The 144,179-nt window shown below is 49.1% G+C and overlaps 1 protein-coding gene across 1 annotated transcript; it reads right to left on the reverse strand.

Annotated features, from left to right (window-relative positions):
* Nucleotides 1-32,518: 32,518 nt before the first annotated feature.
* Nucleotides 32,519-111,505, reverse strand: TRAF4 (TNF receptor associated factor 4). Its single transcript, XM_086955145.1, has 7 exons — nt 110,705-111,505; nt 48,574-48,625; nt 42,243-42,347; nt 40,638-40,799; nt 39,240-39,401; nt 37,691-37,846; nt 32,519-37,269 (listed from the first exon to the last, which is right to left on the reverse strand). Exons 1-7 carry the CDS (start codon nt 110,845-110,847, stop codon nt 36,637-36,639), a joined length of 1,413 nt encoding a protein of 470 aa, XP_086811271.1. The 5' UTR covers nt 110,848-111,505; the 3' UTR covers nt 32,519-36,636.
* Nucleotides 111,506-144,179: the final 32,674 nt, after the last annotated feature.

Consider the following 144,179-nt stretch of genomic DNA (forward strand, 5'->3'; position numbering starts at 1 on the left):
GAGCTCTCAAATTCAGATGACCTTTGCAAAGGCATTGAACAATGAATGACAGAGATCCTCCGTAAACTTTATTCCACAAAAACAGAAATCCCAACATGCAGGGAATGGAAACACTACTGCAACAAATTGTCCAGAAGAGCTACAGCCACCAAATACCTTCTCACAGGTACAGAACCTAGAAATGACTACCATGGATTTGGTCTTTCTATGATTCCACAGGTCAAGCAATGGACTAAATCCAGGTTTCACACACAGGTCCACTGCATATAAGCGCCACACATGCATGCCGACGTCAGTTGCTTTCTGAAACTTGTGAGCACAGTCAGTAACTGAACCCAGCAGCAGGTGAAAATGACCCGTGTGCAGATTCCTAAATTGGGACCTTTTTAGATGGAAGAGGAGAACATTCCACTGAACAGGGAGGTGGGAGAGCAGTAGGAAGTCTGCAGTTAGGTAGAGTATACACCAGAAAGAGTGTTACTGATGGCAAGTAACTTGTTCTTCTGATGGCTACTTCTAAGTTCTAACCATAGATTCCTCAGCTTATTCATAGATGCCACAGCAGTACCTCCAAATGTGGTGGGTCTGTAGAATGGCACGGATCAAAAGTCCTGCAGTAATGAACAGTCAAGCTGGCCATTAAAAAGGGACAGAACTAGATGCCATGACCAGAGACGTGGACAGTGCAAGCTCCTCACCGCCGTGAACCCCCGGCCCCTTGAAGCCGCCACACGCATCCCGCTCCCTTTGAAAAGGCACCCCCAGGCAGTCGTGGTTCCAGTGGAGCCCAAGGGAACCTTCTTGATGACTTGGATGTGCGGAAGAGAGGGGTTGGATGACCACGGCCAGCTCTAGCACAGCTCAAGATGGAGGCCCCATTCTTCAAGCTGAGACCTTGCTGCTGCTGGACACATCATGACCATGGCTACATGATACACTTCTGGGCCCGGAAGAATGTTGCCTGTATTTGGGCCCCAGTGGGGGCACTAAAATCGCTGGGAGCTGGCCCTCCATATTGGGTGATGACAAAGCTTGTTCGGGCGATTGGTCCTCTCTGGCTAAGATGGCGGCCCCACTGGCATTAAGCGGTTCGCGTACCTGGCGGATCCAGCCTTCAAGTGGAGCACTGCTCCCGAGGAGAGTTTGCACGAGGAAGAGAGTATGGTAATTCCCATGGGAGGGTCCTTACATCTGTGGATTCTGAGTGAGGGTCTCCACTGACCATTTTGCTGCTTCTTTACTACCACATGCATTTGGCTTCTATTACAGCTCCTGTGCCCTTCACTGTCAACGGGGGATACTGCTGGGGCCTGCCCTGATTTCTGCCTCTCGCTGGCAGGGGGCACTTGGAGTGGCACTGGGAGAGTGAGTTTGCTGCACACTTCCCCCCACCCCTCTGGAAGCGGAGTGCTGCTTTCTGACCAAGTGGACACTAGAGATGCTATTTGCAGCTATAAACTGCTTCTGAACTGTCCGGTGACCAGCCTATTGTATGTGTGATGCTGGATGCCTGGGGAATCACTGACTTCTGCAACTTTCTGGTGCCTGCAGGATGTCGTGGTTAGACTGCTGGGACTGTTCACTCTACAGTTAGTGGTTCTTTCTCTCCCAGCCTCTTCCCACTATGCTCTCTGCAGTACAGGCCTGCTGGCGATAGGGACAGGACTGCTATTGTCACCTACTACCTTCGGATCCAAGTTGGTGGATTGTGCTGCAATTGCCTGGGGTCCTCCCTGAGTGTTGCTGGGACACCACAGCTGGATCACACTGTACTAGGACTGCTTTTGTGTGGTAGAGCTCGACTGGTCATATTTCCTACGCTCCCCCCTCCACTATTTGGGTTGCCATGGGGTGCACAAAGCGGACCAAGGAGGACACTTCCACAAGAGCTTCCCACTGGGAATGATTGGTGGGTAAGACTGTCTAAATTGCAGTGGAACTTTGCCTTATCTGAGAGGAATCCCGGAACATTTCCGAGAGGATCAATAATTTAAAGGGCATTGTGCAGTCCTCAGCTCCAGCTGTTCAGTCTGCTAACCACCGGTATTGGAGGCCCAGCCGCGGAGTCGGTCTGCTTGACTTAATGATCAGGAAGGGACGGCCCGATGGAACAATGTCCAAATCATGGGACTTCCAGAGCAAGTTAAAGGCGACTCTATGTTGGCTTACCTGGAGGATTGGTTATAGGAGATGGTAGGCCTGGAGGGCCTATCTAGATTCTATGCCTTGGAGCAGATAGACCAGGTACTGGAGTAACAACCAAATCCTGTGGCCCCACCTTGTCCGGTAGTTGCCCGCTACCTGCACTTTCATGACAGAGACTATCTGCTGCAGCGCATGGCCCTTTTGTGGGGGACTATGCTAAGTTGTCTTTAAATCGGTACGTCACCCTCCAGGTTCAGACCAAGAGGACATGGTTTGTTGCGGGAAAGAAGAAACTGTGCGATCTGTGCATGCTTTACTCCTTACTGTTCTCCGCCTGACTGAGAATCAAAACAGGATCAAGTGCACTTTTTCACAGACCCGGCCGAAACATACGTTATACGACAAGGGCACTGTGCTGGCAGAACTGCTGGAGCAGGTGAGGCCACCGTCCAGCAGTGGTGACTATCTCAGCGTGGGGAGCGGGGGCGGAGTAGTCTCTGCCCACTAAGTTACAGGTTGCACTAGAACAGACGAGAGCCCTCACTTGCTCCGGTGAGGGCTCTCCACGAAGAACATCCATGGACTATCACAGCTCTGCTTCTAACTCGGACAACTCTGTTGCACCGGGGCTGGAGAACACACTTCCGGGTGCCACACTGGGCATGGCTGACGATCTTGTTTGGCAACTGCTTGTATGCAATAGATATTGATGTCACTTTGGTCCAGACTGTCCTGTTGTGGTTTGATGGCTGCATCCCTTATAATGTTGTCGATTTCACCTGGTTTACCTTTTTAGGTCTCGCCTAAGCTATCGCGTTAGCGATACTTTGCGAGATATTAAGTAGGGGCTCTCAAAAATGCTCACAAAGGCTCTTCCAGGCGGATTGCCTACAGTGCATGTGTGCGGGCGCGTGCACATCGCACACCATTTGCATTTGGCAGCCTGTGAGTCTCTCTCCGCACTCATTCTGATTTGCTTGCAGCCGGCATCAGACTTCAAAGGAATCCGCTCCCCCGCCGTTTCTGTTTTTTTTTTTTTTTTAGAAGGTCTACGAAGACTTGGCTGTTTGAGAATGTGTGTTACAGTCTTGTTTGTCTTGTCTTTATGTTTGTTACGAATCCTTCTATCCATGAATGATTCTAGCTTTACAAACCCATCTTTACCAAAATCAATGTCTGTGAGTTCACGGCTCTGCGTAGTTTTGAAGACTTTGTGAACGTTATAGTAATTCGAATACTTACCTTACAATGACAGTACTGCCACCGTTTCCGCGATAATAGCGTTTCTAGCATAACTTAAAAGTAGACGCCACATTCTTTGTTGGTTTCAGAACTCTCCCACCCATACCGGTGCCAAGTAAGCTGGCGCAGATTGCCTTGTCTACTGAGGCTCCGGAGGACAAGCTTAATGAATGTTTGCCATAAATCACCTGATCTCCTTATGGCTCCCTCCACCTGCTCCCGCACTGCGCTACCGCTCCGACAGAGGAAATCAAAATGTATGTGGCCTTTGCATTGGGAATCACTTATTTTACAATGTGAATGGCTGGTGGAAATTTTTGCACGCCCTGTTTTAATGCGAAGCACTGTCAGCATAAGTGCCTTCTTTTTGAAGTCTGTATTTTAAAAGTGGACATCAATCCTTTGGAAAGTAAAATGGCTTCGCGGTCTTAGCAGCAGAGTTAGTATTCCAATCACTCCGAAGGCAAGGGTTCGAGTAGGACTGCTGCCAGCTAATTGTACTCTGCTGCAATGTCCCATAGTGTTTTGATGATGTTTAGGGCATCTTTATTTTAAAGGTATTAGGATCTGGTCTCTTCATCACTAAATATTTTTATTTAAAAAAAATGTAGGTTCTGGTCTCTTTATCAAGAAACTACATTACATAAACATTGCTACTAATGTTAACAGTAGCAAATGGATGGTGAAATCTGGTTTGGGCGTTCAGAGTTAAAGATATTTGACTAACACCATGTTTCCAGTCACCTCCCAAGATCAGCTAATTTTTAAGTATCTCATGTTGACTCAAGTGTCAAAAACATAATTTATAGATTCAGTCGCAAATGGGTAAAGTCCACGATGACTGCGGCACAGGAGAAATGAAATTGTGAGCAATATGTGATGCTGCGATTTAGCCGGATTTAGAATCATGCCTAAAGCAGCTGAAGGGGCTTGAGGACGTGAGCAGTTCTGAGTTGCAGACAGCTAAAATTAAATTAGTAATGTTCTTTAATCAACATGATTTAAATATTTACTTATACACACTCTAACCTCAGTGGCCAGTATGAGTCTGCATCTGAGGCTCAGACTGACTGAAAACCAAGGCCCAACGAGGAGTCTCCAGCAACCTGGATCAGCCACATGGTATCATGATGGGAGGCACAGGCGGGGGTGCAAGCAGCGGCGAACACCAAAACTAAATTACAAACTTCAACCCGCTAGCACCGCCCACTCACCTGACACATATTCGGTCCCTCATTTGGGTTGGCCTGTGTTTTTCTACCCATTGCCTTCCCTCGCCCTCCGTCTTCTGTCTCCCCTACCTGAATCATCTGTGTTCCTTTACAATAACCCCTATGCTGCTGCCCCGTCCGTCCTGTCCTCCTATGCTTCTTCAATGTCCTCCTTCGCTGTGTTGCTTCCCCCCCTTGTTTCTTCTACACCCCTTGCATCTTGTTTTTTTAGCTATCTCTTTCAAGTCCCACCCGTCTTTCTATTTTTACGTTCACCTGGTTCCTGTTCACTTTCGCTTTCCGATCCCTTTAGATAGCATCCCTTCTCTGTTACCTTTGTGCTACCTACTCAGTTCTCATTTCTTCCACCCCTTTATTATTTTCTTCTAATTTCTCAGTTTCTTCCCTCCCTCCCTTTTCCCCTTCCTTCCTTCCTTCTTTTCTCACTCTCCATATCTCACTATGCCACATTCACCCATCATCACTGTCTTTCTTTCCTGCTGCTTCTCTCTTGTCTCTCACCATTTCCTCTTTCTTTACCTGTTTCTGTGCCTTCACCTTCTCTCCCAAATTCCCCTTCTCTTGTTCAGTCCCTCTATCTTTGTGCTCTCTCCTCTTTGCTTGTGTCTCTCCACACCTCCTTAACTCACTCCTTCACTCCCTCCCTTCGTCCCTTTCCATCCTCCCTTCTGTTCCTTCCCCTGTCTCTACTTCTCTTGACATTTTTTCCTCTGCTGTGTTTCTCTCCAACTATTTATATTTCTTGTCACCTGACTTCATCCATTCTCTCATTCTATTTCGTTCTGTCTGTTTATCTGTTTGCTTAATACTGCATTTCTCTTTCCTTTCCTTTCTTTTATACCGTTTCACACTTCAAATCCCATTTTCTAGTTCTGTTTCTTGTGCCCCTCCTGTGTTCCCTCTTTCTCATCTGATTCCCTTCTCGTTCACTTATTTCTAGCGCTCATCCTTTACTGCACCCATCTGTAAAGCGCGCCCCTTGCCCCCTCCCACACTCTTGCCTTTCTTCCTTTGTGAAGCAGAAGCCACAGGGGGCAGGTAGAGATTAGGGAGGGGACATGCAGAATGGGGGAGGGGGTTAATTGCAATCAATAATGTTACTGTGTTTTCTTCCTTCCCGTGGGATGCCACACTGAGTGACCTCAACAGGCTCTTCCTCACCAGGGACTTAATTAACACCCCCTGCCTGTCTGGCACTAACTGTGCACTCTCTTCCCCCAGCACACATCTCCGATCGTCTGCGTGTTCACCCCCCCATCACTTCTTGGTCTGCATCCCCCTCAGCTGCGTTCACTGGCATTCCACCGTGCCCCAGACATCCCATATCTTCCCAAATTCCTGGGGCATCCCCAGCCTTTGTACATCCCCAGCCTTTGTACACAAGTTTTTCCAGTGCTCGACACCTTTAGATTTCTTTCGCCCAGCCGTGCACTCTTGGTCTGTCAGTATTTTCTCATTTCCGCACAATTTCTCTTTTGGCCAGTAGGTATCCCAGGTCACACACACACACACAACCAAAGACACAACACACACAACCCCCCACAATCACACACAACCCCACAATCACACACAACCCCACACACACACCACCCCCCCACACACACACACAACCCCCCACACACACACACCCAGATCCTCCACACTCGCCACACACACACAACCCCACACACAACCACCCCCACACACACCCCCACACACAAACACACACCCCCCACACACACAACCCCCCACACACACCACACACAACACCCCACACACATCCCCACACAACCCCACACACACAACCACCCCACACACATAACCACCCCACACACAAACAACCACCCCACACACAAACAACCACCCACACACAAACAACCACCCACACACACACACACACACCCACACACACAACCCCCACACACACACAACACCCCCCCACACACAACCCCCCCACCCACCACACAACCCCCCCACACACACAACCCCCCCCACACACACAACTCCCCCCACACACACGACCCCCCCACACACACAACCCACCCACACACACAACCACACATACAACCACACACATACACAACCACAACAACCACACACACAACCCACACACACAACCCCACACACTGCCCCCCACTCACACACAACCCCCACACACAACTTCACACACATACCCCCACACCCACTCCCCCACACACAAACCCCCCACGAACACATAACCCCACAAACAACCCCCACACTCAACCCCACACACTGCCCCCACACACACAACCCGACACACACACAATGCCACACACACAAATCCACACACACAACCCCCCACACACAAAACCCCCCATGAACACATAACCCCACAAACAACCCCCACACTCAACCCCACACGCTGCCCCCCACACACAACCCCACACACTGCCCTCACACACACACAATGCCACACACACAACACCCCCACACACACAACCACATACATACACAACCACACAAACATACAACAACCACACACAATCCCACACACCGCCCCCCCCCACACACATAACCCCCCCCCACACAACTCTACACACACAACCCCACACACGCCACACACAATGCCACACACACACACACACCCACCCCACGCCCCCACACCCCCTCCCCCACACACAACCCCCCACCCCCACACACAACCCCCCTCCCCAACCCCTCAAACACAAAACCCACCCCCACACAAAAACAACCACACACACAATCCCACCACACACAACCCCCCCACACACACACCCACACACAACCCCCCCACACACACAAACCCCCCACACACAAACCCCCAACACACACAACCCCCAACACACACACAACCCCCCCAAACACACAACCCCACACACAAACCTCCCACACACACAGCCCCCCCACACACATAACCCCACACACATAACCCCCCACACACAACCCCCACACACACACACACAACCCCCCCACACACACACAACCCCCCACACACATAACCCCCCCACAAAACAACCCCAGACACACAACCACACACACACACAACCACACACAACCACACATATATAACCCCACAACAACCACACACACACAACCCCACATATATAACCCCACAACAACCACACACACACAACCCCACACACAACCCCCCACACACACACCCAGACCCCCCCACACACACAACCCCACACACTGCCCACACACAACCCCACAACTCCACACACACACACGCCACACACAACCCCACACACACACCCCACACCCCCACCCTCACACACGACCCCCCACACACACAACCCCCCACACACACACACAACCCCCCCCACACACACAACCCCCCACACACACACAACCCCCCCCACACACACACACAACCCCCCACACACACAACCCCCCCACACACACACAACCCCCGCACACAACCTCCCCACACACAACCCCACACACACACACAAACCCCCCCACACACACAACCCCCCACACATAACCCCCCAACACACACATCCCCACACACACACATCCCCCACACACACACAACCTCCCCACACACACCCCAACACACACAACCACACACACACAGCCACACACAACCCCACACACAACCCCACAACCACACACACAACCCCAAACACAGCACACAACCACACACACACACAACCACACACACCACCATCTATCTATCTATCAATTGCCCTCACTCTATCTATCACCCTCACTCTATCTCTCTATCACCCTCTATCTCTCTATCACCCTCACTCTATCTATCACCCTCACTCAATCTATCTATCTCTCTATCACCCTCACTCTATCTATCACCCTCACTCAATCTATCTATCTATCACCCTCACTCTATCTATCGCCCTCACTCTATCTATCTATCGCCCTCACTCTATCTATCGCCCTCACTCTATCTATCTATCTATCACCCTCACTCTATCTATCGATCGCCTTCACTCTATCGATCGCCCTCACTATCTATCTGTCTATCTATCTATCTATCGGCCTCAATATCTATCTGTATCTATCTATTGCCCTCACTCTATACATCTATCGCCCTAACTCTATCCATCTATCGCCCTCACTCTATCGCCCTCACTCTATCACCCTCACTATATCACCCTCACTCTATCTATCTATCTATCGCTCTCACTATATCTATCTATCGCCCTCACTATCTATCTATCGCCCTCACTATCTACCTATCGCCCTCACTCTACCTATCGCCCACACTCTATTTATCTATCGCCCTCACTCTATCTATCGCCCTCACTCTATCTATCGCCCTCACTCTATCTATCGCCCTCACTCTATCTATCTATCGCTCTCACTCTATCTATCGCCCTCACTCTACCAATCTATCTATCTATTGCCCTCACTCTATCTATCGCCCTCACTCTATCTCTCTATCGCCCTCACTCTATCTATCGCCCTCACTCTATCAATATTATCTATCTATCTCACTCTATCTATCGCCCCCACTCTATCTATCTATCGCCCTCACTCTATCTATAGCCCTCACTCTATTATCTCTCTCTCTATCGCCCTCACTCTATCTATCTATAGCCCTCACTCTATCTATAGCCCTCACTCTATCTATCTCTCTATCGCCCTCACTCTATCTCTCTATCAATCTATTGCCCTCACTATCTATCTATCGCCCTCACTCTATCTCTTTATCTATCTATCGCCCTCACTCTATCTCTCTATCTATCGCCCTCACTCTATCTCTCTATCTATCGCCATCACTCTATCTATCTATCTATCTCCCTCTCTATCTATCTATCGCCGACACTCTATCCATCTATTGCCCTCACTCTATCGCCCTAGTCCATCTATCTATATATTTATTTATTTATTTATTTAAGAAACTTATAAAGCGCGCGGCTACCTCCGACGGGGGTGTCCCGGCGCTAGGATTACATGTTTATCACAGGTGAGGTTGCCAGGTTCAGATCCATCAAAAAAGACCGACAGAGAAGCCTATATATTGTCAACGTTTGGTAAACAGCAAGGTTTTTAGTTTGCGTCGAAAGACTTGCTCCGATTCAATGAACCTATGGTCCAGAGGAAGGCTGTTCCAGAGCTTGGCAGCAATAACGGTGAAAGTTCTGCCACCACTACGGGCCAGTCTGAATCTGGGGACATTCAGTAAACGAAGGCTGTTAGATCTCAAATGCCTCACTGAAGAAGATATCTTGAGTCTTTTGCTCAGATAGGCCGGGCCAGTTCCATGGATTGCCCGGAAGGCAAGGATCAGGATTTTGAAGTCAATACGTCTGGCTATAGGCAGCCAGTGTAGCTCATCTCGATAACCTCTGACCGAGTTGCGGGCGGGGATGTTGCCAATAAGCCTTGCTGCCGCGTTCTGAACTATTTGCAGTCTGTCTATAAGATATCGATATAGGGGGGCACCTGCATATAAGCTATTAGCGTAATCAAGATGTGCCATGATAAGTGTATCTATCTATCGCCTTCACTCTATCTATCGCCTTCACTCTATCTATCTATCGCCCTCACTCTATCTATCTATCGCTCTCACTCTATCTACCTATCGCTCTCACTCTATCTATCTATCGCCCTCACTCTACCAATCTATCTATCTATCTCACTCTATCGCCCCCACTCTATCTATCTATCTATCGCCCTCACTCTATCTATCTATAGCCCTCACTCTATTATCTCTCTCTCTATCGCCCTCACTCTATCTATCGCCCTCACTCTATCGCCCTCACTCTATCACCCTCACTCTATCTCTCTATCTATCTATCACCCTCACTATCTATTTATCGCCCTCACTCCATCCATCTATTGCCCTCACTCTATCTATCTATCGCCTTTACTCTATCTATCTATCTATCTATCTATCGCCTTCACTCTATTGATCGCCGTCACTATTCATCTGTCTATCTATCTATCGCCCTCACTCTATCTATTGCCCTCACTATCTATCGCCCTCACTCTATCCATCTATCGCCCTCACTCTATCCATCTATCGCCCTCACTCTATCGCCCTCACTCTATGTATCTATCTATTGCCCTCACTCTATCTATCTATCTATCGCTCTCACTATATCTATCTATCGCCCTCACTATCTATCTATCGCCCTCACTATCTACCTATCGCCCTCACTCTACCTATCGCCCACACTCTATTTATCTATCGCCCTAACTCTATCTATCGCCCTCACTCTATCTATTGCCCTCACTATCTATCTATCGCCCTCACTATCTATCTATCGCTCTCACTCTATCTATCGCTCTCACTTTATCTATCGCTCTCACTCTATCTATCGCCCTCACTCTATCTACCGCCCTCACTCTATCAACCGCCCTCACTCTATCTCTTTATCTATCGATCGCCCTCACTCTATCTATCTATCTCCCTCTCTATCGCCCTCACTCTATCTATCTATCTCCCTCTCTATCTATCGCCCTCACTCTATCCATCTATCGCCCTCACTCTATCGCCCTCAGTCTATCTATCTATGTATCTATCTATCGCCCTCACTGGAGGTTTTATGTCACAGTCCTTGGGAGATGTTGGGGATTGGTCATTCAGTTTTGTTCTTTGTCCTTTTGTATTGTTCCGTTGCAGTGGGGGGTTTACAGGTGTTGCATTTTCATGCTCTGAGTGGTGAGGTGGAACCAGATTAACTGGAGGAGGTTGTGGTGGGGGGGGGGGGATTGGGGAGCTTGTGGGTCCCTACTTGGTATGATGTTGATGCCAGCTCAGGTTAAACTGATCACATGGAATGGGAGGGCCTTTCCACCCCCTTTAAATGTTATAATGTGCTGTCTTGTTGAAGCGTAGTGGGGTTGCATATTGCTTTGCTGCAGGAAACGCATCTTACGGAATCTGAAGGGCAGGCCCTCCGTGAGCGCTGGAGGGGACAGGTATACGCCACTACTTACTCTTCTTTTTTGCGGGAAGCTCTCATTTGGGTTAGGCTCTTGTTTCTTTTCATTTACATAGGGCAGTTATTGACCCAGATGGTTATTATGTATTGGTGCTGGGTCGCTTGGACAGTAGAGATGTTCTCTGCTGAATATTTATACACCAAATGTGGACCAATGTACATTCTGTCTAGCTCAACCCCTCTCCTCCCGTTGATGGCCCTCTGGCTGAGAATAGTGTGGGGAGGTGGGTGGGGAGGGGAGATTTCAATTGGGTTTTGGACCTGGGCTTGGATATATCACTAATACACAATGAGACCCAATCCAAATAGCGAGCAAATGTATCAGTGACACATGGGGGGTCAAAAACATCCTACTCCCCACTACTCTCTTATCCACATTATAATGAGATAATGCACTGTGCTCCGCACTGTTTAAAATATCTGTTCTCCAAGACAACACAACAGAACGAAACACTCAGAGTGACCCAAATCGTAGTGGTTCACAACAGTCCACACCACACATTGGACCTTACTCTAAATAGAGGAAAAATGTGCGAGAAGCAAGTGACCCCTCACGGAAACACCACCAAGAGGGGTAACTGGTATGCAATTTCCAGACAGGCCCCTGTCTCATCATCGGTGGTCACTCGCTCCTCGGGGAAATAAAGATGAAAGGAAAGAAGACGTGTCCAAAACAAACAACGTATAAAGTGCTACAGTGAAGTGCAGAAAACTCTGCTAGTGACAAACACACACAAACATAATGGTAGAGTGCCTAAAACCACACACAACACACCAATCCCTTATCCACTTTTATTCATAGGGTGGTGATCGCGTGCTCTTGATTATTAAAAAGGCTGGTAGCTAGTCATGCATACCATTACCTACAGTGCCGACATGTTTCACTGCTGTATAGCGTAGAGCAGTTTCATCAGGGCTGCACTCAAGTGCTGCCACTTCACTCTTTTTGGACACTCAGTTCTGTAACGTGCTGTCAAGGGAGAACAGGTACGTAATTAAAAACATGTAGACTCAGGCTGGCCAGAGGCATACTATGAAGGTATGTACAGAGTGGTAGTGTGGGGAATATTTACCCAGGAGCAGCAAAGCTTTGCATACCAGCCACTCCGGTATCAAATGGGGACCCTAGAAACTTCAGACGTAAGTGTGCCCCTTGATTTGTAATAAAAAAATTTTATCTGCGAATGGAAGAAACAAATACACAATTGTAGTTTCCCTTGTACTGTTGTGCCCCGTAGCACCTCATATATATTACACCTGTACTCCAGACTGAGCACAAAGTGACATACACGCTCAACGCTGATCTCACAAACTACTGTCAGGGGTTAATACCCCCTAGTAAAGGTACAACACTTGGGCGCTGGTTGTAAATCCCATTGTACAGCGCACCAAACACATCGACCCACAGGTCAACAACAATACAGCCAGAGCGATCGGAAAGTTCCTAGTCACGATCGTGACCCGCTACGATCTGATCATGTGAAGCTACGCGGAGCCGGCGGGCTCAAACATACTGCATTTAGCCCAAAGCGCAAAAGTCATGCAAAGGGATTGGTGTGTTGTGTGTGGTTTTAGGCACTCTACCATTATGTTTGTGTGTGTTTGTCACTAGCAGAGTTTTCTGCACTTCACTGTAGCACTTTATACGTTGTTTGTTTTGGACACGCCTTCTTTCCTTTCATCTTTATTTCCCCGAGGAGCAAGTGACCACCGATGATGAGACAGGGGCCTGTCTGGAAATTGCATACCAGTTACCCCGCTTGGTGGTGTTTCCGTGAGGGGTCACTTGCTTCTCGCACATTTTTCCTCTATTAGAGTAAGGTCCAATGTGTGGTGTGGACTGTTGTGAACCACTACGATTTGGGTCACTCTGAGTGTTTCGTTCTGTTGTGTTGTCTTGGAGAACAGATATTTTAAACAGGGCGGAGCACAGTGCATTATCTCATTATAATGTGGATAAGAGAGTAGTGGGGAGTAGGATGTTTTTGACCCCCCATGTGTCACTGATACATTTGCTCGCTATTTGGATTGGGTCTCATTGTGTATTATTGACTGTGAGTGGAGGGCGACCCTTTCCGTATTCCCTCTGAGCTCCATTATTGTTTGAGTACTTGAATATATCATACCAGCTCTTGCATACCGCGCCTGTGGGTAGGTTGGTGGAAGCGGCCGCACTTGGGCTGAACAGTGGGATGTTGTTGACTGGTGGAGTGTGGAGAACCTGGAGGCCCAAGTGTATACCTATGGCTCTGGATTGCACGGCCTCGAGATCCAGCTCCACAGAATCTATACCTGCAAAACGCTGTATAGCAAAGTGCTGAGCGCGGAGTATTTGGCGAAAACATATCCTGATCACTCTCCTATAATGTACTCCTTCCAGTGGTACACACTTAGATTGATCGTCCCCACTTGGCACCTAGATCCCATGATGCTTGAGGACCAGGTTTTTCAGGTTCTGTTGGGGAACATGTCATGCAATATTCGTGTGATAACGCAGCCTCTGGCCGTCGGTGGTGGTGGAAGGAGTGGCTATGAAAGTGGTAATTCTGGGATATTGCATCTATTACAAAGTGGGAGAGCGTGCCCAGTTGCACTCTGATGTGCGGTGGCAGGAAGCAGTGTTGATGCTCTTCCCCCATGAGCTGGAGAGGACCCCATAAGGTCGGAAGAACACTTTGGATAAAAGTGAAACTTTCAAACTGGTAGCACGTTTGCAGCAATTAAGATTATAGAGCCTATGTGGCCTGGGCCCACACAGAGAGACAAATCAGGTAGAATGTTCGTGTGCCTCTTGCAGAGTGAGGGTCGAGGTTGTACTATACTCAACACCTCGGGCCAGGATGTCTTTACGCAGGAGCGGGATCAATACAGCATTTCTCCATTGCTATTGCGATTTGTACTCCATGTGGAATGGGGGTAGTGAGGTGGGCATGTTAAACTACTTTGCGGATTCCTACCCGGTGACCCGCGATCCCCTAGTGGTGGATCAATTGGGTGTGGATATGACTGAGCAGTGCCCATAGAATCTTACGCTGTGTATGCCACAGACCTTCTCCCTAGACTCGTAGCCCTATTTAATAACTCCCTGAAGAGGGGTGTACTTCCTCATTCATTACACGAGGCCAATATTGTGTCCCAGCCTAAGAATAGGGACCCACTTCTTGAATTGTATCACCCCTCTCAATGCTCAACACTACCTACAAGATCCTGATCATTGTCCTGGCAACGCTACTACTCCCCCACATGTGCTCCCTGGTTCACCCCAACCAAACTGGTTTTATTCCCACGCGAAGCACCATTCCTAACATTCATTAATTGCTTCTGGCTTTGGACCAGCATGAGCGGTTACCACCAGATGCATGAGTCATCTCTGTGAATATCCGGAAGGCATTTGATTTGCTCCGTTGGGAGTTTTTATATGCTGCCTTCTTTGGCATGGGCTTTGGGTCACCCTTCATCAAATGGATGAAGCTTTTATACATTAGCCCATTGGCGAGGGTTTGCACTGGCTCGGGGTAGTATCCGAGGCAGGTGCAGTGGAGCTGTTATTTGCCCTGGCGCCATTTTCTTGACGGTCCGACGGGGGGATGCACAACCGGGGTTTGCAAGTTTGCAACTTTCTGCTGGGTGTGTCTATCTCTCCTTATACACGGATGATATGCTCTTGTACATAAGAGGGGAAGACGCTGATTTTAGGGGAGTAGTAGCTGCTTTGACAGATTTCGGCCACCATTGTGGGCTGCAGGTAAACTGGGAAAAACCTGGTGTCCATTCCCTCTGGGGTAACGACGAAGGGTGTAGAGCTATCCTGACTGCCCCAACACTGCGGTGGGAATCGAGCCCTATTAGGTATTTTGGAGTGGCCATCTACTGCTCTGCAGATTTGCTGTATGAAAAAAATTTCTGTCGTGCACTTGCCGCCTTACGATGTTCAGTGGACTTCTGGACCACGCTACCGCTGTCAGTGAGTGGCCAGGTGGCTCTTTTGAAAATGGTTGTGCTGCCTCGCCTCCTTTATTTGTTAGCGGCCCTGCTGGTGTAACTGCGCCTCCTTTATTTGTTAACGGCCCTGCTGGTGTAACTGCCGTAGAAGTTCTTCAGACAACTGGATGGTATGCTGCCGATGCTAAATTGGGGCACTTTGCAACACCGCGTGGTGCTTCAGAAGCTGCGCTTGCTGCTAAGGGAGGGTGGCCTGGTGGCACCCGATCTTGAGCATTACTATCCCGCGGCACAACTGCAGTGGGTGGCTCGCTGGAGGTCTTACCTGTGGGACAGCGTGGTCACTCGTGGCTCGTTCCTGCTTCCATGGTGCGAAATATGAATCGCTTGATTAGAATGCCACCCTCCGTTTTGTCTAGCGCACTCCAGAGGTTGCACATTAAATTACCATACTAGTGCAAGCTCCCATTGTTGGCTGCCTGCTGTTGGGAGCGACCTGGAGATGGTTGTAGTTTCACAGGTGGATGGTGGAGGGGTTCACTATACTGGGTGATTTATTTGTGGGGGAGGGGGTTGTGCCTTCCTCAGAATTCCAGAAGACATATGACCTTCCTGTGGGGCACTTTTTTCTTCTTCACGGACACATACGCACATGGTGGGACTGCTGAGTTGCAGAACAGCCAGAGCATGAATGCTTGCATCACCTCTTTCTCTTCATGGGACAGACGATGGAGTTCATGCCGATATACAGGGCTCTGCTGAAGAGGGCTCAGTTTGACCCGAAGCATCTCAGTCTATGCTGGGAGGAGGACTTGGAGGCACCTCCATGGGATTCGGCTGGAGGAGGGTGCTGAAGGGCACCCCCAGGGTGTCTAGGAACGTTCGCTTCAATCTCATCCAAATCTTCTACTTGCACCTGGTCAACCTCAACCCCCTGTGAATACATGCCATGTTCCCCAACACTGCGTCAGGTTGTCCTAGATGCTATGCAGAGGAGGAGGGTTTCTTTCACATGGTACGGTCCATCTCGATGTTGCACCCATAATGGCATACTGTCCTCCAAGTGGCTTGATCGGGATTTTAAGCTCACCCTCCAAATGTGTCTGCTGGTCCTGCACGACTGTGGTGCGACTCAGTAGGTGACATAGATTTACGGACCTAGCATTGATTCTTGCCCGCAGGTAACTATCTATGAGCTCAAATCGACTCATGGCCCAGATGTGTATAAATGGGGGGTGGAATTGGTAAAATGGGCGGAGTACAAGAAGGAGGCGCTTCGAAGGGAGGAGGCTAGGGGAGTATGGAAAGTGCAGATTCTGCCCACTTGGAATGCTGTACTACTAGCTTGTCCCAAATAGGACCCCGGGGGCCTATTATGGAGGATGGGTCCCTCTCGGGTCTCCCCGACCAGGTGCCACGACGCAAGGAACAATCCCAACCATGGAGGAACCTGCTTGAGTAGTTTAAGTGTGACAGTGTGACTGGGGCAAATCTTTCGGATGGCTATGGGTGAGCGTGAACCCGGGTTACTGGGTTGGACTGAGAATCTTCTGCACTACCACTGTGAATGTAATTTATCTACTAGGCCCCCCTACTTGACCTTTCTTTCATATTCCTCTTTTGGTATTATTAGCTTGTTAGGCGTTATGCCACTGGCACCGCGCCCCGTAATGTGTACTGCATTGCTTCTTTTCTGCCTGCACAGCCACATTGTAATCTGTTGTTTGATTAAAATGCAAATAAAAATATTTTTTTTTAAACTGCCCATCCTAATAGGCCTAATTGCCAAAGCTATAGTGCATGGTAAATAAGTGCATGGATGCACACATCGAAGCAAGGCAGATATCTAGGACAGGCACTTTGATTGGCAACACAGTGGTAGCAGCTCTAGCTCTGGTTTAATGAGCCCTTAGACTTTCAGGAGGCTGCTTCTTAGCCACTGTGTAGCAGATCTTAATACAGAGGATTATATATTGCAAGATGGTCTGCTTCTGCACCGCCTCACCCTTCTTTGCCCAAGAGACCATCATGAAGAGCTAACCCTCCACCTGATGCTCCATGGTATTATCAAAGTAAAAGCTCAGTGCCCTCTTGGGGTGCGAGCAATAGTCTCTACTTCTCTTTCGAGGGGTGTGGTGGAGTAAAGGTCAGAAGAGTGATGGTTTGTCTGACATGAAATGGAATCACTACCTCAGACAGGGAAACAGCTACAGTTCTTAAAACCAGTTTGTCGAGAAGACAAAGCAGTATAAAGCAGCTGGACCGAGAGAGCCTACAGCTCACTCACATGGTCTGCAGATATAACTGCTAGCAAGTCAGGAGGTGCAATGGACAACTGTGCATCGGCTCGAAAGCGGTATGCATAAGGAAACTGAAAACCAAATGCAAGTCCCACTGTGGGATCACAAAGGACTTTGGTGGAAACAGATTTACAAACCTTTAAGAAAATGCATCACAAAAGGCAATTTGAACAAGGATGCCAGGTCTCGCAAAAATAAAAAGGCTGATAGGGCTGACAAGTAACCCATAACAGTGCCTACTTAAGGCCTTGCCAAACAACAACTTCTGACAGTTTGGCGGATGCCACACCACGCCCCAAAGTTCTTCCATAGGCCAAGCGAACCCTGATTTATGGAAGGGTGTTTGGCTGCCAGGATTACGTCAAGTACTTTGAAAGGGAGATCATCTGCGGCCTCTCAATCTTCATTAATGGAGGTAAATGTTATGCAGATGTGGGTGCAAGACAATCCCCTTCTACAGAAGATCCTCCCAAAGCAGCAGCCTGATCACAGGATGGATGTACAGGCCCAGAAAATTCAGGGAGCACATTTTCCTGGCTCAGATTGCAGCCCCTAAGAATGCTTGAGCACTGTCAGTCCTGATCTTTTCAAGAGCTCAACACAGAAGAAGTAATGGCAAGCAGGGTGGATAGTTTTAGGAAGGAGTACAGGAGTCCTATAATCCACTCTGTGCAGAATGCTTTTCTGAGTGAGGTCCTTCTTAAAAACTCCAGAGCGACAAAGCATTGACATTGTGCATTTTCAGTGGTAGCAAAGAGATTGAGTGAAGGTTCTTCCCATTACTGGAAGACACAGTGTGTGCACACTTCTGTGTATATTTGCTATTCATTTTTTGTTTTTTCGCACTGGTGATTAAAGATTCTGCAAGGTGCTCTACAATGAGGGAAATGCTTTGCCGATTCAACCATTTCCTGAGATAAAGAGCTTTTTGGTACAGGACTAAGAACACCAACCCGCCATTCTTTTTGCAGTACCACATGGCGGTGATGTTGTCCATGAGAACCTGCACCTGCGCCCCATTGATGATTGGCAGGAAGACCTTCAACACCAAACGAATTGCTTGCAAATCCTGCAGGTTGATGCAGGGTGTGGGCCTTCAATGGAGACTAGAGTCCTCTAATCTTTACCTCTACCAGATCGCCTCCCCAACCCTGTAGTAAAATGTCAGTCATCAGTCTGCTCTGGGTGGGTTGGGGAAAGGGGTTTGCTACTGGTTCAACTGCAGTCCAGCAGCCACCATTGCAGATATTTTGCAGTCCCATCTGAAACCTGGATGAGATATGACAGGTTCTTCTGGTGCTGGGCTCACTGAAACTTCAGATCTCACTTCAGGCCTCACATGTGCCATATGGCTTGGTCGGTGATTAGGATACCAGTGGCCATTAAGTCAAGAAGCATCAGAGACATCCTTACTGAGACCCAAGACAGAGGCTGGAAAATTGGGATCATAGTTCTAATATCCTGAAGTCTTTGGTCCGGATGAAAGGCACAATAGTGCACTGTATCCAAGGAGTCCGGGGACTTCGGCGAGTTGATAGAGAACCCTGCAATGTCAGGAGGTTACCATCGTCTGGAGGTGGTCCGTGATTGACTGTGGCGAGTTTGCCTTCAACAGCCAGTCATAGAGGTAGGGGAAGATCTCTGCAGATTAGCAGTGACCACTGCCATCACCTTTATGAACACCTGAGGGGCACTGGTATGGCCATAATTGAGCAAGGCAAACTGAAAGTGCTTGTGGCCCACCTTGAACTGCAAGAGGCGCCCAAGGGCATGTAGGACAGGGATGTGAAAATAGGCATCCTGTTGGTCCAACACCACCATCCAGTCCCGGGAATCCAGGGCGAGAGCATGAATTTGTCCTTTTGCAGGTGGGCATTAAGAGGGCAGAGTTCCAAAATAGAATGAAGGCCTTTGTCCTTCTTTGTCACCAGGAAGTAGCAAAAATAATATTCAGTCCCCAATTCGGAGGCCAATACCCTCTCTAAAGTTCCTCTAGCCGAAGGAGCTTGCCTCTCCAGGGCAAAAAGGACAGCTGGTCCTCTGAAAGGTGCTCAGATATAGGTTTCAGATGCAGCAAATTGAAAAAGGAATGGCAGAGTGTAGACCCATCGGACAATTTGAAGGACCCACCTGTCGAATATGATTCTCTGCTACCTCTAAAGAAATTTGCAGACCCTGCCTCCTACCAGATGGCTGTGTCCCACTAAGGGCACACTAAAGAGGTTTGGAAGTTGTTGGGAGGGAGGTTGGGACATACGCTGCATCTGATATCTTGGTTGTTATCTGTTGGGCCCACGACTCAACCTTGAAAGGGCTTGCAGGCGTGTTATGTGGGAGGCAGAGCCTCAGGTGGTTGATCTGCAATGCCCCTGGCCCTACATTGTTGATGTGCAAATACCCTGGCCTTGCGTTGTTGATAAGCAAAGACCCTGGCGTATTCTCAAAAAGGGCAAAAATATTGCTGCAGAAAGGCCCAAAGAACGTGCTCTGACTAGGCTCTCTTTAAAACACTCCAGCTCTGAATCCATCTTCTCGACAGACAGGCTGAACACATCAAAAAGCATGTCCATTAGGTATGCCTGGATGTGGTTCTCATCCATTCATAGCACCAGAACACTAAACTTGTCCTAATAGCTCTTCCTAGACAATCAGTGATGTCTAGGCCTGAGCGAATGATGAACTTAGTCACATCTCGGCCATTCTGATTAGTTTGTACCAAAGAAGTCTGCAAGTCTTCTAGGCTGCCAGTAAGATCTCACCAACCATGTCCTGGTGCACTTTAGGGCATGGTTGGTGAGATGGCAGATGCCATTGACCGACCTCAAGACAAGGCTAACTGATGAATGCATTATTTTGCCAACCATTACCATAAGTTTGAACTTTCTTTCAGGAGGGGTGGCCAGAAAGGAGCTAGGATTCCCTCAGCTGGTGGATGCCTACACCACCAAACTCTCAGGATTTGTATACTGTGTTAAAAATTCAGGTTTTCTTGGAGCTGGTCTATTGTGGTGTGCGACCTGGCAATTGACCGAAGAACGAGAACATGGCTTTGCCCATGTGCCCAGGAGCATATCAGATTAGGTCTCATTGAAAGGTAGACGAGGTTCAGTCAGAGCGTGGCCGGATTGAAGGACCTGTGTAAGAACATTTGTTTTTACCTCCATAGTGGGGAGGTACAACTCCAGGACTTCAGCAGCTCTCTTAATGAATGTTGAAAGGATATGCTTTCCTCACTTGCTGGTCAAGGAGGCGGTACCAGCCAAATATTGGGTGAGGTATCCAATTCACAGGCATCTTGCAGATCTATGTACCAATTATCCTCATCATAGGGAGCAAATCATTTTTCTCCATCACCCCTATTGTCATCTCCATATGGCGGACTTTGGTCAGAGTCAGCGCCAACAAGTTGGTATTGTGTCTGTGCGCTCCTGCGTAGTAGTGGTATAGCGTTGCAGCCTGAGGGATTCAGCATTGGTTGGAAGCACATCGGGATCTAGATGCAGCCTCAATCGATGTCAAGACAAATTTTGCTCAGAGACAGATGCCACAATAGGCTGCGGATCCTCCTCCAGCTCCACCCTGTCAGTGCTGGCATCAATGTCCAAGGAACCAGTACAGATTTTGGTCCAGGACCCTAAGCCAGCACTGATATAGGTGCTGAATCCGACGTGGGTGTAAAGGGGCACAGACAGCACTGATGATGGGTCCGCTGGCAGTAACCTGGCTGGAGGGCCCGAGAGATCCTTGGGGACTGAAGGCATGCCAGAGAGAGGCAAAAGTGTGTTGAAGATGTGCAGTGTGACCTTGCTAAAGGCTTCAACCTGCTCCGATATAACAGACTCTTCCAAAAACTTGGGGTGCATTGGGACCATGGTTGGAATCAGCTCCTCGTTGGAATGGGAGTGAGAGATGGAGGCAAGGTAGCACCCTCGCACCTTTCACTGGAAAACAAGAGGTGGGAAGAGGCTACGTTCAGCCTGGACACTTTGTGTTTCTTTTTGGACTTACCCAAAGACTTTGACAGTGAAGATCTGTTGCGGGAACAACTTATGGGGCAGCTCTGCACACTCAACTTCAACTAGGAGTCTTGCAGTGTTTTGCCACATACAGCTTTGCTTCACATTATAAATTGTTTTATGTATTCATTTGGGGGCAGTCACCACAAGCCTTGTAGTCGTGAGCTGAATCCAAACAGCAGAGGCACACCTGGTGGGGATCTATCACAAACATCTGCTTGCCAGAGTCCCTACAAGGTTTAAACCCTCTAGTCTTAGGGAGGGACATGTTTCCTTGCTCAAGGAAGAATTTAGGAGAGAAAATCAGTAAGAAAAAAACCTCTTTGAGGAATGAAGAAAAGTAGTGGAGCTCCAGGTCCACATTTGAAGCATGGGAAAAAAGAAACAGATGCCAGCATGCATAGGTGAAGCTCAAGAGTACGGCTTTTTGAGTTTCTGGATCCAGCCTGGTGCTGGAGGATAATCGCATCAAATCGCATCTTCTAACTCCAATACTTATCTTGGAAGATAGCATTTCTAATAGCTATCACTTCACTCAGATATGTCAGTGCGCTCCAGGCACTCACTTTAGAAGAGCCATTCTTCCAACTCCACAGAAACAAAGTTGTGATCAGAACAAAGACAAAGTTCCTTCCCAAAGTAGTCTCAGTTTTCCGTATTTACCAATCTATTGAATTACCTTCCTTCTTCTCTTCATACTCTAGATGTAAAAAGAGCTTTAATGTAATATATTTACAGAACCAAAACATTTATGAAAACCAAGAAATTATTTATTGCTTTTTCACCTCCCCACACTGGAAACCCCATCTCAAAACTTGGGATTTCTAGATGGATATTCAAATGCATTCAAACTTGTTTTGCTAAAGCTAAATAACATGTACATGGTTCCGGCTCACTCATCTTGCAAAATAGGCGCCGCTATGGCACTCCTAGGGTACATACCCATTGCTGACATTTGCAGAGCAGCAACATGGTCCGCACCGCACACTTTCACAAAGCATTACTGTGTGGAAGTATTAGTACGTCAACAATCCATTGTTGTACAAGCAGTGCTACGTTTTCTGTTTCAAACAACTGCTACCCCCACAGGCTAGCCACTGCTTTGAGAGAGAAATTGCTTTACAGTATATGGTAAACATGTGTATCTAGAGCAACACATGACTCGGACTGATTATTTTACTTACCCTATAAGCATCTGTTCTTGGCATATAGTGCTCTAGATTCACATGCTCCCACCCTCCTCCCTGGGCGCCTATGTAGGTCTCGGTTCAATTTTATATTTACTTTAATTCACATTATTTGCATAAACATCACATTACTAACACTTACTAACTCCATTTTCTCTCACTTGCGGTAATACAATCTTAACAATGGAGTGGATGCCCATTCGCAATGTCACAAAGCCTTGTGACTCAAAAAAACTTCTTCAAACAAAAACAGCTTGCAATCATCCAGGCCCAACACTAGATGAAGGACTTTTGCTAAACATGTGAATCTACAGCACTACATGCCAAGAAAAGATGCTTACAGGGTAAGTAACAATCTTCTCAACCTCCTTATATCACTTTTGTTAGTCAAATTGGTGCTGAGGACTCGGGCTGCCTTCATGCCAAAGTGGTGTTGCCCTTTCATGTTGGACAGTTGATTACCATATTGGGCTTCTTCACTTCACTACATCTTCACTTCACCACACCATATTGGGCTTCTTCACTTCACCACTTTACCATATTGGGCATCTTCACTTCACCACTATCACAATAATAGGAAAGGCTCCATCGACTTGTTCCTAAAAGAGTCTTCTGCTTTTATATTGATCATAAAAGCAACCACCAAGTGGACAACCAGCTCTTTGTTGGTTTTGCTGGGCCAGAGCAGTGCAGAAGATGACTCTTTCTAGATGTATTTTCGTTTGTATTAAGATGTGTTATGTATTGGCCAAGAAAGAGCCCCCATGAAGGCTTGCGAACCATTCCACCAGGGCAAAAGCTTCAACAGCTGCACTGGCAAAGTGAGTGCCTGTCCTGCTAAGGCTGCAGCACAGCATTGATGCATGCGTTCTCGAAGCATTACTGCCTTGGCAGCTAGGTTCGGAGAGAACGCCATTTTGCCCACTTGTCCTGCAAAATTTCCTGGTTTTAATTCACTCCTGACACTCAAATGTAATCTGCGGGTAGGAAACAGCAGATACCTCACTTGCTTCCCTCCTCCCTTTTCTGTAGAATGGACTCTGCGCCGCATAAGAAGGTCCCAGTTAGATTTCAGCACACTGTCACCTACAATTTATTTTCAATGATGCACTTTTGAGATTGCAGAAGAAGAAAGCTTAAGAAATTGATGTCGGCATGGAGAGGTGACCTCTATATGCGTCTCGCTCCATTACTTCCAGGGTGGTTTGAGGGGGCCATACGGTAGCATCTATTGGCATGTAGGTGTAATTTCTGGGAGAATTTTTCAGATCCAATTGGAAGCCTGCGATGTAACTTTCTTTTGGTACAGGCGCATACAGGGCTGGCCTTGGCTGCCCCTCTATTAATGCCTATACACAGGATGCCAAAATTGATTATTTTCTTCCTCTTGCAGAAACGTGCAGCAGTAGTCATTAGCCCTGCCCTTAAAGGCTGCATAGCTTCTTCTTATGGACTCACTTCAAATGCTGTTGCAACTGTTATATCATTCACTTGCCATAATCAGTCACAATCTGGATATCTGCTCCTTCTGTGATTGGGCTTCTATGTGAACACAGCAATCTGCTGCCCCTCAACTAAATTGGTACTGTGTAGATTTAGATAACTATACATTTTGTTCTGTCTCACAAATCAAAACAACTGTAGTAGGTCCAGCTGGTCGTAGTGGACGGAATCACTAGTTTTTCAGCCAGCATGGAAGATTGGACATACTACACCTCACCCCTCTAGCACACTTCAGATACACTATGAACAATTGTTACTTACCTGTAAACAGGTGGTTCTCCAGTATTGGTGTCTTTCATAGATTCACATGCTTGAATATTCCCCGTCGTCGGAGTGGGAGTCCCACGGTAAATAAAATAGCAATAAATGCTAAATATATAATAATATATAATAAATATATATATACATAATAAGGAAAAACCCAAAAAATGCATACAATAACCATCTGGTACCTAACCAAGAGTTTCCACATAGGAATGCATGGGGAAAAAGAAGTTCCAATGCAGCCTATCCTTGTCATTATGTTAGTCCAAACTGCAGCCAATCAGGCGCCAGCAGCCCTCTAGAACCTTCTCCTCAGAGCTCAAGCCCTCAGATTTTCGTAGCACAAGAGTGACCACAGAGTCTATGAGGAGAAGCGAGCCTCTGAGGGGAGGATGGGAGGGTCGCATGTGAATCTATGAAAGACACCAATACTGGAGAACCACCTGTTTACAGGTAAGTAACAATTGTTCTTCTCCAGTATTAGGGGTGTCTTTCATAGATTCACATGCTTGAATATAGAATAGTAAGCAGTCCATATCCGAACACAAAGTTTCCAGGATGCAATGTATACACAAAAGGTTGGAAGCAACAGGTGTAAACCCATGCCATAGAAGTTATAAAACTATATGTATACATAGAGAAGACATGCATAAGACTGGAAACCATAGGAGGAGGGTAGAACAGAGGCTCACCTTATTGAAAAAGATTACGGAGCACAGCTTGTCCCACTGCGGTATCCCCTTCAGCCATGGCACCCAGGTTGTAGTGCTTCGTGAACGTGTGCCTGCTGGACCACGTGGCAGCTCTGCAAATCTGATGCAATGGAACTCCGGCAAAGAGTGCAGTCGAAGAGGCCACAGACCTGGTAGAGTGGGCTCTTACTCTAGACTGTAAAGGTTTTCCCGCTTTCTGATGGCAGAAAGCAATCGCCGAAGCCACCCAGCGGGCTACTGTAGGTTTGGTGACTGGTCGCCCTTTTTGAAAACGGCCATAGGCCACGAAGAGCTGATCCGATTTTCGGAACTGGGCTGTTCTGCTGATGTAGAACTTTAAACATCTTTTAATGTCCAAAGAGTGCAGGCGTTGTTCCGCAGGTGATTGCGGATTGGCAAAGAAAGACTTCAGTATAACAGGTTCATTAATATGGAAGTCTGACGGCACTTTTGGAAGGAAAGTAGGGTTAGTGCGTAAAAGCACAGAATCCGGTTTGAACTGTAGAAATGGTTGTTTAATCGTGAAAGCATGCATATCACTCACTCGACGTGAGGACGTCAGAGCAAGTAAAAGCGCAACCTTCCAGGTGACATACTTGAGGTCTGCGCTATGGATTGGTTCAAACGGAGCAGTCATTAATTGTGACAAAACAATGTTGAGGCGCCACTCTGGAGGAGGACGCCGAACTGGAGGAAAAGTCCGAAGAAGTCCTTTGAAGAATTGACGTATCAATCTGGATGAGCATAAGGAAGCGGAGCCATCATGGCGGAAGCGTGATATTGCCGCCAGAAAAACTCTTAAAGTAGCATGTGACAAACCCGACTGAGCCAGATGGAGAAAGAAAGGGAGGAGCTCAGCGGGCGTGGCACGCAAAGGATGTACTCCGGCGTCTGCACACCAGTGGCAAAAGCGTTTCCATTTCAACTTATAGGTTTTTATAGTTGATGGAGCCCTGGCCTGAGCGAGGATGTTACGACACTCCTGAGGGATGCTTAGATGTGCAAATTCACAGTGCTCAGGTTCCAGGCTGACAAGCTCAGGGAAGAGGGGTCCGGATGGTAGATTTGACCCCTGTTCATGGAGAGAAGATCCATTCGAGGATGAAGAAGAATGGGTTTGCATTGAGACAGGAGTAGAACCACGCCTGTCGTGGCCACCTGGGAGCAATCAGAAGGATGTGGCAAGGCTCTCTCCGCATCTTCCAAAGTACGCGTGGCACTAGAGGAATCGGAGGAAAAGCGTAGGCGAAGAGATTCGACCAATCCATCAAAAGGGCATTGCCTTGGGACCCTTTGTGGGGATGCCAGCTTGCGTAAGCGGGGCATTTGCGGTTCTCTGGAGTCGCAAAGAGGTCGATTGCAGGGAATCCCCAACGGTGAAAGACCATATCGAGTGTTGGCTGGTGGAGTTCCCACTCGTGGTTGGAAGATCGGGATCTGCTTAGGGAATCCGCCAGGAGGTTGGACAACCCCGGAAGATGTACTGCAGTGATTTGGATTTGATGATTGATGGACCAGTCCCAAATCGCCTCTGCCAGGCGGGATAACACCGGAGACTTCGTTCCGCCCTGCTTGTTTATATAATGCATGCAGGTCGTGTTGTCCGTTTGTATGAGAACTGACTCTCCCTGCAGCACTGGTTGAAATGATTTCAGGGCCAGAAAGATAGCCATAAGCTCCAACTTGTTGATGTGCCAGGACTTTTGATGGAAAGTCCATTTCCCTTTCACGGACAGGTCTTGGAGGTGAGCTCCCCAGCCCTCCAGGGAGGCATCCGTCGTCAGTGTTAGATCTGGGGTGTTGGACAGAAAAGACGTGCCTGCTGCTAGCTGGTGTGGTTGTGCCCACCATCTGAGCGCCTTCTTCATGGGAATGGTGATGGAGACCTGATCGTTGAAGGAACCGGTGACTTGACGCCACTGCTTGTCCAGAGCCTGTTGGATAGGTCGTGCTCGAAGTCGGCAATGAGGGACAAGAGCGATGCATGACGAAGCCATCCCTAGAAAAGACTTCAACAAGCGGACTGAAACGCACTTCTTTGCGAGAAGTAGCGAAACTAGCCGGAGGATCCTCTGTTGACGTTCCTGGGAGACAAATGCTTTGGCCAGGTTGGTGTCCAGCGTTGCTCCTAGGAAATCTTTGCAAGTTGTTGGCTGCAATTGAGATTTCTCCAGATTGATGGACAGACCCAAGGAACGGAACACTGTCTGGCAGATTGCTGTATGGTGTAGAAGTTGTGCGCGGGATTGTGATTTCAGGAGGCAGTCGTCGAGATATGGGAATATCTGTATGCCTTGGAGACGAAGAAAAGCCATGACCGGAGCCAACATTTTTGTAAAGACTCTGGGGGCTGAACGGAGGCCAAATGGAAGGACCCTGAATTGGAAATGAAGGTGCCCCACCTTGAAGCGCAGGAATTTGCGATGAGCCGCTAGAATTGGGACATGGAAGTAGGCGTCCCGGAGATCGATGGTAGTCATGAAATCTCCGACTGAGAGCAAACGCAAGATCTCTGTAAGCGTGAGCATACGGAAGGTCTGGTCCTTGAGATAATGATTGAGTGCTCTCAAGTCCAGTATTGGTCTCCATTCTCCGTTCTTTTTGATGACGAGGAAAAAACGGGAATAAAACCCCTTCCCTCTCTGCGACCTTGGCACAACTTCCACCGCACCTTTTTGAAGGAGAAGGCGAACCTGATGAAATAGTTCTTTGAGGTGCGGAGGTGGTGGTCCGGAAGGTGGCGTTGGAGGAGGTACCTCGACAAATTCCAATGCATGGCCTCTCTTCACAATGTCGAGTGCCCAACGGTCCGTAGTAATGGAGGACCATTGAGAACCAAACAGAGAGATTTGACCTCCAATTCTTCGTTCGACAGAGGAGTCATTGACGTTTGTTGGATTGTCCTCTGAAATTAGACTTCCCTCTGTAAGTTCTGGCAGGCTGCTGACGGGAAGACTGCTGGCGGTTACCGGTGTAACGCTGGTTACCTTGGTTGAAGGACCGGTATTGACTGCTTCCTCCACGAAAAGTGGACGTAGTGCCACGTCCTCGAGCACCCCGAAAGGGCTGCTTCTTAAACTGAAGGGTACCCAAAGCACGTGCAGTGTCCGTGTCCTTTTTAATAGATTGTAGCGCTTCATCAATATGCGCTCCAAATAATGACTCGCCGTCAAATGGCATATCTAGGATTCGTGCTTGAACTTCCTGCCGAAACGAAGTTGAGCGTAACCAACCCTGGCGACGCAGGACGGCCGCTCCAGCGAGCTGGCGAAAACCTGTGCAGGCTACATCCACTGCACAATCTATAAGTTCTTCTGCCGTCCTTTCTCCTTCTTGCAGAATCTTCTGTGCTTCTGCCTTGGAAGCATCTGGGAGTAACGCTACGTAGGCGGCCATGTCAGCCCAAGCCTGACGGTCATAACGGCCTAGAATGGCCATTGCGTTAGCTACTCGAACTGTTGTAGAGGACATGGAGGAAAATTTTCGCCCAATAGCATCCAGGCGACGGCCCTCACGGTCCGGAGGAGCAGTGATTGTAGACGCCGGATTCTTTGAACCCCGTTGAGCTGCCTGCGTGACGACAGAGTCGGGCTTAGGTTGACCTGTAAGGCATGCTGGAGATCCTATAGGAGCTTTGTATTTCTTTTCTAACCTTGGCAGCTGTGCTGGTAGAGAGTTTGGCGTCTTCATTATTTTCTCCCCTTCAGACCAGATGAAGTCTATAATCGGGACTGTGTGGATCTGTTTCAAGGGCTGGTTTTTGAAATCGTATAGGAAGCAATCTTCCTCTCGGTGTGCTCGTGGCAGTTTGAATCGCTGTGCTGCCCTATCCATTAACTGGTGGAAGCCTGCGATGTCTACTGGAGGAGAATCCGCTGCAGGCACCTGAGAAGGAGATGGTGTTTGAGCACGATAGTCATCCCACTCCGCCAAATGTTCCTCCCCATCCTCATCTACTTCAGAAACTTCACCATCTTCACGCTCTGGAGGATTCTCGTCATCATCATCCTCTGGATAGATGGTAGTATGAACACGAACTGATGTAATTCTGTGACCAGGGACAGGCGACGCTGGTTGAGGAGGAGCCAGAACCGGGTTAGAAACTGGATTTATTACTGATGGGACCGTTGTAACCTGTGGCGTTGGTGGGAAACGCCGATTGTAGTCTTCCAACATACTTTGGAGGTTAGATATCATGGAGATAGGCAACATCGCCGTTGGAACTTGAGTGTGAGTTGTTTGATGTTGGCCATAAACATCTTCCTCGTCGTTACTGAAGTCTTGGCACTTAATATTTAGATCCGAAAGACTGTGAGCTTGGTCATCAGACTCTTGATCAGAATCAGTCGCAAACAGCGGAGATGGAGGATTAATCATCTCTTGCTCTGTAAGAGTCTCGAACTGTGGCTTGCTGGACTGCAAGGGCAATAGAGGCATTGTAGCAAAAGAAGAGGCCGGCGTTGAAATTGTGTCCTGCGTACGCGTCGACGGCATGACATCAATTGACTTTTGCGATGGGATCGGCTTGGATGCCATCGTCGACGAGGAGACCGTCGACGGAGCAGTCTTCATTGGTATTGATGGAGTCATCGTCGACGGAACCTTGACTTTCAATGTCTTCGTCGACGGAGTCATCGTCGACGGAGTCATCGTCGACGGAGCCATCGTCGACGGAGTCATCGTCGACGGAGCGGTCGTCGACGGAACGGTCGTCGACGGAGCGGTCGTCGACGGAGCGGTCGTCGACGGAACAGATGGAACAGGTCCCCTCGTCGACGGGATAGCCATCGACGGTGCGCTCGTCGACGAGAGCGTAGACGGAGTCAAAGCCTTCACAACTCTAGTCGACGACGACCGGGTCGTCGACGAGTGAGCTTTTTTCGTCGTTGAAGATGAAATAGGAATCACAGAAGACACAGTCTTAGAGCTGAGAACCACTCTCATCGACGATGAAGACGTCGACGCTAGAGCCGACGACGATCCAGAGGCCAGCGTCGTTGTGACTGTCGTCGTCGATTTGGAACCAGAGACAGCCATTCTCGTCGACGGAGTAGAAACCACCGTCGTCGACGGCAAATCCGTTTTCCTCACAGAAAAACTGGACTTTGAAGCAGAAAGAGCCTGAGAGCTTTGTCTCGTGGGCCCAGACGTGGTAGGCAAAGGTGAAGACACCGCAGGGGTCATTGTGAGGGAAACTTTCCTCTTTTTAAGAAATGGCGAAGGCACCTCCTGCACACTACCACGTTTAGAAGCTGCTTTAGAACGGCCTGACCCAAGACTTTCAGCGTCAGAAATTAAATTATCTTTGTCTTTAAGCCTCTGAAGCCAGACAAGTAAACGGCCTTCTCTGTCCTTTTGAGTTTTCTCTGAGAATTTTCTACAGAGTTTACAGGTACCCACTTCATGGTCCGGATAAAGGCAGTAAATACACTTACTGTGTGGGTCATCATGAAATAATCTCAGCTTTCCACATGAGGAACAAGCTCTGAAGAGAGACTTCTTACTTGAAGACATTTTGGAAGAAACTGGAACACTTGAAGAAAGAAAACTGAGCAGAGCTCAGGGAGACTCCCTTACACACGACGTGCGGTAGAAAATCTGAGGGCTTGAGCTCTGAGGAGAAGGTTCTAGAGGGCTGCTGGCGCCTGATTGGCTGCAGTTTGGACTAACATAATGACAAGGATAGGCTGCATTGGAACTTCTTTTTCCCCATGCATTCCTATGTGGAAACTCTTGGTTAGGTACCAGATGGTTATTGTATGCATTTTTTGGGTTTTTCCTTATTATGTATATATATATTTATTATATATTATTATATATTTAGCATTTATTGCTATTTTATTTACCGTGGGACTCCCACTCCGACGACGGGGAATATTCAAGCATGTGAATCTATGAAAGACACCCCTAATACTGGAGAAATATAGTTGGGTATCACCACGCTCACAATCATATGCCATACAAACCGCAACACCTAACACAACACAATTGACTACCCTCTGCAATAAACAGCAGTTCTCGCTGTGCTTAATTTGTATAAAAAGTGCAGAGCGCCAATGAATTTCTTAGAACCCGGCCACTGGATTGCAGGGGTGTTGAAGACGAAGGCTGCCTTGGTTTGATTTAATCTTGTGCCCTTTTAGTTTCTCCGCTGACAGATCCTTTTTTTTTTTTTTGAAGAGTTTTATATAGCGCAAACTTGCCCCAAGACATCGGGTATCAGAGCGCTTTGCACGAGCACCAGGTGCGTTACATGAGGACACATTCATTTTTGTTAGGCAGAGGGAGATTAAATGATTTGCCCAGAGTCACAGGATGTTGAGTTTTGTTGCCGCAACTCAGACCCGGTCCCCGGCTTTGAAGTCGAGCGCTCTAGCCGTAAGGATACATCCTTCATGCGCACCACTATGCTACTGTAAAACCTACAGGAAAGAGTTCTAGCTTGCTCTCCAGCCGAAACGTTCACAGTCCTTGTCAGCTGACTATAATGAAGCTACGAAGACCAGTCTCAACCTGGAGAAGAATACTTCCAAAAATAACACATTGGGAGCAAGGATCAAGATTACATTCTTTATCTGACAGTAGTACCTGGAGATGTACTCCAGACTATGAACTTAACTTAGTTTAACTATTGGTGCATGGACCGATCATTTTTTTTCCTAGATCCTTAAACATGGAGCAATTACTCTGTTTACTTTTGCATGTGACCCCATACGTTGAACCCTATTTTAGCAGATATGAGGGGTTCATGCAAGTAAACGTACTGATGTTGCCTTTCACATGGTCAAACTAACTTGTTAACATTCATAAGCCTCTGTGTGTTTGTAACACAATCCGAAGTCGCCCCACACCACCTCCTACAGCTGCAAAGGACTACACCCACCTGGTCGTTGGTGGTGGTCTGAAAGTGCCATTTTTTGAGTGGCTCCAACCACGTGCCTAGTCTCGCGATAGCTACATGAATTTTTGGGTGTTCTTGTACCAGCCCTTGCGCACGTATTGCCAAAGTTATGAGACTGCACCGCACAGACAACACGCCCTGATAAGCACAGTTGCACATCAACAAGAGCATGAACCAGCCGGAGACAAAAGCAGGTAATAAATACTTAAAATCTTTAATTTAAAAAAAAAAGGCAAGTAGACTCAGTAGCAGGCAATCCTTCCAGTCGGTCACTACCTCGGCCCCAATCAACAGAGGAGGCTCAGAAATAAATAACTCCAATGGGAGGGAGGATCACAGAGTAAAATTGATGGGGGATTAGAAAGATTAAAAATGCCACAAAATAATCCAATTGTTCCTCTGAAGGAAATGGACACGTAAAAATATCCTAGGATCTTTCGTACATTTGATAATTGCATGTAAAAACATATGAATAAATCGTGTGTAAAATCCCCAGGTATAGAAAGAGTAATTTGCCGTCTTCTTTCCCAACATATGGCTGTTTCCCACCGCTTGAGGTCTGCGAGGACTCTAGATGAAGGGGTGAGGGATCTAGGCACAGATTCACAGTGTTTGTTTTGGATTAAAGTTTGGGAGAAGGTTGTGCGGGTGTGGGAAGAATGTAAAGAATTTCTCCAGTGTGTTCTGGTTCAAACGGGAAGGCGAGCATGGATAGTGGAGGTGGCAGACAGTTCTTTCTTAGGATGCACTCCCTGACAGAGGTGCGGTGGAGCTTCTCAAGATCCATAGGCTAATTTGAATTCTTGAGGACGACAGTCTTCAATGATCCCACAATCCTTTAATATGATGCAAATTCCCCAGAGGGAGAGGATGGTTTTATGGTCTAACAATGACAGTATTTATTTGTTATGGAAAATTATATGGATTCCTTCATTGAAGGCCCATCAAACCAAATGTACACCCATCTAACCAAAAAGGAATTCAGTTTCAAATCCTCTCCCTCCCATCCACCCCTGGTTGAGAAGACAGCGAGTCCATGGAAGGCGCTTCCTGTTTTGGAGGCCTTCGTTAGAGAGGACCAGAAGCTACTGGCAAGAGAGAGTACCCGAAGTACACTTCCACCCATCTTCAATTGTAGCTGCTGACCCCTTAAACCAGGTTAGGTGGAGTCAGACAGTGAAAATGGATTCTAGGTTCAGAGATACATGACATTTTACCTGCATCTCTGGCATGTGTACTGAGCGTGTGAGGGATGTTACATATTTTGCATGGATAGGAGACGGCCTCAGTGATGTTCTGTGAAACATGCCGTGAACGTTACACAAAGTGGTAGTTCTCCCTAAATTGTGTGGACAGGCCACCCTTAATCCAGAAGCCTAGGATAAATAAGGCGAAGACTCCTTCACATGCTAGACCTAAGGCAGCTGCCCAGAAACACGTTTTAAAAGATCTCTCTCTGACTTGACATTTGATTTTCTTAGTGTAACTACTTGGGTCATATTACCAGGATTCCAAACCTGCTATCAGCTCTTGTAGTAAGTCTTACTTGTTTTACTCACTACCTTTTGAAAGTCAAAGGGGTAACTTGGTTATCCATTTGAAGAGTGGCAGTATCAAAGAAATGGTTGTACCAGTGGTTAACAACAGTGCCCACCGCGGATGCTGTGCAGTAACCTCTGACAGAGCCAATTCCCAGACAGGAGGGTATCACATCCATCAAGCAAGTATTCCACCTGAAATAAAAGGACACCTGGACAGACAGCATTTTTTGAGCTTGATGTTAATATCTTTCTTTTGCAGTGACAACAGTTTTTGACCCTTTACTAAATATTTACTCTGGCATATCTGATGACTAGTAATGGGCCTAAAAGACAACTGAACCCATGATAAATATCAACACAGGATAAATATGGAATTACTGTAGTCTGGTTTGCAAATCACCAAAGACCACTGACGTGGGCTCCGTCAGACAAGGGATTGAGGCAGACCACGACGTGACTGGATAACGCAGCAAGAAAGAGGAACTGTAGCCTGAAAAAACGTGCAACTTAATGTTCAGATCACCTCCAAACTACGCTAAACAATTTACTGTCACTGGAAGAAAGATTAGGGCATAGAGTATGATTATAGTTGACATTATCCTCTTGTCTCAACCCGTGCCCTCCGTGTTCTTCACTCCATCGTGCTTAAATATTTTGCTCACTTTATTTCCATTTGCTGACCCACATCAGAGCAGCAAATAAAAATAAACAGCTGTCACTGTTGTCTTTTTTTATTTAGCCATGCGTTGCAGCATCAGGGTTGCTATACAGCGTGGCTAAAAATCACTGGCAAAGTCAATGGGTCCCCAAAGGCAAGACCTATTGGCTTTGCCAGTCCTTGACGAATAGTCATGAGTCCAACAGAAACAACAAGCAGGGCATGGTACACAGAGAAGCAATGATTAGGGTTGGCTCTTGGGTTGTGTAAGTGCGCTGATGGATGGCAGTGAAAGCAGAAGGTCGATCCTACAGCTGCTGTACTGCCACTGCACTTTCAGATTTCCCTCAGAACCTCTTCTGGATGGAACCCTTATGGTCCCACGATCACCACGCTTTTTGCTGATAGAAGTGTGAAAGGGACAGGTAATTTACATTATCTGTATTTCTTTTTTTTTTAGAAAACCCTGTTCGAAATACAATCACTTACAGAACATACAAAATGGACAGCGGTGAGTGCGATGCTGAAGATTTAAGATGGTAATAAAGTGAGCTGTAAGAGTTACACGAAAGGACGCAACAACCTTTCAGGGGTCGGAGCAAAGCTATCCACCCTTACACCAGAAACAGTGTAATTTTGTAGGTGCAGCAGGAGAGAATATCAAACAATGCCATCAATTATAAAAGGACCCATGCCTCCCAAAAGACAAAGGTGTGCCATGTCTATTGGCTAGGATTGATGAAGTCCACCTCCTGCTCTCACCCAGTTGGAGGATGCCTGAAACCTGCTTACTGACATTGGCTGGATGATGATGATGCGGATGATGATGTTCTAAAAACAGAACTGCATTTCGGCCGGGACTGTGAAGAAGAAGGAATGTGAGTGTAAAGTCCAATAATGTACCTAGACTGGACCACGGGGTGGGAGGTACTCCACCCTCACAAGACCATCGCAGACAACATGCCACCCACCTCCCGCAAGATAATACAAATAGAAACTTTAAGAAACAAAACAATCACATCTTCTTTTAGCACCTGGTTGGCATATGTTCTGAGGTGCACAAATGCCGCCCGTTTTTTTTTTTCTTCTGGCATCACAGAAGCCAGCCCTGAGGTGTGAGCTGCTGGGTTCCTCGAGCTCACATTGGTACCGCATGTCCGGCCACCAGGACCTCTTCATGAAAACCACTCCCCTCGGTTCATAGTCACAAAATCCTCTGAAGTAATTTCCTATTGTATTTTTGGCAAGGCTTTCTTAGGACCGGCCCGCTTACAGCCTAAAGTGCCGGTGGATCCGGAGCATGTAGTCAATGGCCCAAGAAACTTGCACCTTCAGTGTTAGAAATTCAGGCTGGTGCAAGGATTCTCAGAGACTCTGGCGGCCACTAAAAGTCTATCTATCCGGTTCTAGGCTCGAAGACTACCAGCCCATAGGTTGAGAGTTATCCCCTTCTCCCAACCCGTCCCAAACGAGGACAGTGCTTGTATTGGAACTCCCAAACATTTCTGAAAATTCAACTTTCTCCAAAATCCCAAACAAGGACGTAGACACTGGAAATTGCCCATGGGAGCCAATATGCTTTGAAAGTGGAGGCAGTAAGCCTGACATCCTCTTTGTCCACCAAACCAACTCCCCCTGCGCATCAGGTGCCTGCACCTTCCGTCTACGCCATTGGTAGAAGGCGGCCCAAAGTCCCAACTGGGACAGCAGTGCTTCTGCCATTTATGGAATCCAGTATCAGTCCAACTACCAAGAGACCAATTCACAGATTCCGCTGGGTCTTTCGGCTGGATGGACTCCAATTTCCAGATCACCAGTAAGAGTCGGTGCTCTAAGGGGCCCTCTGTATGTAAAGTGACCTACATGATGATAGAAAGTTCAATACTCAAGGAAGGTGAAGGAACCACCAACCCATGCGCGGAAGACTGGTCTATCCAGCATGTGTCTACTGGCAAATTCTTCCAGGGACTCCTTCAGAGGTCTGTACGATGAAATGTAGGAGCCTGAGGCTGCCTTCTTGTGGGCACAGCTGTGGGACTCCAGCAAGGAGCAAGTGAAATAATATTTCAAGGATTTATGTCACCCCATCGGGCTAGGGGCCCTACTATTGGATTTCAAGCAATGATTTTCTGTGGGATCTCAACGGAGGCCTTCAAGAAGATGGCATTGTCCCGGATGTAGTTCCTCTTCTTGATCTCCTCTTGTGAGATGAACTTGGGGTAGCCGAAACCCAGCGTGCTTTCGTCTAGGGAGTTACGAGAGCTGCCTGGTTTGCGAAAGTTCTTCCAGTTGGGGTCAGGGTTAAAGGTCTCGGTAACGTTCTGTGGCTTTGAGAGGGAAGGGTCACTCTGGTCCAGTAGCGAGAAGGTCACTCGGTAGGAAAAGGGCCACTCTAGCAAGTTGTCATACTCGCCAGGCAGAACACGGATGTAGATGGACAGGTGGCTGCCCTCGCCGCTGCCATTCCCATTCAGGAAGGCCGACACCTGCAGCTTGTATCCATACTTGTGGGTGTAGAATGCTGGGCTAAAGAATTCGTGATTGCTCCTTGCCTTGGCCTCTTGCAGTTTGCGTGCGTAGTCACTAATCTTCCAGATCAGCACGCCATCACTGCTCACCGAGAGTTCCTCCAAGTCGCGCCGCAGTTCCAGGATCTCCTGCCGCTGGCGGCTTACCAGTGCGCACATCATATTCAGATGGGGCTTCACGCTGTCATCCAAGTGTCGGGTCATCCCAATCTTGGGGCACTGTAGGGGGCAAAGGGAGAACGTGAGTGTGAATATACATGTGTGTGTTCATGCATGTATGTATGTTGGTGTGTATGTGTGAACACAAATACTTGGGGATATGGATGTCCGTACTTGCTGTGTGTGTGGTAGAATATGGACTGTGGTGGATGTGCACTGCGCCTGTCTTGAGCAAGTGAGAGGGATTGTTTATGGTGGCCATTGCTTTTGCAGGGTAATAGTTTTGGTGTGCAGAAGTGGTGTGTCTATGTATCTCTAGGTGGTGTGTGCTTGTGCGTGAGGAAAGTAGACTGTTTGCATAACCTTATGGATTTGCACAGTACTTGCCACAACCCCTGTCCCCAGATGCTAATGTGATGGATTGGTGCAGGGGCTTACAGTGTGTATGCCGTTGATTCTGCACCCATGTGGAGTTACTCACCCGGAATTTACATCCAGCCTCTTTATAGGGGCACAGCACCATAGCTGTGCTGCAGTTTTCCTTCAGGTGCCCGGTCAGGTCTTCGCGGGCAATATTGGGTGTGCCACACTGGTTCGGACAAGAAACTGGGAGTCGCGGGCACTGGTACTGGTGATTCTGTGGGGGTATACAGGAGCATACGATTAGAATTTATACACTTCAGTTGCTACACCGAAGGACTTGTGCAAGGTCCAAAGAGGAAAGTATTTTGAGAAATAAAACAGTAGGGGTAGCACATTGGAAGATTGGGGTACAGCATGGGAGCCAACAGTCTGGGCATCACGAAAGAAGCAAACAAACAGGCGAGAGACATGGAGAGGAGTCTATAAGCTAAGAAAACAGGATGGAGGAGGAGTGGGAAGAGAAAAAAGGCAAAGTAAAAGGGAAATAGGAAGGCTGTGGAATTGGAGGAAAGAGAGAGGAGGTGGAGCGGTTGAGTGTCTGTAGGGGTGCTGAGAGCACCCATCAATCCTGGTATTTTCAGGCTAGTGGCTGAGAGCACCCATCAATCCTGGTATTTTCAGGCTAGTGGCTGAAAGCACCCATCAATCCTGGTATTTTCAGGCTAGTGGCTGAGAGCACCCATCAATCCTGGTATTTTCAGGCTAGTGGCTGAAAGCACCCATCAATCCTGGTATTTTCAGGCTAGTGGCTGAAAACTTAACTCTGGCAAGGGGCTCTGCAGGGTTTAAAAATATGTGCCACTGGAATGTCTCTTCCTGTATTTTGTAAAGCGCAGAGCTACCCGTAGGTTTCCCAGCGCTGGGGGCCGTCGGGAATATTAAGCAAGCTATTGCCCAGAGTCACATGGTGCTGGGCAGACCCCTGCCGCCGGTGCCGAGGATCGAACCGTGATCCACCAGCATCTGGCTTCAGTCGCCCTGGCTGCTGGGCCACACCTCTTCCTCTTCTGGTCCAACTTTAGGTGTTGACAGGGGTTCGAGTCATCATATGGCAACGAAGCACTGGGGCAGATTGGACAAGATCATGTGATGTCAATGGGCACATCACATGGCGGTATCTCTCATCCGCATTGACGACATTCCTAAGAAGATATTTACAACCCTATAAGGAAGGGAGTGAAAGCAAAGACAAACCAAGCCATCCATATAGATTCTCCCCCCACATCCCTGAAAACAGGGTGGGCTCACAAAGAAGCCTGTGTCTAGTGCTGGCGGCCCATCATGCAACTGTGTTCGACTTACTGGTTAACAGAACCTTGTGTGGCGAGCAGGAAGTTCAACTGATTCTTTATGCAGGGCCCACCCCCCTCCTCCAACTCCTGCACCGCACAGGACGATTGTACCAAGAGGGAAAGGAAACCAGGGAGCCACTGAGAAAGGGTGAGTCCAAGTGGTGGAGACAGAGACCATGAGTGAGAATGACACAGACCGCAAGAGCAAGTGGGACACGCAGGTAATTCACCAAGGTGTGGAGAAGGACCCCGGCCGTCATCCAGGAGACAGGAAAGGTAGAGACAGGGTAAAGGTACTGGGAGCGCTTCTCTCACCTGGATAGTGTCGAAGACAAACTCCTTGGTGCAGTAGCTGCAGGGCTGGGTGCGCTTGGGGCATTCGGCCAGCGAGTGCTGGGACAGCAGCCGTCTCATCATGCGGGCACCACATTTGTTCTCACAGTACACACTCTCCTGAGGGCAGATGCCCTGGTGATTCTGTTTGACACAAGGGAGACAGTATGTCAGCTGCTGTACCTATGTTCGCTGCCCAAAACACCCCAAGACTTGAAATCATTACATTCCAACGCTACACAGAACCCGTAAGACAACAATACAACCCGGTGCCATACTATGCTCAATCCAATATCATAACCTGACCAATCAGACTCCACGAGTTGACCGTGTGCACTGTCCAAGCAGAATCCACAAGCGGACATCTTGTCCACTCAGACATCAGGCAGTGTCCAAACTGACACTATGAACTGCATAACCGGACATCATGTCCCGCCTGTGTCTATGGAGTTTCATTGCAAAGTCATCTAAAAGTGAACTTTACAAAAGCTGGTCAAATTCATAATTGCTATTTTCAATTAATTCAAAATCATTTAAAGATGACTTTGCAAAAATATGCCAGGCTTAATTTTAGATTATAGCACCTATTTTTTTTTAATGAGTAATCACTTGGCGTAACTATTTATTGGTCGCTCTTCCACTCATATCGCCTTTAATACCTTCAAAGGGACATTGCTGAAAAATCTCCAAAATTGTTATCCCCTATAAAATATTTCTACCTTTGAAAAGAATAGAAACTCTACCCTACACTCATAATTTTCGCAATTTTCACCTAACGATGGGTTTCTTTTATTTCTGTTACCACACTGCAATGACTTTGCAGACAGCGTTTTCAGTCTTTCAATTATTCTCCTATTTAAGAAAAACTCCCAACCTCCCTACTAGTATTTTTAAGTTCTTTAGCGACAGGTATGTATATTTATCTGGTTGTGCCACAAACTGCAGTGATTTTATAAACACATTATCCATTTTATGCTCAAGTTTCATAATAGTTGTTGAGAAAAATTTTCGAAACTAAATTTGTGTTTAGCTGATTTTTCTGTAATGACGTTGTGGTGAATAGCCAATCCAATTCTCTGTTGAAATCATTTCTATTGCCTGTCCCACCCAAGAGGAGATCAAGCCCAACCCAACCCTAATCTAATCCCTACCCAACACTGGCTATGCATGCCAGTGCAGTCATCCTGTGCCTCTCCAAGGGAGACCCCAGCCAGACCATTAAACTCGTCGGTTAACTACGGATCCTAGTTCAAATGGGTGGTACATTCGAAAGAAGAAAAAAAAACAATTTAAAATGGGAAAAAAAATCTGGAAGTCAATTGTATCTAGGACCAACTCTGTAACCCCTCTAAAAGAAACAAGTTTATTTTCCCTCCTCACCTCGTGTGCCTCGCCGCTGAAGTCACTGCCACAGAATTCGCACTTGACGCGGCGCTTGGAGCAGTCATGCTGCAGATGGTCGGGCAGATCCCGGCGGCTTAACTTGACGCCACAGCGGTTTGGGCAGGGGATGACGTTGAAGCTGCACGTGTTCAGATGCACCTGAGAGAAAACAGTCCAAGAGAGAAGAGAAGATCATGAGTAGAATATAATTTGGGTCAGCAGAGAGGACGATGTGAATGGTGAGAGATTTAAGGGGGCGAGTTCAGAAATACTGGATTGCCACTCTCTATTTATGGAGATAAAGGTATGTGCATTATGTTACGAGCCCAGTCTGCTTATGCACATATATTTATGTAACAGTTATATGTGAGTATGCCACCGTCTTGACCTAGATGGATATACGTCAATATGAGTAACATTGAAGTCCTAAACTGTGTTTAGCTTAAGTGTCACGGCCATTTTTGAACTTTTCTTGTTTGATGGATATCGATTGTAACCCTGATCCCATGTATATGAAACGGACAGACCTGGCATTGTGCAAAGTTCTGAGTTCGAAGCTGTCGATTACAGCGGCGAGAACGTTCAGAACAGTGTACCCTGACGAAGAGCACTTGATGCTCGAAATGCATTGGTTTTTGAATAAACGCTGTTGTTGGAAGAACCCTTTGCTTTTGTCGTGCTTATGCAAGAGGTCCGGATGGGCACAGCATTTGTACTAGAAAATTGAAAATTGCATCAAAATCCCGAGAGTGGAGTGTTATCAAGCATGCATTAATGTGGATTAATGGATTGACTAGAGACTTATAAAAGTATGTTTAAAATGTTGGAAAAGAATCACAATTTAAATTGTCAAAAGTGACACCAGAGAGGCTCAGCAACTGTGCGGTGGGTGCGGGCAATCACTTTGCCCCTTTACCTGTAAGTTCTGATCTACACCACTTAAGGCCTTACTTTGCTCTGACCTTAAGTTACAAAAGACTACCTTTCTCAGTCGAGTGACCACACTTATCTGACTGTATGAACGTCCTCCATGTTGATGGCAGTTTACTAGTTTTGTGATACGGCACAATCTGAGTCATCTGGAGGCGATGCCTACTGTAATACAGATTTATTGCAATTGTGATGAGTGTTTTATACTTTAGCCGGCTGAACCTTCACACCACCTCTCATCAGCCTGGCCTTAACTGATGGACCACAGATATCTTGGAAAGTCAGGGAGGCCTTAGAGGTCAAACAACCTGTCTCAGGTGAACTACTCAACATCTTGGCAGTAAGGAACCATGCACTCCCACCACTGATACTGCTAGCTGGTCTCTGCAACGCCATGCTCTGGTCAAGGATTGAGAGCGTGTCAGGGTCAGAGAGTCATGTGAAATAGAAGTGTCTTTGAGCTACTTAATACATCTGTTTACATGCAGGTGTGTATGTGGGGGTGTTAGTGTATCTTGTGTCCCAAATGCAGAGTGCAGGTATATGGGTGGCCACACAGCCTGCTGGCATGCAGATGTATGTGTTGTACGGTTGCTACTTTTGGTAGGTGTGGTGTCCCTCGTGCCCATTTTCCTTAGCTTAGGGCTGCCCAGCACTGCCCGCTCTTCTCACCTGTAGCTGCTTCACCTGCCCGCTCCATCGGCAGCCCTCCTCGCTGTGGATGCAGCGGATGGTCAGACTCAGCACCTGCGCTTCCAAATCTGGATCAGGGTAAATCTGATGAAACAGGAGAAGAAAACATGGAATGATATCTGTTGTCCGCCATGAGCAATGAGAGCAGATGCCGGCATTAAGGCTTGGAGAAACAGGCGAGGACAGTGGGCATTGAAAACGGGAAACAACCTTTACAACGCAACTTTTACAATGCACTACCATTACAACGAAACTTTTACAACGCAACATTCATTACAACGCATGCCATTACAACGCATGCCATTACAACGCATGCCATTACAACGCAACCATTACAACGCATGACACCACAACGCATACCACTACAAAGCAAACCATTACAACGCAGTCATTACAACGCAGTCATTACAACGCATACCATTACAACGCATACCATTACAATGCATACCATTACAACGCATACCATTACAATGCATAGTACCCTTACACTATCCAACATTTACCCTACTGTTGCACCCCCTGGAGTTAGACTAGTAATTGTTACACCTACACTATCCAATACTTACCATACATGCATTGTAATGGTACGTGTTGTAAAGGTAGTATACGTTGTAATGGAATGTGTTGTAAAGGTAGTTTTTAACCCCTCCCCTGCTGGTGACGGAACCACTCCGTCATCAGCCGCGGTCGCGCTGTGCTGTTGACGGAGCGGCTCCATCACGGCCCGCTCGGAACACCTGCGCGGCGCAGATTCCGCGCCTGCGCTGAGCGTTCCATTGAGCGGGCGGGGCCGTGACGGAACCGCTCCGTCATGAGCACAGCGCAACCGCGGCAGGTGACGGAGCGGTTCCATCACCAGCATGCGCCCGCCGCTCGGCCCCCCCCGCCCCCTTAGCACTGCGTCGGAATAGCCGCCGCAGTGAAGGGGTTAAAAATGTGTTGTAATGGAATGAGTTGTAATGGATGTTGCGTTGTAAAAAATGCGTTGTAAAGGTATGCATTGTAAAAGTGTACGTTGTAACATCATACATACGTTGAAAACGGGTGCAGACATCAATGTTCAGAGTTGCAGGTGTGATGGTGGGTAGGAAAGGACATTAATTGGACATGATAAGAAAGAGACTACACCAGAGGCGTCTGTGTCAGACATGGAAAGTAGGAGCAGCGGTTAATGGCAGACCACTGGAAATAGACCCATTCTTCATTGCTTGGACAATGGAAAGAAAAAGGTATGAGCTGCTAAATTAGGATACAGTGGACGTTCCTGGGGTCAAGCGTGGGATATCAGAATAAAAAACACAAAATAGGCACAGACATAATGGTCTGCAGCTACAATCCTTGCAGTGCATGTAAAGATAACAAGGTGAGCCGTAAACCAATATAATCCGTCAGTGCAGAATGTTGATAAAGACACCTATCTCCCTCCAGTGATATGCAGATTCTGATAGTGTTTGTAAATAAGCACCAAAGAGACACTTGGCAAAGTGCCTGAACATTCTCAAGTTGCTTCAAAGCATTACCCTTAAATGTTTCCTTCATATGTTCTGTATTTAAAATGTTGTTATTTTGTTTTTAAGTGTGGATTTTTTTAACGAAAGTGTTGTTTATAGGAAGGTTTTGCACATGCTCTCTTATTTTACATGGAAGGTTTTCAAGGGATGGCAGCTGAGGAGGACAAGGCAGTTAACAGCTTCCCACAAGAACTTTGGAGAATTTGGCACCTCTGCTGAACATGCACGCATTGAGATGGATATGCACTGAAGTAGAAGTTGGGTGCCAAAAGTACATGGCGAAGGCAAGGGTGGGGGGCGGGGGGTGGATCAGTCACTTGCTTTTCTAGGAGCGGTACAGCAGTCGACATGGGAGAAAGGAAAGTCTGTACTTCGGACGAATTATGGTGGCTGCTATACAGTTTGCGGCAAAAGTCGCCTTATGAAATGCATGATGGAACAGTCACTGGAAAGACCCATATTTGCACGATGGAGTAGATTCACGAGAACAACCCACGATTGCATGATGATGGAGTAGATTCACAAAGATAACACGTGTAGATTCACTGAAAAAACTACTGAAAAGGAGAGATTGTCTTTATATGGGGAAGTTGATGTATTTGTATAGTTATATAGTATAGTTCGTATATATATGTTGTATAGTTCAGGGGGCGAGAGAACGTGTAGTGGCAGTGAAGGTTGTAGAATCAGTAATGGTACTTCAGAGCGAGAAATGCTGTTCTTTGGGTGTAGGTGGGGGGGGGGGGGGGGGGGGGCGGTCCCAATGCAAAAGAGGCGAGAAGGAAAGCCCACCGTCTACCAATCACCAGAACACAAGTGCCTGGGAGATTCTTGTCCCTAGCGGGGAAATTCCCGCTCTGCGTCCCACCCTCACAAACAGGGCAAAGTGATGTGGTGTTCTCGACGCTTCAGGCTGCATTAGCAGCAGATAATAGGCGCGGCTCCTAGTGTGCACAAAAGAACGTTCAACACCTGCTATTTATCCTCAAAATTGTTTACTTTAAGCAGCGGTCACCTTCCGTCAGCCTTTGTAACTGGGGCTTAAGCGGAGCGGGTGAGAGTGGGAGGGCCGACAACAGGCAGGAAGAGAGACAAATTCTTTTATGACGTGCAGCTCCGCCATTCGAAAGGGCGAGTACCAGCAGGGGTACAATTATTTTAATAGAGGAGTACCCCAGCTTCTTAATAACAATGGGGGTCTGTGGGACAGCCGACGGGGGTCTGTGCCCCGGGCAGTTTTGGGCCATTGCTACGGTGCAGGCGACCGTATATGACTGGGCTATGGGGGGCGGGGGGCGCCCATAAAGCGCCCTTTTCCACAAATAGTGCCTGTGGTCTGCGCTGTTCCCTATGGGCTGGCCAGGGACAGCGAGGGGGGCCTCATCCTCTGGATTTCCATGTCATGCCCTGGCCTAGCAGCGCTGGTTGCTGGGGGCTCGCAGGAGGTGCTGCAAGGGGCGGGGCCCGCCTCGGTCGCACGCCGTCCCTGGGCTGCACAAAGCTAACCAGTATGCGCGGGAGTTTCTTTTCGAATCAACAAGTCCCTGTGCCTCAGGTGTGTGTGACTCACACAAGGTCGGAAACTGTGGGTGGAATGCCCACACAGGAGCCTCTCCCCTCCCGGCACAACGTCCTTGTTTACTTTTAAAGCTAGCACAGGTAACAACCACGGGTGAAACGAAACAGCTGATTGGCTGGTACAAAATGCAAGCTTTCTCCTTACGGGCAATCGAGTTTGGAGACGCGGGCGCTTCAGATCTAATCAGTATAATTAAAAATATTTATAGAGGGCACAGCCACCAATATGCGGGCTTCCCGGCGCTAACAGTACACAGTCGGGGCATGTGGAAAGTATTACTCTGTTTGGGTGAAAAGATACGTTTTCAGAGGTTTCTCAAAGCGGAGTAAATTCGGTCTCATCTTAAATGAATGAATAGTAAGTGTGTTTCAGAGTTTGAGACGAGGTAGCTAAAATACCCGCCCTCCTTCTTTAGCAGGCAAGTCAGAGTTTTAACCCTAGCATCACCTGAAAGGTGGCTGCCCGTGGTGACCCTGGGCTCGTCATCTCCATGTTCCTCGCTTCTTCCTGTATCAACCGTGGAAGATATGAGAAAAGGGCCGCCCTCGACTGTATAAAAAATATGGACATTTACGTGAACAGAGCGGCTGTTAGGACAAAGAGCAAGGTTTTCAGTCCCCAGATAAACCGAGTGAAGCTTGGGTACCGAGTGAGGACCGTAGACCCCTAGATGTTCCCAGGAGAACAAAAGGTTTACAGGTAAAATCTCGCACCCCAGATACACCCAAAACAGGAGAAACCCGAACAGGAGAACCTCGCACAGGAGAGCCTCACGCTGCCGATTCACCCAGGTGCAGGGTAACACCAGGGCCATAAGTGGTGCCACATCAGACCCTCAAACGTCAGACCCCATGTACATCTTAAGGTGCGGGCAGCAAGTGAGCGCCTCACGTTCCAGGACAGCGAGGTACAGAATGGCACCCTGAACCCGACTGTGACAGGGAAAGGGGCAAGGAGGGGGCATTAAAGCATTCTTCACAGCCAAGATCACCAGAACAATGAGCACAGCAAGGGCAGAGAGAGACAAGAACACACAGCCGAGTGAGGGGAGCACGCAAGGCCACCCCTCCTCCACATCAGATCCATCTCAACAGGGAGGACCCAAAGTGAGACCTATGGACCCCAGGTGCATCTACAGCAATGAGGGACCAAGTTGTTGCATATAATTCCAGGGACACCCAGAATAGTGAGGGCACTTGGTGAGACCTGGTGGTGGGCAGAGCCGCGTGACACAGCCTCGATGCACTTACAAAAGTGATGGTGCCAAGGGAGCCCTCACACCTCAGATACTCCAATGGTAATGATGGCACCAGGCCTCTCAAGAGCGAAAGAAGCATGACGTGGACAGACTGGATAGGTCACATTCCGCATACAACCAGGAAACAGAGGGAATGGATGAAGTCTCGTTCTTCCACCGTGAACGCGTGCACACACATACACGGGCACGCGCACACCCCAAGCACAGTGACAAGACAGGAAATTGGAAGAGACAACATGGCGCACATAGAAAGTAGAGAGGACTGCTGAATATTGCTTCTTCTCTACGAAGCACAATGTGCAGCTAGCGGCCTGCGGGTTCCGCAGTATGGACGGGGATTGACCCCATAAACATAGAACAGCAGGCAGGTGCTGGAAACATCAGTATTTGGGGGGCCTCATATCAACTGCTGCAGACTGAACCCCACACACCCCGAGCACACTGTTCAGTCAGCTGGTGCAGACTGTGCGATACCAGGGTGTGGCAGTGCCACAATTACTGAACAAAAGTCCTCATCTCAGCACGGGCTCTGGAGGCCCTGGTGGCTGGACCGGTTCCTGGTATAAAAGGGCTCTAATTCTCAGCTGCATTCAGACAAAACACAGGTCTCCCTCGGAGGGTATCCATGTCACCGAGAAATGGAGCAAAGCCACAGCCAAGGGGGAAGAGATGCCCGGGTGCTACCAGTGGCACAGGCGAGGAACTGATGCCCTTGACAAGGGCCGGGACTAGGGCACAAACTGCTTTAGCAGTACAGCCTAACGTACCAGAGCCAGACATGCCTCAGGATGGGCAAACACTGGTCCACCAGAAGCAGAGAATGGAACTAGGGCCAGGTCCTATGCAGAGGCGCAAGGAAAAATGATGGGGCCCCTTCCAGAATGTAAGGGGGGCCCAGAGTCTCCCATATTTCACAGATATTCATCACCAACAGCCTGCATGGGGGCCCTCCTGAAGGGTTGAGGGGCGGGACCCCCTGCACCGCAGGGGCTGCAGAGGCTTGTCGTGCGCCCCTGACCCTGTGTGAGTACTGCGCTTCAGCACTGAACCACCATAGTAAACTCCGCCCTCTCCTGTGCCTCAAACAGGCTGCCACTGACAAGCTTTTTACAGTGACTCTGCACAGTGTTCCCTCAGCTTTGCCCCCACCCCCGAACCACCATGTGCCCTGTGGAACCAACACTGTGGTCTTGCAACACTAAACTCTCCATGTGTCATGTGCTAACGCTACTTCTATGCTGTGGCCAGTGCCCCTAAAATGGGTGTACCCACTGCGTCCGTTGCCCTCAGTGCTGTGCCCCCTCTGTGTACTGTGTCTAGGGCCCACAACCCTAACTCCCACCGGTGCCCAATGCCTACAGTGAGGGAGGACCCCTTCTGTGTTCAGAGTTTCCTCTAAAGCAGGACCTCAGAGCTAAACCATGACCCTCTGGATACCGTCATCTACCCATGCACCCTCCTCCTGCCAATTGTCCCTACAGTGAGCCCCCTCCGAAAGAAAGTGTCTTCTCCCAAGCGCCGAGAGAGGGTTCATAAGTACCTATTTTGTGTCCAGGGCTTTCCTCGTCATGCCCAAACACCCCCCGGGGTTTGGCAGCGAAGGGCCCAGTTTTCCTGCGTGTCACTACATGCTGGAGCCCGGACAGAAGGGGCTTTGTTGGCCTGGCAGTGGCGGCTCTCACTCTTGCACAAAGACCCCTTGGAAGTCCGTTTGCATTGGCACCGGGCCTCCCTGGCAGGCCTGCATTTAAACAGATACCCACTTGATGAGTGGTCACAGGCAGGGGGCATACAAGACTGCTATTTACGGACTATCAAACAAGTCCGCCATTTTGGGACAGGGATGAAGGTAGTTACTGGTCTCCTGTAAGACACTGATGTCACTTTCTGAACACAAAGCACACCCAGAAATCTGGGGACATGGAAAAAAAAACGAAAAAACAGAACTGGCACACCACCTACCTTGGCATAATCAAGGGGCAGCTGGTCCTCTGGGCATTTAAAAACGCCTTCACTGAAAGAGAAAACAAGAGACAGTCACCGACTGCTTTGCGGCATAGAAAAATGCATCAACAAGATATGTTATACATATAGGCATCTTGGAAAATAAATACTGTGCAGTTGAATCCTGAACACCCACCACCCGCCCAAGAAACCAGTGACCTTACTATAGTAACAGAAGCCCGTTAGACTACATGTACCATAAAGCAATTTAACTAATGTCAACAGACCACATCACCTGCAAAAACATGAGAAAAGCAACAGCTTCCTGTACATGTGAGGGAATGTTCTTGCTTGCAATGCTTTTTAACTGTCCATTGCGAGCACTCACAAGACCAATACAGGACCAATGCACTTTGTGGACGGTTACAATGTGCCATTGATTTTGCATATTACCAGCTCCCTACTAGGCGATGATAGCCAGCTGAAGGCTTAAAAAGCAAACTCGTGGGTTGAAACAGATGCACCTGGGTCCACAACCTAAAGGTGGAGGGTGTCCAATCCTTAGCACAACCCACAACCACTCCACATATGATGAATAGTCACTACTGGCTACAGCATACAGCAATCTGTTTATGCAGCGGAGATGGTCACTCCGTGTCACTAATTTCTTCCTGTCCTGCTGCTTTATCAAACACTCAGAGGTTCCACAACCGATTACCGAGTACCAAAGGCAGGCCACATGATAAATAACTATAGCATATCGGCTCTGATAAACTGACATAAGACAAAACTGCTGCAGAACTTATGAGTCAGTATACTATTCCAGCCCGCTGCAAATAACCACTCAACTGCACAAGCAGACTCTGAAGATACAGCCACACTATAAAAAGATTTGCTAAGCAATGGTGACCATTGCAGGACCCCACTAGCTATAGAACCTGACAGCCACCTGTCACCACTCATAATGTTATAAAGGAGGACTATACCACAGTCCATCCGGGCAGATCTCCAGCAACCTCCCCCTTCCATCATCCCCGGAGAGCCCTATTGAAATCGCAGTGGTGGGCCTAAGAGAGTAACCAATATAGAAAAAGGCATTATTCTTATACAATAAATACAACCACGACAGAGACCTGTAAACAAACGACTGCTGTCAGCATGCTTCAAGCCATAAATTGTGCATCAATCTCTCACTCTTCCTCATTCACCTCAACGCTAAGCGCTGCGTCCTATAACACACCTCAGTGTTCATTACTCCCAAACAAAGAAAAAGTATGCCCGTAGACTTAATACTAAAACAACACTCTACCGAGCACACACTCTACAGCATGCTAACCATGAGGGAAAGCGCTTCAGGCTTTCACCCAGGGCTAGTAAGCGCTATATAAATGGTACAATACACTATGGCTTTGCTGAGTCACCACACCACCCTCCTTAAGCTCACCAGTAGACTCTTCCCCTACCTACTTGCATCTCAAAGACTTCATCACCCTATATATTAAACCATGTCTACTCACAGCACTGGCACCCTGACATCCCAGATTTCGGATTGCAAAAAACTCATTTATTATGGGGTTCAATCAGCCCCTTATCACTTCACTGGGGTCTCTGAAACGTAGTGTTTTAAAGGACACAGCAGACGTGCATCACCTATTGCCATGGACCGTAAATATCATAAAAAGGATGCCGTGTTGGGAGCGCCTAAAACAGCCCCTCATGCCCTGTCCACTCTCACCCTGAAGAGCATCATCAGCACAACCAGCACCCCTGTGCTGATTTATAGAGATGCTCACCCACCCTCCACCCACCACCCACCGCTGGTACCTTCTTAGAGGTCCTCCACTTGAGCTTCAATAAACACCATCACCGCAATCATTTCAAGCAATGCTTATAAGAAAGCTCATGGGATCCGATCCTAGCCTCTAATTCACTCACCCGCTGTCTACTTGACCATCAACAGCATCTCTCCAGCATTCGCTTATTTCACATTAGACCATATACTTTTACCAACAGCTCCTCTATGAACCCGTCTCCAGACATGGAATCTGCGCTTTTCAATCTCCAATTACCCGACCCACACACAGTAAATTCACTCCACGCCTAGAAAACATCTCAACCATTTCAATACTCCATCTACATCAGCTTTCAATGACACCATATCCATCACACCTTCAAGCACAGCGCCCCACTCCAACAGCCATGGATCACACTTACCGTTCATGCCATCAAGACACTACCATCATAAAATTTATACAGCTGCTATCAAAAATATTTATACAGCTGCTATCAAAAATGGACTAACAAATTCACAACTTTCTAGGCAACAGCTCAAAAGATAGGAGCTAAGAAACTTTGAAAAAGACATGCACAAGAATACTACAGACAGTCCACGTAGGAGGAACAAAAACAAGCATTAGAAATGCAATAGGTCTCGCAGCATTAGAGTTAGTGCATTTAGAATTGTTTATGGTTTTTTTTTGTAAATCTTTAGCATTTTTGTTCCCTGTAGCCAATGCTAAAGAAAAAAGCCATAAACAATTGTAAAAGCTCTAACTCAAATGCTCCGAGACCTATTGCACTGTGTGAGGGTGAGGAGTTGAGGGTGAGTGAGGGTGAGGGTGTGTGAGGGTGAATGAGGGTGAGTGAGGGGTTGAGGGTGAGTGAGGGGTTGAGGCTGAGTGAGAGTGAGGGTGAGTGAGTGTGAGTGAGGGGTTGAGGCTGAGTGAGAGTGAGGGTGAGTGAGTGTGAGTGAGGGGTTGAGGCTGAGTGAGAGTGAGGGTGAGTGAGTGTGAGTGAGGGGTTGAGGCTGAGTGAGAGTGAGGGTGAGTGAGTGTGAGTGAGGGGTTGAGGCTGAGTGAGGCTGAGTGTGAGTTAGGGTGAGGGTTTGCGGGTGAGTGAGGATGAGTGAGGGTGAGTGAGGATGAGTGAGGGTGAGTGAGGATGAGTGAGGGTGAGTGAGGGTGAGTGAGGGTGAGTGAGGGTGAGTGAGGGTGAGTGAGGGTGAGTGAGGGTGAGTGAGGGTGAGTGAGGGTGAGTGAGGGTGAGTGAGGGTGAGTGAGGGTGAGTGAGGGTGAGTGAGGGTGAGTAAGAGTGACGGTGAGTGAGGGGTTGAGGGTGAGGGGTTGAGGGTGAGGGAGTGAGGGTGAGGGGTTGAGGGTGACGGATTGCGGGTGAGGGGTTGAGGGTGAGGTGTTGAGGGTGAGGGGTTGAGGATGAGGGGTTGAGGATGAGGTGTTGAGGGTGAGTGAGGTTGAGGGTGGTTGAGTGAGGATGAGTGAGGATGAGTGAGAGTGAGGGTGAGTGAGGTGTTGAGGGTGAGGTGTTGAGGGTGAGTGAGTGAGGGTGAGGTGTTGAGGTTGAGTGAGGGTGAGTGAGTGTGACGTGTTGAGGGTGAGTGAGGATGAGTGAGAGTGAGGATGAGTGAGAGTGAGGATGAGTGAGAGTGAGGATGAGTGAGAGTGAGGGTGAGTGAGGTGTTGAGGGTGAGGCGTTGAGGGTGAGGCGTTGAGGGTGAGGCGTTGAGGGTGAGGCGTTGAGGGTGAGGCGTTGAGGGTGAGGCGGTGAGGGTGAGGCGGTGAGTGAGGGTGAGGGTGAGTGAGAGTGAGTGAGAGTGAGGGTGAGTGAGGGGTTGAGGGTGAGTGAGGGGTTGAGGGTGAGTGAGGGTGAGTGAGGGTGAGTGAGGGTGAGTGAGGGTGAGTGAGGGTGAGTGAGGGTGAGTGAGGGTGAGTGAGAGTGAGTGAGGGTGAGTGAGGGTGAGTGAGAGTGAGGGTGAGTGAGGGTGAGTGAGGGGTTGAGGGTGAGTGAGTGAGGTTGAGGGTGAGGGATTGAGGGTGAGGTGTTGAGGGTGAGGTGTTGAGGGTGAGGTGTTGAGGGTGAGGTGTTGAGGGTGAGGTGTTGAGGGTGAGGTGTTGAGGGTGAGGTGTTGAGGGTGAGTGAGGTTGAGGGTGGTTGAGTGAGGATGAGTGAGAGTGAGGGTGAGTGAGGTGTTGAGGGTGAGGTGTTGAGGGTGAGTGAGTGAGGGTGATGTGTTGAGGGTGAGTGAGGGTGAGTGAGTGAGTGTGAGGTGTTGAGGGTGAGTGAGGATGAGTCAGAGTGAGGGTGAGTGAGGGGTTGAGGGTGAGGCGTTGAGGGTGAGGCGTTGAGGGTGATTGAGGGTGAGGGTGAGTGAGGGTGAGTGAGGGTGAGGTGTTGAGGGTGAGTGAGGATGAGTGAGAGTGAGGGTGAGTGAGGGGTTGAGGGTGAGTGAGGGGTTGAGGGTGAGTGAGGGTGAGGGGTTGAGGGTGGGTGAGGGGTTGAGGGTGGGTGAGGGGTTGAGGGTGGGTGAGGGTGAGGGGTTGAGGGTGGGCAGGATGAGTGAGGGGTTGAGGGTGAGGGTGAGTGAGGGTGAGTGAGGGTGAGTGAGGGTGAGGGATTGAGGGTGAGGGGTTGAGGGAGAGCAGGGGGCATGAACACTACCAGGGTGGTGAAGTAAGAGCCTGGACATAAGGTTGTGTGTCAATTCTGGGGCATCTGGGTGAGTAGGCAATTGGTAGGGGAGCAAGGGCGGCCAGGTGGGGGGAAGGGGTGAAACACAGAGTGGCGAAGAAGCTCACGGTGGCTGTGCAGTAAGCGGGAAGAACAGAATGAAGAGAGTAGCCTCAACGAAGGTCTCTGTTATATAGTTGAACTCATAATATAGAGCGCGTGTGGAACAGACATGAAGTCCATACTAGTCGCTAAAAAATCGGAATAGGTGCTCAGTGAACTGTTGCGCAATCCAGGTTAAAAAAAATCTCGGAAAAGTGTAGTGAAAGACTCGACGTGAAACAGTTGGCTTATCTATTGGTAATACGTGTGGGTGTGGCCCACGTGCTCAAAGATTGTTAGTCCTATACATCATTGCTTGAGTCATGCTGGTACGTGCTCCCCATATAAATAAACGCGAGTTGTTATGCAATAATCATGATCTTACCGCGTACCGGTCAGTGTAGTGATAAATGTTGTTAGTGCTATGCCTCATTGCTTGAGTCATATTGGTTCGTACTCCCCATATAAATAAACGCGAGTTGTTGTGCAATAATCGTGATCTTACCGCGTATCGGTCGGTGTAGCGATAATGACTTCGGCGTTTGGTCTTGGTGTCGGCATGCGCGTTTGATCGTGAAGATCTGGTGACTGCACCATATGCGCTTACGAAGTGACTAGACCCGAAAAGGGACTAACAGCGGTGGCGGCCATCTTGGGGCAGTGTCGAACAAAGGAATAAAGGATGTTTTATGCGACGGCCATTTTGTAGTGGTTAAGAATGTTGAAGATGTCAGCGTATTACGCGGAATGGGTTGAAAAATAAAGTACGAAAAAACTGAGGAAGGATAAGAAGCGTAGTGAAAAAGGTGTTTGCAGTTTAGTGGCTGGGATTCGAGGCAGATTTACTCCGAGCAGAGTCCTCAGTCACATTGCACCTGTCGGTTACTGCGTTAAGAAGACCCTGGCCAGGTTAGCATTCCTCCCAGGTGGGGCTATTAGCGGCGGTGTTTGAATTGGAAAGGAGGGGGGCACGTTAAAGTAAGGAAAAAAAGGCGAGAATGAATGATTAGGTACTTCTGGACGTTTTCTCCTTCAACAGTTGAGGACGGTCTATTCACGTCTACAATCAAGAGGTCTCAAACCAACCCAAATGTGGTCTCTTAAAGGGCCAGAGGTTTGAATAAAACCAGACTGTCCGGTATGGTTCTGAAGGGGCCAACTGCTGGCGAAAAGATTTGAATTTAAAAAAAAAATGTTAAAACCCAATGGAACGATAATAGCGCTTCTCAAATTTCGTGCGTGAGCGGAATAAAAGCGACTCGCCTTTTATTACAAGAAGCGCGTAAATAATGTTCGAACCATTGAGATACTAGGAGATTTTTTTGTGGGGGGTACTAAAAGTAAGGATTGCATCACTAGTACCAGTTCACTTGAAATGATAAATAATGTTTTAAATTAGGATTGCAAACGTCTAAAACCAACACTCGTTTTTACACGTGTAAAAAAAAATACCAAAAAAAACCAGACGACACCTTTGGATGAGAAACCCACAGAAAATGTTATATCATGGATTTTTACAGTTAGGTCTGCCAAAAAGAAGCCGGAGGGAAGAGAGGGGAGGGGGGAGGAGAAATGCGACACGGCGGGAAGGGGAGGGGGCGGAACGGGGGCGGAGAGGGGAGAGAGAGTAGGCAAGGCGACACGGCGGGAGGGGGCGGAACGGGGGAGGGGGCGGAGAGGGGAGAGGTGCGAGTAAAATAAACAAAAAAAAAGAAGCCGGAGGGAAGAGAGGGGAGGGGGGAGGAGAAATGCGACACGAAGGGGAGGGGGCGGAACGGGTGCGGAGAGGGGAGAGAGAGTAGGCAAGGCGACATGGCGGGAGGGGGCGGAACGGGGGAGGGGGCGGAGAGGGGAGAGGTGCGAGTAAAATAAACAAAAAAAAAAGAAGCCGGAGGGAAGAGAGGGGAGGGGGGAGGAGAAATGCGACACGAAGGGGAGGGGGCGGAACGGGGGCGGAGAGGGGAGAGAGAGAGTAGGCAAGGCGACACGGCGGGAGGGGGCGGAGCGGGTAAACAAACACGGACGTGCACGCGCCCGTGACTTTTAAGGTCAATGCGCATGCGCATAAGCTTAATGCGCATGCGCATTGACCTTAAAAGTCACGGGCACTGCAAGGAATCGCCACGATTCCTTGCAGTTAGATAAAGAGTTGATGAGCCCCTATAGTCTCGCTTGCTCGATGCGCATGCGCATCGACAGGCGAGACCTAAAAATAGACGGCCTACTAAAGAAAGACTCTTCTAATCAGAGTAGAAATCTCCCTATGCTCTGCTCACTCCTTAGTCATGGTGGCTCAAAGCGAACGGTCCTTATTTACTAGCAGGATGGAACCATACAGAAAACATATTGAAGATGAAAACATATGAAGCAGTGTCAACATATCTAGGTGTGTGAAATGCATGCTTGCTGTGCACGAGGGAGGGAAGGCTGAGTACATCATCGTTTTATACCATTCCATACAGCATCTCAAACTGGCTTCACAGTTGAAGCTCCTTTCGAATTTGGAGCAAGAATCTTGCCCATGAGAAGACACTTTCCGACGCCATTTTAAATGCACATCCCCAACTGCTGTCGGATTTCCAGGTAAGTACTACCACCCATGTCGACCATATTAACTTGGTCAATCCAACCTCTGATCCCCTAAATTTGCACTGTTAATGATTCATTTGCACCATCCAAACACTTTTCTCCCTATAACTGCTAAACAACTAACCGCATCACAAAACTCCCTGCTTTACTTCAATTCTCTTTAAAAACAATTTTTTTTGCCTCTGGAGCCTACTCAGCAGTACTTAAAATAGGTCCAAAATGTATTTTTCTCTAAAAAAGACCTGAACAGCTAATGTTCAATGTACTCACTCAACTACCCCATCAAGGAAAAAAAGCTAACAATCTGGCATTGCAAGCCCCACTCCACAGAAACAGCGCTCAGCCACATCACAAACTTTGTCCTCTGACCACTCCTTTCATTATCATGCTCCTTAAACGCTCTGCTGCATTGAATGCACAATCCTCCCCAAGGTCCAGAGCCTTGCCCGTCTAGGGCAAATTTACAGGTAAATCACTAGTTAATGCTTCCACCCCTCTATCCGCTCTCTGTCTTACGACATACCTGGCTCTTCTCGCTGACTCCATACCCTTGGTGTACCCCAAGGTGCGCCCTGGAAACTCTATTGTTTACCTCTATGCCACCTCCCTTAGCTTTGCGTCAAGACACTCGCCCTGATATTTAAATCCTTCAATAGGAGCCATCTCTCTACACCTTACCGACCTGGTCACACACCACACCCATCAACGCAACCTGAAATAGCATCGGCCTAACTTGGCTCTCCAGGCAATATGATGCAGAGCACAAGCTCGGTCTACTACGAGTGCCTCTCCAGTCACCCAGTCTCATTAGGAGGGTCTTGGAACTGGATGATACAGATTAGGTGCAGTGGCACCGTTTTCAAACTAGGTAATGCAACCGTGAAAAGATGGCCGCTCGATTATCCTCTAACTTTCAGTGCCACGTTTAACAATCAGAGCCACATGACTATTGTGAATAAAATATGCCTCATTCTCCAGCTCAAAGTCCCCAGGACACCAAGAGAGATTATTACGGTCTCCTAAGAACCCTCCGAAACCAGTGTGTGGATCTGAATACCAGAGAGGGCTAGCAGAGACGGATCCTAGGAGGGTAAAGTGTTACCAGTCCAATAATAAAGAACATATGGCACATCGTGTGGTGGTTCCAAACCTCTGTACTTTAGCACGGGGTCTGTACTTTTCCCCAGAGCCCAGTCTGTAGGGAGCACCTAGCATTACGGACACTGCCCGTTCTCCAATCCTGGGATTCATGATAATAGGACAGACCCCTTTGCTCAATCAACACTCCATTAGTTTCCTTAACTCGAGTGGTTGCCGTGATTGAGCAGTCAAGGTTTACTCAGGATGAGGTATGACATGTGGTAAAAGCGCAAAATAACCAAGAGTATTGGAAATACACTTTGACACGGGTCTGTATAATGAGACAGTGAAGACTAAATCACCCGTCACGAAAAGGCAAACTTGTTTACATATTAATTCACTAAAACAAATTCCAGGTCACATTCTGTGTCACTATCAACATCTTTTTACATTGTAAGGCACATGGATACAAAGGTGATTCCAGTGCTTACCTGGGATCACAAGAGGCTCATTAGAACATCAACCTTTCTAATTCTAGCCCTTTACAATTCAAGCGTCTAGACAGAGATGCAAGATGCTTGTGATTCTTCAACTCTTGGCGCCCACTTGAAAGAATTCAGCTTTGAGAACAGAGTATGTGGTGTAAAAATGTATTTGCATGAAAAGTGGTACCAAACAATGTCTTGGCAAAGAAACAATCATTCTTTCAACCCAATCTGAATTACAATTCAGCATGTACTAACTACACCTATCAACTGGGGATAGTAACACCATCCAGGCAAAAGAGTCACCTGTTTAAAGCAATGAATGCCGCAATCAACAACCGAAAGACGACCAGCTAATGCTTGCAAATTATCTAGCGATGGGTAGCACCTGCTGTTTAGAGCAACGAGTGAAAGAATTGGGGAGGGGTAAATGAAGGGTAGGGCTACAGTAATGTGGTGGTGTACAACGAGCATGCACACCCAGTGGTCAATTTGTAAACAAATAAGTGCTGGGGGTCTCGCCAGGAGGCATCCTGCACCAGCCGATTCCTCCTGTTAGCACCGGCTAAAACAGCGCCAACTACTAACCATGAAAGTGAGGAGAGGAAGTGGTGTAATGGCCAGAGATGCTGACTTCGGGGCTGGGGAACTAGGTTGGAGTCATGACCTCAGCATCCTGTGATTCTGGGCATATCATTGAATCTCCCCGTAAATGAATGTGTCCATAACTGGTGCTCCTGAAAAGTGTAGTAAATGTCCTCTCCACTGTTCTTCTCTGGATAGACTGTACTATGATATCTGTGACATCATAGAATGCCTGGGTGTCCCTCTGGCTGACAGTGCCTCTCTCTAACTTACTGTGGCAGTTGGTCATCTCAGGCTGAGCTGTTAACAGCTGGCTCCTGGTGGGGTTTTATTTCTAATCTTGACCTGTCTATCTGACTTGGAAGGAACTTGCAATAAAGGATCTTAACTTACACAGTGGACTGTGCATCCTTCATTTACCACAAAAAGCTCTGGTGTTGATTAAGTGCGGTCCCGAGCACCTGGGAACCCCCGGTTCAAAATAAGCCCTGTGTACACCAGACAAAGGTTATTACTCATTTGCACTTATCTTTGTGAATCTCCGCCCTGGCACGGTGAGTAGCACTACCTTAGGGCAAGTTTGCATTTTGAGGTGCCTGGCATACTTTTTCTTGGTTGGCAAAGAGGTATTCCATATGCTGGAGACCTTCGGTCTACAGAGAAGTACGTCAGTCAGGCATTTCACGCCATAGTCTTGGTCGATATTTTTCCAGCTCGTTTCAGCTGCAGGGTGGAAGGGCAGTGAGCACATAGGTTCAAGGTCCAGGACGCAGTCCTCAGGACTATCCAGGACTTCCGGCTGTAGTCCTTTTTGCAGAGACCCAGTATTAGTTCAGTTCCGGAGTGGGGGACCAGGCTACAGAGATCCCAAACAGCAAGGCGTCTGGTTTCAGTATTTACCCGAGGAAAGTGTCAATTAACAGGGCTTTTATAGGCTTTCTTCATAGGCAACGTGGTTTGGGCCTGCAGAATGCTAAACCGTCCCAAGCCGGAAAGCTCAGCGACAACTCTTGTTTGGCCACTCAGGATGCGGATAATGGCTCTGGGGTAAAGCCGGTCAGGGCCAATACCAACCCTCTAGTGAGCAGTCACCATCGCGTTACAACTGCAGGCCTTCGAGCAGGGATGCGCTCTGTATTTGAATACAATCTTACAACCCGCTCTAGGTGGGAAGGTCCTCGTCCAGATTACACAAAGGGCACTTTGAGTGAGCAGCCAATCAGCGTGGAGGCCGACTGGGCAGGGCCTTCAGCTGGCACCTGGGTGGGCAGACACCACCGGGTTAAAATGAACAGGGTTTGGAGATAGGGTGGGGATGAAAGGCGGGACAGCTGCAGCACACATTTCGTACTTGCGGCTGGTTTACTGCCCAAGACCGTAACGCTGTAACCAAAGCCCGTTTTAGCCCTGTATAGATCTTTTCGTGGTTTTACTGCCAACACAGAGCTTCTTTCATGCAAACGTCTTGTGGCGTGCTAGTGCCTCGTTTCAGTCTTCTTTTAGTAACTAACTCCTGCGGCAATAATATGAAGCAACGTCACAGGGCGGTCCAACCACGTGTCCACAGCTTGCATTACACGCCGTGTAGGGAGCTGCAGAGAGGACTTGAGTCTCCTCGTGTGTTGCTGTGCCTGAAACGAGAGAATGTGCGAGGCCTTCACAGGACTGTGCAGAACTGTGCGAGGCCTCCTAGTACCGCCCAAATATGGCCTGGTACCTGCCTAAAGTCCCCCTCCTCTTTACCCTCAACCCTTGGGGTGGGCACCCTCCCGGCTCCCATGCCTCCCGTCCCTTTTACCCCCAAGGCAAACAATTCAAGCACCACACTGCTTTAGATTAGGGGTCGTAAAAGCTTAAACAGCTCAAAGCGAACACCACCTCCTCCAGCGGTGCGGGCCCAGCTCTTCCTGCACACCAACTCCTCACCGCCTCCATGGAGGCGAGGCCTAGCTCTTCGATTGCCATTAACCTCAAACTTTTGACCGCTTGCAGTAGTCCGGGGCCTAGCTCCTCGTGCACGAATCGTATCACTCTCCTCCTGTCCTCTAGCAGTGCACACTTAGCTTTCTGTGCACACGCTGACGTCACGCTAGCTACCTACTCTAGCAGTGCAAGGCCCTAGAGCCTCCTGCACACGCTCACGTCACCTCATCCTGCGGTGCGATGCCTAGCTACTCCTACGCATACAGGCCTCACACTCCTCACCTCCTCCTGGAGCGAGGCCTAGCTACTCTTACACATACAGGCCTCACACTCCTCACCTCCTCCTGGAGCAAGGCCTAGCTACTCTTACACATACAGGCCTCACACTCCTCACCTCCTCCTGGAGCGAGGCCTAGCTACTCGTACACATACCCACCTCACACTCCTCACCTCCTCCTGGAGCGAGGCGTCACTCACGCCACCTTCGCACCCATCCAGGACCCCCAGCAGTGCGAGGCCTATCTAGGGCGCACACCTCCGCCTCACATTCATTAGCTCCTCCCACAGCAGCTAAAGGTACTGGGGCGGAGGGGGGTGTGGGGAATACACCGATTATATCACACAACAAGCCGGGCGCTCGCATGTAATCACAGCTCTTTCAAGTAAATCAACTGACGACAGAACACGGTGTCTCATTCCAGCGAGAGCCAGCCGTGCCCCGGGCTTGAGTGTGCACTATTATTATAAGCTCCATTATCATTAAGGTCATTACTCTCTGCGTGCCACTGGTGTACTCCATCCTGCGACTTACATAATGGGTGTGGCCACCCAGCCCAATAGTTCTGAAGATGGAAAGATGGGAAGGCGCCATCATGATTAAAACTTTAACCTGGTGACTTTCTTACGTCCTCAACAGATGCGCTTTGCCAATTGTCTCGGGGGCAATGACTCCCCGTGAATCGGCCAATCGTCTGCCTGATTTCTTATGACCCGAGAGGCAGTGAAGAGGGAAATATTGCAGCTCTTAGCGCTTTTGGTGCCAGCTGCTACCACGTGTTATCGTCAGCAGCTGCCCGAGCTGGGTATGGAAGGACTGAGGCCCCTTGTGCACTGCGGGAGTTCTAACAGCTGGAACAGGAGCAGCTGCCCGCTGCACGCAGTGGAGTGTGGTAAGGCGGGCAGCACACACCAGGCCACACTGACTTGTGAACAAGCCTTGTGCCAAGGGCGGACAACATCTCTTTCAAAACTTGCAAGCCCCCTGCACGCAGCCTGAGGCTTGAAACGGGCACCAGTGCTACCCAGGAGTGGGTCAGTCTAAACCACCCACCTCTGGCCAGGCATCAGGCTGTCAGTTCGGTCTCCTCTAGCAGGACTGGGCCGAGCCGCCATCCTTTCAGGGTCGGCACCGCAGCGTGATCGGTGCTGGCAAAGTCAGAAATATGCATGTTTTGGCCCGGTTGAAAACCAGACACACAACTCATGAAGGAGTAAGTCTACAAAGAAAGTTCCCCTCTTCCCCCCTCAAGTATGGGTGTTGGTCTAAAAATAATCGAGTCATTGTTAATACTGAAAGTAGATCGCATGAAAGAAATAAGTACAAATAATACATTTTGTATGCAGAGGTGCACTCTGTGTAAAGGGTGCAGAAAGTTTTATTTTGAATTTTTTGTCCATCCATCATTAAACTAATGTATAAACTGGTTCTGTCGTTTCTGAAGTGGCCAAGGAGTAACAGACACTACTCTCTTCTTAAGAAGCAGAGGAGCACCACGTCTCCATGAACAGACAAGCATTTGCAATGCAATAGGTCTCGCATTATTTAAGTTTGAGCTATTAGCATTGTAAATGGCAATTGTTTTTTGCTTTATGCTATATATTTTTTTTACATAAAAAGCTTCATATAAAATATGTTTTATTAAAGTTATTTATGCAGTATCTAAATTTTGTTTGCATAAAACAGTATAATAATATCTTAGTAAAAAAGTCAAATATTTTAATGGAAATTCACCAAACGTTCATTTATGTGTTGGTTTTGAAAATAGCTAAATTAATAGCTTTGTCATTTACAATGCCAGTAGTTATAACTTTCGCAAATGTGACACCTATAGCATTTGTAATGCAACATTTGTATTTACGTGACTTAGATGTATTGATATTACAAATAACAATGGCTTTTAATTTTTTTTAATACTTAATAAAAGTGATTGTAATTTATAATGGCAATAGCTTAAACTTTTGTAAATAACTTTTGTGAAGATTATGTTCAGTGTATTTTATTGTAACAAAATCCAAGAACAGAAGTGAAATATTAACATCTTTTTGTGACATTTGTAATAAAGCTTGAAACATTGAGAGAACATATTTGTGCTGTGGTGGTGCTGAGTGATGCTGTGGTGGTGCTGAATGGGGCTGTGGTGATGCTGAGTGATGCAGTGGTGGTGCTGAGTGGTGCTATGGTGGTGCTGTGGTGGTGCTGAGTGATGCTGAGTGATGCTGTGGTGGTGCTGAGTGGTGCTGTGGTGGTTCTGAGTGATGCTGTGGTGGTTCTGACTGATAATGTGGTGGTGCTGAGTGACTGTACTCACTGTCACTCTGCACTCACTGTCACTCTGCACGCACTGTCACTCTGCACGCACTGTCACTCTGCACGCACTGTCACTCTGCACGCACTGTCACTCTGCATGCACTCTGCACTCACTGTCACTCTGCACTCACTGTCACTCTGCACTCACTGTCACTCTGCACTCACTGTCACTCTGCACGCACTCTGCACTCACTGTCACTCTGCACTCACTGTCACTCTGCACTCACTGTCACTCTGCACTCACTGTCACTCTGCACTCACTGTCACTCTGCACTCACTCTGCACTCACTGTCACTCTGCACTCACTCTGCACTCACTGTCACTCTGCACTCACTCTGCACTCACTGTCACTCTGCACTCACTGTCACTCTGCACTCACTGTCACTCTGCACGCACTGTCACTCTGCACGCACTCTGCACTCACTGTCACTCTGCACGCACTCTGCACTCACTGTCACTCTGCACTCACTGTCACTCTGCACTCACTGTCACTCTGCACTCACTGTCACTCTGCACTCACTGTCACTCTGCACTCACTCTGCACTCACTGTCACTCTGCACTCACTGTCACTCTGCACTCACTGTCACTCTGCACTCACTGTCACTCTGCACTCACTGTCACTCTGCACTCACTGTCACTCTGCACTCACTGTCACTCTGCACGCACTCTGCACTCACTGTCACTCTGCACTCACTGTCACTCTGCACTCACTCTGCACTCACTGTCACTCTGCACTCACTGTCACTCTGCACTCACTGTCACTCTGCACTCACTGTCACTCTGCACTCACTCTGCACTCACTGTCACTCTGCACTCACTGTCACTCTGCACTCACTGTCACTCTGCACTCACTGTCACTCTGCACTCACTGTCACTCTGCACGCACTCTGCACTCACTGTCACTCTGCACTCACTGTCACTCTGCACTCACTGTCACTCTGCACTCACTGTCACTCTGCACGCACTCTGCACTCACTGTCACTCTGCACTCACTGTCACTCTGCACTCACTGTCACTCTGCACTCACTGTCACTCTGCACTCACTGTCACTCTGCACGCACTCTGCACTCACTGTTTCTGCACGCACTCTGCACTCACTGTCACTCCGCACTCACTGTCACTCTGCACTCACTGTCACTCTGCACTCACTGTCACTCTGCACTCACTGTCACTCTGCACTCACTGTCACTCTGCACTCACTCTGCACTCACTGTCACTCTGCATGCACTCTGCACTCACTGTCACTCTGCACTCACTGTCACTTTGCACTCACTGTCACTCTGCACTCACTGTCACTCTGCACTCACTGTCACTCTGCACTCACTGTCACTCTGCACGCACTCTGCACTCACTGTCACTCTGCACTCACTGTCACTCTGCACTCACTGTCACTCTGCACTCACTGTCACTCCGCACTCACTGTCACTTCGCACTCACTGTCACTCCGTGTGTGTGTGTTTGGGTGTCTACATAGAGCCTCTGAACCCCGGCACCAATGCTCCTGCTGCGCTAATGGAGGCTACGGCTCTGGTCGGTGCATCTGATTAACGAAGGAACTGAGATTAGAGAAGGTTTAAACCTAGTTCATGGCTCTGGGCCCACGGCAATGGAGTACTGTAATGTTGCTGCAGCACCTGGCCTCGCGCTTGTTACATTAGGGACAAGCGTACGTTTTCCGGTCCAAGGTGCTTGAATGTGCAGAAATGGAAGCGAGTGACAACGAACTTCTGCTGCATGTCTAGCTGCCACAATCTGATCCGAGGATGCATGTCCATTTTTCTGTACTACACCGGACACTCAACACTCCTCACTGGAAAGCACAGGGAGCACATTTCCTTAAATAATGTAAGAGCAGAAAGGTATTCCATCATCAAACCTGCACCATTAAAGGCCCTTCCATGATGTTAGCGTTTCTGACTCCCCTAGCTCCGATACCCCTGTGTCACATCCTGTTCGGTGACACACTAGCTCCTCCGAGAAGAACAGATTTTCCGGGAAGTATTAAGGAATATCTGGTTCTAGACAAGAAAATATACAAAGGTACCATGTGCAGCAGACAGCCGCCTTGTGCCCTACAGCACATTACACTCTATGACGCAATGCAAAATGGAGGGGGCCCACAGGCAGAATTTGAAGAGGGCCCCTGAGTCTCCCGTATCTCACAGACAAATCTTGGCCTTCAGTGTGGGCTCACTGGAGGATTTGCAGTCACTCTGCACCAGAATTACGGCAGGGTGTACTTTATGCCCTTTTTACATTAACATAGTCCCTCATATTCAAAACTCCCTCTCCGCCATTCTTCATGTCTCTACATGAAGGAAATGATGTCTGGTGAATGTTGGAGCTGTTCAACAGGGCCTCAAATCACAGCAGCGCGTATATTGTAAAAGCGGTGCCAATTCTGGAGGATTGCATGCAATACGTGTCCCCTCTTTTTGTTGAACACGGTCCTCTGCCTACCTCCTTTAATCCCACTTGTAAAAGAAATATGTGCTGTTAACAGTGAAAACGAAAGCCGGTTGTGACAGTGACTGTAAGTGCTCAGAGAAAACCTGCATTGCAGCATCAGTGTTCTGATGCACCGAGTCCTCTCAGCACCTCAGCCGTCCCCGCTGCTCCAGCCGGATCGTGTTGTTAGAAAGATGAGCTCCGGAGCTCATCCCTTGAAAGGCCTTGCCTGATAATGCGCAGGTAACACCTAGCGTTACTGAAATCCGGAAGTGAGTTTGATCGCAACACAAGGCAATCCGCAAGTCCTTTGGAGAGGCAGTAGTGGCTGGCCACTGAAGCACACATAGAGAGAGGACATTTCTGCTCTTGCCCGCATCCAGAGATAGATGCACACGTATGCATGCACACCTCCGCGCCAGTCAGACGTGCGTACATTCACAACTACAGGTGCAACGTCATATACACACATTAACACACACACGGGCCACCTGTGAGGGAATTAAACTGTGTCAATGTCCTGAAGAATAGGCTCAGGGAGCAACTCTAACGTGTGTTATATAATGAGTTGCGAACTTACAATACAAACCAAATGGGCACCAGGGGCATAGTACAGGCCCCTTCAAGCGGGGGAGGGGGCACGGTTGAGGGAGGCAGGGGGCTCTACTCGAAACTAAATTAAGCGAGATCACGTCCCTCGCCTCACACCCCCACCACCTCCTTGCGAGCCGCTTACCTTGTGCATTCCCTCTGCTGGTCAGCACCGCGATGACTTTACCGGCGCACGAAAGATTCTTAAGACACTTTTTGTCTGTCTGTTTGCCATGAACATTCCGTGTCTTCTACCAGGAAGTCAGGCAGGCCGGGCGGGACAACCGGAAGTAGGAGGGCGGGAGCCTACCCCGCCTCCCACGGAAGAGCCGCGATTGTTTGGCGCACCGGAGCAGGCAGGAGCCTACCCTGCGCCCCGGTGCCGAAGAAGGGAAGAAGAGTCTTGCTGCCGGTGGGAGCCGCTGCACTGAGGATGCCGGTGAGTGGGGCGTCGCCTTGTTGGGGGGGGCGGGGGGCATCTGTGTGCGCGCGCGCGGCGGCGGACTGTGTATGTGTGTGAGCGTGCATGTGTGTGTGTATGTGTATGTGTCCTGGAGTCTGTGTGTATGCGTGTGTGTGAGGGGGGGGGGTTGCCTGTCTGGGTGCCTGCGTGTCTGTGTAAGTGTAAATGCGTGTGCGTGTGTGTGGAGCCGAGAGGAGAGGGGCTGGTGTGTGTGGAGGGGTCTCTGTGTATGCGTGTAGGTGACGGGGGTGTGCCTGTGTATGCGTGTGTATGTGCGCATGCGTGAGTGCTGTGTATGCGTGTGGCTGTGATGTGCGCATGCGTGAATGTTGACGCGCGTGCACGCAGCTCAATCCACGCTCGTCACAGTTTTGTGTCCCTCATTCCCCCGTGTCAGCCGACTATAAGTCTCCGCCCTGGACGCATCCTTCGGATGCGAATTCCAGGGCGAGACCTAAAAAAGGTAGTCACCCCTGCCGGCTGCCTTGAGCTTGCCTAGGGCCCAACCAAGCGCCCAAGACCACCTTTTCTCTGAAGGATATCCCACTTTAAACCAAGGGATCACCATCTGTGGAATGAACCTAGCAAGGGTGGAGCCAGCCTCATTCTACATAAACGAGTACTGACACATATGGTCAGGTAAATGCCGATGTCCCTTGGCGACACCCCTCCCCAAAGCCCCCACCTGCCTTCACACTCCTTATAAGACACCATGGATATGAATTAAAGTTCCCTGGGTTAGGGGTTATAAACCCCCAGCGTATTTAGTAAAACATATAAATAGGAAAACACATTTCGGCATTCTTATGAACAGTAACCCATAATTCTACATTTTGCTTCCAGAGTTGCGTCCTAGCCTTAACAGAGTCGCTAATGCAAGGGAGTTACCCAACCATAACTAAGATTGTTCATGTGCGTCCATCACAAACATCTTCCCTGAGTGACATAAAGCCTAGTTCCAGGACCCTTCCTCTAGAACCCCTTGTCCAATACTAAATTGGATATGAATGGGTTCCTCCTTTTGGGAGGACTCCACCTACCGATCCCCCATACCGTGGGTGCCTGCGCAAGGGGTGCACCGGCCCACTAGGATACCTTCCTTGGGCACCCCCTACACCGCTCTTCCTCAGCCCAAGGGCCAGTGCTAGCGTGCGCCCACTGCGCATGCGTGGGTGGGTGGGTGGGTGTGGGTGGGTGGGCGTGGTGTAAGGGCCGCGTGTCAACAACCGCCCAAAACCACCAGTGCCACTGCAACCCGCTTTCAACTTTCTGCCAGCACCCCCAGGGCGGTCCAGCAATGCCGCTGTTACTTTGGTCTAAAAGGGGGCCTTACATGGACCCGAACCATCCAACCAATCATGACCTCACCGCCCAACCAACATAAATAGGACATATTGATCTGAGGAACATAAATACGGCAAACTGACCTACAAGAGAACACGTTGTGTTAAACATGACACAACCATTACCACAACTTCCCATTAAGCCCAGGTGACTTCAGTAAGCAAGATTGCAAAGCCTTAAATGTGCCCTTCCTGCTGAGCTTCAGGAACTGAGCACCCCTGTGCCCTCAGCTCTGGGGGTGGTGAGTGGGGAAAACAAGCCCTGTAACCCGTGCGGCTCCCGGGGCACCAATCACAAAGAATCCGAAGGCTGTCGCTGCAGAGTTGCAGCAGCGGAGCAGGCCATTCCTGGGGGCATGCGGGTGGGTGTGTGGGGGGGTCACAAGGTGCTGTTGTGTCCGAGGTGGCGAGCGGAAAAGAGACCTGCCCACCACCTTGCTGTCTCCCACGCTAATGGGAAAGACCCCGGAAGCATTCTAGTGCTTCTGGGTGCCGTGCCCTGGCCAACCAATCCCGCAACTGACCCTGCCCCAAAGGTCTCCGCGATCCCTGGTTTGGGCCCTGGCATCACCGCAATAGGCACAGCCCCCCCTCTGCCAAGTGCCTTCTGGTCTTCTTAACCATAGAGCGTGCGCCATAGAGCTGCCACACCTGAGCAGAACCAAGTCCTCCCCGCTGGCACCACTGGAACGTGCTCCTTCTGACCTGGCAAGTGTAAAGTCGTGGGGGCGCTCGGCCCGCATGGTCAAATGAGGACACACAGGACACGATGGTTACTGGGTGCAACTGGCCTGGATCACGTGCGCTCGGCCACTTTTATTATAGCTGTGTCACCTGACCAGTGACATCAGTGGTGGGTGGGTGTTCAGTGTGGTTACATTCTGAACACTAGAGTGCTGACTTTGACTCTAGGCCATTACAGCAAGGACCGAAGCAGGCTCCTTCGACCTAGCACTGCACCAGGGCACGGTTTCCTTGGGCAGCTAAACTCTGGTCATTTATGCACCCCTTTTGGCCAGTCAGAACATCAGACACGACACGAAGGAGTGCCCTCAAGTGACAGAACACATGGTCGAATCTTTGTCCTCCCTCATGTGAGCAGCTTGAAAACCTTTTAAAAACCATGAACAAAGCCCAAACTATACAAGTGAATGACACATTAGACCAGCAGGAAAACCCCCAAAATTAACGCGAGTCTTTGCTTAAAACCTCTGCAACATTACTAACCTAACCTACTGAGCTACATTCCCATTTGAAGGGACAAAAAGGAGCAGCGGGGCTCAGCTGGCGCAGCCTCCCAGCCCCGGGCAGAGCGCCAGGTCGGAGGATAAACCTGAACTAGGTTAAAGAGTCCCTGAGCAGCAGAGAGTCACAGCTGCGCGGGGAAAGGCGGGGGCATAAACATGTCACAGGAGATATGGAATGTGCATACAGCGCATGCTACAACCCCGGGCTCTAGGCGCTTGAGCGCGTTCAAGACATGGGAGAGGTGCCGCAACGGAAGCCCCGAAGGCTCTAGTGACATTGTAGGGTGGAGGGGGGTCGCACTGCCCTCAGTGCAGCGGCTCTGAGGGCCTATATCAGAGGGTCTCTATAAGGGGTGGTCTGTGCTGTGCCCTCCAGACTCTGTGGAAGGAAGCCTTCACAAAGACTTTCAATGGGTGGTATGTGGTCATATAGGCACGGGTGGTCGGAAGCTGTACAAACCCCGAGGGTGGCCTATGTGGCTATAAACATATGGCTGTGTGCCCCTCTGGCGGTGTGACCCCCTGTTCCTCCAGGAAGTAGAGGGTCGCTTCTTAAATGATGACAGTGTGGCCTGTTTCCTGATTTGTACAGAGGGATTGGTTAGAAAGGGAAAGAAGGAATGGAAAGTGACATGACTGGCATCCCTCTGAGGCAAGAGGGGCATCGGGGAGGCTCGGTGGCACCAGCACAGGTCCAGTGCACAGTGCCCCTTTATATAGACGCCTCCACTTGAATTCAACTGGTACCGACTTAGAGGAGGATAGCATAACCGGACAGCGATCACACAGTGGAGCCAGTGGGGAGCCGGGATCGAAACTCAACAAGGGGCCAGCACTGGAGTTTGAGATGCCAAGGAAACAAAGGCACAGGTGGGATTAAATGCACACAGTGCCCGTCCACTCATTGTTGAAGCACAGAGGTATTTCATAGGTGTTTGGAGGCATAGCTCAGGCAGGAAGGGTAGGTCGGTGTGTTCTTTACCGTGTAACCCGAATACCAGGCTGGAGGTCAGCGGAGGACCCTCCCAGAAGGTCTCGCTCTCGCTCAAAACAACCTGTTCCACTGAACCCTGGCCACAAGTAGAATATCAGAGCCGCGCTGCGGGTTCCTGCCTCCACCTGCTGCTGTCTGGGCCTACCAGGAAACGCCACGTGGGCACTGGGCAGATTCACCTCCACGCGGCAGGGCCGCCCTCCTGCACCAACCGAAGCCTACCATGCGCAGGAAATGCCACATGCATTATTTTGTTATTGGATTCATGCAGCTCTTACCCCCGACATGGGGTTGACGGCCCTTATGGGCTGCATGATGCTACTCTGGATCCCAAGCGTCTTGCTCCATGGGATTTGGCCTCCCTCCTGTCCACCACCCCACCCTCCGGATGCCTTTGATGGGCAGGAAATGCCCTATGCCAGGTATGGACAGAGCAGGCCCAAGAGAAAGTTGTATAATAATTTCATATTGCTTTTGTTTTGCAAAATTCCTGCAGTTATGTCGTTAAGCCACGTTGTGTTATTACGCGCTGTTCGTTGTAAAAATGTTCACAAATAAACAGAAAGAACACGAAGGACAGGGCACGGCCTGCTACTGTTTGCGTTGCCTTTGTGGTTTGCACTATTTTGTTAGCTCGAAATCTTGCATTCAAATTTAACATTTTGCTCTAAAATACAGCCCCAAGAACCCGCACGTCATGCGATTCCCTGTGATCTCGCGAAAATCTTGCGTAATTACACAAAAAAGCAAATAGCGCGCACCATAGACTCGTCTACCTAGGGTCCTGCCTCTTTACAGAGTCTCGTGAGGCATTCCCTGCACCGGAAATGCCATGTGTCAGGCATCCAGAGAGCAGACTTCCCTCCCTGCTTTCCGGCCTCGCTCTGGCACCCCCTCAACTCCTCGGGAAATGCCACATGCCGGGCACGTAGTGAGTAAACTCGCCTCTGTGGTTTCCGGCCTCCAGCCTCGGGCAATGCTTGCATGGCCTGGTGGAGGGAAAGAGAGACGTGCAGTGCCAGACCTCCTCCGTCTGGCGTTCGCTGGAAAAGTGACCTGCGTGCAGCCGTGCACGAGGGTCGCCCTTGGTCCCAGACCCCACTGGGCGCAGGGGTGGCAATGCCAGCACTTGGTTGGCTCCTGCCTGCAGCTTCCGCGGCAGTGCCCAGCTCTCACCCTCAATTCACCAGGACGTCTTTCTAGCTGTCGAAATAAGTCAACTTAACATCTCAAGAAACATGACAGTGATGTACAGCAGGCGGTCAGCTGCAAGAGTACGAACCCCGCCTTGAGTGTAACTCAGCCTTTCATCGTCCAAGGGGCGATAACCTGAGTAACGCCGACTGGCAAAAGCAAGCATAATTTAAGCGCCAGGAGAAATACGAGGCTCGGACTCCGGAAGTGCTCCACATTACCCCCTCATGGGTCCTCCCCGTCCCAGTCCTAACAACGTGAGGCAGTCCTGCCTCCACCCAGCCAATCACAACGCTAGTATTTCTATACTACATAAGCCCCGCCCACCTACCGCCATGCCTGTTTTTTTTCTGCTCCGACGGCTGTCGGAACGCTGGTGCTCCCGGTTCCGGTCCCTGGATCCAGTTTCCTTTGGTGGCGGTTCCGTGAGTTTTTCGTCTGTGTTTGCATTTCAATTGTTGTTTTCTTCTTGTAATGCACAGCTCGGCCGCTCCGGTTTTCTGGTCGGCCGGGCTCCTGTTCTGGGGTCAGGTGCGCTCCCCGCTCATGTGCTGGGCTGGGGCGGGGAGTTTTGATGGTGTCCTGGCCTCGGGTCGTTCCAGCGCTGCTGCACTATCACAGCGTCTGGCCCCCGCGGCCATTCTCTTTTTGACCTGTGGCTGTGGGTGGAGACGTCAGGGCTGCCCTCTTTTTATTTCTTTCTTTAACACACCTTTGTGTGATTGGTTGATTGGGGGCAGTATTTATTGGAGGTTGCTGGGCACTTCCTGTGTTGTGGTGATTTCCTGTTTGGTTTCTTCTGGGTTTTTTCACCATGAGTGAGGGGTCTTCTTCTCCTGTGCCAGCTAAGGCTGTTTCTAAGCAGCATAATATTCAGGATCTGCAGGAGGACGACGTCTTGCAGATTTCTAGGGCTGATTTGCGAGACTTAATTGATTCTGCGGTCCAATCTGCGCTGCTGGAGCCTGCGGCTAAGCGGGCTAAGGATGATGAGGAAGAGCTGGACAATTCCCCTAAGGGAAAGTACATCCAGGGCAAGGTTTTTTCGGACATGCTGGTGCATATTCGTGAGGTGCTTGGGTTTGACCCTAAATCCCTGTCTGAAGAGGGGTTTTACGCACAGTATAGTTCCTCTGTGGTGGATGACCTCCCCTTCCATGATGTCCTGAAGGATATTATCACGAAAGAGTGGCTGGAGGTGGATAAGCAGGGTATTCCGCGATTCCTGGGGAAGCGATATCGCCTGGCGGACTTTGATTCCCAGTTTCCTGCGATTCCGAAGGTTAATTCTCTTTTGTCTTCTATGGCTTCCTCCTCTTCCTCTTTGTCTTCGGAGGAAGCTTCCCTGTCTGATCCGGTGGAGCGTAAGGTGGAATCTGCTCTCAAGCGTTCTTACGCCGCTTCTCACTTTGGGGTGCGTGCTAGCACTTATGCGGCCTATGCGTCACAGGTCCTGCTCAAGGATTTCGAGAGGCTGTTTGACTGTCTTCAGGATCATGGGGACCCTACTCCTGTGTTGGCTCAAATGGAGGTTTTGGCGCAATTCCTGTCAGACGTCACTTTTGATTCCTTGTGGGCTTTCTCCTCGGCTGCTGGGGCGGCGGTGGCTGGGAGGAGGTCTCTGTGGACAAAGCCATGGCGTCTTGATGCTGCTCAGAAGTCTTTGGTCCATAAACTGCCTTTTGAGGGTCCTCGTCTCTTTGGGGATGCCTTGAATTCGATGGTGCAGCGCTCTGCGGAGGAGAAGAAGTTGTTGAAGCCTTTTCAGCCTGCTCCTAAGAAGAGGTCTTTTTTCCAGAAGCAGGGGTTTCAGGGGGTGTTGTCCTCTCAGCCCTTTCGTGGTCGGGCCCGTGGTCGGGGGGCCGCGTTCCATTATAAATCCCGGCCTCAGCAGCAACAGCAGCAGCAGCTGCCGCAGCCTCCCTCTGGTGCTGGACAAAAGTGACTATGCCGCTGTGGGGGCTCGTCTCCATTTGTTTCTGGACCGTTGGTCGGCTCTGATCTCCGATCAGTGGGTCTTGGATATCATCAGGTGGGGTTACCGGATTCCCTTCCGGGGCCCTCCCCCTCTGGATTGTCTTCTGGTTACCCCGTTGTCAAGAGACCCAGTGCGGAGGTCTGCCATGTTGTCCGGCGTCCACTTGTTGTTCCAGAAGGGGGCGGTGGTGCCGGTTCCAGTGGAAGAAGTGGGCCTGGGGTTTTATTCCCGTCTGTTTCTGGTTCCAAAGCCCGATGGTTCCTTCCGCCCCATATTGAATCTCCGTTCCCTGAACAAGTTGGTGAGGCTGGATCATTTTCGGATGGTCACGTTGCAGTCCATCATTCCCCTCATCCAGGAGGGAGATTTTTTGGCTTCCCTGGACTTGGAGGACGCCTATTTTCACGTTCCGGTCCATCCTGCCAGTCAGCGGTTCCTGCGGTTTGTGGTCCTGGGGATGCATTTCCAGTTTCAGGTTCTGCCGTTCGGCCTCTCCACTGCTCCCAGGACTTTTACCAAGGTATTGGCTCCTGCTGTGGGGGTTTTGCAACATCAGGGTTTCTCCGTGTTTCCCTATATTGATGATTGTTTGGTCTCTGCTTCCTCTTTCCCTCAGGCTCTTCTGGCGGTGGAGGCTACGTTGTCCCTGTTCCGGGAGCTGGGGTTCAAGGTGAATTTGGCCAAGTCTCATCTGGTTCCTGTTCAGAGACTTCAGTTCATCGGGGGTCTGTTCGACACCTCTCTGGGGGCGGTGTTTCTCCCTCCTGTTCGGATCTTTTCCTTACAGGCTCTGCTGCGGGATCTGTTGAGTCGTCCCTCTGCCCCGGCTCGTGTTTGGTTGCGGGTCCAGGGGTTGATGGCTGCGACCACTGCTGTGGTTCCTTGGGCTCGCCTCCATCTCAAGCCCTTGGTGACTCATCTGTTGGCTCGGTGGGACCCCTCCCGGGCGGATTACGAGACTCTGATTCCTCTCTCTCCTGCTCTGATTCAGGACTTGGACTGGTGGCTTTGCACGCCCAACCTGGAGAAGGGGGTGCGGTTTTGTCTTCCTCCTCCCCTTTTGTTGACGACGGATGCCAGTCTCTGGGGTTGGGGGGCCACTTTGGGGTCCTTGGAAGCCAAGGGTCAGTGGTCTCAGGGAGACAGCACCCGTTCCTCGAACTGGCGGGAGTTGGCGGCTGTCTGGGAGGCGGTGCAGTTCTTTCAGGTTCCTCTCCTGGGGGCGAATCTTTTGGTTCGTACCGACAACCAGGTGGCTCGTTGTTACTTGAACCGTCAGGGGGGGACCAGGTGCGCGTCTCTGAACTTGTTGGCCTCCATGATTTGTGCTTGGGCGGAATCTCATCTGTTGGCCTTGAGGGCGGTGTACATTCCGGGACGGTTGAATTTTCATGCGGACGCTTTGAGCCGCGACCTTCCATCTTCTGTTCTGTACCATCTCTCTCTTCCTCTATTCCTGTCCCTTTGCCTTCGGTTCGGGACTCCTTGGATCGATCTTTTTGCGTCCCCTCACAACTCTCTCCTGCCCCGGTTTTGTTCGGAGGTGCTGTGTCCTCAGGCTTGGGCGGTGGATGCTCTTTCGATTCCCTGGCCTTCGGGCCTTCTGTATGCATTCCCTCCCATTCCCCTCCTCCCGAGGGTGCTGCAGAAGATTCGGAGGGAGAATGTTTTGGTCCTCTTGATTGCTCCTTTCTGGCCTCGCCGCATTTGGTTTCCTCTCCTGCTGAAGCTGGCGAAGGGTCAGTTTGTCCGGCTTCCTTTGTGCCCATCTCCTCTTCAGTTTCCACTCCTGTCTCTGCCTTGTCTTCGTCGTTTGCAGCTGGCGGCTTGGCTCTTGAGCGGTTGACTTTGGAGTCTTTGGGTTGTTCATCGGTGGTGGCTCGTGACATCCAGTTGTCTCGCCGCCCTTCGACCCTTAAGTGCTATGGCCGCCATTGGGGTTCTTTTGTTTCTTGGTGTTCTTCTCATGGGGTGGATCCTGTACTGGGGGTTCCTACTTCTGTGTTGGAGTTTCTCCGGGATGGTTTTTTGAAAGGCCTTTCCCCTTCCACGTTGTCTGCTCAATGGGCGGCGGTTCGTGCTTGTCGGGGTCCTGGGGACTCCTTGGAAGGTGTTGCTCCTTTGGTTAGTCGGCTTCTTCGGAGCTTTCGGCTTCGTCGGCCGGTTTCTCCTGTTCTCATTCCTTCTTGGGATTTGCCTACTGTATTGCGTGGTCTGCAGTTGCCCCCTTTTGAGCCTTTGATGGAGGCGGATTTGTTGTGGCTGTCCGCTAAGGTGGCTTTCCTGTTGGCCATTACCTCTGCTCGCAGGTTGGGTGAGTTGGGTGCCTTGCTTGTTTCGTTTCCCTATTTGCAGTTCCTCCCGGATCGGGTCGTTTTGCGGCTTGATCCGGCTTTTCTGCCTAAGGTCTCTTCGAGTTTTCATTTGCAGCAGGAGGTGATTCTTCCTGATTTGCCTGCTGATGGGGATTCCCTTGTTCCCCCTTCTTTGGATGTTCGCAGGGCTCTCCAGATTTACGTCCAACGTTCCCTAGGGTTCCGGAGTTCTCCTGCCCTGTTTGTCTCCTGTGGGGGTGTGGCTACAGGGAAGAAGGTTTCCACTTCCACGATCAGTCGGTGGGTCCGTTTGGCGGTCTGTCAATCTTACAAGTCTTTGGATTTGCCTCCTCCGTCTCACGTACAGGGTCGGTCGACGCGTTCTGTGTCTGCTTCCTGGGCTGAGGCGGCGGGGGTCTCTATCCAGGAGATTTGTAGGGCGGCCACCTGGCAGTCTCATCACACATTTGTGCGACATTATCGGCTTGATGTTTTACATGCCTCTGCTGACAGTTTTTCTGTTGGCGTCTTGAACGCTGTTGTTCATTAATCTTTTATTGATTAAAGTTTTGTACTCTGCATGGATCCCTGGTGTCCTGCGTGTTTTCTTTATTGGTTCTCTGCTTGTGAGTTCCTCACGTTGTTAGGACTGGGACGGGGAGGACCCATGAGGGGGTAATGTCTTATTACTTACCGGTAATCTTCATTACCCCGATTAGGGTCCTCCCCGTCCCAGTCCTCTTCCCTCCCACCCTCCCGCTGTGTTTGTGTCGGAGTCTTGTTGATAACAGGCATGGCGGTAGGTGGGCGGGGCTTATGTAGTATAGAAATACTAGCGTTGTGATTGGCTGGGTGGAGGCAGGACTGCCTCACGTTGTTAGGACTGGGACGGGGAGGACCCTAATCGGGGTAATGAAGATTACCGGTAAGTAATAAGACATTAGCGTTATGTGTGGTTGTTTACCAAAAGGACACATTTCATTTGCCTGGTGACTAAACCCACGCAACCGGCTCTTCCTCGGGGTACGAGCGGAAGCGCGTCATAGGTGCCTGTCCGTGCGGGCAGAGGTCAACATTCTCCCAAAGTTGGTTCCGCTGCAGCAGGGGCAACAGCTTTCACCACCAAACAATAACCCAGAGATAACGAGAGGTGGAGACAGGAAGAGCAGCACAGACAGAAGCCCCCCTGGACAGGGGTGGACGCCCACTCCCTGCTGATTAGGGCCCACTGAGTCAACACTGTGCAAACCGGCAGCAGGGAAAGCAAACACAGATAGAATGCAACGCCAACCACCCCGGGGAGCGGCGGGACGGGGAAGCAGGATCAAGGCCACTGCCCGGGCTTTAGAGCAAACAGTAACCACCCGACCCCAGCCCCTCCCCCGCAGGTCACCCGTGCTGCCCGCTGACTGCCAGCATCCAGGGTCACGCCTAGGCAAGGTTCAAACAGTTCCGTCCCTCTCCAGTGACGAGCGCGCATCACAGGGACACACGAGCCATCTCGGCGGGATCACTCCCAGCAAGAGATAAGACACGTCACAGGGAAGAGACAGCTCGGGGCAGAGGCAGCGGCCTGGTGGCAACACTAACCCGCCCACAGCCTGGCACAGAGCTCGATTCACCCGCCTGGCATGGAGCCGAACCAACAGTCGCATATTGTTGGCACAGGGCGAAATTATTTTACAAAGGGCTGACACAAAACTGACTACCTGACACAGAGCACAATTCATCCTGCTGCTGGCGCCGCAAAGTACAACCAGAATAGCCTGCCGAGGCGCCCAGCACGCGCCGGCTCCCTCGCCTGGCATCATGTACGCTCTCCCCACCCCTGCCCTGGCACAAACGGCCCTCTTCTTTCTCTTGACACGAACGGCCCCCTCCTGGCGCACCCCACAGCCGGATCCATGTCAGGCAGTATCCTCATCTCTGGTTATAAGCAAACCCCGCATTATTCCTCTCTGTAATACAGGCGCTGCGGTGCCAAATTCATGGCAGATTGTGAGCTATACGGGGCCAGAAACCATCTCGGTTCACCAGCTCCAGCAGGAGTAACAGGGTACCTGCCTGTTTTGCCTGACTGCTCAGTTAAGAGCGCATGGAGGGTCCGGGGAGGGGTAAGAGACCCGCTAGCCCCTGCCTGCAGAGCCGGAAGCACTCACGCATCTCCCCCCTCTCTGGCAGAGGCACCCGACCTCCGCCCTGGCTAGATAACCCCATGACATCATTGCTGGAGCACCGCTTGGGCCTTCCTGTCTGGGGAGGGATGAGGGGGGGACACAAGCGCTACTTGGCCCTTCAAGGGTTAGGTTTACATCTCTGATCTCAGGAGATCTAGCGCCTCTATTTCTGAAAGGTACCGGGGCTCTCATTGGTTGATCCTAGATGCTCAAAGCTAGGAAGCACTTCTCATTCACACGAGCACCGGGGACCCCTGGCAGCCCCAGCCAGTGCTCGAGAGTACAGTTCTACAGCTGTGGGCGGGGTTCACTGCTCCTGGAAAGGATTCCAACGTGGTAGGAACACGTAGAAATTGCAAGTCGGAATTTTTGAGCATTCCAAACAACCCCTTGGTGAGGAGCGGAGCCGGCTGGAATGTGCTCTGAAGATCAGTAATGTGTCAGAAAGCACAAAATATCTGCCCCTGCTGAGAGGACAGGTGGGGTCAGCAAGGAAAGATGTACCCCCGTACCACGTAGGCAATTTTGGAGTTGCACATTACACAAAAAGTGACATTTGAGAAATGAGGCTGGAAGGGCAGAGGCAGAGAGCGCGGAATGTACAATTTCATTTAATGAGCATGCGTTCCCTGTGGTGGCAACATGAGGTCAGAGATGGGAGGTCTGGCAGGTGTGTGAAAACCACTGCCACGAGCTCAAGTGGCACACAAGAAATCCTACCACAAAAGTCTAGCCAGACTCTTAAAGAACATTGAAGTCAACAGTTTGTCCTATTATGGCGGTACCACCTCATCTTCAACACCATCCTTTTCAGGAACTTCGTTCCATCTAGTAGGCTCGAAGGGTGGCTTTTGAATTTGCAGGTGATAGTCAGGCGTTGCCAGTGTTACGTCGATGTACTGTGTGCAAGGGTGCAACATCTGCTTTCAGAAATGGCGGAGGCGGCCATACCCTGCGCAGATCTGACTAATGAATGAGCTCAACCCAAGGCTTTAATTTTCTCTCTGGCGAAATAGTCTTACGCAAACTGTTATCCAACACTGTTAACTTGGCTGGAATGACATTGGGTCTGTGCCACCGGGAAGATAATCGGTGCCCAAATACCAACAGTAGAAGTGCTCCGATACAAGTGCCAACGGGCAGGTACGCCAGCTCACCTTGGCTATGACAACAGTGCCACCAGAGCTTCGACGTCAGAACACTGTCCCAGAGGCAGCATGGTAACCTCCCTCGGGTGTGTCATTATCCAGCAACAAGCCTCCTACACGATACAACAATCACTGATTAACACTGAAAAAAGCATCCATTCCAGGCCGCTCCGGTCTGGAAGCGCAAGATTTGTGTCCCACAGTGGAAAACTGGAAGCACGTTTTCTGCTTAAAGTGATCTAATAAAACACGCTACTAAATGTAGACTTTGAAATGCGGAGAAATAATGTTAACAATCTTGAGAGATCCTGCCAGATATGGGCAGAGCATATAAACCCCCAGATTAGCAAACGGTTTTTAGCTTGCTTTTTACAGCTTAAATTTGTTTCCCATCTCAGACCGAAACACTGCTAGCCAATCGAGGGTTACTGTTCGGCTCCATTCTGACAATTCTCTCAACCTGGGCTTACACAACTACTCTATTGACATATTGCAGTTTATACAAAAACGTGCTGCCGGGCTTCTACTAGGCTTGCCTCAAAATACTCCTCACCTTTCCTACCTGGAGAAACTTTACTGACTGCCAGTCACTGTAAGGATTAGCTGTAAAGTGTCTGTATGTGCCATCAGCACTTCATAATACACACCAGTCGTTCCATCTAAATTCAAGCTAAACATTCCCCTTGTGGTCTTAGTTTGGCCAACAAGCACTTGGTAATGCCTTCAGCGAAACGTACCACACAGGGAGGAAACTCCTTCTCCTACATTCAAACTATGGAATGATCTTCCCTATCATCTTTGTCAGGTAATCAACAATGATTCTTCTGCCAATCTGGTTACAGTGTGGGTCTTCCGCAGCTGGTTAAGTAGGGCTGGTTCCACTAACCTCCTAAGGGTAGGTAAGTACCAGCTTCCCTGTGGCCCTAGCAACCGATGGGAGTGCATAATAAGAATAATTAACAGAGATCCATAAATCCCACAGGAAAACAGACTCAACAGTGACGAGACTAATCAACCAAGCCAGAAAATCACTCCAGCACACCATTGGATCGTTTTTGGCCCCGGAATAGATTGGTAGATTTCTCCCCCTTGATCTAGACTCAGGTGAGCAGACAGAGACCATAGGGGGAGGAATCATTTGAGTCTAGTTCAGCAGTCGCTGAGATCACAGCGCATATTGTGGGCGCTTAAGAGTTGAGAAAATTGGCTTTGGTTGGTCTTCATTGGACTCTGGTTAAGCAATAAAACAACTGGTCTGAGGGCAAGGAAGACATTTACAGATAGATAACATATAGACGTTTTTCTTCGCAGGTGAGATTTTCAAGGCAGTCGTCTTCTTTGCCTTCATGAAGTCTACTTCAAATAATAAGAAAGAAATAGTCTCCTTCCAACGGTGTTCCTCCTTTTGAGGTATGGATTGACAGCACAGTTGTTTGCAAGACCTAGTGTTACCAACTATTCAAAAGTGAGTTTTGTCTCTGCTCAGAGGAGTATTTCTCATGCTTTCGGCTGTTTGGTGCACCATACCACTGCCAATGGAGTGCTTGCATTGCAAAGCATGAGGGACTATTTTGCATCTCAAAAATACACTGACTCATCGTGCATTTCATTGTTTATCTAATGGAAGCACCATAACCACATTTTTTATTGCATTTTTATGCAGTAGGCTTTTTTAATGGTTTAATCAGGACTTAAAATACATGCAAGATGTGGGCGTTGCCAATGCTCGTTTCCTCGAGCTGATAAACACTTCCAGGGTTTCCAGCTCCTTCATAAAGGGCCGAATCTTACCAGTGCGAGAGGTGCACTGGGACAAGCATCTCGCAGCAAACTGGAAGAACACAGAAGCTTCTTGGTCACTAAGGAGAGAAAGAAATGCGGAGTGTTCCAAACCCAGACTGTACACTTTTAGCAGATTCGTCCTTGGATAAGCAAAGCAGGGGAACTAGTCTGAAACAGGATTAAGAAGCGGTCTGACCGAACTGGAGGGAAAGCTCCTCCAGGACAGTCAGTCTCAAGAGGAGATAAGACCTTAGGTGTGTCCCTAAACACTGATTGATCTTGAAAACTGGTAACAAAACCTGGTTTAAAGTCCATCAAGGAAGAAATACATCCATAAGATAAACTCACTAGTTATTAAAATGTTAGCTGTCAATGAGGTGCAGAAGAAATGCATGTGTCAGGAATTTAAGAGCGTGGGACAATATAAATGTGTTATGGCGGGACATGATTTCAATTTTGCGCTTTGCCGTAACACAAAGTTCCATTCCACAGCTTACCGCCTCTGCACTCCAGTGTGGGACTGTGCCCAGGTGTTGCTGACTCCATTAACAGAGGATACATGTCAGATGCTGCTGGGCCCAGCCCTGCAGCCACAGTGAGGGTGTTCCTGGGCCCATTAATGTAGGATATAGAGTGGAAGATACTGGACTTGTTAATGCGGACACAGTGCGGGCACGGGCGCAGCAATAGAGGTGCCCTTTGCCAAATGAAATGCGGTGAAACAACACCATAACTCCCTGATCCCGCGCCCTTGTAGTGGTGGCGATGCAGGATGGCGCCAGGACCTGGGAAGCTGGAGCAGCATCATGACTGGAGCAGCCACAGCACTGCAGCAGGACCAGCACCGCGATCCATGCAGGCGCTTTTTGATTTGGGGGAGGGGGGGTGGGGAGGGGGGGGGGGGGGTTAGCTTGACCTAATTTATGAAGTTTTGGTGTTTGGTGGTGGCCTGGAGGTGCACTCTAGAGGCAAACGACAGTGGCTCGGACTGAACATAATACGGTCAGGTTGAGTGGAAGCTTGAAGGTGGGCAGAATGAACAGATCCAGCTCATCGCACTAGGGTATGGGGGGTGCATTCCAGGGGTAGGTTGGATTATGGGATGTGGTATGATTGCCCTCCAGCCCAGGAGAAGTTTAGAACTTTTGGGGGGAGGGGGAGCAGGGGCGGAAAGTGGTGGCAGATCTGGAGGGTTGGCTCTGGCTGAGACATGACAGTTTGTCTGCAAAGTATGAGAACGCCAGGTGAAGGGCCTTGAAGCGTGATGCCCAGATTAGCTCCGTTGTTTCTTCTTGTTTTCTCTCCCTCCGTATTATCCGGAAGGTGTCCCGCTTCTTCTCCACCAATGCCCTCAAACTTATCATGCTAGCAATGATTCTTTCCCGTCGTGATTACGGGAATAGTCTCTACGCGGGCATCCCGGCTTACGAACTGCGCCGATTGCAGGCCATCCAGAACCAAGCTGCTCGAATCATTCATCGCCTCCCTAAATCTTCTCACATCACCCCTGTCCTGAAATCCCTTCACTGGCTTCCCATCTGTCAAAGATCCCTTTTTAAGATGGGCTGCCTGGCTTTCATGGGCCGCATTCTTACGGCCCCAGCCTTCATCAATTCACTCATCATCCCTTACACCTCCGCCCGTGCCCTCCGCTCTTCCAACCAATTCCTCCTCAATGTCCCGCGGTTTCGCAAATCTAAAACTGGAGGCACCAGATTCTCGGTACTGGCTCCCCGTTTCTGGAATAGCCTCCCTCTGTCAATTAGGTCTATCCCAACCTACCCCCAATTCCTGAAAGCCCTCAAGACACATCTGTTCTCCATAGCGTACTCCGGCTGAATCACTTCTCTGCCTTTAGCCTTCTAATTCAGCGCCAGGAAGCCACTTGGTCGCAGTGCGCTCTATTAAGAACCTTCTTCATTTCATTTAATTTCATTTCATGCAGAGACAGGTTGAGCACCTCACTCCACGACATTATGGACACCGTCTCTAGACCGGAACTTGTCACCTACATATCGCTGGTGTCAGGTGTGTTAGTCTAATTAGGACAATGGAAGCAAAAGAAGACCACAATACCCAGAATGCTGTAGGCTCTTAGACAAAAGTCCACGACTGGAAATGGTGTCTGTAATGACCTTAATGGTGGTGGTCACATTATGCACAGATGCTTTTGCGGCATGAGTGTTTGATGGGTACCCAGTGGTATAAATTGGTGGGGGAGATTTGCAGGCCCATCACCAGATGCCTGTGGGGGCTTAATAAAAAGTAAAGAATGGGCCTGACAAAACTGGCAGGCCAGTGATATTGGAGGAGGTGGAGTGGCGCGTGGATGGGAAAACAACAGAAGAGAAGACAGATTGGAAGAGAAAGATTCTAGAATTATTTTTCCCAATTCACAAACTCAAGAGCAATGAGGGCACAGACAGAGAGAGGTGAAAAGAGGAGGAACGACCAACGTGAAGAAAGGCAAACTGGGAATGCAGAACCGGTGAAAAAAGTAAAAGGAGAGAGGGGAGGCAAGGCGGGTCCAGGCCAGAAAGGGCAGCTTTGTGACTTCTTCCCGCTCCCATCAGCACCCACCCCCCACGCCAGCCTGTCGCTATAACCCGTTTTGCCAAAAGGGAAGGAGAACTGATCAGAAGATTTGGTGTTCCCAGCCACAAGAGATGCATAGAGACAGTCAGTAGGCCTGCAGAAGACTCTATAGACAGCTGCAGAGGAACAGCTGCGCCCAGGAACACGCGCGCGTTCACACCCACACACAACATTGAGACAAGCTACACTCGGCAACAAAGAAAACTCCGCTGGTAGGAGTGACTGATGGACATGACTGCGAGACCGTGGTGGTGCCGGGGAAAACCGAGAATTTCCTTAACAGGTTTGTCACAGAATTGGATAGAATGGGAAATTAATGTGTTGATACAGAAAATGCCGTGCACAGCTAGGCTCACCCCTCTCCCACACCCATCGCCCTCAGGGGGGCATCTGCATGTTGGGGCACGCATTCAAATGTAAACCTTTCAGGGCTCACAACAAATGCCATGTATGACGCAGCGTTTTGATACAACGTTCACGTCCCCAGACACCCGGTGCTCTGACGGCACGGCAGCCGCATGCACAACACCTGCCCTTTTCTGGGCACACCACCACCACCAACTGCCCCACAGACGCCTGCCCCTCGCTGAGTCCAGCTTTCCCTACCCAGCCTGCGACTCCGCACCTTTCTGGACTCTGTCACCGTTGACAGGCCCAGCCCAGTCTCTATAGCGACGGAGAACACAATAGCGCCTGGAGGCACGGCCTGGTAGCCAAGGAAAGCGCAGTCGTAGCGAAGGGCGGGGCTCAGGAAACCAGAAGGAAGCAGGGCCCTGGCAACTAAGGGCAGAACAACGAATGCCCCACTTCTAATCCAGGCGAAGGAAGGACTCACACTTGTAACCATCAAAGAACCGGAAACACGTAGGGACCAGCCGTGAGAATGGTTGTACAGTGAGGACGCAAATAAACACGCCATTTACTTCAGGGGAAGCACTGGTGAATTCGAGAAAATTCCTCTCCACAACCACATACTTTTGCCTATGTCACGGCATGCGCATCACCTCACCCCTACACCCTCTCCCCCCCACACACACACCCTCTGCCTGCCTCACCCCCTCCCACACACAGCCTGCCTCATTCCACACACACTCAGTCAGTCTACTTTACCCAGTACACCCCAAGCTTACCTTACCACATACAGGTTCAATAACACTCCCTCTGTACACCCCGGATTAATCTTTTTGATAGGACTGAAAACGTATAGAGCGCTGAAAAGTGCTACTTTTTACAGGTACTGCAGGACACAAAGTGTCCTGGAAATAGAATAAGAAAAAAACTATAGGTTCAAAATGGTAAGACCCCTAACATTCCTCAGCTGGGAGGACAGAAGTCAAGATATGTCTCGAGTTTCTTTCTGAAATTCTAGGCAATGTTCTCCTGAGCACAATGCAAAGGGAAAAGCACTCCATAGTTTGGCTGTGATCACGGCAAAGGGGCGTCCACCCAGTTTAGCTTTCCATAACTTAAGGACTTTGACCGTAAAAGCATATGGTGAACTCGTGTCTATTGCAAGTTGGTACCATGAGGACCTCATTGCCATGTAGGACGTTTGCATCTGATAGTAGAAGTTCTTAGGCCGAGACTCGTGCCTTAAATTGACACATTTTTTAACTGGTTTGCTAGGGTAATTTGGCCAGGTCATTTGAGATGGGCATGAACTTCTTCCGGCCAAGGATCAACCTGGTTGCCATTTTCGGCAGAAACTGTAGTCTGTGCAAAAGGTATTTGGGTAGGCCCACGTATAGAGAATGACAATAATAAATTCTAGAGAGGATGAAGCTTGAATTATATCTTTTTTGGAAGAAGCAGTAGTAAAGGGAATACTCTTTCTGATGATCCTTATAAGATTAAAACCTGTTCTGATTGAGATGGGAATATGTTCTTTGAAAAACAGTTCAGAATCCACCCATATACCCAAGCTAGGGGACCAAAGAGTCTGATCTCTATTTTTGAGACCAGTCAGCCCCGGTTCAATACCACAATCTCAGTTTCCCCACGGTTCAGAATTTACCTTCATTCAGGCTGATACTTCCAGCAAACAGTCTAAGGTTACTGGCCATTTCCTCTGAGTTGACATCTAGCCTAAGGATTGTTTGTGCATCACTGGCATAGAAGCAGAAAGTAATGCTGAACAATTCAATAAGGCTGTCCTAAGAGGATACAAAGATTGAAAAGATGGAGTCCTGTGGGACTTCAGAGGGAGTTTTCTTATAGGAGGATCTAAAATTCTCCATGGCTACAGCTCAAGTACTATCCGAAGGTAAGGAGACAAATCAGACGAGTACCGTGCCCCCTAAACCAAGTGCCTTCAGTCCAAGCAATAGGAATGAGTGGAAAAGGGTGGCAAAAGCAGTTGAAAGATCTAACAAATACCAGACTCCTCTGCTATGCAGGATATCCCCAGCGTCTTGGACTGCATTTGCTAAACTGTTTCTGTGCGAAGACCCATGCCGAAGCCCGATAGGGGTTTAGATAAAAAGTGGTTGAGTTCCTGATGGGCAACAAATTTGCTTATAAAATAGAGTCTCAGTGAACTTGGCATAAAGAAGGAGAGCTGAGATTAATCAATTCACCACTTACCACACCTCACTCCACCTAGTCACACACCTGTCAGATTCCAGAGAGCCTCACTGCACTCACTAACTGGACTACCAGAGACTCAAACAGGATCCACCCCACTGCGCACATCCAGGATCTGCCTCACAAGGACCAGCCACTGGCCTACCAGTCTCCAGGCAGACGCCACCTCACCATGCATGCCCTATGGCCCCCCTGGAGACTATGTATCTGTGCGTTTCTATAGAGCCAGCTTAGCCACATGGCAGCAGAGCTATGCACAGGGTCAAATACAAGCGTAAAGCCAGCGAGTGATAAAGGTTTGCGAGCCGATGTAGTGTTCTTTAACACTACTCACTCTGCCATCACCTACATTAAGTACACTTGGGTCTGTTGCCCTTAGTACGTCGAAGCCAGCAGCTCCGGGGCTATACAAACAGGACACACAATAACATAAAGGAACCACACCGAGAAAGGATAAGGAACATGAGTGCACGCGCCTCCCAGCAAACCTCCTTCAACTAACACCCGGCGTTCCAGCACAGGACCCTGGGGCAAGCCTGCAGGAGTACACTTGAAGCTGAGGTGCTAAAGAGGGCAGAGAGGGAGCGGCAGGCTGAGTGAGGCAACAGGCAGGCAGCAGCACCTCTCCACAGGACCGGAAGGGAAGCCCCCGCCTGGTCAAGAGAAAGGCTTGCAGCAGTCACCATAACCGGGATCTAAGGAAGTCTCCAACTGGTCACACAGCAAGCAGTCACTCCAACAGAACTGCACTTCAAGGACACAGATTGGTTGGGGAACAGGCAGACGGCACTGCACTCATTCCAACAAGGATTGCAAGCCTCAGGGTCTAAAAAATCTGCGCTATGGCACAAAAGCCTGCAGTTTTAGGCAGAAGAAGTGCCAGGGCAGGCAGCCCCAAAAACCCATGTCCGCTGCTGTTACCTTCATGGCTATCGGGCAGCCGTGGCCAGGGTCCAGGGAGTCCAGTGTGAACAAGCACCTGTCGGAAACTAGAAAACATCTGGCACAAAGAAGACGCCTGACATCCGCGCAGCCCACAAAGACGCCATCCGCAACCACCACCACCTCATCAGGACCACCAAGAAGGCCTCCTTTAAAGACCGCCTCGAAAACAACGCACACAACAGCAAGGAGCTCTTCAACATCGTTTAGGAACTCTCAAACCCCAGCTCCTGCACCAACGACATCCCGCCGTCACAAGCCCTGTGCGACACCCTTGCTGCCTTCTTCCTCAGCAAGATCACCGACATCCACGACAGCTTCAATCCTTGAACAAACCCGGCTAACCCCACCACACCAGACCCACCGAACCCCACCGACCACAACCTCCTCACTACTTGGACCAACGTAAACACCGAGGACACTATAAAGACCATGAGCACCATCCACTCAGGCGCCCCATCGACCCTCTCCACCACCACATCGTCAACAAAGCTGACAGCTCCATCGCATCCCACCTGTGTAACATTATCAACCTCTCCTTCGAGACGGTGACCTTCCCTGAGAGCTGGAAGCACGCCTAGATCAACGCCCTACTGAAAAAATCCAAGGCGGACCCGAGCGACCTCAAGAACCTCCGGCCCATCTCCCTGCTTCCGTTCCCAGCTAAGGTCATCGAGAAGATCGTCAACACCCAACTCACCCGCTACCTAGAAGACAACCGCATCCTCGACCCCTCCCAGTCAGGCTTCCGCAAGAACCACAGCACCGAGACCGCCCTCATCGCCGCCACAGACGACATCAGAATCCTGCTCGACAATGGCGAGACAGCAGCCCTCATCCTCCTGGACCTCTCCGCCGCCTTCGACACCGTCTGCCATCACACACTACGCACACGCCTCCTCGATGCAGGAATACGCAACAAGGCCCTGGACTGGGTTACCTCCTTCTTCTCCAACTGAACGCAAAGAGTCCGCTTCCCCCCGTTCTACTCCGGAATCACCAAGACCATTTGCGGCGTCCCGCAAGGCTCTAACCTCAGCCAGACGCTATTCAACGTCTACATGGCACCTCTCGCACGCATCGAGAGACTACACGACCTCAACATAATCTCCTACGCCGACGACACCCAGCTGATCCTCTCTCTCACCAAGTATCCCCTCACCGCCAAAGCAAACCTCCACTGGAGCATGAAGGCCGTCGCCGACTGGATGAAAGAAAGCCAGCTCAAACTGAACACGGACAAGACTGAGATCCTCATCCTCGGGCCCAACCCCTCAGCCTGGGACAACTCCTGGTGGTCCGCATCACTGGACTCCCCCCTACACCTACAAACCACGCATGCAACCTTGGAGTCATCCTCGACTCAAAACTCAGCATGACTAACCAAGTCAACGCAGTATCCTCCGCCTGCTTTCACACCCTCTGCATGCTCCGCAAGATCTACAGATGGATCCCGACAGACACGCGAAAAACTGTCACCCACGCCCTCGTCAGCAGCAGACTCGACTACGGCAACGCCCTCGACTCCGGAGCACCGTCCAAACTCATCAACAGACTTAAAAGAATCCAGAACGCCTACGCACGCCTGATCCTTGACATACCGCGCCGAGACCACATCACCCCCCACCTCAGAAACCTGCACTGGCTCAACGACAGACTCATGCTACACACCCAACAGAAAACTCCGTTCTGCCGTCCTGTCACTGGCCGCCATCCCACGCATCCGCAGAACCATCTACGGGGGTAGGTCCTTCTCCCACCTCGCCGCTAAGACCTGGAGCTCCCTCCCTCTCCTACTACGACAGACTGAAGACCCGCTGTCCTTCAGGAGACTACTCAAGACCTGGCTTTTCAACCACTAGCTGCTGCGACCCCCTCCCCCAGCACCTTGAGCCCCTCGCGGGTATGTAGTGCGCTCTATAAATTCGCTGTTTGATTGATTGATTGATTCTTAAAAAGGGACCAGTCACCCGGACCAGACCTGTGCCCCCCCCCCCCCGTCCCAATCGACGCCCACCGGGGCTCCAGAGGGTCTATTCTGTGACTTCTGTCTTCACTCGCGTCCACTGAATCACTCTCTGGGGCCTGGTATGGGTCAAAGGACCTCCCACTCTGCTTCCTTCCCTATAGAAACTTTTTCTTTTTTAATTAAAAAAAATTGCTCGTTTTATTTCAGAAAGTGACAAGAAATAATTCAATTTAAGCACTCTGGGGCAAAAGGCTGGGGGGGAGAAATCGAAGAGTAGACAGGAAATAAAACACTTAAAATTGGACGAGTATTTAAAAAAGTTCCCCGTTTGAAGCCCCAACGTGTGTTTACCTTTGCCTGATCGTCCCTCCCATCCCTTGCCACCCCAGAAGCCTTACAGATCACACTGGTTGCTTTCTTCCATTTATTCTCACACTCAGGCTTGAGACACAGAGGTCAGGTGGATTAAACCTGCCAGCTCGCAGAACTCTTGTTTTACACTGTGGTAGAGCCACGCTTTCGTGCTACACTAGAAACCGAGACACCCAGGACAGGCTTGCATGTCCGGAAAAACTCCCAGGGCAGTGGAGGTCAGATGACACACCCAGGAGGTCGACATTACTTTATAATGCAGACTGTAAATCAGCAACAAGAATCAGAAGCCTCACTCAGGGCAATGCCACAGGCCGCATCAGAAGAGCCACCCTGGAGAGTAATGCAGCCCTGCAGGTCAGGTGTGATGCTTTCTTGAGTGACATCAGTATGCAGGACACACCCAACGCGGAGAAGAGAGCCAGAGAAAGGCCTTGGCGGGCAGAGATGGACAGAGAGTCACAGAGGACAAAGCAGACACATCTCGGCTAGAGAGATACAGGCAGAACTGTTGAAAATGCAGGGAGAGCTGCAGTACAATGGTTCAATAGAGAGGTCCCAGGAGAGCTTCGCACACAGGCGGACACCGTCTCAGTGGGGATATACAGACAGAGTAGAGGTACCCAGCATTAAACAGGTCACTGAAGAGATACAGCCAGAACTACAACGGAAACAGTCTCGACCCTGCTCCTTGTGGAACATTGGGCTATGTTCGCCAGTGGCCAGGGGTATGCCCAGATATCGGTCCCTTGCTCGCTGTGCCACAGGATTCAAGCTAGCCTGACTGATGAGGGGTGATACCCCAAAACCGATCACATGATGCTTGTTTACGATCCAATGAGGACCTGGCCTGGCAGTTCGGACTGGACTGTTCCCATGAGGCACAGAGTCAAGACTGATTTGCATATGGCTGGGTATGAACTGGGGTGGCATGGTGAGCAAAAGAACAATGGATTAAACCCAGATCTCTTGACTGGGGTGAGTGGTTCAAAAGTTCCAGCGTTCCATCCATCATCTGGTTGTGTTTGCTAGAACTACAATGGAAACAGGCAGAGCTGCAGTATAAAGCCAGGCCCAGCCCACACTTCAGAGATGCAGACCCAGCTGCAGTACAACACCAGGCAGAGGTTTCTTAGAGGCAGCCAAAAACCAATGACACTACCAGAGGCATCCCTCTTGGAGAAACATAGGTAGAGCACACCGACATACTCCTACATAAAGAGGTACAGTATAGACCAGATACACCCCCTAGGAGACGCACACAGCTGCAGCCAAAGGTACAGACCTACACAACCACACCACACAGCCAGACACAATCTTCTTGGAGGGTGTGAATACACAGCCTTGCACAGGCCTCTTGGAGAAGTGCATACCGACACAGCTGCAGGACAAAGCCACGCCGAGGCTTCCTGGCACAGTGCCAGCGCAGCCAGACCCAAACAAAGAGGGGGCAGCCAGCCTTCGGCGCTCCTTCCACAGCTGAGCGACGAAGGAGTGGCGGGGGTGGGGAGCAGGGGGCGGCGCGCGGGGTGTCGGGCTGCGCTCGCGCTGTAATCCCACTGAATGCCTGGACCATTATCCCCAGCTGGCTGGGCAAGGAATGTGCTGAGTAAGGTGCTTTTGGGACTTCTGGGGAGCGCTCCTTGACGGTAACCTTCAGCGTGTGCTGCTAGGGGACACGGGGGGCAGGGTCACCTTGGGAAGCGAGTCTGGAGGGAGCAGGAGAGGGGTGAATGGTCAGAGTCTGGTGCTGTGTCAACAGATCCCAAGGCCTCCCTGAAGGGAGACCAGCCGGCTGCAGCCGTCCATGGGGGTTAGTGCAGGTACGACCGCCCCAGCCTTAGCCCTGCAGCCCGCCTGCATTGGACAGGGAGGTCTCCCATACCACACATGGCAGTCCGGGATATAAGCGGCGTGCAGTGACCCCTCGCGCCCCACACATGAGCAGTGCCTGTTACCACACTCTGAAAGAGTGAGAGGGCAACTTTTACACCGCAGGAGATGCGGCCCCTCAGTAACAAGCATCGGTGACGTCTACGCACCAGTATGGATCCCACGTGCCCACTAACATGCAGCCAACACACAAGACATCTCTGACACCACATGTTACAGCCCCACTGCACCTTAATAACAGGAGAAGAACACACGACAACATCTCCCTCACAACCGGAGACAGACTGGCAGCATCTTATAGCATGCAGCGAGCACACACAGACACATCAGACACCACGGGAGACAGACTGGCAGCATCTTATAGCATGCAGCGAGCACACACAGACACATCAGACACCACGGGAGACAGACTGGCAGCATCTTATAGCATGCAGCGAGCACACACAGACACATCAGACACCACGGGAGACAGACTGGCAGCACCTTATAGCATGCAGCGAGCACACACAGACACATCAGACACCAGCGGAGATAGACTGCGGCACCTATTCGGACACAGCCCAACACCTAACGGAACCTACCGCCCCATAGGAGACAATCCCACTGCACTTAATAACATACAGCCAACTCACCGAGGGCCCACACCACAGTGGACTGCCTCACTGCACCAGGTGACTTGTACTCTGCACACAGTGGCAGCTCATACACAAGAGCCAGTTTCACTGCATAAAATAACTTCTATCCAACACTCAGCGGCATATCGCACGCTAGAAGAGACAGACGCACAGCACCCATCAACCTACAGCCAACAAACACCCCCAGCTGCCACACTACAATAGAACGCTTCACTTTATCCATTATCTTATGCCCAGCATATATCAATCGCGCAGGTGCCTCTGGCAACTTATTACAACGACTGTGCCATGGCATTTCTCAAAGCTTGGGGATGGGTCCACCCACACCATTAACTTCTAACCGGAGCATGGTAAGACCTACTATAGCTTAAGAGCCGGGCCCACCCATCAACATACAGGGGGGCGCAGTGAAACCGATGACCATTAAAGAGCACATGGAACCTACGGAGCTGGAAATGTTTTGTTATTTGACACCAGGTAACTCTAGCTGCGAAGACCAGAGGAGGCCTTGGCAGGGAATGTGGTGGTTATTGTAGGAGGGGCCCCTCAAGATCAGAAAGAGGGGCTGCAAACAGGAGAATGGTGTGGGATCTGGTCCCAACCAGATTGAGGAATCTGGGACCCTGGAAGAGCAGAGACGTTTTAAGGCATCTGCAAGGAGGGCTCTGCACAGGGCCCCCTATTTATGCTTAAATAACTGTCATAAAAGTTCTTAAGTTTCTAAATGACCAGTTTGTTTACATACCTAGCTGTTTTTTTTAACCAGCTCAGGCTATACAGCTATTCCAGCCCCTACTCAAGAGACAATGAGGATTAAAGAAAAATACCTATTAGATGCGGGGTAGCTTCAGTAAGCGTTTAATAATTTCAAGTGCATAGGCCCAGTCCACTGCACAATCCTTTGCCTTTATGCAGTATGTGCCACTTATAGGGCAGTAAAGACTGGCATTCCTTGCTCCCTCTGTGGCGGCATCATTCCTATGGAGCTGCTGCATGACCAGTGTGATTACAGCCCAGTGCCACCTGACTGGGAATACCAGTCAGACGCAGTACAGGCAGCGCAGTACACAAAAGCACCCTATCAGCACTGTATATATGGTGCTTACAAACTACAACACACATTTCCGCTTTTCTGGCACAGAGCAGCTGGAGACTGCTCGTGCTGAAGTAGGGTCCCAGGACAGGCCACCTGTCAATGGTACAGAGGACATTATATGTTCCCTTCATGACTCCACCATCCATGTGGAACTGCTGCTCGACTGGTGCGATTACAGCCTAGTGCCATCTGTCTCAGACCCCTGTCACTCACAGAGCAAGAACTGGAGTGCACTATATAACAAGCATTTGCAATGCAATAGGTCTCACATTATTAAAGTTTGAGCTATTGGCATTGTTAAATAATGCAACACCAATAGCTCAAACTTTAATAATGCGAGACCTATTGCATTGCAAATGCTTGTTTTTTTTTGTTTTAAGGAAGAGGCCCCTAGTGTATTTTTTAATGCTTTTCACACAATGTTGCCCTTAATGGTTTTATACTGTTGCTACACTATTTTTTTTTTAATGCAAGCATACATTAAACTTTTTTATTTAACTGATGTAGAGAAATAGTACTTACAACTTTCTTAAAATATTGGACAATCATGTAGCAAAACTGGTTCAGACTTTCATCCCTTTTTTAAAATTACAAATTTTGCTTGGGCAAATTGTATGTTGAAAACAATCCCCAATTTTTCTTTTCTTCTTCTGCAAGCATTTGTGTAACCAAGGAGCATTCTGGAAGCATTATAAATAGCCACAAACTGTTCAAGTTTGTAAATATGGACATTCGGTTGTATTGGAATCACTGCCAGTAGCAAGCTGAGCTCACCAGCTCACTGTATTGCCTTAGAGCACTTGCACCATTAGTTAAGACTTTACCTCGGTAAACTATATACCACAAATGTCGATCTTATACATCTGGATGCATATCTTTGTTTAGCAGAAGATAATCATATTTTCCAAAATCATAGTGCATGCTGAGACAGCCAAAGTGTTTGTGCTGCAACGGTTTGGGTCTACTTGTCCAGAGGCAACAAAACCATAAAATGTGTCGTACTTGACCCCAAACAATAGGTTCAGGGATTCGGTCTATTAGAATCAAACACTCCTACAGACAATAGTCATTTTGTGAGATGGGCTGGCACTGGAGTTTTTTAAAGAAGCGTTGTGCCCTCCACGGAAGAGGTAACAAGAAAAGTTCAATACGGCTGGTATACTGAAGATAATCACACTTTTACCAGTGGTTTGAATCTTCTCTGGGGTAATCCCTCTGACAACTTATCATTCTCTTTTGATACCTTCCTGCAGAAAAAAATCTTGATTCAGTATTGTTTCAAAGCAACCCACATCACAGGGACCATCGAGGGTCTCATTAGTGCCAAAGCGGTCGGTATCTTAAGTAAGGACTCCATTGTGGTTGGATTATTCTGGTCATTGTCTAATGTCCATGATCATAGAGTCTCATCACAGCCCCACCCAGGTTTTGTAGGACGCATTACGATGCCACAAAAAATAGAATCATGCCAAGACTCGGATTCTAAATGACAATGCCTCACGCAGTGACAAAAATAGTTTATACATAAAACATCCTCACACTGCTATACCACAGAGCTCAACAAAGAGAAAAAAACTATTCAGAAAAATTGAACTTTCATGCTGCTGAAACCTGCCCAGTTTGATTTGGAACACCTTCACGCGGCCAGAAGATCACACCATCAAACCTGACTCTTACTTCATTAAGCTGCAAATTGAACCAGCAGAAATCGCCCCAAAGGAGCTCTACAAATTTTTGTCAATGTTGGCACAAATCCTGTGCCATCAAATGAACCTTAAGTGAAATGCAACAAATTCAGCCATATTTTTTTATTTTAAGTTCAAAGTGATTGATTACCTTTGTCAGCACTTTTTTTTTTAATCCAGCCTGCACTACACAGAAAAGCTCTAAAAACACCTGGTCTCATTTCAGAGATCTCATATATGGAGCGTTATAACATAATCTCCATTCTTAAACCCTCTAAACATGTGATCGACCTATTACCTTTGAACTTGAACAAAGAGATGCCCTAACGATTGAACCTTTTTAAGCTCTCGTTCTCTCAACTTCAAGTTTTTCCTGTCTGCTTAAAATGGATCAAATGTCAATTCTCCTAAAATACCCTCTGTAAATGTGTGAAACTTGAAAAATTATCAGCCAATTAGGATTGTACCATTTCTCATTAAAATCTAGAAAATGTGCCTGTGTAAAGGACAAGAATCTTTTTAATTACGTTCAGTCTGACTTTACAGGGAGCTGCAGCTCTGAAATCAATTTCATGCAAAAAATAAATAAATAAATGATGATAAAAAATTAAAAATTGATAATGCCCTGTGCATTCTGGACAACAGAGATTCATCCTAGCTATAACTACTGAGCAGCCTTCAACACCCTCAATCGTGTCATCTTTGTACACACAGTAAAAGATCGCCTGGGCTTGAAGACAACAATCTGAACGAATCACAAACTATCAAAATTGATAGTTCATTTTCCAACCCTAATTCTGGTACATATGGCGTTCCACAGACATACCTTTTTAGCTACGTCTCTTTAATATCCATATTGAACCCTTGGGTTACATCTGAGATTCAGCCATCTTACATTATCAATACGACAATGGTCCATAGCTACATCTGAATGTCTCTTCTTCCTCGGATATCACTTTTCCCACCAATACCCTTAACAAGAAACAATCCGAAATGACTGCTTGTCATTGCAAACTCCTAGTTATTTCACCCCAATCATGTGCAGCACTAAACAAGGTCTGGCGCCCCACTTACCCGACCTAATATGCTTAAACTGCCACTTCCTTTTTTAAATGGATCTATAAATGACTTGTTCAACTGTTTCCTAAATTCTGAAATTGCACCTTCAACCTCGAAAAAAGCATTAGTGGTCCCATTGTTACGTTTTTAATCACATTTCTTCATGATATTGGCTGTTTGATTTTCATATTTTGATGTCTCGGCTCGTGTTTCGGCTCTTAGAGCCAAGTCAGACCCCCAGCTCGGCTCTTCTCAAGCCCGTCCGTGTTCCACCCCACCCCTCAAATAACTTAGTGCCTCCTATACCCTTGAATGCAAGAACGCTATTTGTAACGTAAATTGATTAACAGTGAGACGGCAATTTTGCATGTAGCCTACGACTCATTGTCTCCAGCACAGCATATGCCAACTTTCTGTGTCAATGTAACACATTAATATACTCTGTGAGTTGTAGTCTTGCGCCGCTTCAAAAGAACCAATTGGACTGCAAGTACCAGCAGGCAACCGATTCGGAAAAGAAAGTTCTGTGCTAGAAAAGATGGTGCCCTGGTGAAGTAAAGTAGGTCTCAAGGTCGGATTGTGACAGAATATAGGCCAGGGCACCTAAATAAAGCGGCGCCTTTAGAGAATTAGAAAGATAAAGAGGTGGCCCATGTTAGCAAATTATTTGGCCCAGTTTTGGAACTTTTCAAGTCATGCGGCCCAAGTGTTTTGCAAGGTGTTGAGAACTGCATGGATTTGACAGAGCTTGCTGTAGACAATGTTTGCTTTAATATCAAGAGTAAAAATCGACCCAGCAGATGACGAAACAGGCAAGCAAACAACCAAAAAAAACGGCCCACACACGGACCTCTCACACCAGCCCATCGAGAACCTAGCTAACTGAAAGGCCAGCCCGATCCTGGTAGGTCGACCCATAATTGTGCCTTTGACCTCCTGTTCCTTAGTGTCAAGTGGGACTTAGAAAGCCACGATGCAACAGGTGCAGTGACACCACTGTTCAGTTTCCCCGAGCCCTTCTTGTTGCTGTTTGTACTATGCAACTACGGGTAGGGTTTCCCTTGCACTAAGGCGCATGACACACTTGCATCAGCACTACCCAACTAGGGGTCAGGGAACTAGTTCTCCTACGCTGGGGCGCGTCGCACAAACGCATCACCACCGTTGTCACGTGCTCTACGTCAGCTGAGATGCGAGACACCTGCGGATGGCGCCATGCCCCGAGGTGACTCCTTACCCGTACACATCCAGCATGACGTCAGTCCCCACCACGCACACAGCCTTGGTGTGGTGCGTGAAGGAGAAGCACACGACATATGGGCTCGCCATCTCTTCGTTCTCCAAGGACCGAAGCGTCAGACAGAAGGCACAGCTACCCGGTGAGGCACGGCTATCGGAAACAGGTGAGAGGGAGGCCCCCACGGGGGCCCGTGCAGGAGCGGACTCCCATAGACGCAGACTCCACCCTCCCTCGGCGTGCGTGTGTGTGCATGCGTGAGTATGGCTGTGTGTGTGTGCGCGCGCGATTGAGAGAGGCTGGGAATGTAGGACAGGAGATGTGCACGGCGCAGGGCTGGGCGTGCGCGCCCACGCAATGAAATCGCCGAGGGAAAGCGCGTACCCTTCCCCTGTCCAACATTCCCGGCAAGTGCACAACATAAGGTCTTTCGGTGGATGCAGCGCTTTGCGCTGCTAACACCAGCCAGACCTAAAACTGCACCCTCCGTATGCACAGGCACTAAAGGTGAGACAGCAGTCTTTTGCACCACATGCAGCAGGCTTGCTTACACAACTAGTTTTTACAGTTCTCTGGAGCTGGCCGGCCAGAGAGATAGATATTTGTTGCATGGTTAGGCCCAGACGTAAACTGGCCAAGGAAGAGGGTTGTCAGTGATCCCACCACAGTTGCCAAGGGTGTGAATGATGCATAATAAATTCAGACTTTTTCCGGAGTAGGAGGCCCCCAAAAGATGTTTGGAACAGGGCACCCAAAATCCTCTAGATGTCTCTGTGGAAGAGCCAAGCCCAGTGAACTCATTAACTTACATAACCAGCGAACAATGTTCTCTTTTGTATCGCAAGACACCCGCTGGGTTTTATATAGGTACATTACAAAGATTTACAGCTTCAGATAAAGAAATAAAGTGATGCTGTTCATAATTAGACGATTTAAGTTTGAATGTGGAGGCTGAGATTGGAACAAACAACAAAATAAGGGAATCTTAAATTACTTTGAATTAATCTCAGCACCGGCGTTCGAGCAGAACCCCATTCCATGCCATTGTTTTTACCCACCGTGCCACTCTAGACAGAGCCCAGCTATATGCAAATCAATCCACCAAGAACAGTCCACCCCTACCAGCTGGAGTCCCCTCCAGATAAGAACACAAGCAAAGCCAGACCGGTTCTCTTATTTAGGCCTCACGGTGAGTTGTAGCTGATCCCTGTGGCAGTGATCACAGGACGAATGCGGAGCCTACAGGTCACGCTTAGGGAGTCTACTCCAACCAACAACAAACAACCTGATGGAAAGAGGGAAAGCTTCAACTAATCCCAACCACCAGAGACTGCTCAGAGCTGCACGCCAGTCCACTTCGAGGATGGGACAAGCACACCAGGCTGGAAGGCCAGCCGCTCTGCAACTAGACCTCACCTCTTTCAGGACTATCCAAGGTCTCACTACGTGAACAGGCTGCACCTTCTACCAACCAATATCAAAGAACAAGCACGCGTACCAAGACGTCTCTTAAAATATTAAGAGCCTGAAGCCTGTGTCAGACAATAACAGCACACAATGGCTCTTCTCAGTTCATACGAGCTCTCCGGCTCTGGCATCCATACCTCCGCCCAGCTACCCCCTGCAGTCAATGGCCCCCCACTCCTGCGTGGGTTTGTGGGAAGTCAGAAAACAAATTCAGTCAAATGTCTGTCACGCACCGAGGACTGAGGCCATCGGAGACAATAGTGCCCACAGGGATGGGGGCACTGTACGTGTCTTCTATGAAGATCGTTTCTAGGAAAAACTTCTGTAACTTTAGATATTTCAATCCAACGTGAAACGGGATCTTTCCAAGCTGCAGGCCCGGGCACGCTCGCCAGGGAGATGGCAGGAGATGCCTGGGAGGAAGACCGGAGACGCCTCAGTGACAACATCCTGCACCTGCCTGCACCAGCAAGCCCAGGTAACGCAGCCCGGCCCATGCCCCCTCCCTTCGTTTCCCCCCTTTAGCATCCAATCCACTCCCGGTTCCCTGCCGCCCATTATCTCCCTCCCTCCCGACTCCTCAACCTTCCAGCACTGGATTCATCAGCTCTCTTTCTCCAAACCACCTTTCTCCTTCCCCCCCCTATAGGACCCTCTTCAAGTATCTCAGCAGGCCTTTAATATCTGCACCCTTCCAGATGCAACCCCACCATCTCTCACCATTACCCCTCTACCGTTGTCCAACGCTCTTCTGCCCCCTCACCCATCTGCCCCTCTACGTCCCTTCCTCACCCTCCATCGCTTTCTCCAGCACCATCCCAGCATGAAGGCCTCTCTCTCTCTGGGGCCCGTTCCAGCGCCTCAGAGATGCCTCTGTTTGTGGGTTCTGGTGTGGAGCTGGCAGGGACTCCACTCAATCCTCAATGTCTCTCTCCTCTGCACTGCCCAAACGTTTACTCCACCGGCGCCTTTATATGCATTTCCCCCATTTCTAATTCGTTCACCCCTGCCCTTCCATCCACTCATCCCTCCTTCAGCACCCCCTAAACTCACCGACTCTCTCTGCAACCCCCTAGGCTACCACCCTCACCCTAGAAGCCGTTTTCCCTTACCCTTGCATCGCTGCCTCTCAAACGCTGCAGCTACCCTCCTCGCCTCTGCCCCTGTATTCAACTCTCACTCCCATGCCCATTTAATTCAAGAACGAAACCTCCACAGGCCACACTCCTGCCTCACAACACCCTCTCTGCCGACCAGGTCCCCTCTCAGAGAACCACCCTAATAAACAAATTCCCCAACGCCCTCCTCTGCCACCAACTACTGGTCGTGCCCGTATGCCAATCTACCTGCAAGCATCCTATGCGAGCCACAGGGAGACCCTCGGCCCTGGAGCACGCTGACGTTTACCACTGCAGGGCCTGGAGATGTTTACAGCAGGAAACCTGAGCCCAGAGAACGGGGAAGAGAGCAAACAAGCCGATTCCTGGAGTTAAACTTGACCTTTCACCCCACCTCAGAGCAGGTTTGAAGAAGCTCATTTGTCACTGTGCCTCCCTCCCCTGGGAGGGGGCGGCGGGGTTCATTCAAGAACCCGCCTGCGGGGTTTGGAGGAAATGGTCTCAAATTCTGCACTTTGAAGAATAAACCACTTCCATCTCCCCGACAATGATCACAGGCACTCAGACAGGCGGGGGTAAGTGAAAAGAGGTGTCTCTGAGGCACACCAGGATACACCAGGCCCCTTCGGTCTCCAAAAATGACCAGCCGCCATATTTGTAGAGAGAAGGGCTCCAGCAGTATTCGAACCGAGGAGTGTGTTGTGACTTATGCGAGTACGGTGTGCTGCACTGCACACATGTTCTTTGGTACTGCACTGTTCCCTGGGGCAAGATGGGAGAAGTGCTGTATCTTGTATTGTGTAGGCATGGCATGCATAGGTCAGTGTGCTCCACATCAATCTGTAGGTAAGAATGGAGTGTAAAGAAAAGAATGCATGGCACTGAATTCACTTGCTTCAAACTGTGAGAACAAGTGACACAGAAAAATAAATATATAAAATAACCTAGATAAATTAGTGCATTTTAAGCCTAATAACGAAATATACCAGAAGATGGCAACTCTAGGAACATAGTAAGAAATTAAAGCAGGAAGCCAAGAACTGAAGAACAGTTGTACTTTACTAAACAAAGAAAAAACAGGATTTCCTACAGCAGTAAAGGAGGTTAATTTGGCCTGATTTAATGAATATGAAGGTGAATTAAATCACACCCAAGTATTATCAGTCTAATGTCTGAATGGTCATGATCCTAATGAAGGCCGTCCAAAGATAAACAGAGTCCAAACAGTACAGAAACTGAGTTTTCAAATCTTATAAAATATTCTTTTAAAATTGTGTATTCGCTGTCAACCCAGCTTAGCTGAAAAGGTTACAGGGTTTTAATCGTATATGTTCACCACAGAGAAGTGAGCACAAATGTCTGAATGTTAGTTTTAATATCCAAATTATGAGCAATGAAAATTGTTTTCTTAACTGGTCATTGCCCACCATTTCTGCGTCCCACTCCCCACTGACTTTAATACACAAGCCATATGTTTTGCCTGCAGAGTAGGGGGCATCCTAAACAATCATTCAGGGCAATTAATGTACAGAATGCACCCAAGACCAAGTGGTGCAAAGGATCTGGGAAGCAACAGTGGGCAGTCGTCATCAAGAAGCGCAATTTGCAATGTGTGGCTGGCATCGCTTCCACGGGATAGCCCTAACACAGGAGCAATTAGACAGAACCGCCAACATACATTCAACATGGCATGGATATACTTTAAGACAACCCAACAGCATCCAAGACCCAGAAATTCCACACAAACAGCCAACCAAATACATCAACATTAGATAAAACAGCAGCTATGATAGCCACAAACTATTCAGAAAAGGGGGTGGTGATGAACAGTGTCTGAATTAAGCAGACCACTCTTACCCAGCCCAAAGATCAGGGCTTGATCCATCACCGTTATTTATCTCACTGCACCATCCCAGCTCAGAACCTGGCTATATGCAAATCAGTCTGTCCCTGGCCCAGTGCATCATGGGAACAGGGCAGACTAAACTACCAAGCCAATTCTTCACCAGAAAGGAGACAAGCTGCCGGGGACCGGTTTCTGGCATTTCAGCCGTCTTCGGCCCGGCTTGCTTGAATCCTGATGGTGCAGTGAAAAAGGGACTCATGTCTGAGGGATGGTGCAGTGAGCTAAAAAACGGTGATGGATCAAGCCCTGATCTTTGGACTGGGTAAGAGTGGTCTGCTTAATTCAGACACTCTGTTCATCACCACCCCCTTTTCTGAATCATTTTTGTCCACCATAAGCGTGGAAGGGTATACTCAGATGTGAGTCCCTAGCTCATTGCACCATCAAGGGATGGTGCAGTGAGCTAAAAAACGGTGATGGATATCAAGCCCTGATCTTTGGACTGGGTAAGAGTGGTCCGCTTAATTCAGACACTCTGTGGCTATCATGATTCAGAAAAAAGGGTGGTGATGAACAAAGTCAGCCGTTGCAGGACTCCCACACCACTTACAATGTAGGGCTGCATAGAGTGTAGTTCTGAGTAGAAATCTGTACAAAATACAACATCTACCAAGCGAGCACACTTGGGCCTGCTCACATGTCCATGTGCATAAAACAGCACCAAATCCATATATTCGGAAAACCGTCCATACCTCAACAGCACATACTTCTCTTCACAATAAACTACATCCCACCGCCATACAGAACACATCACTGTGTCTATATCACACCCACTGGTGCACAACATTGCATCAAAGCCACAGATGTCGGAAAGGACGATGCTCTACAAAATAGTCACCTCAGGCCAAGCAACGAACAATTATTCATCAAGGAGAAAGAAGGAGAAAAAGGAGGGAAAAAACAAAGATAAAGTCCTACCTTAAGCATCCATGCATGCAATACCCCCTTCGATGGAGTCGGATATACCACATACTTCCCTTTATCCACCACAGGTGATTACTAAACAATATAGGAATGCAACCAATCAGCACTGACCAAACACAATGACACTAGATAACCATGACTCCCATCCATGAAAACCCCCTGAAATCTATTGAAGGTCCACTGAAGCCATGCCAACTTTAGAGACGCGCTATATTAATGCTGATAACTTATCGTGGGTAAAGCACCCACATATCGCCAACTGTAACAGCTAGTTTTCACATTTCATTTGATCACGACCACTGCCTTCTTCCATTTGCGGTTATACCCCAGAGGGCCTTATCAGCCTAACAATGGTTATTGTTTTTGCAGCACCAAGATTCACAATCACAGCATCTTGACGGACACAAGGTCTTGAAACCATCTTCTGATGGGAGACTTTTCGCCAGTGGTGAAGCATGTTGCCCACTTTCTTCGTTTCTTTCGATCAGTTATCCTTGCTTTTAGGTGCCAACATAGAGGCCTGGGACAAAACACTGCTCAGTTCTGATCCGACTAGATACCTTCACAAAAATGTACCCGGGACTCAAACAAATAGTAATGAAAAGTTGCTGACCTATGCATGAACGCACTAGTCATGCACTATGTACAATGGGGAGGAGACACTTGTGCCCAAAAAAGACAGCATCAATCCACAGATAAGGCCTTGTTGTCACAATAAGGCCCAGTGTTCACTTGGGGATGGACTCTGGGCTCAACTGTTTACATCTGGAGCTGTGTCGTCACGAGACCGAGTGACCATTCCGAGAGTGTGGCCTCTTGTGAATGCCTTTGTTTGCCACCACAATGAATGCGCGTGTGAGGTCAATGGCATACTTCAGGGTGCCATGGCGTTGTCAAGGGAGCTGCCTCTGCGGACACTTTTACGAGATGTAATTGGCCTCTGCTGGTGTCACTCATGTAAAATAGTGCGATTTTACAGCCCTGAGTGACATTGATGTATTCTCGATGACGTGGCGGATCCTCGCGTTGAGTGGTTTATTGAATGTGTCTGCCTGTATAAAAGCGAGTTACAGAGGGCAATCCCTTCCCTTACAAGCAGTAAACATATACAAAGTGTAATCTGAGCTGACAGGGCGGCTGAGGGAGCGAGGGGTGGGGGGGTCTAAAGAGAAAGCAGGCACACGAAGCGACTCTGAGCTAACAACGAGAAGACACGGAGAGGCAGGCGAGGAGAGGCGTGCAGACCGAAGGGGGTGCACAGAGAGACGGAATGTGAGAGAAGGACAACGACGATACACAGAGAGGGACGCGGAGACATACAGGAGGTGACAGTGACAGAGGTATGCAGACAGAACCTGAGAGACAGGAGACAGGCAGGTGCACACAGTGAACCTGAGAGGCTGAGGGAGACGTCGAGGTGCAGACTCGGCTAAAGAGATCCGCAGAGACAAAGAGAGAAATACAGAGATAACGCTGATAGTGGGAACGGGGGAAGAAGGAAACAGGGTGACTTCACCTGCAAGGGCAGTGACTCCGCAGAGCTCAAACCTGAAGGAGAACCGGTACAGCTGTCACCCCATACATCAATCAGAGCACAGAGGAATTTTTGGGAAACTAATCTACATTACCCAGGAGCCTACAGAGCGTTGAACACTTTAAAACCAACCACGGAGGGAGGGATTACACTGAATGCGGTCAAAGAAAGCGAGAGACACACAAAGAAGGGCACCGCGATGGAAAAAGAAACCGCGAGAGACAAACACACCTGGCCATGGAAACAGACAGATCAGAGTTGTGATGATGTATTGTTATGGAACTAGAACCTCAGAAATAGAAGGTGGGGAGTTGAGGGGGAGGGTGACAGGCAGACACCCAGCAACATGTCCGCTTTCAGTACTTCTGCACTCTGATGTAAGGACATTCTCACCAGTACTTTTGATAAATAAATTGTCTCACTGATAAGAACGCCGCCATCTTGGAAAGGGATACCTCTTTGTGAAAAGGATGCCCTTTGCACTATGGTGTGAAGTGCTAGCCAGGGACAGTATCAATGTAAACAAGCAGGAGAGATGCCACACGTTAATGACGTACACTAATGTAGAGGCACTGCTGCACCCTGTAGAAATGGTTCCTGTGGCATAGTAAATGCACGATGCTAAGTCAGTGCACAGCTTACTAGCAACTGAAGTATTAGAGGGAGGATGCCAAAGAGAGAAGCAAGGCACAGTGGAACCATAGAATACATTGCCTATGATTGCAGATAGCCACTGATTAATGATTGCTATTATTGTTCATGGTCGTTTTTCCTTTCTCCTTGTAAATACCCCCAGCAGAAACTTGTACATATTACTTATTGTTACACTCTCTAATTGTTTCGCTCACAATAACACTTGGGACACTTTGCACTTTTTGTTTGAATACTATGTGTACAATGTGTATATAACTGTTGAAGTAACTGTTTTGCAATACAAAGAACTTGTTATAAACTGGTATAAGTGTGCCTTGCTTCTCTCTTTGGCATCCTCCCTCTAATACTTCAGTTGCTAGTAAGCGGTGTACTGACTTAGCATCGTACATTTACTATGCCACAGGAACCATTGTTTTCTGGATAAACGCATTGCCCTGGATCCTTTGTGAGTAGGGTCCCCTTGTTCTCCTTTTCGCACCCTATAGAAAAGCACAAGAAAGGAGAGTGCTGATAAGACATCCAGGGCAGTGGCATAACAAAACATACGCCCGCCCCCTGCAATATATGTTATGTTAAAATGTATTGTAGAGAGCACGTACACCAATTGGTTTCTTGTCGCTGATTCTAGGATATGCCAGGCCCTGTTGGTTTATCTTATGCTTGAGTTTCAGTCATCACCTTGGGTAATAGCCATGTCTTGAGGAGCCTTCGGAATCTCAAAATGTCAGATGGAAGGGGAGTTCCAGAATCTGGGTGCTATAGTGCAAACCCGCATCCACCTTGTCGCTTCAGTTTGTAGGAGGGTGTGACCATAAGATTCTTGTGGGAAGAGCGTAGGTTGCAGGTGGGTATATGCCTTTGAATAAGGCTAGAGATGAATGTTGGGCTTGCGCCGTGTAAGGCCTTGAAGATAAGGCAACCAACTGTGAATGCTGATCGGTGTGGGATGGGGAGCCAATGTAGCTTCCTCGTGAGAGGGGAGACGTGTTGCCATCTGGGCTGCTGGAAGATCAATCTACCTGCCTGGTTCTGCACCAAATGCAGTCTTTTAGTGAGATATAATGGTATGCCCAAATATAGAGAATTGGCAGTCTATATGTGATATGGCCATGGCTAAGACAACCTGTATCAGTGCTTCTCTAGTAAGGAGTCTACTGATATTCCATATCTTTCTTAACTGAAGGAAGCAGGTCGAGGTAACCGATCCGATCTGGGTTTCCATGGTAAGGTCGCTGTTAATAATAACCCAGGGGCTCTTGGATGAAGGGGATGGCCTGGGGGGGAGAGCCAAACTCAGCTATCCAAAAATGGGAGCTTCATGGGTTCTTAGCGCCCCCTATCAGAATACGTTTGGTCTTGCCCGGATTGAGCTTTAAGCCTTTCAGGGGGGGCCCTATACAAAGCCAGCTCTATTCTGCAGACACTTCACCTAATGACCTTCAGTAAGTCTTAAACTAATTATTTTAAATACAGTTTTCCTTTAATGTGGATGATGTGTGAGAGTCTATATTGGACATTTTGAAAAGAAATTACGTGTTTATGTTACATGTAACATCCATAAAAAAATGTTTTAGATCAAAACAGGACCTCACATATGAGAAATGAGAGGGCGTCACAGAGATTCTTTGCAGTAATATTAGTGAGCTGCTGCTGTGTTAAATATTGAAAACACAAGTCACTATCCTTGAATATTAGTTGTAAATGTAACATCTGGAGGCGTGTGCCTGTGCCCTGTCAGTGCACCTGGCTAAAGAGGGCATGAAAAAAGCTTAAATTGGATCATAAATTCAAAGCTGGTTTGAACAGCCCCCCAACATTTTTAAGATGTCCCTGGCTATTATACTGCCCACAGCTGCCTGTACTACTATAGTGGACAACGCAGTATCACACTCACTGTCACAGCGAAAAGCTCACGGAGCACCGGAGAGGAGCTGGCCTCACCACTCCGCTCTGTAAGCATGTGTCCTATCATCGTAGCCACTGTTGCCTCTATGGAAGAAGTCACCACTGCAACAGCAGCCCTGAGAACCGAGTGAAGGCGTCCTGCTCGGTCCCTCGGGCACTGCGAATATATCTTGCCACACGCCGTTTCCTCAGTACCACATCCAGCCCGACACAGAACACAAGCCCTTTTATTTGAAGCAAGATGTGAGCTGTGGGAGCGTTGTAGCCCACAATTCACCTATGCATGCCACAGTGCATGGTATACGCCACTAGCCCACGGTGTATACATCCGCAGTCCCCACCGGGTACACCAGCTAGTCATGCATCAACACAAGCTGCCCATACTGAGCAAACATCTGGAGCCACAAGGAGATGATGGACGGAGCACTGAGACTATTCAAACACTCACCCCCAGTCACAGATCTGGGTTGAATCCATCATCGTTCTTTAGCTCACTATGCTGCCCCAGTTCAGACCCAGCCATATGCAAATCAGTCTGGACTGTTCCTCATGGGCACAGTCCAGACCGAAATGCCAAGCCAGGTCTTCCCTTGACCGGAAACAAGCATCCTGGGACCAGTTTCAGGGTAACACCAGGCTAGCTTGAATCCAATGGCAAAGTGAGCAAGGGACCCACGACTGGGCATACCCTGCCAACTTAGGGCGAACAAAGCAAAACACAAGGAGACTATGAATAGAGCGCTGAAACTTTTTCGTTTTGGTGGCTGTGTCTGAACTGGTAGGATGGTGGATTCAACCCAGATCTCTTGACCGTCCATCAGCATCTTGTTCTTGCTTTAAACGTCTGCAGCGCCATTTGCCGGTGCACACTCCTGGCCCAGACAGCATGTCTGGCACACCCTGTACGCACAGTAGTTAAACACAGCACACTACCGGATGACACTGAAAGCACTGCTGGCATTCACTGTGTGCATACCAGGCCACGTTGTATGCACTGTTGTTAAACACTGCGTATGCTACCAGCTCACACTGAATTCATTGCAATCGCTGTGTACACTCCTGGTCCGCGCCGCTGAGAATCAATGTGTACACACGTCGTCCGGTGGACTCCCTATGCGCCCTTGTGAACTCGGTGTAAGGTCCTAGCATGCACTGCTGGTAAAAACCGTAAACCCATTGCCCTCTCTGTATCCCACTGGTAAACACTGCTGGGAACACCAAAGCCCGACAACGTGTGTGCTGCCACTAAACATTGTGTACACTCCTGGCTGGCACTGTGACAAACGCTGCATGCACGCCCTGTCCCTTCTAATTACCGCCTGTGACAAAGTAGGCCCAGAAATGACCCCAGGTGCAAACACAAGCCAAAAGAAAGCGATGAAAGACACCAGGAAAGGGAAACAAAGAAGGGGAAGGAGGGCTGACTTGAGTCAATACGGAAGCCGGCTAGGCAGGGAGGGGGCGGAGAAATATTCACTGAACGACATTAATATTTGAATACCCTGGGCCGAGAGCAGCCACGTCAGATGCAAATCCTCCAGATGACGGCTCATTTAAAGCAGACGCTGGCCCTCACCTGTCAAACACCCCCTTAGGGCCCATTGAACATCTGGCGGGGAGAGGGTCTCGGGGCTTTGCAGGATAACAGAGCATGGTCGGGTTTGCAGGGGTCCGAGGGCACTGCAGGAACACCATACTATGGGAGAGATCCCCGGGACAGCCGGTGTGGAGGTGGGGGCGTCGGGCAGGCCGCGGTGCAAAGCTGGTAGTGTTGGCTCGGGCAGCTCAGCATGAGGCATCAGCGGGGAGAGGCGGTGCCCGGGACACGGGTTGGGCAAGCAGCTGAGTCAGCCCGCCGCGCCTCCAGCCTCCGCCGGCGGAGCCCCGGGCAGCAACAGCCTAGCTGAGTCCCGGGGACTCTCGCTGGCGCTTTCTCCCGATCCGGACTCACAACAAATTTATAGCACTAAGCATTGGTTTCCGTGAAACTGAAGCAGTTACACAGCATCTGTACAACTGCACAAAGTTGTAGCGAAGCCTCCATAAGTACATCAAACATCATCAAAATGACATGTAACATCGCAGACATGTAATGTGCAGAGTTCCGCCGACCCAGGCAACTCCGTCCTGCTTTGGGGGTACGCTTTGGTTCGACGGTAATTTTACAAGTGGAAATCGGGGGGGGGGCGGGGGGGGTTGCTGGCAACAGGTGAGAGATGCTCCGTCAAGCGCGAACCCTCCCTCAAACATGTCACACACGGAAGTCATGTCAGCGTCTTGTGGAGCAAAGTCCATCGGGCAGCGGTGACACGGACCAATGCGCCTCAAAGCACTCATGCTTGGCGCTGCAGCAGATTGAGGGACTTTGGAGGAGAGAGCTGTCCAGATGTAGAGGATTAAAAAACTTCCTTGGAGTAACTTTACGAAACTGACAAGGCGGACGAGAAGAGGGCACCAGAGGTCAATACAGCCAAAGGGGGCAGGTACAAAGAGTCGCAAATGAATCTAGTAAGGGCACGGTGTTAGGTGAAGGTTTAAAGGGCACCCTTCTGAAGAGGGTCACCGGGCCTGTCACGTCTGATTGCCTGGCAGTGGGGTGTGTATGGGGGAGGGGAGAGACGTTTGGAAAAACAGTGAAGTACAAGCAACTGGAAATGTGAGCTTATGGTACACAAACCGCCCATTTCACTGCTGTTCCTTCTCCTATGGACCGCAGTCAGCAACACCCCCCTCCCACATACACACTTCCCAACTATGAAATGTGCTATGAAATGTTCGCAGGATTGCGACCAACACTACAAAACTTCTAAACACTCTAATGTTACACCCCACCCGTCTCTCCCTGGCCTGGTGGTTGTTGCCCGTGACTAGGGCAGTGTAAAGTTAAGTGCGGGCGGTGCAGAATAAGAAGGGGGGCATGACCCCCGCATATTTCACAGGTGTATTCAGTGGCCTCTACACCGCAGGGAGCTGCGTTACGCCCTCCGACCGGGGGTTGGGACCACAGACCATGCCCCAAGTACAGCCGACGTTCGATACCGCGAGAGCGCACGTGCCTGTCCCTTGGAGCGATCGACAATGGCAGCGCCCCTTGAAAATAAAACAACACTTTGTTTACATCGCAAAAAAGGCAATGAATGGAGAGAAAAAACAGTTATTTCTCTCTATGTATTCCATGTACAGATCTGGAAGTCACATAGAAAAGATGTCAGTTCTGGAGGCCCATCTGAAGCGCTGTGACCAGCACTGGAGACCACACCTGTTGATTCTGCAACGAAAACGGTGTGTCCCGTTCTGAAGGCCCCCCACCCCTACAAGTGTCCAGCCCTGGAACACCGTATCCAATGCTGGCTTGCTGTGCACAGACCAGGAGGACTGAACCTACCCCCCTCTGGGTCATATCTGCCAGAGGGCGGCCAGCCCCAACCCAACATTATACACAGTTCCTGGAGGCCACGCAGGTTAAGGGCGTAAACAGTAACATGACTATTGCACCGACGAGAGGGTCAAAACAAGAAACGTGTGCGCCGAGGCAAAAACCTGCATAGAGTAGAGGGGGGCTGTAGTAACAGATAATATTACACTAAGAGGCATCGGATGAAGTGCAGCACACAGCAAATGAGGACAACAACTGTGGACCACTGACACGTACCCGAACATTAAGCCAACTGTCTCGAGAGCGCAGTCCCGAGTACTTCCCCATCCCAAGTTTCACAGCAGAGCCGCCCCTCCCCCACCGAGACAAATGAGTAGCTTACTAATGCGTTAATGATCGGCAAATTGCTGCTCTCAATGTACAATGTGGCCTGTGTCTCCCCGCGCCCCCACCCCCGCTCACATCCTGTCCCGGGACTGTCATCTGAAAGCAATTGTGCTCCACTGTACTGTGCTCCCGAGAGCTGCGCGGCTCGGACACAGCTGCGGCCGGCCCCCGGGCTGCATAATGGAATGCAGATGGCCGGGTCGAGGCGCATCGGCTGAGCTGTACAGTGGACGCAAGACTGGAATATCCAGGCAGGGCACCAGGAAGTCAGGATTAAGGTGCATAGGCAGAGCGCTATACGTGGAATCTATAATGGAATAAACCGAGGCCCTCTGTGGCAGGGTCGAGGGTCTATGCTGGGGCATTCGAATGACGCGGCAGAGCAGACAAGAGGTGGGGGCACAGGCAGATCTGTGTTTAGTCTCCAGTATCTAGAAAAGGGTGCTTGTGGGCAAGATCGGGGTGCACAGTGCACTGGAGCGCGATGTCTGGTCACCAGTTGCAATTTGACGGCGAAGGGGCCTGTAGGCACGGTGTGTGTGGCCAGCACTGCGTTAGAGGGTGTATAGTGGGGGAAGAGGGTCGCTGCAAACGTGACTGAGGTACATTATTACCCGAGCTGAGTGTAGTCTCCAGTGCTTTTAGGAAGGAGCGCTGTGATCGGTGATTGGTTGAGCTGCGTATGGATACAGCTCTGGAATAAAGACGATGCAGGATACAAAAGAGGCGCACCGGCGGAGCTGTGCGTGATCTCCAGAAGAAACACAAACACCCAAGTGGGGAAAGGGAGATGTTGGGGTGCACTTATATAAAGAATTGGGGGTGAGTATCGAGAGAGGACTAGCACGCCTGTCTCTATTCTGAAGTGAGGGCGATTTGTTAAACTATTCCATACATTGTCAAGAGTGGTGGGATATATGCCTAGAATGCAACATAGCGCGTTGGTGGCAGTTTGAAGGGCACCAGGAATGGTTTTGTTGTAACCGCCCCCCCCCCCCCCCCCCGGAGCTGCTCTATGCCATGCAACACGTGCAGAGACATCTCTGCACCGCCCCACCATGCCCACATGATTGAGTTGTCCGAGTGCACGGGGGCTGGTGCAACCATGTCCCTGCAGCCCTGACGATGCCCCTGCAGCCCTGGCGGTGCACCTGCGCCGAAAGCCTATCGATGCTGAGTTAGCAGGGTATCAAGAGCCCCTCCCCAGATCCTGCAGGGCCCCCACCCCTCTATGACCGTCGGGGCACGTTGCCGCACTTGCCCTGGCTTGCCCTCCACCACCTGTGAAACAGGGAACAGGAACGGAGGGCTCTCACCTGAGGAACTCCTGCAGGCAGGTGTCGCAGAAGCGGTGCCCACAGGTCGACACCTGCACGGGCTCGCGCATGGCCTTGGTGCACAGCGGGCACAGTAGCCGCCGCTTCGGCTTCTCCAGGAACTTGTAGTCATAGCCGGGCATCTTGGGGGCGCCGGGTCCGACACGGGGGGAGTCCTGCAGAGTTCGCTTCCAGTCCTTTTGTCCCTGGGCTCCCTCTGCCCGGGTCCTTGACTCTCTCCCAGCCCCGGGTCCGTGCCTCTCTCCCAGCCCCTGGTTGAGGGTCTCTTCCTGATTCAGGGGTCTCTCGCCTGGACCCGCAGCTGCTCCCGGTCCTTGACTCTCTCGCAGCCCCCGGGTCCGTGCCTCTCTCCCAGCCCCGGGTTGAGGGTCTCTTCCTGATTCAGGGGTCTCTCGCCTGGACCCGCAGCTGCTCCCGGTGCACTGCCCTTGTTTCGGGCTCTGCTCTGCCTTCTTGTAGAGGGGCTCTCTCCACCGCCCCGGTCTCCTGCACCCCTCCTTGCCCCGGAGAGACCCCCCGGCCCCAGCCCGCCCGTCTCAGGGCTCCCTCTTGTTCTCAGGGCTGAGTCCTGACCCTCCGGCTGCAGGCGCTCTCTGCTCAGGGGGTGCGTCCTTCGGATGGGGGCCCTCTCCGGCTCTGTGCACAGGGTCTCCCGGCTCTGTGCACAGGGCCCTCCTCTGTCGGGGTGTCACTGGCAGCCCTCGGTCCCCTCCTCCTCTGCTCCGCCCCCCCTGCACACAGCCTTCGCCGGCTCCAGCGCTCAGACTGAGCTCCCGGCCCTGCCCGGCTGCTGGAGGAGACTCAGGACAGGAGCTGGTCCCGCCCCCTGGCGGACACCGGGCGGAGCGCCGGGTCCTAGCGCCCGCCGCTCCCTTTGTCTGAATGGAGGGAAGAGGCTGGCAAAGCACGAATCCCCAGTGATGAATGATGTCATACCCATGAATTTATATTCGCATAATTCATGGGTATAACGTATGATTTACTGATTACAACCAATGGAGGAGTTGCATTATTTATTAATGCACCTTAAATAAATATTCGTGACGTATACGATTATGTCATCGAGGTTTTTTTGTGACATTTAGAAACTATTTGGTTTAATAGCATCACAAAGCACATGTATGTATATATATATATATATATATAATAGCTAACGAGTCACAAGCCGTGCGTTCAATTACATAATTGTGACGTTTGGTAAATACTTTTGCTATTGTTAATTGGGTTTTCTTGAGTTGTGCAATAACAGCTCCTCTTCTTTACATTGCAAATACCCACAGAAGGTTCTCGGTAGGCGCTATAATAAGGCGATATCACCTATTTTCAATGGCAGCCCTTTAAGGGTTTGTCAGTGAAGCAGAGCGCGGACGCGGTAGTAACACTATGTCCTCAGGAGGTTTGGGGAGGTCAAGGGTTCTGACTAATATATTTCGTAAACGCATTTCACTTGATGTACATACATGACCTTTAATGTAAGGCGCTCTGAATAGGGTTTTGTATTAGATTATAGTGCTAGGAAAGAGGGGTGTAGAGCAGAAGCGTTGCTATACAGGAGGGTGCAGTGGCACGGTGACTAGAAGGGCGAGAAAGCTTCTGTGTATAATTGTGACTCTGTTTTAACACTTTACAGGACGCTGATGTGGCCATTAAACTTTGTTTAAAAAATGGGAGGGGGACATGGGGCTGGATCTAAGTCCAGTGACTCGTGCTCCTGAAATCTAGAATTATTGCTTGGGGAGTCACAGTTCCTAAGAAGAGGTGGGTTTTCTGCATCAGATAGTCCTTATGTTCGTTCAGTTCTGTGTTGATTTCCGAGACCATTGATGGCAGGCCCTCGGGTCGCACTCGGCTGACAGGAGCTTGTTATCCTGGCCTGCGCTTACCTATTCATTGCACCCTCTTTGAATAGAACAGCCTCCTGTCCGCACAGTGCGACCTGAGGTCTTGCCATCAATGGTCAACCATATATGTGTATCTACCCATGGAGCTACCACAAGCCCAGTGTGGTCTTTTTCTGCACCTTTTGAAGCTCATATGACAACCTCTGAGACGCTTATAGAGAAATGTACTGTGACACCCCTTTATGATCATGCCCTCAATTCAGCTTTTTAACAAGATGTTTTTATATGATTGTTCCTCTGCCTAGAATGCTGTCACAACATTTTTACCACATAAAGCCCACACCTACCACCCGGCAACAGCATTACTGGATGAGAACAGTAGTTGGCTATATTACAAGCACACGGTCGACCCATGGGGGTCCGCAGCTACACACAGAGCTAATAACAAATCATTGGCTCACGCTTGACTATATGTTCTCTGTTTCTCTTGTCTTTTTCTTTTGTCGTTCTAGGTCGAATCAATCTACAACCACTAAGAGTGGCACTACAACAATCAAGTAGACCACTACACTGCACTAATATTCACCTCACTGTCTATCGTGGTCCTGAAGAAGCGCATAGAATCTCCCCCTGAAACCACTACACTGCGTGAAACATGTCGACCTTTTCCATGTCCAGAATGGGCAAGACACCTGCCTAGCTTCTGAGGGCCATTATCAACCTCGAGCAGCAAAACCTTTTTTTTTTTACAAATGACAGAGGGTTTTTTACTTATTAAAACCTACTACCCCCTCCTTTCTGTTATCTTTTAACAATGCATTGGACACCACTCCAACTCAGACCCACACACACCTTTATGGCCTAATCATTTAAAAGATCTTCGAAAAAGTGACCCTTCAGGGGACCTGTAGAGCATTGCAGCACGGCCCGATGAGGAGCATCGCCCATTGATGAAGCATGACATCCTTCGGAGTGTGTGAGGGGACCAAGACAAGGACACACGGTAAACAACCTTTACAACAAAACTTTTACAACGCACTACCATTACGATGCAACTTTTACAACGCAAACCATTACAACGCATTGCTCTGGGAGGTGCTCTAGGATAGGGAATAGGTTTAATTTACTATCCAACACCTTCCCTACTATCCACGGGGACTGGAGTTGGAATAGTAAATTAAACTATTCACTATCCGGCGCCCCAAAGCACTATGCGTTGTAAAGGCATGTGTTGTAAAAACTGCGTTGTAAAGGCATGCGTGGTAAAAGCATGCGTTGTAACGTCATACATCCGGACACACTGTCCCCTGTCACTACCTTAAGATAACTACATCTTCTCCCTCTTCTACCACCTCTTCTTAGGAACTCTGACTCCCCCTAGCAATAATTCTATCATTAAACCTTGTTTGCATTAAGGTCCATGGTACCATTGCTACGCCTCTGAGATTGATTAATGAGTGGGGGGGGGCATGGGAAGATGAGTGCAGTGTACCCCAATGTCAGCCCAGCTTATCCCCCAAAGACGCCCTCCCCTCCCGCCTACTTCTTACACCAGAAAGTAACAGCAATGCCTTGGACAGGAGGTGGAATCATGCGAGGGATTTCAGTTCTATGGCCTGTGATATGCCTGTGCTTAGGGTTTCAGCCCACAGAGCCTTCCGCTTGGCTTCGATGGCTCATGATATTTATTTATTTTATTTGCATGTTTATAGGGCGCTGCGAATCGACTCCCGGAGGAGTATCTCCGCGCCTTTGGCAGCAACTAAAGAACAGCAACTCGTCATGATTTAATTCAAAGCCCTAAACCAGCTAGTAGTTAAAAAGGAACGTTTTGAGTTTCTTCCTAAAAGGGAAATGTTCCCTGCATACTCTGATTTCCTTCGGGAGTTGGTTCCACAACTTAGGGCCGGCTACAGAAAGGGCCCTACCCCCCTTTCTAGCTTTTATGGCCCTAGGAACACATAACAATTCCTGATCTCCTGATCTCAAGGATCTAGATGGGACATAAGGGATGAATTTTTCAGTGAGGTAGCCAGGACCCTTACCCATAAGGCATTTATGGATGACACAGCAGATCTTAAACATCACCCTCTGCCTTACCGGGAGCCAGTGCAGTTTGGCCAACAATGGTTTTGAGGGAGTACGAGGCGGGACGTTTAAAACTAGTCGTGCAGCAGTGTTTTGCACAACTTGCAATCTAGCCAAGATACCCTCATTGGCACCCAGCAACAGACCATTGCAGTAGTCCAGCCTACTTAACACTAGTGACTGGACCAACGTTCTCCTGGTGAAATCCGGTAGCAGAGGGAATACTCTCCTGAGAAGACCAATAACATGAAAACACGAACCCACCACTTGATTAGTTTGTTGTGTTAGGGTGAGCTCATGATCCAGTTTCACTCCCAGATCTTTTACCACTGTTTTGGGCTCAGGGACGGGGCCAAGATCTTGTGGCCACCAGTCCGGAGTCCATAAACGTTTGGCCTCTCCGAAGAGCATCACCTCGGTCTTGGAGACGTTGCACTGCAGGAAGTTGGCTGCCATCCAGCGTGCCACCTCCTTCATCCCCCGGGCAAAGGAGTCACGCACCTCGGGAGTCATGATTTTAAAAGGGAAGAGGAGTTGAGTATCATCTGCGTATGATACTGGAATGAACCCGTGGGATCTCATGATGTTAGCTAGGGGTGCCACGTAGATATTAAATAGCGTAGGGCTCAAACACGAGCCCCGTGGCACCCCTTTTGAGATCGCCACCACCTCTGATTGGTATGGTCCCAAAATGACTCTCTGGGTGCGTTCACTGAAGAAACTCCTTAGCCAGGCCAGAGCCTTGCCTTCCAGACCGATGTCAACTAGTCTGGAGGTCATGATGTCATGTGACACAGTGTCAAACGCCGCTGACAAATCCAGAAGCACCAGGACGACTGATAACTTGAGACCTAGCTTGGATTTCAGTCTCGAGGCCTGGGATGAGTTTATGGGTTGAATTTCAGACTCTGTTACTTGACACACGACTGGTATTTCAGCCTCCATGGTGCAAAATGCACTAGAATTGTGATTTCAGCTTCTTTGATCCGAAACGTGCTTTGGATTTCATCCTCCAGGTCCTGTGACATGCCCCAGGACCTGATGACCCGACACAAGTCAGAGTACCAGTCCCACAGCACCTGGAAATCTGGATTTGAGCCACCTGGACTGAGACTACCTGAGCATTCAGATACCAAGATCTGTGCCAACTTACCAGGATTGCCAGTCTCTTATTCCGATACATGTCTGGATTTCCAACCCCTTTACCACCATAACCTTCAGCATCATGTCGGAAGTATCAGTCCATCAAAGCTGACGTAAGCATGTCAGGTTTTTCAGTCCCATGGCCTGCAGCATCATGGCTGAAGTAGCAGGACACCAGGGTACTTAGGATTTCCAGCTCGGTTTTCTAAGAAATGCTTGGGGTTTAGTCCCCCATACACTTTAACTACTTTGTACCACTTTTAGGGCTGGCCGCCGGCCCACGACGATGCATTTCTATGTGAGAGGGTCTCCCCCATCTCCACCTCTCCCGCTTACCACGTTGAGTTATGTTTCATTTTAAACACGCTGCTCAGGTAAAATACCCCTCGTGTCATGCTGGGCCAGAAGCTTCACCTTGCACAAGTCGAGCAATGAAAACTGAACAACACATAAGTACTATCACTCTTTTCTATGTATTGCACTGGGAGAGGGTAGTGTTGGGGGTGATAAACTTAAATTACAGATAGGACTTTTCCAAATCTATTCAACTTAGTTTTCTGAATATGGGCATCTACGTATGGGGGCTCTGAGGACATTGTTAAAATTTCAGATGTATTTCATACTGCTATGTCGATTTCGGGAAGTGGATGTCCTTAGATCTACCCATTAAGGAGAGAAAGCATGTTAAAGCTCCAGCGCCTTTTAAGCGAGTTTTGAAGAAATTACATTGACATGAAGATTTGATGTAATTGCATCCATTCGAGGGATGTGTGATGTAATTGTACCCATAACTGGCACTATGATTGTCTCTTTATCAATTTCAGAGAGACTGTGTACAGATGTGTCCATTTAAGAGAGGTTTGTATTGGTAACCTGCCATAAGGATTGCTCGCCTGTCACAGATACCCCTTAGTTCAGGGAGTCTCCGCCTATCGGGAATCGACTTTTTTGAGATTTTTCTCTGAAGATAGTTGATTCCCAGGGGATCCTTGGTGCTCTTGGATGGGGCTGGGTAAACTGGGCTTCCATGTTCGAGAGTAAACTATGCTATATGCTTGTAAAAGGGCACAACATCATACTCTGTCAAAACAAACACGAGCGAGTTACCACCTAGAAAGGTACTATAATGCAATGACTGGTGACATGATACATCTCCGAAGACCTGTTCTTGGTGCACATCAGCAGCCCCCTGAGGTGGGATTGAAGAAGCTTTGCACCAGATACATACAGCGTCTGTAGTAGTGACCCTATGTCAGAGGTAAAGTGATGACCTGTAACTTTGACCACTTTAACCAATCGGCATCAAACGTTACAAACAAATGTTTGGCTCACTCAGAAATCTGTCCATGCTTAGTGGATATATTATTTGGTCTGTCTAGGGCACCCGTTGGCCCTCCCCTTGTATTTATGACAGTAGGCTCTAACTGTGGAGTGGTGTGGCTCACTGGTTAGAGGCGGCAGACCCGAGAGCAGAAGACGGCCCGGGACCAGGGTTCAATTCCCAACGCGGCAGGGTCGTGGACCAGGGTCAGCGGACTTGATAATTCTCATCTCGGTGCCTACTCTAACCAGGGAGCACACTCGGCAACTCTGGGCATTAGCTTGCCTCATCTCCACAACGGCCCCCCACATACGTCGGGGATGCCTGGTTTCACCTTGGAGATACCCAGTAGGGGCCATCTCACAGGGAAAGCCAGGACGGGTTCCCCAGTGGTCTACTGTGCAGAGATACTCCTTCGGGAGTCGATTCTAGCGCATTACAAACCCACAAATAATTAATTAATTATCAATCTTGACTTTATAATTGGACATGATGGCCCTCGCTCCCTTGTTTGTGGGTATGGTGCCAACTACCCCATTTCCCCCTGAGCATGTATAATCCAATTTCCCAGATTTGGCCTGTATGGCGGTGGATACTTTAAATTCACAGATCTATTTATATAGCCGGCAGGGACGCCTGACTCCTGCCTCACCTTGGGGAAAGGAGTACCGGAAGGGGCTAGAGAGATTGGGAAGCAGGCCCACGACGGTTCCGCCTGCCCATCTGCGGTCACCTTAGACATAGCTCCTACGCATGGCTAATTCCTAATTATGGAACACCTCTGATCCTAAGCCATTCCTTCTGAACCCAAGCCGGCACACCTAGATTGCTGGGAGATTGGTTACACGGCTGACGGCTCATGACCATCGATCACGTGGAGGACCGCGCGACCGCCATCTTTGTCCATGCTTGGATGGAGCTCGCTGCTATGTGTGTCCACGCGCTGTCACTTTAACATTGTCCGCACTGTCATATTTTGTGAGTTCGTTGTGGCAAGGTGCTATTTCATTGGCATGCTATCAACCCTGAACTGAGGCAGCATGAACACTTTGACCCACTGTAACATTAATGAACTAGTATCACAAAAACTGACAGCCACCACGAAAAAACACGAACCACAAGTATCAGTAACAACATCAACAACAGTGAAAAAAAAGCATGAATCTTCATAAGAATTCATAAGCCATACTGAAAACCACGAGCCTCCATGGAAACCAAGGTCCACCTCGAAAACCACGAGCCACACTGAGACCATAACCCGCAGTGAAAAACATGAGCCACTTTGAAAACCATAGGCCTCAGTAACAAAAGAATAAAGTTCGTCGAAAACCGTAAGCCAACCTTCAATATCAAAAGTCTCCCTTCCAAAACAACCAAGGGGCGAGTGAAAACCATAAGCCTTTGAGAAACCCAATAGACAGTGAAAAACAACGAACTATCAGCGCCACGAAAAAAAAGCCAACCTAAGTATGAAAATCACGAGCTATTTCAAAACCCAAGCTACTGTAAAAAAAGAAAAGCGAGCCATTGTGAAAATCATAAGCGACAGTTAAAAACCACGAACCACCATGAAAATCTACACCGCTGGGTAAACAATGAGCCACTGTGAAACCCATAAACCACAGTGAAAATCATAAATCACTTTCATTATTAATTATGAAGACGACGAAACGCCATTAAGCCTAAAAAATTAACTAATTTGTGTAGTAACAGTTTCGCTTCTAATTACTTATCGTGGGTGCTTGTATATCTCTCAGATGGGTTTATTCTTTTGAGTTCGTTAACTGAGTACCATCAAATTGGGTGACAGTAAAATCCCTTACGATACCAATGTGCTGTTTGTAAATACAGTCACATCGGCGATTAAGTAGTCCGTGGCTGGGCTAAGGGTTCCCTCTGCTGGACTAATTTAGCAAGTACACTCTGATAAACTCGTGGCTTGATTTGGTATCAGCTGCTCTGTTAGGTTATAGCATCATAAAAATAATATAGGACCAACTTAAGTAAAAAAAAACACTGATGAGGTAAATAAACATGAACTTTCGAGGCAACCCGTACCCCTTCTTCAGACATACGTATCCTGAACTGTAACACAAAATAATAAACATTTCCATAATCACAAAGAAAATAGAAACCTAAAGTAAACTGTGGAGAGGAAACTGGCTTTAGACAGTATACCCCTTTCCTGTCTTCAGTAGCCTAAAATAGGTCTGCTGGGAAACAAAATGACCACAATGCACTGGGTGGTTCTAGACCAGGGGTTCTCCAACCTTTTCTGTAATATGGGCTACTTTACTCAGTTTGATCTCCTCAACTCTCATCAATCAGGCTTCAGAGCAAATCACAGTACTGAAACGGCTATGACTCACATAATCGATGACGCCCTCCAAATCCTAGATCATAACGATACCTGCCTCCTCCTCCTCCTTGATCTCTCCTCCGCATTTGACACCGTCAAACATGAGAATTTACTCGAACTATTAAACACAAGAATGGGGGGGGGCGTGGCCAACTGCCGAACATGGCGGCAGCTTAACCCGGGAGCTCCGCGAGGCAATCCGGCCCGCACAAAAATCCGCATGCACATCCGTATAATGACCTGCCTGAAGGGGTGAAATCGGCCCCGGGAACCGAGCGGCACATAACGAGCTGCTCCCAGCGAAAATCCGACCCCGGGAAGTGCTCCATCCGTCGAGAGTTAGACGAGGCCTACAGCGACGCGGCAGCACCGGCCCTGAGTTCGGGGGCGTGCCGACCGGAAGCACACCTTCCCCGGCCAGGAGGGGTCGGCATTGGCCGGCGACCGCTCCTCCTTGCTTGGCACCGAGCTCCACCACAGCGCGCCGTTAGCGTTGCACTTGGGAACACCTTTAGGCCAAGACTCCAGTGATAGCAGGGACGGTGGAAGCCCCGCACAGCGCCCCGATCACTACGGCGCAAATAGGCAGACGGCGCCTGGGTAGACGCGGTCCCCCCACAACACGGAACATTACTCCGAACTGCCGTTGGACAGGAGGGCGGCCTTCACCGTGGTGGCACCAGTCCCCGGCGGCCCACAGCGACCGTAACGCGCGGCGGCGCGCCCACGCAAAGGAGAGAACTTGAACGGAATCCGGGAACTGTGCACGCCGCCATCAACGCAGCGACAACCTCTCCGCTGAATCCAACGGCAGCCACAGTCCGGCTGCACTACGGGCAGGGACGGATCTGGACCCTGGGGTCCCTGCACCTTTTGCCGGCTGCCTCGATAACGCACACCGGGAGGAAGGCCTACACGGACACTTGCAACTCAAGCACGCCATCATGACGGGCAAGAACACGAGGAGCATGACGGCGACGCAATCAAAGCTTGACAAATTTGCTTATGCCCATAACAGCCACTCGCAAGGACCTGGTCGACACTCAGCCGGTGCTTCCTCTGACACCAATGGGACGGGAAAAGTCACACTGGAGGCCATCATGAGAACTCTCACAGATGTCCAGGCGACGGTTGGCACAATCTCCACGGAGGTGAACCTGATGCGAGCAGATTTCAAGAAAATGTCGGAGAGGGTGTCGCAAGTAGAGGTGGTCACGAAATCCCTTATAGAGGACACTTCTGACCTTCAGGTGGCGATGGAACGACTAGAAAAGATAACCAAACAACTACAAGAAAAGCTGGACGACCAGGAAGGACGCTCGAGAAGAAACAACGTCCGTATTTTAGGCCTTCCGGAATCGGAGGGAAAGGGTGCCATGGACCTGTACATAGAGGACCTTATCAAGACAAAATTGCAACCTAAAGGACTATCTGCCTTCTTCTCCGTTGAAAGGGCTCATCGAGTCCCCGGGGGTACACCCCAACCTGGGGCCACACCGCGACCGGTGCTGGCCAGACTCTTTAACTATAGAGACAGGGACGCCATTTTGCAGGCGGCCAGGGTGGCGCCACCGGTGAAGATCCTGAACTCCACGCTGGCGTTCTTCCCTGACTACACGGCCGAGGTGGCCAGGCGTCGAAAATCCTTCAATGCGGTCAAAAAGACTTTGCGAGACAGGGAACTACCCTACTCAATGCTCTTCCCCGCCAAACTGCGGATTGTGGCCGAGGGAAGGACGTGGTTCTTCGACAATCCTGAAGTAGCACGAGAATGGCTGGATGGCTGGAGACCGGCGGGCAAGCCTCAACGCCCGCGTAAGGACCGCCAGGATCACCGTAAGGAGAAAACGCCAGAGCGCCGCGAGCCCAGCCCAGCCACTGAACAGGGCGCAACCGGGGGCCTAGACTCCGATCTTGAGAGGGATCCCTTTGATTCAGGTCAACCTAGCAAAGGATGAATAAATACGCTGGAAGCATCAAACACTGAACACTACACTTGGGACCTTGGGCCGATGGAACTGAGTAGGGCGGGTTCTGGCCGGTGCCTGTAGGGGACTCACCAACCCCACAAGCAAGTAAGACTAGATAGGGGGGGGAGACAAGCACTCTGCCAAGTTGGGGATGCGGGCGGGAACTCGTCCGTGGTGCAGGGGAGCAGGGAGGGGGTGGAGGGATGGGAGTTCCGATGTTCAAGTTAAAGTTAAAGTTAAGTTTCACGGTCATCGTCATCATTATTGCAATCTCACAGGGCATGAATACACTGCACTCTATGGGCGGCGTGTACCGCCTCCACACCCTGACACCCTTCCCCTCCTGATACTGGGGAACACGATTCATGGCTACACATGGCACAGCGTGATCAAGCTACACCCGCGATGGGTACCCCTGTGACGACGGTAGTGCCCCCACTGAGGCTCCTCACCTGGAATGTCAGAGGGTTGGGAGATAAAATAAAAAGGGGCTTGGTGCTGCAAACTGTTAAGCGTAATCGGTCAGACCTAGTACTGCTGCAAGAAACACATTTGGCGGGAACCACCTGTAAGGCCCTGAACAGGCGTGGGTACACCATGGCGGTACACTCCGAATTCACCACGGGTTCCAGGGGCACGGGGATACTCCTCAGAAACAACTCCCCCTTCCTGGTCACTAGCCACAAGACGGATAACCAAGGACGGTTTGCGGCACTCTCAGGCCAATGGGAGGGACGGGCCTTGAATGTGGTGTCTGTTTACATCCCCCCCGCCCTGCACGCTATGGCCCTACCGGCGCTTAGCCGATTCCTTATTGATCTCCCCGAGGGAGATGTGATCATGGGGGGCGATTTCAATGCCATCACAGACCCCCTACTGGATACTTTTCCCCAGCGAGCTCGCCAGAGAGGAGCCGCAGCACTCCCGGGCTTTTTATCTGCTATGGGCCTCACGGATGTTTGGCGTCACCTGAATCCTGCTGCGCAGCACTACACACACTACTCCGCACCCCATAACACCCTCTCCCGAATCGACTACTTCTTCACTCTGGGGGTTGGACTGAACTCTGTAGATGGTATTGACATTCTACCGCGAGGAATTTCTGATCACTCCCCGGTCTCCCTTCACATCTCCACCAAGGATTGTAAGCGGGGTAGGCTATACCCGATCTATCCCAACTATTTGCAGGTCCCTGGCATCAAGAAGAAGCTCAAGTTAACCACCACACACTACTTCACTGAGAACACTGGGTCGGTCGCCTCACCTTCAATTCTGTGGGAAGCGTATAAGACGGTCCTCAGAGGGGCATCCATATCAGCCATTACGGGGCACAAGAGGGAATCGAGGGCCACACTAGCCAATTTAGAGGTAGCCTTGCACACGGCAAACGCGGCACATATGACAGACCCCACTCCTGAGACGCTCCATGAACTGCAGCTCCGTCAGCAGCAACATCAGGCACACCTTACCGTGATCACTAAAGGGCACCTTGCGAGTACAGCACACAGAATCTATGATGTGGGCGATAAGGCCGGGAAAATGCTAGCGTGGCTAGACAGGCGGGGTGGAAGCAACAAAGGGATTCATGGACTCTACGATACGAACGGCACACTGCAAACTCACCCAGAGCACATAATTCAAACTCTAGCCGGCCACTTCCGGAACATCTACACGCCAACACGGCCAGTCACCGAGCGGGAGGCCATGGACTCCCTTAGCAACATCCATGTCCCTGTGCTCTCACCAGAAGCACAGCAGGAACTTGAGGCGGACCTCACTGTGGGAGAGGTCCAATTGGCAATACAAGCGCTACAATCCGGCAAAGCCCTAGGCCCGAACGGGATTCCTGTGGAGTGGTATAAGGCGATGGACGCAATCCTGGCCAAGCCCCTCCTAGACATGTTCAACGACAGCCTACAAAAGGCGCTGCTCCCACTCGATCAACGCACGGCCACCATTGTGGCTATCCCAAAACCGTCTAAGCCACTAACCGCTTGTACCTCATACCGGCCCATCTCGTTGCTCAATACAGAAGCGAAGGTCCTGGCGAAGCTACTGGCCATCCGCCTCACCAAACATCTCGCTACACTAATCCACCCTGACCAATCGGGCTTTATGCCACATAGAAGCACGGCGCTTAATCTACGAAGGGTGCACGGGGTGTTGGCAAAGGCGCATCTACTTCGGGAACAGGCTGTGATACTTTCTTTAGATGCTAAAATGGCATTTGACTTGGTTGAGTGGGAATACCTCTTTGCTGTACTAACCCGCATGGGCTTCGGACCCCTGTATATGGCGTGGGTGCGACTGCTTTACACCCGGCCAATGGCGCAGGTGGTAGCGAACGGACGTATATCCTCGACCTTTCCACTAGGGAGAGGAACGAGACAAGGGTGCCCGCTATCGCCCCTGTTGTTTGCGATAGTGCTGGAGCCGCTGGCAATCCTGCTACGTGCGACGCCGTTATTTAGAGGAATCGCATGGAGCGATGGGTGGGAAGACAAGGTCTCCCTCTACGCCGACGACATGTTGGTATACATGACTGGCCCGACTGAAGGGGTACCCGCCCTACTGGCGATCTGCGATGAGCATGGTAAAGCGTCCGGGTATACCCTGAACTGGGCCAAGTCTACACTATATGTACTTGCCGGCCCGGCTCCGGTGTTGCCGCCTACCTGCCCTCTCACAGTGACCGCCTCTTCTTTCAAGTACTTGGGTATTTATGTGACGAAAGATGCTAAACAGTTCTATGTCGAAAACCTGCAGCCGCCTCTGCAGAGGTTGCGTGCAGATGTCCAGTATTGGGCTTCGCTGCCACTGACCCTCCTAGGGCGTGCAGCTCTTTACAAAATGATGGCTCTCCCGAGGTTTCTGTATGTCCTAGAGAACTCCCCTTATATGGTTAGCCCGCAGTATTTCCGACGAGTAGCAGCATTGGTCTCCAACCTGCTGTGGAGTAACGGGCCGGCACGTATAGCGCAGGCAAAACTAGTGAAGAGTTGGTACGAGGGAGGTATCGCACTACCTAATCTCCAGTTGTATTACTGGGCGTCACAGCTTAAAGTAATTAATCACTGGATTCACGTTTCCAGAGAAGACCCCGCATATAAGGCAGATTGGTCACAGCTGGGGACTGAGGGCATGCTCTCAGCACTGTACAATTACCCGAAGGTCAAGACCCTGCTGGGCCCAACATTCCACACAGCGACACTCTGGCACACGGCGCAGGCACGCCTAGGATGGAAGGGGAAGATCACTAGACTGACGCCCCTTTGGGACACCAAGGTACTGGGCACCCTTAGGGCCTGTAAAGGCTTCGCGAGATGGGACGACATAGGGATCTCAGTGGTTGGGGACCTCTGGGACAAAGGCACGGTTGTTCCCTTCCAGCATCTTCAGCAACAATACGGCCTAGGTCCCACTGAAACATACCGCTATGTACAGATTCGACATGCACTTCTGCGCGCAATCCCACCAGACACGACACTCCCAGAGTCCTCGCCCCTTGAGGATAGACTGCTTACCGAATACATGGAGCAAAAAGCGACCTCGCTCACATACAAGAAATTAATTAATAACATGCCAGACCCAACGCACAAACTTAAGGAGAAATGGGTGGCCGAGCTAGAAGATATGGATGAAACAGAGTGGAATGAGGCATTGGCCTCCCCGAGGGAGGTGGGCATATCAGCTAGGTTCCGCCTGATACAGCTCAAGGTGCTACACCGCACCTACTACACTCGCACACTGCTCCACAGAATACAAAGGGCGCAGCACCCATACTGCCTTAGGGGATGCGGGGAGGAGGGGACTCTCCTACACACGATCTGGGAATGTCCACAAATAAGGGAATTATGGCGTCAAATTATGCGAACAGTCTCTCAAGCCATGAATGTGTCTGTACTTCCGGAACCTCGCAGGTGCCTACTAAACATTTGGGAACCAACGGACTTGAACAGGTATGAACAGTTGTGGGTCACCCTAGCAATGACGGTGGCCAAACGAGACATTGCACAGAGATGGGGAGCTCCGGAGCTACCATCGGTGGCAGGGTGGATAAGAAATATGGACCTTCTCATGGTTAAGGAAAGAGCAGTATATGTATTGAGAGCCTGTCCCCGCAAATGGAACAGGGTGTGGCTGAAATGGAACGCATATAGAGGTGACCCTTGTGAAGCTTTGCCAGAGGGTGAGGACTCAGACTCGGAGGAGGAGGATGACTAGTGGCTATAGAAGGCTACCGTGCACGAGGGAGGGGCCGGGAGGCATAATACACGCACTACCACTCTAAATGTAATGCTGATTTTGTAAGCATGTGAGAAGGAATAGATGAACGTACGCAGACTCTGATATCATGATGACAGTTGTTTGGTTTTTTGATTGATTTTCTTTATCTTTATGAGTCCCCGCTCATGCTCTATAAGAGAAAATTCAGCCTTCTGCCCTGGAATTATGTGGGCGGGAGGGGGTTCGAGGAGGGGGAGACACTGGGCCTTGTGCTACATAAATCTGTTTATCTACTTCAACTATTAGGCCCTGCATGAACACGGTAACAGTTACTATACTTTATGTTGCGTACTATCCCCACTTGGGGAACAAGCTACTGTTATGTTACTGCAATGCCATAATGTCGTACTGCTATCTCTTCTGAATTCCTGACAATAAAGAATTTTCAAAAAAAAAAAACACAAGAATGGGCCTATCTGGAACTGTGCTCAAATGGTTCACGTCCTTTCTGCATAACAGGTCGCAGAAATTCAAGAGCAACAACTTGATGTCTGCGCCAAGACCTGTATCGCTAGGCGTACCACAAGGATCCTCCCTATCCCCAACTTTGTTCAACCTAGTTATGGAACCTCTCACCACCTTGCTACAAGAATCCAATGTACACTTCCACATGTATGCTGATGACACCCAACTTTATCTCAAACTACAATCACCCAATGACATCACACTCTTGAACTCAACGATCAGTAGCACCCAATCCTGGCTGGCCGCTAATCATCTCAAACTCAATGCCCTTAAAACAGAGTTCCTTCTGATCTCACCTTCCGCGAAGATCACTACCGCACAAATGTGGCTTAAACACCTAACAGCACTCAATGTTCAACCCACCATCGTGGACTCAGCGAAATCTTTGGGCATAACACTTGACACCAATCTCAGCATGCAGGAACACATCAACAAAGCAACTAAGGGAGCGAACTACCAAATCAACACCCTTAGGAAACTTAAACCCTTCCTTCCAGCCAATGACTTTCAAACTGCGGTACAATCACTAGTCATACCTCGAATAGAATACGGCAGCACCGCCCTCTGCGGTCTCCCCCTAGCTACTACGGCACCCATAAGAGCCTCTTTAAACGCCGCAGCGAGACTTATCACTGGATCAAAAAAACACTCACACATTTCCCCTGACTTCAAATCCCTGAACTGGCTGCCTTTTGAAGCCAGATTACACCTGAAAATCGCTTGTTTGACGCACAAGGCTGTCCACCTGAGCTCACCTAGATACCTCGCTCAGAAGCTGACGATTTCTGGAGGCTCCAGAAACACTAGAGGCACAAACAATCTTTTGCTAAAGCCTAAAAGATTCCGCAAAGAAAAAACCTATAAACGCTCTTTCTCAGGAATGGCTCCCAGGATTTGGAACTCACTCTCCTCTGAAACCAGGCTCATCCCCTCTACCATACTTTTCAAGAAAGAAGTAAAAGCGATCCTCATGGCTAAATGCACTTGAACCACTACTGGGGATCAACTTCAAAGACTCGGTGCTCATCTGTACTACTTGTTCGAACCCTTTGCATTTTTGTTTGACTTTGAAATTGACTTACTTGATTGTTTATTATATCACTTCACTGTACTTTTAACACTATAGATGAATCTGTGTATATCTGCTCCTCTCCTCTGTAAAGCGCTCTGATATCTACGAAGATATTGTTCGCGCTATATAAAACTTTCAAAATAAATAAATAAATAAATAATACTTATGTTGTTGAATGAAAGTCCTCCCAAGCTACTGAAATTATTAGTGTTGTATTAGTGACCACATCAGACAAGATAACATTGCAGTGATCACCTCAGTGCATCAAGCAGGGTTGCTGGCACTATTGTAAAAAGGCTGGGAATTGGGAATGTCTCTACAAGGGTAATATATTAACACTCATAGCTGCAATTCCCCTGGCACCAAAGTAATATTTATATAATGTCTGCCCAAGGCCACATAATTTATCACTCAAATATCAGATTTAAATACATTTTGGAAATGTACCCATTTTTCTCCAATTATCAGCTAATACGTTTTAAAAACACTCAGATTTCAATCTCTATAGATACTTTTCAGTTTAGGCATTCATATATTAATTCAACAAAGCAAATGTTTCAAATTTAGTAGTCACAGCCAAGGTGCCTGTATGCATTGAAACGTGTTGATATTAATTTCTGCCAAAAGTCAATAAATTGGATTTATGGCAACTTGCACCAGAGTGCTGTGGAGTCCTTTGCATGTAAAGGAAACCGTAAATTTGTCAGATTTTATCAGCGTGTGGCGTGGCGCGGAATACGGAGCACCATGGACGCTCAGGCTGCTCGAAGGAAATATTCCAAAACTAAAAGTGGGATATATAAATATATATATATATATATATTTATTTGGAGTTTTATATAGCACAAATTCAACCCAAAGGTATCAGAGCACTGTACATGAGCACCAGTTGCGTTACAGACGGACACATGAATTTTGGTTGGCACGGGGAGATTACGTGATTTGTCAGAATCACAGGATGTTGAGTGTCCCTGCTGAGATTCGAACCGCGTTCCCCAACTTCGAGGTTCACAGCTCCAGCCGTTACGCCACATCCTTTATGTCCCAGAGAGGCCTCTGCAACTGGCCACAAAACTCCAGGTGAGGCCTCCAGAAGTGTAATGTGAACAATGCAGGTATATGGGGCTACCAGTTTATTTCTTTAAAGCCTCGCCATACTTTATATCTCACAAGGGGTATGGAATACCAGTACAATACAATAGAGACCCGCCTCATCACCCTGGCATTATGATAATCATACCCTCTCTATGACAGCCCTCTCATTTGTCTATTAGTCATGCTTGATCAGATGCCGAGGACCTCTTTGCTACTCCGACAAGGCTCGCCGGACTCCTAATCTTCAAGGTTTCATCTTTGATCCAGAGTTGCTTTGAATTTCATGATCATTGCTGCAATAGGATAGTGAATTTATAAGAGTTTCCCACAATTGTTACCAGGTGTGATAAAGTCTGCATCCTCTGGAAACATTTCAGCAGGTCAAACCTGCCAGAATTTATCTTGTGAAACAGGCCGGTAAATACAGAGACCTCAGATTTTTGTGTAGCAATCACCAAAAACAGGGCCGGACTGGCTGAAGCGGGCACCGGGCGTTTTCTCGGTGGGCCGCCAGGGTGGGGGTAATTTTTGTTACCAGGGGCCAGTTTTATCGGCCCATGTAACAAAATCAGCTGCATTGTTTTTCACGAGCAAACCCACCCCCACGGACGGTCCAACTCAATTGCCAGGGCCGGTTTGCGTTCCCAGTACGGCCCTGACCAAAACCATCAGGTTATCATCCATTTTCTGGCCAAAACTCCGAATATGTCCAATTTATCACATCCAATGAATTCCGAATCTTGGGGTTCCAGATTTGATCGGGTATGAAAAAAATTGGATGCCACTCTGAGGCCTTCACAATCAAGGCATTGGCTTCATCTTGGGTAGATACGTCACGGTGGATTATCTCTAGGCTCTATCACTATCACATTGTCCACCACTCTCTCCTATTCATCTCCACATTCCAAGCATCCCCAGGCCATTGCACGATGATTAGTAGCACTTTACAAAACTCCAAAATACAAAAAAAGTAAAATAATATGCGTTTCATGACCTGGGTATAAGAACATGAATTGATGTCCTATTGGAAAGGGGAAGCCTGACTCTATTGATTATTTGATTCTGTAACATAAACTGCTACAAATCTCCAAATCATGCTCCTAAAACAGGACACACCGAGGTCTCCAAAACTGGGTGCAACACTCCAGATTTGATGTCCATAAGAGTTTTCAATACTCCAAATGAAACCTCGAGAACAGGCCCCCCGATTCCATAAGATATTTCTAGAACATCAGACAGTATACAAACGCTATGTCTAGAACATGGTGTCCAAATTACGTCATCAATACTTGGCATGTCGCTCTAGAGGGCTCCTTCAGAAACTGTTAAAATACTCCAAATGAAGTCTCCAGAACTGAACAAAGTATTCAAGATGTGGCACCAGGAACTGGGCACAATAGTTTGCGTGGGACCCCAGGACTAGTGTGGCTTCACTGACCATTTCTCAGGATGAGGATTAATTCTGGACACAATATTCCAAATGAAACATCCAGAAATAGTCACCATATTCTAGACAAGGGCCCAAGCACTAGACACACTACTCAGAGATGAACATTTAAATAATGGGTGCAGACCTCTACATGAAAACTCCAAAACGGGAGCACTTTACTCCAAATTAATCTTCCTCATGCGGCCACAGTACTCTCAGTGATGCCTTTAGAATAAAACAAAATACTAGCCGCCAGATTAAATCTTCAAGCCTGGACATAAATCTCTTGATGAGAGTTTTAGAAGTTGCCACAATAGTCCACACGAAAGCTCTAGAAGTAGACACAGTGCTCAGATGTGACCTTCTGAACTGGACACAATATTCCAAGTGAGTCCTCCAGAATTGAAAGATCTCCAGTGCCAGACACAATAATCCAAGTGAACTTTCTGAAAATAAACACAATACGTAAATAAGGCATCAAGAACTGGACGCACTATTACAGATAAACCCTTCTGAAATGGACAGAACTCTAGATGAGGCCTTACGAATGCTGGGCACACAGATGACACACCCTCCTGTGTAGCCAGGAATGTGCAGCCCATCAGTTCTCCCGAGTATACGATGTTTCACCATTTGGGGTCAAGTTTGTTATGATTTCAGTCTGATGGTCCGAGCAAGCCCAAGGCCTGAAGTTCCCAAGGGAAGCGGGATGCGGAGAGCTGTTGGAGCAGAGCTGGGCCTGACTGCACAGGTGTTGGGTGACTACCCTCAGATCAGTCCTCTCCTCCCAAAACACATCAGGCGACAAGGCTAGGACACTGAGTCACAGGCTAGGCCCAACCTGGAAGGGCGGCTCGGGTTGGTACAGAGTCAGTTGCATGCAAGTTGCAACTATGAAAGGTTGCTAGGGATGGCGAAAAGTCAGTTATCTGCCGAACCACACTACAATAGGTTGTTGGGGTTGGGACAGAGCCAAGACCCTGCAGACTCTGATAGGGAATCCCTGGAAGATGAGAAATAATAAGTCTATGTAATTTTACCACAAAGGCCACGAGGGGCTGAACGGAGTCAGCACGTGCTGCTGACTCGCTTCTGACGACCTATCAGAGCAGAGTAGGACTGGCAAGGCCAGGACCCTGTCAAGCACGGGTATTTGACAGTCTTTTGGGACGGAATGAGTCAATCACATGCCAGGTTACAGAGAATGTGGAGAGTGTCCTGGCAGCCCTGCAGATGTATACACCAGCTATGCCTGGGTCAGAAACATCACTTATGCCTGCCACGAAGTCAGTCACATGCCAAGCTTTCTTCTGACGTCTGAGTGACTGTGCCCCAAAACCTGCTGTCCTTCGAAGGCCCAGACCACCCAACAACACCTCCCATATTATCAACTATCCAGTGCCCCGCCCCCCCCTCCCCCCCCACCCCGTGCACTGCAGTGTGAATCCACCCGTACGCTTTGCCAAGGTCACACCCACCGGACCTTGTACAAACCTCAACTTTTCCCAGGGTCTGTCTTTGTTCTCGGTCCCTTCTGCTGGGCTCCCAGCTGTTCCAATAACAACAAGGCATTCTGGGTGTCAGCTCGTGTTAGCACAACATTGCTGTCTCAGCGGGGAGGGGAATTCACACTGTTAACAAGCCCTGTCAGGGCACCCCATGACATTGCATGCTCCCTCCAAACACCACCTTTTGCTTCCACTCGTTTTAATTCAATTTGACATCTTAACACATTTCCACTACTGTGTTTAAACTAACACTTTTAGGGACAATAGACGTTATTTAGGACCATCCTGTGGACCAAAGCAACTTTACAAACACATAAAAATGCATACACAAAAAACAACAATGCAAGTTTCAAAACAGATAAGATGCAGAAAAAAAGCGTTGCAATGATAATTATTCACTGCAAATAGAATTGATTTTTCTTCCCAAAGATGCTCTGATCTTGTTCGCACAGGTATGTGGCTGGTCACTTTGGAGCACACTGGAAAGCTGGCCCTGGGCACTTCCTTACAGAGAACAGCGGGCCCCTTCTTGATTGGATCTGGACAACGCGCTTTTACGAGTTTCCTGTAATCGTCACGATATATCATGGCTGCCTGTCCTCCATTTTGTACCTTGTGTTACGATTCCCTCATGTTTTGGCTTTGCGAGAGCGTCCCCTTCCTTTACCAAGTCAGCACCTCTGCAACATACAATGCTGGCGCTGACTTCGGGGGTGGGGGGTCCTGTTGTGAAATAACGCGGCTTTAGAAAAGCACCTTCTACAGAGTTCCTTAGGCGTCCGGCAGGTTTGGAGTCAGCAATACAAATGTCAAGATAAATGGTGACAAATGTTCCTGCTGGAGAAAGATCGAGTTTTGTCTAGTGGCAGTTTCCACTCATATAGCACAGAGGGTTAATATGCCTGCTGAAAAGAACATGTACAACGCAAATCACCGCACTGTATTGTATGAAGCTAGGTGAGTAGGTTACTGCTTTTGTAAAAAAAACAAGATGATGGACGGAATGTTGCACAATGGCAAAACATTCATCCCCAGTCACAGATCTGGGTTTAACCCATCGTTATTTTGCTCACCAAGCCACCCCAGTTCAGACATGGCCATATACAAATCAGTCTTGCCCCTGTGCCTCATGGGAACAGTCCAGCCCGAACTGCCAAGCCATGTCTTCCTTGGATCGGAATCAAGCATCTTAGGACCGGTTTTTGGCTATCAGCCATCTTCAGCCAGGATAGCTTGATTCCACTGGCGCAGTGAGCACGGGACACACGTCTGGACATACCCTTCCCACAAAGGGTGAACTGAACAGCAAAACAAACAAGATGATGGACGGAATGTTGCACAATGGCAAAACATTCACCCCCAGTCACAGATCTGGGTTTAAACCATCGTTATTTTGCTCACCAAGCCACCCCAGTTCAGACATGGCCATATGCAAATCAGTATTGCCCCTGTGCCTCATGGGAACAGTCCAGCCCGAACTGTCAAGCCATGTCTTCCCTGGATAGGAATCGAGCATCCTAGGACCGGTTTCTGACTATCAGCCGTCTTCTGCCAGGATAGCTTGATTCCAATGGCGCAGTGAGCACGGGACCCACGTCTGGGCATACCCTTCCCGCATAGGGTGAACAGCAATTCCCACATAGGGTGAACAGCAAAACAAACAAGATGATGGACAGAATGTTGCACAATCGCAAAACATTCACCCCCAGTCACAGATCTGGGTTTAACCCATCATTATTTTGCTCACCAAGCCACCCCAGTTCAGACATGGCCATATGCAAATCAGTCTTGACCCTGTGCCTCATGGGAACAGTTCAGCCCAAACTGCCAAGCCATGTATTCCCTGGACCAGAATCAAGCATCCTAGGACCGGAATCAAGCATCCTAGGACCGGTTTCTGGCTATCAGCCGTCTTCAGCCAGGATAGCTTGATTACAGTGGCGCAGGGAGCACGGGACCCACGTCTGGGCATACCCTTCCCACATAGGGTGTACAGCAAAACAAACAAGATGATGGACAGAATGTTGCACAATGGCAAAACATTCACCCCCAGTCACAGATCTGGGTTTAATCCATTGTTATTTTGCTCACAAAGCCACCCCAGTTCAGACATGGCCATATGCAAATCAGTCTTGACCCTGTGCCTCATGGGAACAGTCCAACCCGAACTGCCAAGCCATGTCTTCCTTGGACCGGAATCAAGCATCCTAGGACCGGTTTCTGGCTATCAGCCGTCTTCAGCCAGGATAGCTTCATTCCACTGGCGCTGTGAGCACGGGACCCACGTCTTGGCATACCGTTCTCACAAAGGGTGAACAGCAAATCAAACAAGATGATGGACGGAATGTTGCACAATGGCAAAACATTCACCCCCAGTCACAGATCTGGGTTTAATCCATTGTTATTTTGCTCACCAAGCCACCCCCGTTCAGACATGGGCATATGCAAATCAGTGTTGACCCTGTGCCTCACGGGAACTGTCCAGCCCGAACTGCCAAGTCATATCTTCCCTGGACCAGAATCAAGCATCCTAGGACCAGTTTCTGGCTATCAGCTGTCTATAGCAAGGATAGCTTGATACCAGTGGCGCAGTGAGCACGGGACCCACGTCTGGGCATACCCTTCCCACAAAGGGTGAACAGCAAAACAAACAAGATGATGGACGGAATGTTGCACAATGGCAAAACATTCACCCCTAGTCACAGATCTGGGTTTAATCCATCGTTATTTTGCTCACCAAGCCACCCCAGTTCATTCATGGCCATATGCAAATCTGTCTTGACCCTGTGCCTCATGGGAATAGTCCAGCCCGAACTGCCAAGCCATGTCTTCCCTGGACCGGAATCAAGCATCCTAGGACTGGTTTCTGGCTATCAGCCGTCTTCAGCCAGGATAGCTTGATTCCAGTGGTGTAGTGAGCACAGGACCCACGTCTGGGCAGTTCGGTCTGGACTGTTCCCATGAGGCACAGGGTCAAGACTGATTTGCATGTGGGCAAGTCTGAACTGGGGTGGCATGGTGAGCAAAATAACGATGGATTTAAAACAGATTTGTGGCTGATGGTGAATGTTTTGCCATTGTGCAACATTCCATTCATCATATTGTGTGTTTTGCTGTTCACCCTATGTGGGAAGGGTATGCCCAGACGTGGGTCCCGTGCTCACAAAGCCACTGGAGTCAAGCTATCCTGGCTGAAGATGGCTGATAGCCAGAAACCGGTCCTAGGATGCTTGATTCCGGTCCAGGGAAGACATGGCTTGGCAGTTCGGCCTGGACTGTTCCCATGAGGCCAAGGGTCAAGATTGATTTGTATATGGCCATGTCTGAACTGTGGGGGCTTAGTGAGCAAAATAATGATGGATTTAACCCAGATCTGTGACTGGGGTGAATGTTTTGCCATTGTGCAACATTCTGTCCATCATCTTGTGTGTTTTTGAGTTTATTGCTTTTGTCACAGAGATCCCTTTTCCAGTTCATAAGTTACAACCCTAATATAGCGCATTGAGCTATGAAATGTCATCAAATGAAAGCCAGGGGCTAATGCAGTGGCCAGCCTTCATGGAGCAGGGCAGATTGCGCATGACTGGTTTGGGTGGCCCGAGAGGGCAGACCAAACAGTCTTTGCGCACTCAGGAGTGGGCAAACCACTCCTCCCCTGTCCGGATCAAACAGCAGAGCAGCCCCGTCCACCCACCCGCCAGCAATGCGCAAAGAAAACATAAAATGGTAATAACTTTTAGTTACTCCACTCACAATGCGAGAAAGCAGTGGGGCTATGCTCCTCTGCCCTAGTGGAGGAGCCGCCCCTGGTAAGATCTCTTATGCAATGATTTACAGAAGTATGAGTCCATGGCTCTGTATAATATGTGTGTGATGTAATGTGCTCTCACACCCTATACTGGTATCAGAAGCATTACAAAACAAATGACTTGCACATGAGAGAGGGGCTATAGAGAGTTGAGGGGCACTGGTGGAGTGTGATAGTGAGGGAATTCATAGAGAAGGAGGATTTGAGGGGCGCCAACAACGATTGTCGTACTGGGGGCTACCAGTGCTAAAGCCGACCATGCCCACTGTACCGCCTCCGACGCCTTCTTAACGATCTGTGGGCCGTCAGGGTTTAGGACACAGGTTACCGAAATATGGGCACCCCTTCACCACAAGGGGTAAAACTGTTCATGCAAGGCCTTAACGTATTAAACTGCAAGACGTAAATTCCCCCGACACAGACATTCAAGCATATTCATCCGAACTAAACAACCCCCCACACCAGGTATTTTTTAGACAATGCTTACAGGAATGCATTACATACTTCACATAGTGCACACATCCCTTTGTGTGGCCTCTACGTTGCTACAAAGAGTTTGACAGAGGGTCAGGACTGAGGGGGTTGGCTGAGCAGTACGTGGTTCATAGTCAGCAATTAAATTACATCAACCGCTGCAAGTCAAGAATGTGGGGAGTTGCCAGAGCTATGCAGTCACTAATATCAAAATAACTGCAGGTGATGGAGGTCAGGATGGATGTGTATTGACAGAGCTGTGTTTGGATCCCACTCCCATGAGTTGGAGGGGATGCTGCAAGTCAGGATTGAGTACATGCAGAGTCGGACTGGCCTACTGTACAATCTGGCAGTCCCAGAGGGGTGGTATCACAGGTCAATGTATGGGGTAGTTTTCTGGCTGTTTGTGGGCGTGTTTTATGGTCTGCTGAGCCTGCTTATATGTTATGTTATTTTATGTTATGTTATATTATATGTTCTCTTCACCATAAAGGATGTTTTAGCACGGAAGCAGGAGCTATATGGTCAGAGCCAGGGGCGGGTCTAGGTAAAGAGCAAGTTCTCAGTTTCGTAGAAGATTCAAGAACAGAGGCGGCTCTGATGTGCAGGGGAAGGTCATTCCAGGCTTTAGGAGCGAGGCAGGAGAAGGCAGGACTGCCAGATCTGGTTCTGGAAATGCAGAGGTGTGTGCAAGTAGGAGTCCGGCTGAGCGGTGTCTGGTGATTAGGTTTGTGGAAGTTTATGCATTTGTTGAGCCAATGATGTGTAAGCCTTTGTCTGTGTGTGTGAGGAGTTTGAAGAGTGCTCATTTGTGGACTGGGACCCAGCAGAGTTTTTTGAGGTGTGGGGGGGAGGTTGAGGGGATCCTGGCTGCTGAGTTTTGTATGCTCCCGAGTCCACTGGTCAGTTGTGTGTTGATTCCATCATAGAGTGCGTTGCTGTGGTCTAGCTTGTTGGTGATGAGAGTTTGGGTGTAAGTTCTGCTAGTGTCGGTGGGAAGCCATTTGAAGATCTTCTTGAACATTTTGAGTGTGTGGAAGAAGGAGATGGACACAGTGTTTACTTGGCAGGTCATGGTGAGTTGGATATTGATTGCTATTCCAAGGTTCTTTTTGTGAGTTGCCATTAGGGGAATGGGTCCGAGTTCAACACACCACATAGTGGAGTCCCAGAGCAAGTAGTATTTGCCAAAGATTACTACTTCCGTCTTGTCTGTGTTGAGCTTGAGGCAGTTAGTTGTTAACAATCTGGTGACTTCGGTAATGCAGGCAGAGAAATTGCTTTGGGTATTCGTGCCTTGTCGGAGATGGAGGGTATGAGCTGGGTGTCAACAGTGTAGGATATGATGTTGATTCCATGGGCGCTGATGATGCTGGTGGTGGGGTCATGTAGGCATTGAACAGGGGTGTACTGAGTGAGGATCCTTTTGAAACTCCACAGATGAGGTTGATGACACCCGAGGTGAAGGGAGCCAGACTGACCGACTGGGAGTGGCCTGTCAGAAAGGAGCAAATCCAATGAAGTGCGGGTCCTTAAATATTGGTTTTATGCAGCCGCTGGATAAGGATAGAGTGGGAGATGGTGTTGAAGGCTGCGGAAAGGTCCAGTTGGGCGAGGGCCATGGCACAAATGCATGCAGTCTCCCATACCTCGCAAAACATCTATACAGCGTGACAAGTTCAAAGCTGCTCCGATTTGTAAATGTGGCCACTTTTTTTTTAGTTGATGGTTGCCAAGTGCTGTTTGGTACCAGGATCTATTTTATGTCCCATTCTGACCCTTGTTACATTGCTCTGTTGGCAATGGGCCTCATCATTGAAAGAAGAGAAGCTATGCAGGGTGGAGTTTGGGGCTGAGGTGCACTGGAGCAGGTGTCCATGGGTTTTAGTTAATAATTCTATTTTTCATAATTCCAGAAACATTAGGAATTTTCTACTAATGTCAAAAGTTTCAAAATCTCTTGTAGGTTTTCTAGCCCTACCATCTAGCCTGTTTTCTGGGATCAACCACTCAGAAGCTATCAGCCATTATCCAAGGCACATAAGGTAGATACTGTGGAAGGTGCCTACACATTACAAACGCTGCACTCTGAGACACCCTACCAGCACATTGCAGACCCAAGAGAGAGACCTAAATTGTCAGGGATCTAAATACACTCTTCCTCTGTATTTATGACTTGGAGACGGGAAATACACCAAAGCGAAACAGGGTTCTTTATTTCTCTGCTTCGCTGACCTCTCGAGTGCCTTTGATCTAGTGGATCATACTTTGTTATGGTCCACTTTATTGGAAATGGGAGCCCCTTCAGCAATTATATACTTCCTGGCCAGACTCTATAATAAATTATCAGCCCAGATCCGCTTTGGCCAGGCAGGGGAATGTACTGGGAAAATCAGGGTTAACTCAGGCATAAGGCAAGGCTGTGTGTTGGCCCCGTTGCTTTTCTCCCTTTTTATAAACTCTATAGAGTCCGAATTGAAGAGGGTACAGGCAGATTCCCCGCAGGTTGGTGGTCAACCTGTGCCGGTCCTGCTATATGCTGATGATACGGTTCTACTCTCGCGTACCCCAAATGGACTCCAAACCTTATGAATTATTTTTATGATTTTATTAAGGGGAGAAAACTGAAAATTAACAATTCTAAGACCTTCATTATGGCCTGCGGGAAACAGATGAAACTTTCTAAATCATTTCATTTTAACAATCACAGAATAGAGGTAGTAGACAAATTCTGTTATCTCGGTGTAACTTTTAATAATAGAGGGACTTGGGCACCCGAGATTTTAAACGTGAATGCTAAGATGGGCAAAAACTCCTCTGGTTTTTTTGCTTTGCATCCAAATTAGGTAGTCGCCGTATCCCTGACATGTGAAATATCTGTAGGCATAGATGTGTATCCATTGCTTTATATGGATCAGGTATATGGGGCTAATGTAATCACAGGGATCTGCAAGTTACAGAGAACCAGTTCCTTAAACGACTCCTTTGCCTTCCCTCCTCGGCATCCACTGAACTGAGCCATAGAGAGGTGGGCCTGGATTATCTTACAGACCTAACAGGAATGAGACCTCTCATGGTGTGGAGGTCAATCTGGGTTAAGGATGAGACTGATTTTACTAGGCAGATAATCTCAGATTGTCTTCGGTTGGACAATGTCAGTAAGATCCCCTGGTTAAATTATGTTTCATCTTCTTACAGTGAAATTTTTAATCTTGATATTTTTGATGACCCCTATAGTGCCGCCACTGTACAAAAAAAGGAACTTAAAAATGTGTTTTTAGGGAACAAATCTAACTTGCGTAGGGTCCAATGTAGCCTCATGTAAACTCATGTATTTCACCACTCTAACATGTTGGAAGACAGAGGCATGCCTATGTACTTAAAGGCTATTACCAAGCAATCTCACCAGTTTGTTCTCACTAGGTTGAGATTAGGCATTGTCCACAATCTGGTGGCTTTCCCACAGATGAAAATTTATAGGCAAACCCTCTGTCCCTGTGATGGCCTAACTAAGCAAAGCACATTGCACTTTATGCTTATCTGCCCTTTTTATTTGTACCTTCGTCTCTACTACCTAAAACCTGTTTTTAAGAAATATTCTGTGTTTACTACTGCCCAAGTGCTGAAACTGTTATTTGAACTTGATACGTTGGACATCTGTTTTTTTACCGCTACCTTTTTACTAAAAGCTGTCTCTCATAGGAAAAGCCTGGTGTTTTAACCTTGTTACCAATTGAGCTGTTTCACCTACTGTAATATCTGTCGAATGTCTTGTATCTTATTTTTTATTTCAACACTGCATGCTTTCATGATTGTTTTTAATAATCAAATAAAGCTTTGAAATTGAATTGACTTGGAGACGGACCTGTTCATCTCCCTTACACCACTTAGTATCCACCCAGGATGCTGCTCACATTGGAAGCAAATTGAAACTCATTAATCCACCGCCCTCTGGACCTGCTGGTTAGAGGCCTGGGTCCAGCCTTGGCCCCTGCTAGACAGTTGGCATCAGATGGTTTCAAATGGACACTACTGTCAAGTCTTTGCCACCTGCTGTACTAATTGGCAGACCCTATGCACCTCCAACCAACTCTACAAAGAAACTGGAACAAAATCACCACGGAACAGATCTCCACATCGCTCCTTCAAACCTCCCCAGCCCTCTCTTCTAACGCCAACGAAGCCGCCTCTAACCTCGCCCTTTGGTTATCCAACACCGCCGACACCTTAGCACCACTGAAAATACGTCAACACAAACTTGGCAGCAAGAAGACCTCATGGTTCAACGATGACCTCAAGAAGTCCAAGAAACTGTGCCGCTCCCTTGAAAAGGCCTGGAAAAAAGACCCATCCACCAGCAGCAAGGACGCCTTCAAAAGCGCCATCCGTACTCACCATCAACTGATCCGAAAAGCCAAGAAAACAGCATTCAAGGATCGACTTGACAACAACGCCCACAACAGCAAGGAACTTTTCAACATCGTCAAGGAATTTTCCAATCCCTCAGCCAACTCCAACGACATCACCCCCTCTCAAACCCTCTGCGATTCCCTAGCCTCTTTTTTCCACAACAAGATTGCGGACATCCACAACAGCTTTGACAACCAACCCGGAAGCCAACCCACCCTACCATCAGATGACCATCTTTCCCCCGTTAACACCCTTAACGCCTGGAACCCAATCTCCACTGAGGACACCATCCGCCTGATGAATTCCATCCACTCTGGATCCCCCACAGACCCATGCCCTCACCACATCTTCAACAAAGCAGACTCCGTCATAGCTCCGCACCTCCGAGACGTCATCAACTGCTCCTTCAACTCCGCTACCTTCCCAGAAGACTGGAAACACGCTGAACTCACCGCCCTCCTGAAAAAACCAACAGCAGACCCCACCGAACTCAAAAACTACCGCCCCATCTCGCTTCTTCCATTCCCGGCCAAAGTCATCGAGAAAGCTGTCAACAACCAGCTCGCCGCCTTCCTCGAAGCCAACAATTCACTCGACCCCTCACAATCTGGCTTCCGAGCCAAACACAGCACTGAGACCGCCCTCATCGCAGCAACAGACGACATTCGAACTCTACTGGACAATGGAGACACAGTCGCCCTCATCCTCCTCGACCTCTCTGCAGCCTTCGACACAGTCTGCCACAGCACCCTTTTACAACGCCTCAAAAACATCGGAATCCAAGGAAAGGCACTGGAATGGATCACCTCGTTCCTCACCGGAAGAACCCAGAGAGTCCGCCTCCCACCATTCAAGTCCGAGGCCTCTGAAATCATCTGCGGCGTACCACAAGGATCCTCACTCAGTCCCACCCTCTTCAACGTATACATGAGCCCCCTCGCGGCCATCGCCCGCCAACACAACCTCAACATCATCTCGTACGCGGATGACACGCAGCTGATCCTATCTCTCACCAAGGACCCCAGCACCGCCAAAACTATTCTTCACGAAGGAATGAAAGAAGTCGCCGAATGGATGAAACAAAGCCGTCTGAAACTGAACTCAGACAAAACAGAAGTCCTCATCTTAGGTACATCCCCCTCTGCGTGGGACAACTCCTGGTGGCCGGAAGCCCTCGGAAAAGCACCCACCCCGACAGACCACGCACGAAACCTAGGTGTCATCCTGGACTCCTCACTCTCAATGAACAGACAAGTCAACGCCGTGTCCTCTTCCTGCTTCAACATTCTTCGCATGCTCAGAAAAACATTTCGCTGGATCCCCACCGAGACAAGGAAGACAGTCACCCACGCTCTAGTCACGAGCCGACTGGACTACGGAAACACCCTCTACGCAGGTACCACCGCTAAACTCCAGAAGAAACTACAACGAATCCAAAACGCCTCAGCCAGGCTCATATTAGACATCCCACGCAACGAACACATCTCTGGTCACCTTAAAGACCTCCACTGGCTACCCGTCAATAAGAGGATTACTTTCCGACTGCTTACCCACGCACACAAATCACTCTACGACATCGGACCAAATTGCCTCAACTCTCGACTGTCCTTCTACTCCCCCTCCCGCCAACTTCGCTCCTCCAACCAAGCCTTCGCCACTGTACCTCGCATCAACAAGACCACCATGGGAGGCAGATCCTTCTCATACCTGGCTGCCAAAACATGGAACTCACTCCCCGCTTACCTTCGCCTCACCCAGAATCACCTAGCGTTCCGAAAGCAGCTTAAAACGTGGATATTTGACAAATAATCCTCCTCCCCTTCCTAAGCGCCTTGAAACCCTCTGGGTATGTAGTGCGCTATATAAATTTTATGACTTGACTTGACTTGACTTGACTCTCCAGATGTTCTAAAGCACTGCATTGCTGTTAAGCCATCTTGGACTGCTAATGGGTATGGGGGTGTGGGGGGGCAAGCATGCTCCATGTCTTCCCCACACATGGAACATGTTAGCCCACCATTCCCACAAGCACTCCGAGCCGGCTTAAGATGAGTGTGCAGTATTTTAGAAGAAACAAAGAGAAGTAAATAAATAGATATGCATGGGAAGATCCCTGCAAACTGACCTTAGCATAGGAGTGTAGGGCGAGGATTTGGGCAAAGAAAAGGAGTAAGAGGAGAGGAGGAGAGAGGAGGGGAGGGAGAGTGGAGCTGTCATTCCAGAGACAGTGGTTCCACCTTTGATATTTTCTTGGAACTTGTCGTTGAACCGTGACATTACAGCAGGAACTGGACATCAGACTGTAACATCATTCCAAGAACATGACACATGACGACAGGACCCTGACATCAGCCTATGACAGCACTCCAGGAACCTGCATCCAACTGTGGTATCACTCTGTGAATCATTACATCATGCCCCGACGTCACAGCAGGAACCATCACGCTGTGGCTTGGATTTAGGTCCATGGCATTTCATTATGACATGGATCCAGAAACCTGACATCAAACTTTGCCATTACTCAGGGGACTTGAGGTCAGCGCACCAAGAATCTGTATCTTGCTTTTGAAAATATTTTAGGCACAGAATGTGCTTTCAGATTTATAGCAGAACTTAATTCTTTTACAAACACGAATAACGAAACAGAAAAACAGGACGGAATCAGGGAAAGGGTTCATTTAAAAAGGGATAGCCGGGTTTAACATCCGTTTATCCTTCGGATCTCACCGTGGCAAGGCTCCGGCCTCAGAACCAGGGAGTGACTCACTCAGGACTGAGCGGGGTCGGGTAAGGGGAACCACCAGCCGGAAATAAGCGTTCAAGCCTTAGGGGAAATGCAGCCATTCCTGTGGGGGAGGAGGCGCTCTGAAGCTCTGCTGCCTTTTACTTGTTGGACTTAACATGAGTGCAGCCCGTACAGAGCAGCTGCATTTCCAGAGCCGCGAAGAGCCTCTCTGATTGGCTCCCAGGTCCTGACACGGAGCCCAGAAAATCTGGAATTTGATTAATTTCTCCTATCTCCCGAAAAGGGGTGCAATTAACACCAGTCCTAAGGGCCATATACAAACAAATTAGTAATGCATCTTATAAATCTCATAAAAAACACTGTTTTTCCAGGACTGTCTCTTATTATACCAGTCAGAGTGTACATACCCAGGACTGCTTCGTATTATCATACTAAACATAGCATGCCAAAGCCTGAAGAGTATCCCACGATGCCTTTCAGAGCACATCTAGGCCAGAGCTATTTACCATTACAACATGGGGATCATACCAAGCTGGGGTGTGTATCTTGAACCCAGTTAGAGCAGAGGGCCAGTACTTCATTCTATGAGGTCAGTCAGACACCCTAATCCCAGACCTGCATTTTAGGATACCAATCAGAGGCACAACATCAAATCCAGAGCTGAGCCGTTGAGGGCACACTATGCCCAAAACTGCATCTTATAATACTAAAAATGATATAGCAAAGCCTGGTTTTAAGCCAGAAGACTATAAGGAGAGTCAGATGATCAAACAAGGTAGAAACAAGTTTATTCCTAAACTGGAAGTGATAAAAGCAATGCAGGAGAGACCTTTCAAACGTTACACCCTTCCAACTCTTCCCATTGCATTACCACTTCATGACCTCCTCTTCACAGCATTCCTCATTCCACACTCTCAAAGAACATTTGCTCAATCCACACACAACATGAGACGCCTGAATATAGTAAAAGGAAACCACAAGTCCCATGAAGCCACAGAGTAGCAATGGGCATTTTGAAGTTACAGAGTAAAACTTCCTTGTGGTCAAAAGCGTAGTTGCCAGACAGTCGAGATCTATTGGTATTGTAGCCAGGACCTGTATTCCGGAGTTACGATAAACAATGGAAACTGTTCGTGATAATCTCTGGAATTGAAGGAAGTTTGAACAAAATACAGAAAAGTATTTTTAGGAATCCATTCATTTTGTGGAGAGATACTCTTTTCGCTGTTTCAGAACAATCAGTTAATATTTATAAACCAGTATTTTTCTCCTTTGTTTACCTATGTGTTCAACAGAAAGGATTATTATCAATTCAGAGACTTTGATATATATTATTTCTGAGCACGTATTGTAAAACGAGAGCGAGTGAGGTTGGAAAAGTGATTGTTATTTTAAGGAATCTTTGTTGCATTACAATTTTAAGAAAAAAACCAACATT

The sequence above is a fragment of the Lissotriton vulgaris genome, chromosome 2_1 (assembly GCF_964263255.1).
Source record: "Lissotriton vulgaris chromosome 2_1, aLisVul1.2, whole genome shotgun sequence".
In the NCBI taxonomy this organism is placed as follows: domain Eukaryota; kingdom Metazoa; phylum Chordata; class Amphibia; order Caudata; family Salamandridae; genus Lissotriton; species Lissotriton vulgaris.

Bases quoted from the DNA above. Each gene is read 5' to 3' on its own strand.
- TRAF4 (XM_086955145.1), bottom strand. From the start codon at position 110,847: ATGCCCGGCTATGACTACAAGTTCCTGGAGAAGCCGAAGCGGCGGCTA. The intron at 39,402-40,637 runs GTGAGGAGGGAA...TGTGTCAAACAG, and splicing joins TCAGCGGCGAGGCACACGAG to AATCACCAGGGCATCTGCCC. The intron at 37,847-39,239 runs GTGAGAGAAGCG...ATACCCCCACAG, and splicing joins TTGTCTTCGACACTATCCAG to AATCACCAGTACCAGTGCCC.